We start from the raw sequence: 121,896 nt of genomic DNA on the forward strand, positions 1-121,896 counted from the left end.
ACATACGCTTCAGGTTACAGACTCCGCTAACCCAGAAATAGTACCTTGGGTTAAGAACTTTGCTTCAGGATGAGAACAGAAATCATGCTCCGGCGGCAGCTGGAGGCCCCATTAGTTAAAGCGGTGCTTCAGGTTAAGAACAGACCTCTGGAACGAATTAAGTACTTTACCCGAGGTACCACTGTAGAATAAAGCATTGCATGCACATGTGCAATAATACTTAGTCTTCTTGATTCTTTAACACAAAGGGAGTGGTGGGCTTTTTCTTGTGTACTAACCCAGTTGGGTAAAAGCTTTTTAGGCCCAACCAAAATGCATAATACCATGATTCTCCTTTCAGAATACTTTCAGATTCGCTAGTGCAGTGATAAACTGTTAAAGCATGTAGCAAACCCTGGTCATCTGTGGCATTAAAATCAGTTGAAGCCAAGGTCCTCCTTACGTGCACATCTGGCTGACACTAGCAGCTAAAGCAGCAGCATAGGATCAGACTGGCATGAGTTGCTGCCCATTCTGTTACTTCAAAAACTTGTGAAAGATAGACTTCCGCTTGTCTGTAGAGCTTGGTGTGTGGCACAACACCTGTGTAAAAACCTACTTTACTTCCTTATCTCCAGAGTAAGAATTGCCTCTGGGCAATCCAGCAGGGAAGCATTACAGATAAGATTTCATTTTTTAAAATTTAGGTGCATATGGTTGACCAGATAGTAAAAAGACAACTGGGGGCTAGTAATTTTTTGGGGTTTATTTTCAATGATACAGTAATAGACCATTTACAGTGGCTTGATTTCTGATATTGCCACTAGTGGGGAAACTTCAATGGCCACAGGCCAACCGGTGTGTACAATTTTCTAGTTGTCAATGTGTATAGCCTTCTGATTATTCTTTGTTTTCAATTGCAGTCTCTGTTGGAAAAGTTCTTGATTCCTAATGCTTCGCAAGCGGAAAGCAAAGTTTTCTATTTGAAAATGAAAGGCGACTACTACCGTTATTTGGCTGAAGTTGCTGCTGGTGATGACAAGAAAGGTACAGTGTGTTGGCTTCTTAGTGTCAAAAGTTCCCATGAAATTTTCCAACAGTCTGGTATTTACTGCTGGAATGTTACACGTCAATAAAGGAAACAAGTTTTGAGTGTTGCAGTATTGTAATATTTTAAAGATGTTGATCTAAAGAATTGACTTTCAGAGTGACACGTGAGTAAACATAATCAGCAGTTTAAAAGTAAGTGACTATTGATGTTAACAGGGTCTCAAAATACGTGCATTGGCCATTTTTGCTATTGTATGCATTCATGGCTGACTGCAGGAGAGCTCTTTTGACATTCTCTGTGTCCTCTGCCCAATAAGTATACTCTAGCGTTAAAGTAGATTTTGCAAGGTGGAATTGTAGAATTGAAGTTCTTAGCAGTAGTGAAAAAATTCAGCATTAATAGTTTACTCAAAGTGTGTCAGAACAGTTGGCATCTAATATTTCATGGCTGTCTGCTGTTGGTGTTTAGCATGGTTGTCCCCTCCTGAAGGGACACAGTAGGGTCAGCTACAGGCTCTAATGCTCACTTACTGAGGATCTGCAAGCCAGTCTTAGGAATGAGCAGTGATGAACAACTCTCCAGCAAGGGTGAGGAAACAGAGCTGCAAAGTGGCTCATTATTAAAGACCAGGTGTTAGGAGGGTGGGGTCTGGTGAGAAGGCAGGATAAGAGGCAAGCTGGTCAGGAGAGTCAGAGAGGTACAACACAGAGAAGGGAAAGACCTAATGTTGAGCTGGAATGAACAAAGCTAGATCACTGTTATCAGTGCAGGGAGGAAGCTATAACTGAGAATGACTGGAAATAGAAAGAAGAGCATATCAGAAGATTCTGGCAGAAGGCCAAATTAGAGGATAATAGGTAAATAAGCCATGCTTGGGAACCTCTGGTTGGAAGCTGGAGCGAGATACTACACTGGGGTTCAGGGCAATGTTGACCTTTGGGGGGGGGAGCCTGTGATCTACCACAGGCGTCCAGCAATCTACCTGTTGGACATGCCTGTTCTAGGTGGTTGCACTGCATATTTGTAACAGTCACTTTTCCATAAAAAACCTGCAAATCTCTAGCTCATAGAATCAATCCAGGCTGCTTATTTCCTCCCTGAGTGTCTCATAGACTCTCAGTCCTATGCTCCAGCTAAGATAGTTATTGCTACACCTATTACATGAGCATAAGGAGCTGGGATCCTGGGTCAAAAGCACAATTGCAGTGGAGAAAAGAAGCAGCATTGCAACAGTGCCAGTGGCTCCCACAGAGTGCCTAATAACTGCCATTCACCAATCCCAGTGATTGCCTCCACAGTTTTTTAGTATTTAATTATGTAGAATACTTACCCTACTTTATAGCTCCAAGAAGCTCTCAAAACAGCTTACAAAAAATCACATTCAAGTCATGTTTGGTGTAAAGAACAGAAATTGAATGATGTCTGTATGGTGCCAGGATCATGCCAGTAGCATTTTCTGGCCTCTGCCTTGCTACCCTTTGCTGTTTCCCTCTGTGAGCCTGGCAAAAAGCCTACTGTTTGGACTGTCAAGAGAACTGAACTGAGCAGACCGCTGAAGTTGACTGATTCCAGATACAGGGTGTTGCCCTCTTAATTACTGAGCTATGGAATTAGTTTTGCTGGAGATTATTTTCCAGGCTGTGTGCTTATGCCATGTATGGGAGGAGTATGTAAGATAAGCCAGTGATTTCAGATTAAATGATTTGATTATTTCTCTGTGCCAAACAGTACAGTACAGTATTGTCCATGCATGAGTTGTCTCAATCATAGGTTGAGCAAATTCCAGCTACTTGGCCCCTTTTCTTTGCCTTGGAGGACCTTGGTAGGCTCTGCTGCCTACTAAGGCAGAGGTCAAAGGGTAGAAATGAAATCTTTTGCTTTCAGGACAGCACACTGCTATCCTTTAGACAGAGCTGCATATGGCTCCATTTGTAGTCGAATTGTTCCAGTGCATATCTTCTGGCTCTTTTTTTTGCCTGGAATAATATGTCTTAGTTCTCATTGAAGTGGTAAGCTTCTTCCAGGCTGTGCCATGGTGGAATATTTCTCAGTCCAACAAATAGGAAACTAACATGTCAAAAAGGGAAGGGTTTAGCAGGCAGGCATGTCCAAAGTCCATTTCGGGGGCCTAATCTGGCCCGCCAATTGGTTTAATCCGACCCCTGTGGCAGTTTATTTCCTGGGGTAAAAGCCTAAAAAACCCTCAACAACTTCAGTCCTAAAAGAAGCTCAACAATTCCAACCCTTAAAAAAGGCCAACAACTTTGGTTCGCCCCCACCGCTCTTCAAATCTGGCCCTCTTTGAAAAAAGTTTGGACGCTGCTTTTCTCCGACTTAATATTTATGTCTAGATATCCTTTTATTCACAAGGAGTACTCAAAAACAAACGAAAGTGCTCTGTTGCCAATTATGTGCCCCATTCTCTCTAAAACAGGGCAAAGAAATGTAGTTACATATATTTGGGGTCTCTGTTCCCTTGCCAGGGCTTATATACTCCTGGTATTGTGTCCTGATTCGGTTAGAGTAAGTTGGCATCTCATTCTCTTTCGTGGCAGATGTGGCAGGGCAGCTGTCATGGGCTCTACACTGACTCCTTTGAGGGAATTGACCACTTTGCTGCTGCCAAGACATGTAGGAGATCCAAATAAACTGGGCACGTGTATGGTTACCTCCCAACACTGTCCACTCTCTTATACTTTCATAGCTAAATCTAGTGTCGAGATGCACTAAACAGCTTACAATGATATAATGTCAGGTTCTGCTGACTAAAGGGGATTGAGCTCCATTTTATGCTCCAGCTAAGCATAATTCAAGGGTAGAGTTTCCAAAAAAATAATATTCTAAGGCCTCTGTGTACGGATGTTCCTCCTTCAGAAATGCTGTTACATGCTTTCACTGATGATGTTTTCATCATAATTCATAAGATCTCCAAAAAGGGATAGCTTAGTTGCTCTTCTTTGTACCTGTTCCACTTCTAAGTCCTCTGAATTGGTGGCAGGAAAGTCTGCACATTATTTGAATTGACCTCAGTGCTTTTGTACAGCATACCAATTATATCTGCCACTTCTGGAAACACCTCACTGTATTTCCCCAAAGTAAACTTGCCCTTTTTGCAAAAAGGAGTCATGAATGAAACAGTAATACTAATAGCAAGATTATGCATTTAGAATTCTCTGTAGCTAAGGCATTCAACTTTTTGCAAAACGACTATTACTCTAGTTCATGAGGTCGGTCTGTCATTCCCAAATTAAACTTTGCTGAGCGCTCTCTTTATTTCTGCTAGTATCAGTTGGGGTTTGTGCACTTTCAGGAAATGAAAGAAAATACCCATCATTCTGGTTTTTGTTCTGAGTATTGCAGGTTTTTGTAATGCCGTGAGTGGTTCTCCCAATGCTTTTGGTTTCTTTGCTTTAAATGATATGGGCAGGTTTGGAGATTAGTGCTGGGTGTAGGCAGGAAGGGAAGTATCACTTCTGGGAGCAGCAAACAGAGACTGTTCTGAATGTTTGCAATATTAGTATTTTAATTACTAGCATTGGTAATAACATCTTCTTAGTGCCTCTTAAAGAAAGGTGGTTGGATATATAGGTAGTCCATTCCAACCATGCCCAGAATCAATTGTAGATAAATATGCAGTAAATGTGGCACATTTTTAGTGTCTAGTCCACATACATCTTCTGTTGCCTGTGGCAGAAGGCTACTGCTGCTTTAGTTTTCTGTGCAGACAAAGAGAGTTTCACTTTTTAAATTTTATCCTTTGTTTCCCCACCATTATGCTATCCTCTGAAATACTGAATTACTATTGCCAGCTCTCTCTGACTTAGGCTAGATATGCCTGTTTTGAAAGGAGGTGTTTAAACGCCTTACTAACCTTGCTGCAGGTTACCCAAACACATTCTCATATCAGTGGGCATCTTTCTTTAGCTAATGGGCAGAAGCATTAGCCCTTCTTGTGGTTTGGATGCTATCTTCCTCTTGATGAATTACAGTATAGCGTTCCACTTCTTTGCAGTAGCGTGGTTGTCATTCAAATCCTCTTCAGCAGTACTGTTGCCGGCCAATTTACCTTTATGTACTTCAGTGTTACAGGTCACATTTGTCTTAAATTTTGTAAACTAAATGCAATGCTTAACATTATCCATGTTGCTTAAAAACATTGCTGTTGTGAAGGCAAGAACCAGCTACTAGGAGATCTTTTACTAGTCAGAATTTGTGGGAGAGTGGGATTTTTAGCATTCTACAGTTTGGCTAGCATTGTTGTTACTCTGAAATCTGCTCATCAGTCAGTTGGATAGCTAGCATAGCTCTTTCTGGCCAAGATTTGAACCTGAAAACTGTGATATGCTAGAAATCTTAATTGAATCTAGAGTGTATTGAAAGACAAAACCCCATCAAATTGGCCTTTAATTTGTTTGTATAACAGTGCAATCCTGGGAGTAAACCACACTGAATTCAGTGGAATTTACTTCTGAGTATTTATGGCCAGGACTGAGTAGACATGGTTAGGATTGAGTATAAGGTTTTATAGAACAGGGTCTACTGGATACCTGGATTCAGTACACATGGGCATATACTTCCTTATTTCTAATTATTCTTTATGGATTTTATTAACAGCTTCAAAAATGCTACCTTCTGAAACTGTGTACAATTCTTGTCCTATATATTAAGGCATCTAGTCTATGTTTGTTTTAACATACTCCAAAGTGCAATTGCTAACTTTGTGTTTACTTCTTTGGTTTTAAAGGGATAGTGGAGCAGTCGCAACAGGCATATCAGGAAGCTTTCGAAATCAGCAAAAAAGAGATGCAGCCAACACATCCTATCAGATTAGGTCTGGCTCTAAACTTCTCCGTGTTCTATTATGAGATCCTGAATTCTCCGGAGAAAGCCTGTTCCCTTGCAAAGACTGTGAGTTAATAGTCTAATTACTGCACTAAATAAAATGTTTTTGCCAGTGTTGCATGTACAAATGTACTTTTTTCCCTTTCTTACATAGGCTTTTGATGAAGCCATTGCTGAACTTGATACGTTAAGCGAAGAATCATACAAAGACAGCACACTAATAATGCAGTTACTGAGAGACAATTTGACAGTAAGTACTTGTATAGCTTTTATTAAGCCAGGTTATGTACAAACAAGCAGAAAACAATCTTGTGGGTCTCCTAAATCACCAGGTAGCCAAGGGTTAAATAAAAAAAAATCTAATTATGGAATGAAATGCATAATACGAATGCTTTGCTCAGTTGTGCAGCTCTTGGAAAGAGTGCCTTTTTAAAGATGAGGAATAGCTTTCTTGGAGATTATCCTGATGAGTGCTTTCTTATTCACACTACTGATGCTTTAATCGGTAACACATGACTGCATTTTTCTTAAACAGTTGTGGACATCGGATACCCAAGGAGATGAAGCTGAAGCAGGAGAAGGAGGGGAGAATTAACCAGCCTTCCAATTTTTGTCTGCCTCATTCTAAAATTTACACAGTAGACCATTTGTCATCCATGCTGTCCCACAAATAGTTTTTGTTTACGATTTATGACAGGTTTATGTTACTTCTATTTGGATTTCTATATTTCCCATGTGGTTTTATGTTTAATATTAGGGGAATAGAGCCAGTTAACATTTGGGGAATTTTTGTTCATCCAAGGTGGCCAATATAGGGATGTGGAATTTTTATAAAAGTTTTACATGTTTGGCATAGTACTCTTGGTACTTTGTGGCTTCCCACAAAAGCCAATGTTAAACAGCTTCCTATGTTGAGCAAAGAAAAAACTGCTTGCATATTGGTCTGTCACAGTGGTAAAAAAGGGATGATTGGTTGCAACCACGCAGGTGTAGAGAATGTGGGTACTTCAAAGGTGGAACACATAGCCGAGGAAAATTAATGTCCCATGGATATTACATGTCAATCATGTGAATCTGTGGAATCTACAGTCCAAGTATACATCTCTGATTGCATCTGAAAAGTGTTCCTTAAGGTGGTTTGCTAACCCAATGAACTTTCTCTAGGGAAGGGCAGAAACGGTTCACATTCCATTACTTGTAAAGTTACCTGCTGTTGCTTTCATTATTTTTGCTACACAATTTATTTGTATTTAAATGGTTTAGGCAACCTAAGAACAAATGTACAAGTAAAGATGCAGTAAAAATGAAATGCTTGATATCCATAATTACACTGTATATCGAGCACAGCAGTAAAACAAAAACCCATGTATTTAACTTTTTTAGGGTTTTGCTTTTGTGATTTTTTTTTTGATACTTTGCCTAACATGCATGTGCTGTAAAAATAGTTAACAGGGAAATAACTTGAGATGATGGCTAGCTTTGTTTAATGTCTCCTGAAAATTTTCATGAACAATCTAAGCATAACTGTTAAGAACATGTGTATTAAGTTGATGTAAGTGGAATAAAAGTTTTATGAATGGACTTTTCAACTACCTTCTCTGTAGCTTTCCTGTACATCTGGACTCCTTTTCAAAATATTTTGCTGTATTAGAATCAATAGTGTAAGATTATTTCTGAAGTTGTCTGTATCCAGTGTCTCCCCCTCCAAAAAAAAAAATAACGTCTCACATGCCTGAGAGGCTGCTGCCTTCTAAATTGTTTTGCTGGCACGTGGCACATGTTGAGGGAGATAGAGAGAGAAAGTTAAATACAGTGTTTGTAGAATGTGCAACTTTTCATTGCTACACACATGCACTGTGCTTTGTATGCATTAGCCACCATGCTAAATGTAGATCTGTTTGCATGCCTTAGCAACCCACATGCCTTACACTGGGGAAAGGAGCACAGATTGCCACATTTATGAGGCTTGGAAGTAAATGAGTCAAGAGTGAATCCAAGCATACAGAAGCAAGCAACAACCAGACAAACTGGCCCATGAACATTCCTTCCATTGGGTGTGCATTTTTCTGGGCAATCGCTGATTAGCATAATTCTTAAAATAGTTCCTTTTTAGCGACTACAATTATTTGAACAATAAACTCATAAGAAGTATAGAGTACTGACCTGAAATGCAATAGGATTTAATAGGTATTAAATAGATGAAACAGCTGTCCACTTCCCCTATAGTGACCTCTCATTCCCCCTTGGGTGGTTTCCTGGGAGATGAGAAGAGCAAAATGCATGTGCAAAGCCTATCTATTTGCCAAATTAGCAATACAGTGGTGCCCCGCAAGACGAAATTAATTCGTTCCGCAAGTTTTGCTGTCTAGCGAATTTTTCGTCTTGCGAATTATTATTTAGACAAAGGAAACAAAGTCGTGAGACGTTTTCGTCTTGCGAAGCAAGCCCATAGGGAAATTCGTCTTGCGAGACAACTCGCAAACGGAAAAACCTTTCGTCTAGCGAGTTTTTTGTCTTGCGAGGCATTCGTCTTGCGAGGTAGCACTGTAGTGATAAGTGTCGTTCCCCCCCACCCCCCGGAATTGTCATTTTTCTTTGTAATTAGAAATTGCTCTGGCACCGAATATTATAGAATATGAGAGGCACTAAATGTGTCACCTTTGTCAACATTTTTTGAATTTTGCACATCTGACTGTAATTGGAGATGCCATTAAACCCCTAGGCAATATGTTTTGCACCTCCGCTGTTAGAGTGCCTAACCTCTAACCTAAATACTTCCAGCTGCAATTTGAGCCTGTTCACATTTAAACTGTAAGAGAGCAAGCAGCAAAGGTTAATTCTGGGCGGAAGCCGCTCAAGGGTCAAAGATTTGATAACCTGGCTGGAGGTGAACTCTCCAGAGTTGCCAGTTCTGACACTGCTTTTGGAGAGAGAATGGGATCTATTGTACTCCCTCTTTTCTTCTTTTCTTTTTTGCCTGCAAGCCTTAAAAGAAGTAACTCCCACCCATTTGCTTTTTACCTCTTCCTACCCATGTCATCCTTTCCTAGTGATACTAGGTGGGAAAGGGATAAGTTGGAGGATTTTACCTCAAGGCCCATCGGCCACCTTGGTCCTTGATACCTATTTATAGTCTTTCAGGTGTAAGGCCCAATAATGTTGTTGTCTGTTTTCTCCTTGGTACAAATCCCTCCTATGAGCTCACATCAGGTCCAGTGAAGGAAGGGTGTAGTACTCATTCTTTTGCCACTTCTGAAGCCAAGAGTTTAATCCACAACTTCCTAGTTTGCGCTAGGGCCATTGGGCTAGCAGTTCAAGATGTGCCTCCAGAGGTCTGGGAGAATCAGGTCACACTTAAGGCTCAAGGATTCACTGTTTCTAGCCTGAGCAAATGAGATTTTGCTTTCTATCGCCTAGTCAAGTGGACTGGCTTAGCTGCTTAAAAGTTAAGATTAAGGAGAGTAGGCTTTCCACTCTGAAGTTTTCAACATGATTGTGAACAGACTCTCTTCATGATTATGGGAGTGTCTGGTCACTGACCTTGTGCATCTTTGAACACCTGCATCAAGAACCAAAGACCAGCAGTGCTTTTTTTCTGGGGGGACGCATACCCCTAAACATTTTGTGAATCTTTGTACTTTTGTCCATTTACTGTTATTTATTTTTCCCAATTTGAACTATAAAATGGTGATTTTCTTGAATCAAAATTGAGAGTACCCCTAAATATTTTTTTTTTGGGGGGGGGGGGAGCACTGGAGACCAGCAACCAATTCCACCAGTTCAATGGTAAAAAAAAAAAAGTTCTTTCTCCTCTGGGTCTTGTGCAAGGTGAGGTAATTTGAGATGGAGGTGATTGTAACGGCTTGATGCTAACCAGAGAGATGGTACTTCCCCAGTTTTACAGAGCTTGGTGTCAACAAATGCTGGCCTCTTCTTCCCGGAGTTGACCTGTTACTCATCCAAATCCATCATAGCCACAGCTGCATGCCTGGAAATTGAACAGCAACTGGTGGAAACAGGCTTGTTTCTCTGCAGTGCTCCAGATCGTTTTGACCCTCTGTCATGCCTCCACAAACAGGATTTATGAGACCATGCGGAAAGATTTCCCACAATGGAACAAAAGAAATGTGTCTCCTTCCTAGGTCTCAAAGGTTCCGACACATTGCTCTTGGCTCAGCCCTGAGCAACATCCTGAAGGATACTTCCAAAAAGTCTTTGGGCTGTATTCAACTTAAGTTCTACTCAGACCCTTTGATGAACCTAAGTTGGTCATAACCATTAATATAAATGGGTCTAGTCTTGAGTAGAGCTAACATTGTATGCATCTAATCTGAATTTTCACATTTATCCCTTCCTCCTCACTGGCAAATATAGTATGTTTATGCAAAGGAATCTGTTGGCATAAAGTCTCAGGCACCACCTCTAAGGAGCCTGAAGTGTCTCAAATCCTTTGTAGAGAGAAAATGACATGTAGACACGGCTTGCTACGCACTTTAAAAGGGGAAATAATTACATACTTTAAAAGAGTAAAAGCGTGCTTCAAGAAGGAGGGGTAAGCAAGACACACTTGCAGGCCACTTGTAAAATCAGCTGAACAAAGGCCAAAAGGTGTTCTGGTATACTTTTGGAGTTGGGAGAGGGTGGAGATGGGGAATGGTGTGGTGAGCATTATATTGTTGGCTTAAGGAAAGGCTTACCTTTGAGTGTATCTCAGAAACATTTTTGTAAACTTACAGTGATGCTTCATTTGTAGCAGAGCCTACAAGCTCAAGGAAAATCTGATCAAATGTACAAGTGTCTGTCAAAGAAAAAACACATTACTTCCAACTTAAGACATTACAGCCTGCATCTAGGTCAAATAGTCCCAAGGGAGTGAAAATCACATGGGTGCACATCTTGGATGCGGGTAAGTATACATTTTAAGAAGAGTGATGGCATATTTTTTTAACCCAGTTAGAACAGTACAGCTACCTTTCAAACAAAGTGTTCTGTACAGTAAGCCCACAATTTATGCACATTTAATTCAGCTTTACATACTTGACAGGAAAAAAATAAAAAAGAGCAGAAAGAGAATGAGTGTCGGGGGGGGGGGAGACTTGGGCAATCCCACCTGCCGTTGCACCAAGTGTGTTTTTAGCTAAATGGAATTTTGGCTTTTAGGCACGATCCCTGGAACTTAACCCTGCATAAGTTGCAGTCTTGCTGTATAAAAGACAATGGGATAGGTCCTGCATGTTAAGTAGCCTCTGCGGCCAAGAAAAGTTCCTATGATAGGTTTGACTATGTGGCATTTACTCTGTGCTCTTGGCTGGAAGAGCTGATAAAAAGCAGGTTGTGGCCCTATGTTTGCTTAGTCCCTTCTGTACTGCCTCGTGTGGCATTTCGTGATCATGCAAGTAGGAATAGGTTTGCATGTAAATCCAGATTAGCGGTAGCAGATAGCATTGTGGGGTGGTGCCGCTCCCCTAACCTCCAGCTGATCATGGCGCTGCTGCTTACTGAGAGTAGAGGGGGAGGGACGAGGCAAAAGAAGGTCAACGCAGTGCAAATGCATTTGTGAAGCCAATACAACATTCCCATTGGTGCATTTGCATAGCGCCAACCTGTCCCCTCCCCCATCTACCCATAAGCAACAGCAATGCAACCAGCCAGAGGTCAGCTGAGCCCTGCCACCCCACAACACCATCCGCTGCTGATCTGATGCTATTTTGTACAGGACTCCTGTTCTTAGGGCCTTTCAAAGCTGTGTTTGTTATGCAGCAGTTGTCCAGTTTACAGTAATTTCTCTTTAATGAGAGCTCTAAATGCCGTTTGCGATGGATGGTAACATCTCAAGTCCTGGGGAAATACAGTATTTATGGGCAAGCAGCAATAGTTTTGCAACTGCAAAAATGCATTTGCTTGCCAGCTGTCCCATCCACTGCAGTGGCCTGCTATTTAGGCACCTATGACTTGGCAAGTGTTGAGTGATATAATCTGCCCACCATACTGTTTATAAACATTTACATTTCATAAACTTTACAAAAAAGACTGCTATCTTGTACCAACGTCCTTGCAATCTATTTATACCATTTTCTCCCCCCCCCCCCCCAGCAGTGAAACAGCCATTTGCCGCCAGCAAGGCACGTTTCCAACTCCCTTACACGGGAGGAATATAAAATGCTAACAAAATGTGAAATCTCCAAACCAACTACTCATAATTTTCCCCTTGGTTTTGCACTCTGGTTTGATCATCGTAAGGGGATGGGGGAAGAAAATATGGTGACCTAATTGGCCTTGTTAAGAGGCTAATAAAAGATGTAAGGAAACAGGATGGAGTCGAGCGTAACAGTCCTGGGGTTAGCGCAGTTACACCAAAGCAAGTGTCCAAGGAAGGGGGATCATCTGAAAAGGCTTTACACCTGCTCTTGGCTCCCATGTTGCATCTTTCATCACTATGCAACGGTGGGAGAAGCTTCATGTGCCAAGTTTTCTCTACCGAACATAGAAAATCACACCTGTCCTGGCACCAAGGGTGGCTCAATTGTGAAGTAGGCTTCAGGTTCCAGCTGTGGCAATTAATTTGGAGCTCATTTTAAGAAGCAGCAGATTTTGGACAAGCCTGGGCTGCCAGCATCATTCATACTATCTAGACTGATGTGAATTTCCCGTGTTGTTGTCTGAAAGTCATTTCGGACAAGACAATGGTGTGACTGAAGGCAGAATGCTGGACTAGATGGGCCACAGGCCGGATTCATGTGGATGGAAGTTTACTTGTGGCTTTTTCCTTGCACATATCTCGTCTTTGATACACATGCAATCTATCTTTGCCATGACATTGTCAGATCTGGATGCCACAGTCACTGCCATGTCTTTAAAAGAGATGAGGCAACCCTACTCTTACGTCACTTCACATAACCACTCTGCATGTCTGCTTCTCCATCTGCCCCCAGTCCAGATTACTTCATTAATGTGACAAACCTTCTGCAGATGTCCAGGGAATTACTTTAATGGGGGGGCAAGGGCTAATAAAAAGTGTAATAACCTATCTATAGTCTGCTGTAGAGAAAGGACAGTATCATCTACTCTTGCATTTCTGAAGTGGTTCTAAGCATTCTTCACAAGTAATGCTTTGAAAATGGGGAGGTTGAGATGTAGTTTAATTTTCGTGTTCTTAATATAATGTTAAGGGGCATTTTAAATCTGTTGTTAGCTGTCTGGGGAGGGTTGAAAATATAAATCTCTTAACTTCAGCTTGTATCCCCCATGCAGCTTCATACAACCCAGTTTACCCTTGCTGCTCTCACAGACCATTGGATGAAAGAAATGGTACTGTATTTGCAACAAGCCCTGCTTGGAGCTAATGTTTAGGGAAAACTAAGGCTGCAGTTCTACCAGAGAGTGAGCCCCAATTAAAATGAGACTTACTTCTGAGTAGACATGTACAGGATTGCATTTTTACTCCACTGAAAGTCTGCATAATTGTTTGGTTCAAAAGGCAAACATTCACTTCTATATTCATACTGAAAATAGTAGCTGGTGTTCAGTTCCTTCCAGCAATTAAGAGTTACATAATTGTTCCTCAATAGCTCTGAGCAATACTATGTTTTGTTATTTCCATCAAGCCTCACAAATGTTTCATTAGGTAATTTGACAAGGCTTGTACAGTCCTTATATGCACGTTGGAAACTATTAGCCATAAGTGAAGCTGGATTCAAGAGGGAAGGAGTGGAAGAAATCTGCTTTTGCGTGGTTAGGTTATTGTGAATTCCATGGCGTCCATTAATCTTCTGACAGCAGATTCTGAGAATTTGAAGTGGGTACCTCCACCCTAAGAGCTAGTCTATATAAACAGTAGCTCACACAGGGAAAGCTATTCCTGGTCTGTACCACTTTAGACAGCTGGGGGAATCACATGATTGAATGTTCCCTCCCTATTAAAAGCATACCTGCACATGGAAAGTTTGCGTGTCAGGCAATAAGAATTCTACCGTCTTCTTTCTGACATGCTGGTTGTCTGTGCCTAGGGAGATTTTGAGAGGAGCATTCAAGTGACTGAAATAAAACTCCCTCCTGGAGTGGTATAATCTAGGAACAATTTTGGGCACCTACTGGGTGGGGAAAGGCTTTGTCCCATTCCACAGTATGTCCACTCTTTTGCTGAAAGAAATGAAATCACTTGCCTCCTGCAGTCCAAAGTGGTGAGGTCTATTCTACCTCCAGGAAGCCAGGGAAAAAATAAGCAAACCACGGCTGATATTTGCAGCTCATGGTGATCTAGGAGCCCCTCATTCTTTCCAAACCATGAACAATGATCTCATGAGAATAAACCAATTCTCCATCTGAATCCAGATCAAGGCTCCCACAGCTTGAAATGAGAATTTAAATACATTTTCTGCTTTGACCCTACAATCCAGATAGGATCAGTTTTCTCTCTGCTTGTGTCCATCAATTTAAAATTCCAAATTTGCTTTGTGCGTGCATTCACATGCACACATCCAGCAGCACTCTACTGGTCTGAGAGACCCCACTCTGCAAAACTCTGCCACAACTATTAAGGAAAATTGGCAGCCTTTTGCCAAAAGGCTCAGACTACTCATCCACAACATCGCACCAGCAAAATTCCTGACAGTGGTTGGTCATACACGGTACCATTGAAATCAATGAACACAATAAGTCTGACTTAACTCAATCGTTTCAATTGACCTTGAGTATGACTTGGATACCACTCAGTAGGCAAGACAGGCAATGTCCGCCTAGAGTGGCAAAGCAGCGTGAAAGGTTCAGTACCAATTCTTGCATAAATATGGAAGGTTGGCACAAAGTAAGCGGTGTCAAAAGTACATGTACCTCTTTGCCTTCTGCACAGAACATGCTTGGTGTGAAGACATCCTGGAATTGGCAATCATGCCCTGCTGGACCAGACCAAAGACCTATCTAGGCCAATATCCTGTTTCCCAGAGTGGTCCACCTGATGCCTAAGGAATGCCCACAAAAGCCTACACTAGTTCAAAAGCATTCTCAGCATCTGGTTAACTGTAAAGCCCTCTTAGGCTTAAAGCTCTAATTGTTTCTTCCTCCTCGCAGCCACACGGCTTTCTGCATAAAATCCCACACGTAGCCACACACCCAAAGTGATTTGCCCTCAAATCTATGAGGGGGCGGGCTTACGCTGCCTTTCATAGATAGCGTATTTGCTTTTTGCTGTGCTCTACTTGGATATGTGTGAGTAAGCAGATATTACAAAGGTCTCTTATCTCAAGGAAACGGGTCATCTGATTGTGTAGCTCAAATCCACTTGGCCAAGTGGAAACTGGACTGGTTCTTGTGAGGAAGGAGGTTTTGTAACGGAATTCGCAAGAACCCTGAATACTTCAGGAGGCAAAACAATGGCATAAAGTGGATTGTGAATGGTAAGGATGAAAATATAAGCAAGGTATTTATTTAGTAGGTGTGTCCCACAAGCACCCACCACACACATACAATGTCACCCCTCCCCTTTTTATCCCAACTCCTAGTGTGGAGATCAGTGCTACCTTTTCTAGAAAAAGAGGTGCTGGAATTCACCATGAATGCCTCCCTTGTTCTCTTATAATGGCAATGGCGTCCACTTGAGAGGTGCCAGAACTGAGTTCTGGTGAGTTCCGGCTGGAAAAAAAGTCCTGGTTGGTGTGCAGTTGCACCCATCCCTTTTCAGACTTCCTAAATGAAAAGGCCTCCATGAGTCATGTTTGAACTAAATCCAGCATGCTACTGCTAACACTTTTATGTAAGTTACCTCCTTTGAAAGAAGCGAGAGAGGGACCTGATATGTCCTTGACAGTTGCAGCTAATTGTTAGAACAATTTTCCCAAAAATTCTGGCTAGCACCCAAGAGCTATTACGATTACCATTGCTTAGCCTGTTCCTGATACTAAGAGAGCTTTCAGATTTGGGAAGCAAATTGCTGTCTCTCTTCGTTTATTCTGCAGCTTTTACACCTTTTTGCAGCTTCCCGCACTTAAGAAAGTTAGGAAAAGAAACCTTCCAGATTTATTGAACATGTTTTCTGTACCCCCCTCCCCCTGACAAAAAAGGAAAAGCTGGTTTTTTTGTGGGTTTTTTTGGCTTTGCATGTCACACCCAAACTCCAGGGCTAAATTACAGCTGTTAGAAAGGAATCTTTGTTATTCAGCTTTGCCCCCATACTGTGCCTGAACTATTAGCATTTCCATTTCTGTACCCTGACGTGTGCCATGCCGCAGTCTGCAGCCTCCCCACTCCCAAATTTTCAAAGGCACCGCACAGCTTTGGGCTCATGGCTTCCATTAAAGAAAATCAGCAGGAGACAGAAAAATAAAATTCCAGGCTCCTCCGCCCCTCACTGCCTACAAGAAGCCCACAGGGAAATAACAGGAAATTCTCCTGTTAGAGATGCCCTGACACTCTTTCGCTGCTGAGTCAGACACTTGATTCCCTTTCCACTAAGATGCTCCCATCTTCTGCCATGACCACCAGAAAAGAGACATAATACTAGGAAGGGCCCAAATGAGTCTCAAGAGGGTTGTAGCTGATGCCGGTCCTTCTCAGAGCAGACCCACTAAAGCTAATGACCATGATGACCTTGGGTTCATTCATTTCAATGGGTCTACTCTGAGTAGGACCAGCATTGGCTAGTCCCAACCCTAGGCCACATGCACACCACACGTTTAAAGCGTGTGTGCAAACCCTAAAAAAATAAAAAAAATCATGGGAACTGTTGCTTATCCCTCAGAGCTACAATTCCCAGCACTGTTAGCAAACTAAAGCTCCCAGGGTTTTTTATTTGGGAGGGCTGCTTTAAATGTATGGTGTGTACAGCCCTCGTCTTCTCCTTCCCTCTGGCAATCAAGTTAGGACCCCAAATCTGTTTTTGAACGGAGGGTTTCCTTGTCCTTTACTTGCACCTTGTCTGCCCCCCACCCCCACCCTGGTCCCTTTAAGCTGAGGTCTAGTCTGAGGCCACACAACACTGAAGGCTGGTTTGAGTGGACTCTATGACTTCAGACTGCAGGTGTGTGTGAGGTTATATTTTTGAACGCTTCCCCATATATAAGCTCTCTCAACAAGCAGAAATCTGCCACATCAAGGAGGAAGTCTCTGCCCCAGCCCTCTCCTCAGGGTGCTGGTTGTTGTTTAAACTGACAGGAAGTTGTTAGGTTTTTTAAGAGAGCCCTCAGAAATTGCATTTGCAGCCCCACCCACAATCTGAAGTGGTGCAGTTAGAGCCTTAGGAACCTGCTGTGTGTGTTTGCCCCACATGAGCAAGCAATCTGACTCCACCACTGCCTTTTCATTTCATTTCATTTTTAACTTCTCCAATCACTCGATTCTGAGGCCCTGGCTCTCCGAGCCAAATGATAGTTTAATGGCACTCGATTGCACCCACTCATTTTACCACCACCGTCTGGAGCAGAGTGCCAGCACACATTTTAGTGGTGGAGAAGAACGAATACCACCATGCGTTAACATGCTTTAAAAATTTCAGAACCCTTTTTTTAGGAGAGGACTGTGTTCTCAGAATGCGGTCAGTGGAGGTGGGAACAATACTCACATTTTTCAAAAAGAGACAGCCACCATTAGGGCAGCTCTCCACTGAGGAAAATAAACAAGAGGACCCAAAACCACCCAAACCCTCCAAGTGTCTATTAAATAAGACATCCCTATTTTCATCAGAGAAATATTGGAGGGTATGCATGACAAGGCTGGCTGAACATATTTTGAAGGGACATAATGCAATTACCATCTGAAGCAGGGGCAGGGAGATCTTACGCCATTAATTCCAGAGTTTGGAGAAGGTAAGGGGAAGCTCTGGCCCTCCAGTTGCTGCTGAACTGTTGGGTCCCATCAGCCCCAGCAATTGCAGCTGGTGGCTAGAATGGATGGGAGTTGGAAGAACAACCTGGTCCACACCTGGTCTAAAGTTACCTCGCTGCACAACCAACCCAACAGTGACATCTGCACAGAAAGCTTAATTCCAGAAATGTGTTGGCAAAAGCTTCCGTTCCTCACTGATGAGAGGAAAGCACTCACTGTATGTTCTCACTGGTACTATTTTATTTGATGGCCATATCTTTAAAAGAAGAGGTGAGGTCATAGAAGGGAGTGATGAAGCTAAATGGCCATGGTCAAAAGTGTGTGTGTGTGTGTGTGTGTGTGTGTGTGTGTGTGTGTGACATTTATTTATTTGTTTTCACAGATTGATCAGCCAAAAGCTATCGAAGCAGTGTGCCATAAGGTAAAGCATGAAAGATACAGACACTCAGATTAATAAAACTATTTGTACAATTACATAGTCAACATTCCATAAAATAACTGGGTCAGGCTTCAGGGAAAGCCTGAAACAAAAACTTATTTAGCAGCTGCCTAAATATCAAGATATGAGGTGCTTGTCTCATTTGTGTTGGTGACTGATTCCAGAGCGCTGGAGCCCTCTGTTTTTAGAAAGACCAGACAATACCTACAGGAGATTCCCTCTCCCAACTTTATGCCACATGCAGCAGTACTACATTATAGCTTACAGCTTACAGCTATATTTTTTCATGAGCCTATGGGTTAGGGAGCTGACCTTCTCTGGTGCTCCCGTTCCATTACTCGCTTGTGCTTCTCTAGCCAATCAGCATCTTCTTTTCCTCCCCTCAAGTCATGCATACTCCCACCTGAAGCTGAGTGGCCAGCATCTCAGGAAGGATGTGATGGTTGGTGACATCCTGTCAGCTCTATAGCCATGCTTTCGCATCAAAACCAGCAGCAATAATCTTCAGCCTCAGTCGCTGTGCATCTATTGCCTTCATCATTCATATATATGTGTAGATATGTATGCTGGATGGTTTACAAACTTATTTTAAAAATTGCAATCATATTTTTTTTAATGGTATAAATCAAAGCAGCACAAAAGATCTCATTCTAAAAGCCAGAATAAGGACCAGCAGTATACACTCACTATAAAAACCAACAAGAGGGAAAGAAATTCATGCAAGAATCGATAAAAGCGCACACACAAATATTTGTTATGAAAAGTAAAAGGGCTGGTGTATACAAAGACACACAACCCAGCAAAAAACCCAATGGAGCTGCTCTTTAATTCTGAATTAAATGTCATTCTGACCCTGCTCCAGGGTCACAGTCACAACTTGTGACCCACCAAGCCAAACATGGTCCCGCTATGGTCCTCTAGGGGTTGGTGGTGGTGTTTTTTTGCCTGCCAGGAATTGCAATAGTGGGTCCCATCAAACATCTAGCAAGCTAGAATATTTGACTGTCAGCCTGTATTGGGCTTGATGGATCACAAGTTGCTTCAGCACAACAACTTGCCTGCCTACTAGTTTTTGTGTGAGAGAGTTTTCCCTTTTGGCAGATACTTCTGTGGAATGCCTAAACTGCTTTAAATTCTCCTAGGTCTATCTGTCTATAACACTCGCTTCTTGCATTTCCTCCAAAGGAGGCTCAAAGAGGCCTGGGTGAGGTTCTTGTTTATCTTCACAGCAAACTTGTGAGGCAGGGCAGACTGAGCTACAGGGGTGTGCTGAGAATCGCCAAGGAAGTTTCATAGCTGAGTGAAGATTTTGTACCCTCGTTTCCTTGAGTCGAAATCTGTCCATTCCACCCAGAAGAGGTTCAGGAGGTTGTAATGAGAGCAGTTGGAAGAGGATGTTAAGGATGTGGATTACTACTAATGTATAATTTTTTAAAAGCCAAAAAAGTTCCTACATATCTACTTCAGTCTAAGGCACAGATGCAGAACCTGCGGCCCTGCAGATGTTGTTGGGACTACCAACTTTCCTCATCCCTGGCTACTGAACTGATTTGCACGTCTCTTCCCTCACTTGCTGGGCACAACATCAAATGAAGGTTTGCATGTGTGAAAATACCACAGGCAGAATTGCTTTTCAGAAGAGTCATTTCAATTCACACAGTTGGCTGTGAATCATCAGTTTATGTGAAACTGAATGGTACAAGTGAACCCGCACTTTGAGTGTCAAGGTGCCCACTGGAATCGCTAAGCACAAGACTGAGCCTGTTGAGTGACAGCCACATAATTGCTGGTTACGATGAGATACACAGTCATACCTCATGTTATGTCCGCTTCATGTTATGTTCTTTCAGGTTACATCCCGCGGCGACCCAGAAGTACCGAAAAGGGTTACTTCTAGGTTTCGCCGCTCACGCATGCGCAGAAGCGCAAAATGATGTCACACGCTTGTGCAGAAGCGATGAATCACAACCCGCATGTGCGTAGACACACCTCTGTGGGTTGCGCTCGTTTCATGTTGCGAATGGGTCTCCGGAACGGATCCCGTTCGCAACCAGAGGTACCACTGTATAGGGACTAGGGATAGAATAATCTGTCAGTTTTGGTTATCTCAGTTTCTTCTTCTTCCAATCTTAAATTCAGCTCTCCACCTTTCTGCAGCAATTTTTAATTTTTAAAAAATCCAAATTAAATTGATTGGCAATGAGAATTTCTCCAAGTAAACACATGTGTGTATGCAGTTTTGACCAAAGTACACATTTTTGCAAGAAATTTCCCCTAACATAATGTGCTTTTGTATGCTATTTTCACTAAAATACTCGTTTTTACGCACAATTTCTGCTAATATGTGCATTTTTGTAAACACTGGTTGGTTGGTGAACTGCATCGCAAAATTCAGATAAGAGCAAAGTTCAAACGATGGCTGCGTTTCAGCTCTCACATTGTTTCAGAAACCACAATCTTGATAAATTTGCCTTTAAATCTGAACCGAATCAAATTTCTCACCCATCACTAATTGGGACTAACAGGGTTGTATCAAATGCTGCCACTGTGCAATTCTGCTTGCTCAGTGGGGCTTCCCTTTTCTCCCCCTCCCCAAGTGTTATGGGGGCCTTCTGGAACAGGTGGGGGGGCACAGAGAACAGGGGAGGAGAGGGAGGGGATTCCTGTTGTCTGAACAGAATGCCTCTTGCATTGCACTGCATACAACCCAACGTGCAACTGCAGTTGCTCTCTAGTTCACTTAGAAAAATTTCCCACTTAACAACCTAACTCACAATCCTTTCCTAGCCATAACCTCCTTTTGTTATATAACTAAAGTTTTTTTTTAAAAAAAGAAATAAATAAATGAATACATGTTAATGATTTATTTGTTTTACATTTCCACACTGCCCACATAACTCAGGTCTCTGGACGGTTTACAGACAGTTAGAAATACAAAAACCCAATCCAAAATTTAAGCAATTAAAAAACCCCACTAAAGCCAATTAAATTGGGAAACATTTACCGCACAGCAGAAGAGGGGGAGGAGGGATATTAGCTTTGCATAGCCAAACAGCAATGCTATTATCTCATCAGCATAGCACAGGCTGAGGCAGAATTATAAATAGCAGCAGCAGTAATGCTTGGGAGTTGCAACTTGGCAGTGCCGCTGCCGGCCACTTCGCTCTGGCTCTTGTTCAAGGAGCTGTAAAAAAGGGCTGGGATCACACCAGCCAGCCGGCCGGCCAGCCAGCCAGCAACGGAAAATATCCATCAGTTCATTGATTCTCTTGCTCCTGTCGCATGGGATGCAGACTGGCGAGCATCACACCTAAAACGAACAATCCGATTGACTGGGGATCAGCTAATATATTTGTTCTATTGCATTGCTTTCTAAAGAAAGCATAAGGAAGATGGGGACAGGGAACACAAACTGCCAAGGGCAAGAGCAGGAGTGGGGAACCTGTAGCCTTCCAGATGCAGTTGAACTCCAACTCCCATCAGCCCCAGCCAGCAGAGACATTTGTTGTGGGTGATGGGATTCGAAGTCCAAAGACGTCTGAGAGGCCACAGGTCCCCCACCTCTGGGTTAGATAAATCTGTCTGCAGATCCATGAAAGGGCTCCCTGGGCAGAATGAGACCTTTTACCATCAGCTGGCCTCTCAGTCTATCTGCAGCTCCTATCCTATCCTGGAGGCAAGAGCCAGAAACCAAGGCCGGGCCGCCAATGTCTTTGTACATTGTTCCATTTTGTCTGCACTTTGATTCTTGTAAGCTGGTTTCAAACTGAAAAGGGAGGGGATCAACATAAGAAGGGCCCAGGTACCCTAAACAATACATACAGGAGGCGAAAGGTATATATAATTGTCCAATTGATTACGCTCTAAAGCTCCATCTCATTTGCCTAAAGCTGTTGAACTTTTTTTCCCCAAAATCTCCAACAAAAAAGAAAAAAAGCTTTTTAAAGGAAAATTGAGCTTTTTAAAGGAAAATTGCCAAAAAAATCAACACTTCCAATATGGGCTTTCCTAAACATTTTAGCCAGTTAAAGGAATTTCCGCCCAGACGCTGTTTTCAACGGACGAATCCCAGATATATCTGGGAAATTCCAGATGTATGGTAGCCTAGACCATGGGTAGGCAAACTAAGGCCCAGGGGCCAGATCCGTCCTAATAGCCTTTTAAATCCGGCCCACAGACGGTCCAGGAATCAGCGTGTTTTTACATAAGTAGAATGTGTCCTTTTATTTAAAATACATCTCTGGGTTATTTGTGGGGCGTAGGAATTTGTTCATTTTTTTCTTCTTCAAAATATAGTCTGGCCCTCCACAAGGTCTGAGGGACAGTGGACCGGTCCCCTGCTGAAAAGTTTGCTGACCCCTGCCCTAGACTCTATTCCTGCGCTGGAGTGTCAGGAATAAGACTGCAGAGATTCCTATTCAGCCATGAAGCTCACTGGGTAACCTTGGGCCGGTCACTTTCTCTCAGTCTAACCTACCTCACAAGGTTGTTGTAAGAATATGATGTGTGTGTACTGGGGGGGGGGGGGAGAGCAGAACCTTGTATGTGGCCTCAAGCTCTTTCAGTGAAAGATACAAATGTAATACATAAATGTTGTCTTTTTGTAATAGCAGACCCTCCAAGTGTCCCTATTTTCGAGGGACAGTCCCAGATTCATAGAAGTCGTCTTAGTCTCTGAGTCAATCCCGGAATGTCCCACTTTTCCTTAGGACGTCCCTATTTTCTTCTGTGAAATGTTAGAGGGTATGGAGTTATGCGACCCCCTAGCGAAGGAGATAAGTAAATATAAAATATTTACAAGACATCTGAAGGCAGCCTTGTATAGGGGAGGTTTTTTAATGTTTAATGTTTTATTATGTTTTTATAGAGAGCTGGACCATAAAGAAGGCTGATCGCCAAAGAATTGATGCTTTTGAATTATGGTGCTGGAGGAGACTCTTGAGAGTCCCATGGACTGCAAGAAGATCAAACCTATCCATTCTGAAGGAAATCAGCCCTGTGTGCTCACTGGAAGGACAGACCCTGAAGCTGAGGCTCCAATACTTTGGCCACCTCATGAGAAGAGACGACTCCTTGGAAAAGACCCTGATGTTGGGAAAGATGGAGGGCACAAGGAGAAGGAGGGAGCAATGAGAGGGGAAATTGGTGGTTTAAAACTATGGCAGAGTAAAGCAGGGGTGGGGGAAATTGAGAGGAAAATAGCTGTTTTAAACAACAGCAGAGGTCTGAGTAAAGCAGCACACATATCAGTCTGTTTCCTTAGTTGTAGAGGAAAGGGTGTGTCACTCTCCAAACTTTGAAAGCTCACCCATTCAAATACTCAAGAGAGATCTGCCGATTATTGCCTAACCATTAGCTCCAGTTGAGAAAGCATCTACCAACCAACCTAGACCATTCATCAGTAGTTTGCATAACGAAATGAATAGTTTGCCAACAGCCATAACAGGATCTAGATGGGGCGATGCAGAGCCCTACATGGAAGCGCAGGGAAAGAGGCAGCGCATCAAACAACAAAGCGCCCCCACTTTTATTGCTAAATTCAGGCTAAGTGATCCTGTGAGGTTAGGCTAACAATAGCTGTCCCCAAGTCACCCTGAGTTTTTCATGGCACTACAGTTCATGAGGGATGCGGGTGGTGCCGTGGGTTAAACCACAGAGCCTAGGACTTGCCGATCAGAAGGTCAGCGGTTCGAATCCCCGCAGCGGGGTGAGCTCCCGTTGCTTGGTCCCTGCTCCTGCCAACCTAGCAGTTCGAAAGCATGTCAAAGTGCAAGTAGATAAATAGGTACCGCTCTGGCAGGAAGGTAAATGGCGTGTCCGTGTGCTGCTCTGGTTCGCCAGAAGTGGCTTAGTCATGCTGGCCACATGACCTGGAAGCTGTAAACCAACTACCTCTGCCAATAAAGTGAGATGAGCACCGCAACCCCAGAGTCGGCCATGACTGGACCTAATGGTCAGGGTTCCCTTTACCTTTACCTTTTACAGTTCATGAAGGCTAGGAGCTTGTGTTTGTCTGCTGCAAATCTTTGGTGTTTTGTGGCAGAGCAGGGATTTTAACTCAGAATTCTCTACTCCAAATCCAGCGTTCTGGCTATTCCACACACCGGTTGCCACATGCTTCCTTGCTTGATTTAACAGGATGGTCCAGACTAAAAGCCTGTTTTTACTGTCACTTGTAAAAATGTTAAAGATTCCCTGCTGGAAGCGAAAGGGACAACAAGATACACTCTTCAGAATGTCACAGTTAGATAAGCAGTAGGCAAGAGGTTAAAATCTAAGGTGTTCTTTATGGGAGCCACCTGTATAAATGCATTAAGAAAACAAGCTGTTGGATGTTTTTATGATGGACTTTGGCCCCTAGAATGACAGAGCCCTGCTATTGCTTTGATCAGAGGCCTAAATAAATCTGGCTGATATATTTTTTTACAAGTTTTTACAAATTATTTTTCTCTGATAAGCACTTGAGATGTTCACCCAGTCTACTTATTTATTTATTTTTATTTCATAAAAATATTCCACGAGTCTAAAAACCTCGAAGCGTCTAACAGAGGGAATGAAACAATAAAATTAGCAGTAAAGACAGTTAAAAGCAACGATTTAAAACTTTTTTTAAAAAAAAATCAGCAGTAAACTAAAAACTAATTAAAACACACACCAGCATTCTACGTATCTGGGGAGGAATGTCTAAACAAAAATGTTTTTAGCAGGTACTGAAAACAGTACAGCAAAGGCACCTGCTTTCTGTCATCAGACAGGGAGTTCCAAAGTTTACATGCTGCCACACGAAAAGATTGCTTTGTCTCAAATGCAGAATGGGTATTATGTGGCACCTGTAATGGCCTGTCGTACTCTTGCAAAAATAAAAAATAAAAATTGGAAGATGGTGTCCCAGATTTTGGCTTCAAAATTTTGCCAGGTATGCCCCCAGAGAACGCTTTTTCCTAGGTCACACACATACTCCAAATCTCTGAAAATGATGGAAGTAGGAATGATGGAAAATGATGGAAGTAGGAAGAGGGGCCCCTCTGCTGATCTGAAGATTTTGCTTTGTCTCTGCACTGGATGTACATCTTTTTACTTGTAAAAGTGTGGAGTCCTGCAATTCAGGGGGGTGAGGGGGAAACCCTACAGCTATCAAGACATTTTTGAAGACTTGCCCCAGTTCCTTTCTGGTCTGTATGGTGTGCCCTGCAGAAGAAAATTGCACAGGTACAGTATTTCTTCAAGCCAATGCAGAAAAGGCAGCCAACCCAGTGACTTAATGGCTCTAAATAGCCTTTGGCTTGAAATGCAGTAGTTAACTTTGGCAGCTAGTCAAGAAAAACATAGCCCAATAAGAAGAATATTTTAGCAGGCTGCCTAGGGAGAGGGTTTTTCCAAAATGCAAGCAGAACGCTCTGGTTTCATCAACAGGAGGAAAGAGGACTGCCTGTCGATATGTACAGAGCAGAGCAGTCGATAAAAAAAAACATGGAGAAGGTTCCTAATCAATTTTTTAAACAAAATAAATTACAGGGGACGTCACACAAAGAGCAGAGCACGATTCTAGAGGCCCACTCGTCTCTGCACCCAAATGTATGGGAAATGTAATGTTTCTACAGAAGTGCTTAATGTTCAAGGCATTACTCGGTGAATTATGCAGTCCTCACAGATCCCCCTGTGGGACTGGCAACAAGAGAACAGTCTGAGAATTCGAGGAATGACAACATTTTATTTTGCTGCTTTTCTTCTTTGTGTTCATCAGCTCTGAACTAGAGGGCTGCTCTCTGGTGGCCAAGTGAGGGATGTGCAACGTTAACCATTGGGCTGTGCGCTGGGGAAGGAGGTTTGGTTTTTAACTTCCTCTTAGCCTCACCACAGAAAGCTAAAGGCCTGCAAGCAGCCAGAGACTGGGTTTGTTACCTCGTATAAAATGCCTTCTTTTGCAGATCCTAGCGCAGTGCCCCTTTCCGCTCTTAGAATCCTCCTTTCGGCCTCCTCATTCCTCCACAAACCCTCCAATGTGGACAGCTGAATGCAAAATAGGTCAGGGCTGCTGCACCTTTCGTTGTTTTCTTCATAACTATTAAAGGTGCAGAAGCCCCTGTCATCTTTTTCACTTGACCCCCTACCTGGAAATACACGTGGCTCTGTCATCGTTATCACTATGTTTTAACAGAAAACCACCTTTTTGACATTTCTATTTCAGCCCGAATGTTACTAACTGCGGTGCTACAGGTTAATTGGTACAATTCGTTTCCAAGGATTGTTGTCATAATTAAACGCATCCTGCATTTTTAAACATGCTTTTGGTAAATCTGCAACCCCAATAAAGAAGAAACGCTAGAACTTGCTTCATTCTCACAGGCCCCTTATATGTTAATTTAACATGCTGGAATAGCACTAATTATTACAGCCTCCGGAATGTGTGGACCATACAGTGTGAATGCTTGTTCAGTGTCATGTGCGAACAGGTCTTTTATCTCCTCATTTCTGAGGATCCTGGTATATCTGCCCCACTTCTACATGAAGTGTGCCAACTTAAATAAAATATTGGGGGTCCTTACCCCACATAATCTCTCACAAAACACAACGCGCACACACCATTTGAATGGCAATGCCCATCAACTTGGGGAGTGGCAGCCCCCTCAAATATTTTATTGGGGCCCCAAAAAGACTTCAGCCCCTAGGAGTTGGCTCCTATGTTCCTACCCCTCTCTTAGGGCTAGCCTTACTGTTATGTATTAAATATATTGGCTTAAATGTAATTATGCAAAGGATTTAGAAATTTAGATTCTTATGTTAGATTCTTATTTCATGGAGTCATGGAATCATGGAGTTGGAAGAGACTACAGACCCTGCCGGGCAGGAAGCACCATCGGAGCGCTCCTGACATATGGTGGCCGAGCCTCTGTTTAAAATGAGATTAAAAACCATCTGGTTTGTAGGGAATAGGGAAAGAGGGGCCAAAGGTTATCTGGTAATTAAGGTGCCTTGTAGAGGTTAATGGCTACTTGTTTGCCATTTATAAATAGAAGAAAATATAGCTCTCTGTCTCCCATAAAAGGTAATAGGAAATGGGTGTATCTTTTGTGATTGGATATAGCAGGCAGCCAATAGGAATTTCAACCAGGCTGATTGGACAGATGCAGCCAAAGGAGGAGCAAGGGTGCTGGGCTGAGGGAATATAAGTGCTGGCCATAATGGCAGGAGGCAGGCCAGAGCTTGGTAACCATATACCACTGTGCCTCTCATTTATTTGTCTGACAAATAAATTATTATTTTAATTTCTCTATTGCTGCGTTGAATATTTCATTCCAGCTAAGCGTTAACCACAAGCAGGGTGCTACATTTTATGGTGCGCCTGTGACTCGGATAAGTGGTCTGCTGGAACGCAGCCCCTTCGCCCTATTGGACTGGGTACAAGAGAGAAGACAACTGATTGCCTACCCAGCGCGCATGGGAAAATTTTTTCCAGGGGAACGCAGCAGTCTCGTCTGTCTGATACCCTGCTCACTGGCGGCGACGGACCGGGGGGAAACGGAACCAACCAAGGGTAAGTGCACAAAGGGATTTTTGGCCCTCCAATTAATTGGGAGGAAGAGAAGTCTTGATCAAACTTCTGCGTCTCAGTAAGTGGGAACTGAGTACGCTAGGTGGTTGGGTATATTAGATGGTGGTCTGGTGGGGGAAAAGGGAAGAATGGGAGGTAGAGTGTGGTGAAGTATCTTGCGCATTGTATGTGTGAGAAAGTACAGAGCAATCTGTAGCTGACCTGAGTGTGGAGTGGGTAGTACTTCGGTTCCCAGTGAGGCGACTCCATCTGGGCAAGAAACCCCACGAAGCGTGTGTGTGAGTGACTGAGTGGATACTTCACAGGGCCATACAATGGGAGTTGGGGGTTCAAAGGGGGGAAATACACCTCTTGAATGTATGTTAAATAATTTTAAGAAAGCCTTCTCAGGGGCATATGGAGTCAAAATGACGCCAGAGCGCTTGAGAACGTTATGTGAATTAGAGTGGCCAAAACAAAATACTGGATGGCCATCTCAGGGAACTTTTGATATAAATTTAGTAAGCAAACTTTGGTCTAACATCACCAAAGAAACTGGAGGGTGCCCAGAACAATTTTCATATATAGATTCCTGGCTGAGCACATTAAATAAAAATCCTCCATGGATAAGGGAATGCAAAGTCCAACGATGCAAATTATTGGCTGTAAAAGCCGAAGCTAGGAAAGGAATCTTGCCAAATAAACTCAAACCCATTTTTGAGGGACCAGAGGAAGAGGTGCTTCCACCTCCACCCTATGCTCCACATCGAAGGGAGCCTAATCCAAACCCTCCACCAGTTGTAACCCCAAGGCAAGAAAGTGGAACGAATAATGGGGGTAGAGACACAGAACTTGACTCCTTGATAGATTATGATAAATATCTTCAGGAGGCATTGGAGTCCTATAATGAAGCCCAAGCAGAAGTGGTTATTCCATCTGTGAGTCCCAGTAGAACTCCATCTACAGTCTCTTTTAGTGGAACAACTGATTGCCTACCCCAAACCCCTGTACATCCAAGTCCTAGAGAATTATTACAGAAGTTACAGGGAGACCTTAATCGGTCAGCAAGCAATACAGCCAGGCGTATTAAGCTGCTAAAAGAACGCCTTGGGACAAATACCATCCCCTATGATTTGAGGCCCCTAGAGCAAAGTGAAGAGAAAGGTCACGTAGTAGCCCCTCTTAGAAGAGTATTTGATGCACTTGAGGAGCCTGTGCTGGTTAATGGGCAACTCGGACCAAGGCCACCTCGAACTTCGACCCTGCAGTACATTCCATTCACAACTACAGATCTGATGAATTGGAAAACACCCCATCTTTCGCAGAAAAACCTCAGGCTATGATGGACTTGGTGACTTCAATAGTAAATACTCATAGTCCTACTTGGACAGATTGTCGCCAGCTCCTGAATACTCTTTTCACCACTGAGGAAAGAAGAGACATAATTGAAAAGGCACAGATATATTTGCGTGAGCAGGCCAGAGTGGGAAATATTTTTAATATTGACCGTCATCTCCAAGACAACTTTCCCTTGGAAGATCCTAATTGGGATCCAAACAATGCAATTCACCTGGCCAGGCTTACCACCTACCGCCAGACGCTTGTGCAAGGTATCTGCAGGGCATGCCAGAAGCCCACTAATATGTCTAAAGTCTCAGGAGGGTAGATGTGTTACCCATAACACTGTTTCGTGTTCGGTGCGCACCCACAAAAAGACTTAAGTTGTCACCTTTTGAGCTCCTGTATGGGAGACCGCCCTCCTTTGTTCAGGATATTCCAGCTGATCTTAAACAAATAGGAGACCATGTGACACAGGGACAAGTGCAATCTCTCTCCCGTGTTTTTGTTTCTCTTAACAGGTGGGTCCTCGAGCGCACGCCGTGCAGCATTGCCGAGCCGATTCATCAGTTCCAGGCTGGCGATAGCGTATGGGTGAAAGAGTGGAAACGTGATCCACTTGCACCTAAGTGGCGTGGACCTTACACCGTCCTGCTCTCTACTCCAACAGCGGTGAAGGTAGCTGAGGTGACCCCCTGGATTCATCACTCCCGTTTGAAGAAGTCCGAAGGCAGTTGGACGTGCAAAGGTGACCCCTCTAATCCTTTAAAACTGACTCTCTCCAAAAACCCCTGTATCTAGCCCTACCGGGAACGGGCTAGGTCACGGGCAACATTAGACGACCGGCCTGCTGCAGCCACAACCTGGAAGCTGGCTGACCTGCGCACGCCTGAAGCTTGAGGAGCATCTGAACCAGTGATTGTGAAAGGGAAGATTCTCTTATACAATTGATTGACTGCCCCCCCCTTGTGGAACAATTATCAGAGATATTACTCATTGGGGATCCTCGGGATATATGTTTTGGTCTTGGTGGTTCCCCATTTCTGTCACTGGGGGAATTATATTGGGACTAATATTTATTTGTTATCACAATAAGGTAATCTTTTGTGGAAGGAATGCATATGCTAGACATCAACATGATTTTATTATTAATCCTGATCCCTTGGGAAGGGGAAGGGTCCTTGAATCTGACCAAATTTGCTAAATATGGATTCAGCCATGACCACAATATGTGGGTAGGTTTAGCTGAAATGGTAGCCAATGTTGCAAATAGGACCAATTGCCTTGTTTGCTCTCTTGGGCCAGATGATTCAGAGGGAGGTATGCCCTTATTACCGATACCATTAGATGCCATTGGTATGGTAAGCGAAATGCCACACCAAACAGAAATACAGAATTTCCCCGGATGGAACTCAACTAAACCATTACGAGTTATACCTGTACAAGGGGAATTCTGTGTACATAAATCATCAGATGCAGCTGATTCTACCATGATAGGCTCTTCTCATTGTCACTATACTTGGGATTATATTAAGAATAGTCATACCTGGGCACACGGTACTACCTATCGAACCCGGAATACCTTGCCCTGTGCACCTCCTTTTATTCATGCACGGAAAGCGGTATGGAACATAACTGTGACAGAAAAAGGCAATCTAACATACTGCACTGTGAACTCTCTACCTCTTTTGATATTTCGCCTTCTGTACTCCACGTACCAAAAACCTCAGACCCGATGGTTGTGGTGGATATGTGGAGAATGGGCATACAAGAAACTCCCTTCCAAATGGAGTGGGACTTGTTTCCTGGGATGGGTATTACCACCAATGTGGATTATGCCCACTAGTTCGGCCAAGCGAACACGAAGGAATGCTGATATTTCTCGTATAGCAGGAGGAAGTACCCAAAGTTGGAGCGGTACTGATGATTGGCCGCCAGAGCGCATTATAGCCTATTATGATCCTGCCTCCTGGAATCCTGGTGAGCTCATACAAGGGGCACGGGATCCTATTTATAATCTAAACAGAATAATTCGATTGCAAGCAGTAGTGGAACTTGTAACCAATGCAACGGCCCAGAGTTTGAGACTTATTGCACAACAGTTGGATGAAAGTAGAGCCGCCATTTTGCAGCTGAAAATGGGAATGGATTATGTACTTGCCAGGCAGGGAGGCCTATGTGGAGTCTTGAACTTGACAGGGAATGCCTGTTGCTTTAACATTTCTGATAATGGTGAGGCAATCCGTGTGTTGGCTACAAAGATGGAGAATATAGCACATGTACCAGTACAAACATGGGAAGGATGGGATATGGGATGGCTCACCAATTGGTTACCTAATGTCACAGGACTCAAAGGGATACTATTGTCTTGCTTGTTTTTCTTGACAGTAGTGGTAATGGTTTTATGTATGATGCCATGTATCATTTCATGTTTTAGAAGTACAATTAGCAAGATGGTTTCAAATGAAACTCTACCTCATATCATGGCCCTATACAGAGCTTTACCTCAGGAATATGATGAAGGTCAAGCTATCAAGGACACTTGGTATGAAGGTCCTTGAGCTTGAAAGGGGGGAATGAGGCATCTGAATATAGACTGCATTTTTAATCAAGGCTTATATTGGCTTATATTTTGATCAGATACCTGTATTCTTAAAATGAGCTTAAAATATATTTTAAAATATCTGTATCTCTCATGTCAGGCAGCATCTCTCATGCCAGGCAGTGAGTGCATCGGCAGATGTGCTCATCTTAAAGAGGGCCCCTTTGGTTTATTGGTTTATTGCGGTCATAAAAAGGCTGAGAAGCAAGGTCACTGAACTTACAAATTACAGAATAATCAAGTTGCAAAAACACAATTAAGCTGGTAAATAGTAAGAGTATTGTGCCACAAATAGGACAAACGGCAGGAGCTAATGGAAACAGCAACTGGCTAGGGAAAGGGGGGCTTCTCTCTGAAGAAAGTGTTTTTAAGTTTTTTCTTACTGTGAACGTCTTTGCTTATAAAAAAAACTATATATGTTATGTATTAAATATATTGGCTTAAATGTAATTATGCAAAGGATTTAGAAATTTAGATTCTTATGTTAGATTCTTATTTCATGGAGTCATGGAATCATGGAGTTGGAAGAGACTACAGACCCTGCCGGGCAGGAAGCACCATCGGAGCGCTCCTGACATATGGTGGCCGAGCCTCTGTTTAAAATGAGATTAAAAACCATCTGGTTTGTAGGGAATAGGGAAAGAGGGGCCAAAGGTTATCTGGTAATTAAGGTGCCTTGTAGAGGTTAATGGCTACTTGTTTGCCATTTATAAATAGAAGAAAATATAGCTCTCTGTCTCCCATAAAAGGTAATAGGAAATGGGTGTATCTTTTGTGATTGGATATAGCAGGCAGCCAATAGGAATTTCAACCAGGCTGATTGGACAGATGCAGCCAAAGGAGGAGCAAGGGTGCTGGGCTGAGGGAATATAAGTGCTGGCCATAATGGCAGGAGGCAGGCCAGAGCTTGGTAACCATATACCACTGTGCCTCTCATTTATTTGTCTGACAAATAAATTATTATTTTAATTTCTCTATTGCTGCGTTGAATATTTCATTCCAGCTAAGCGTTAACCACAAGCAGGGTGCTACATTACCACTAGGTAACATAAGGAAGCTCTCTGAGGGGGCAGGTGGTGAGGGAAGACGTGTTGAATGACACAGCCCACTCCATATCTCCAAAGCTAGGCTGCTGCTCTGAGGTATTGTGGAGGATGCTGTCCTGTTGCCAGGATTTTAAGGAAGGTCCTATCTGCACTATGCGTACATTTAATGCAGTGACATACCAGTCATGGCTTCCCCCAATGAATCCTGGGAACTGTAGTTTGCTAAGGGGTGATGGGAGTTGTTAAGAGACCTCAATTCCCTTTCAGTGAGCTACAATTCCCAGAGTTCCATGGGAAGAGGGATTTATCGTTAAACCACTCTGGGAATTGTTGCTGTCTGAGTGAGGCATCATAGGCCAGACACAAAAGGAAAAGGGAATGGGGAGGGAGGGAGGGAAGCAAGCATTCTGGCTATGCACCCAGCATACATTCCCCCTCTTCAAAGCATTCCAAGAACTGTCGTTTACCCTTCACAGAGCTACAGTTCCTAGCATGCTTAAACTACAGTTCACATGGTAGACTCTGCTTTAAACGTATGGTATAAGCAGCTGACGAGTAAAGTCCTTTGTGCATTAGAGAAGCAAATTCCCTGCAGCGGCTGCTTCTCTGGCCAGCGCATTGGACTAGGCTGGCTCTTCCCTTGTCTACTATGTTCTCGGTGGGAGGCAGGGGGGCAGCTTAAGAGGTGCATGACTCACTTGCCTGCTGAACTTTTTCACCATGACACTTTGTCAGCTGAAACTCCCTGGGGGTTCATAGAGTGCATTACAGTAATCCACTCTAGGTGGGTTAACACTGAACTGAAAGTTTCATCTTGAAACCACCCCAACCCCCCCCCACAAAAAAAGCCCCAGGATTTTGGGGACCAAAGGGAGGGGGGAAATGTTGAATATTTCATGGGGCAGAGGTAGAAAAACCTGAGAAACATACAGGGGTGTTATTGAGGCAGCTTTTATTGTAAAGGGTCCCTTGGCAGCTGCTCCGAGCAGCGACAGCCGTACTTATCAGCAGTCCAGCCATGTTCTCCCCCAAAGCCTTGTGTACAGTGACACTCCTCATCCATTCCTGATTTAAAGGCTGTAAAGTTGTGCAAGCAGAAGGTTTCACTAACTGAGTAATTCCAAGCCAATTCAGCATGATGCTGCAATGCTGTAGTTTCTGTAATGTTGCATCACTGTAATAAAATTTCAGGTGCTGATGCAACATTGCAAGGCTATACTGTACATGATGCATACATGAAATGTGAACACATGAAGTGCTGTCTCATTCTGTTGGTCCATCTAACCTAGTCCTGCCTGCTCCAGTTGGCTCCGTTGTCCATTTTTCGGGCGGTGGTCCTTCCCAGTCCAGCTCTCTGAAATTCCTTAGCTAGAGATGTGACGGACTGAACTGGAGACCTTCTGAATGCCAAGCATACATTTAAACTGCAGAAGAGCAAAATCTGTTTGCTGATAACCATGAAGATTTTCACAGCAAACCATCAAGCCCTACAGCAAACATCTACATGTTTAAGCCTGGGAATTCTCCCTTCCATATTGAGATTTCCTTCCTTCTGTTGACATCCTTCCCTCTTCTGATGAAGCAACAGACATTAGCACACCATCTATACACAAGCAGCCAATAGGCTGCAGCTACAGGGCAAGGCATTTCTTAAATCGGTGGTGGTAGGAAACGCACAGCCCCACAGGCCTGATTAGGCTACACTGGCTCCCAGTACGTTTCTGAGCACAGTTCAAAGGCCCTAAACGGCCTCGGTCCAGTATACTTAAAGGAGCGTCTCCACCTCCATCGTTCTGCCCGGACACTGAGGTCCAGCGCTGAGGGCCTTCTGGTGGTTCTCTTGCTACGAGAAGCCAAGTTCCAGGGAACCAGGCAAAGGGCCTTCTCGGTAGTGGCACCCACCCTGTGGAACGCCCCCACACCAGATGTCAAAGAGAAAAATAGCAACCAAACTTTTAGAAGACATCTGAAGGCAGCCCTGTTTAGGGAAGCGTTTAATAGGTTATTGTATTTTAGTGTTCTGTTGGAAGCCACCCAGAGTGGCTGGGGAAACCCAGCCATATGGGCGGGGTATAAATAAATTATTATTATTATTATTATTATTATTATTATTATTATTATTATTATTATTCGGCTTCCCAGGCCTCCTCATTTGGCCCTCAAGACAATTTTGGCGAAGCCACGCCTACCTGCCCTACTTCTGACATCAATATAGTGTCACCTGACATCATATATGCCATCATATACTATCAGTGGCAGGGGTGCCAACCTGAATAAAATACTGTATTGTGGGGGCCACATAATCGATCACATGATCCAGTGCCCATCAACTTTGTGGGGCCTCCTCCCCCCAAATATTTTATTGTGGGAGCCAAAGCTTCCATGGCCCTAGGAGTTGGCTCCTATGATCAGTGGTGCCAGCAAAGCACTGTGTCTGATTCGAAGCCTGGCAGACAAAACCAAGTCATCTGACATCAGGAGATTGGCCGGGGGGGGGGGGGCTCGCCAGCCTGACTCAGTTCCCCAGTCCTGTCTTAAATTAAGTGTAGAGAAAAAGTTGAAAAGAATACTGAGGTCCTCTTGTAGCTTGTGATTGGTGTGCATCCTTCATCCCCAGACAGGGACTTCCTTCAGGGGAGCAGTGGCATTTGTTTACCTCAGATCTTTGCCATGACACACCTGTCACTGTTCACCTTCAAAAATTTAATGCTACTTCTGTGATCACAGAGGCAGTGTGTGGGGGCGGAGGGGAACCCACTTTGTTCTAACGTAACATGGAAGCTGGCTTCTTTCTTTAAAAAAAAGAAAAGAACGCCTGGACATGTCAGTGACTGTCGCCGCTTGCCGGCTCACTTTACAAAGACTGGCTTTGAAGTACTCTCACAAATCGAAAGAGCTATGTCTTTTAAATGAGAAAGTACAAACTGAACCAAAAAAAGGAATGATCAAAACCTTTTGTCCTCACAGCCTGCTGGCAGCTTCTAGAGGGATGTGGTGTCAGCCTAGCGTACCCAGCAGAACACTTGTTCATTGCAGGAAAACTTCATGGAAATATTGTTTGCATTCCGTTGCAAAAGGAGTTTCTTCGATAGAAATGGTTTGCTGGGGTCAGCTATGAGATAAAACCTCTGGTATGGTGCCCTCTGGTGGGTCCTCTCCTATGTCAGTCAGCGGACATGAATGCACACACCACGTGGGCCTTCTTGCCAGCAAGCAGCCACAGTAGCAGCCCCATCAGTACTGTGGCATTTTGGAGTTACCTTTTACATTTCCCACAATGCCCTGGAGTGACGCTACATTGAGGAAAGACTCCAGAACATTGTAGGAAAGGTAAATGGTGCCGTACTCCTCAGAGTGTCGCAAAAAAGGGCCCCCATCAGCAATGGGCCTAGGCAGCTGCCCATAAATGCCTATTACGGCTTCTGATCTTGATGTGGAATTGCAGGTAGGCGAACTTTCTCTTAATCTAACCTCCGGTCAGTGTGGGAAGACAGGAGATCGCCTAATCTGACAAGGCAGTGGATGAGACACCAGCCACCTTAGCACCAGAGCAGAGGGCTAACATTTCAGATTTAAAAGTATAGTGGACAATGAGTAAGGAAAAATAAAAATGAAACGTTGGTTGCTGTGCCAGCATTTGCCTCTGCCACCTCCAAATGGGATGTAGATCCTGAAATGTTGCCCAGAAAGGATTGTGACTTTGAGCTGATGAACATGAGCAAACACGTCAAATGACCAAGCTATTGTTATCAGCTGCGGGCAACAAGGAATTTGGTGACGTACACCTGCTGAAGTATTATTTATTTACTGAGTTTATATCTCGCCTTCCCTCCTTTGAGGAGCCCAGGGAGGCAAATAGATACACAAGTTAAAAAGTTTTGTATTCACGCAGTTAATATCATGGCTAGTTTACCCTTTCCATTTGTCCAGACGGGAGATATACTTCATTACTTTCTTACACTTGGTTCCTGTGCAATTATTGCCTTTTCTTTGTTCTATGCTCCATTATAAACCAACTTGTTTGCTTCCAACCTGACTGTTTAGACGTTATGCAAAGTGGGAATTGTCTTATTTGTTGCAAAAGGACTTCCTTGCATCCTTTCCCAGCTCAGCTGAAGAAATGGAAAAATACACACCCATATATTTCATCACAAGGGCAAAGAGTGATTTTCCCACCTCCGAAAAAGAAAGAATTCACACTATGTCCTTTGTTCCATAATATTCCTTCTTTAAAATTTACTTGGAGTTTGTACTGCCAAAGAGTATCACAGAACTATATGTCCAAACCGAGTAAAACATGGAGTGCTATCAAGAGCGCACTGTATCAGTCTGAAGAAATTGGCACTCCCTTGTGAAAGCTACGTGTTCCTTTCTTATCTTGCTGGTACAGATCTCAGGCTTTTTAGTTCTCACAATGACATTTAAGTACATGTCACAGCCCTGTGGATAGTTTAGAAACAGGGTGGGGAAAACAGGGCAAGAAGGATTCTGATGTACTGCAGTTCAAGAACAAGGCAATTTTGCCACACATGAACACCAGAATTTGCTGTTGCTAAAGTATAACGGTATGTGGAATTCTTAAATAACAAAACTTATTTTTGAAGACAGGGGACAGAGAATCTACCATACCCAATTCGCAGGACTCCAGGTGGTTTACAGTATGCTTCAAAAAAATTAGCATGTTTGTCCACCAACTTATGATACCACCATCCTTTTCATTGGACATACAGCCCTCCCCAGGTACTGACTGCCAGACCCAAACTAAAAAGTCTGGCAGTGCTTCCACAAGATGCTCAACTCTGGCAAGCCTCTAAGGTTTCCATAACTGCGGGGTGCTCCCAATAATACTTCTCTCTGTATCCTCAACATTTGGGCAGCTCACGGATGGCACGGTGAGATGTCTGGGCCACAGGTGAGGAAGCTAGCCATTTTAGCATATTAGGCATTTAATGCTTTATAGAATACCGCCAGCACACTGATCAGACAAAGACAGAGAACAAGAACAGAACAGAACAGCACAGCACAAAACCCATGTGCTTGTAGCAGCCAAACTCTAGGGCCACATTCTGCACTAAAGGTAAAGGGACCCCTGACCATAAGGTCAAGTCGTGACCGACTCTGGGGTTGCGGCACTCATCTCGCTTTATTGGCCGAGGGAGCCGGCGTACAGCTTCCGGGTCATGTGGCCAGCATGACTACGCCGCTTCTGGCGAACCAGAGCAGCGCACGGAAACGCCGTTTACCTTCCCGCTGGAGCGGTACCTATTTATCTACCGGTACTTGCACTTTGACGTGCTTTTGAGCTGCTAGGTTGGCAGGAGCAGGGACCGAGCAATGGGAGCTCACCCTGTCGAGGGGATTCGAACCGCCGAGCTTCTGATCGGCAAGTCCTAAGCTCTGTGGTTTAACCCACAGCACCACCTGCGTCCCTCACATTCTGCACTAGCTGCAGCTTTTAAACCAGGGGTTGCCAATGTGATACCTGGAGGCAGCAGTGTGCCTGCCGGAACTTTCTATGGTGCCTGCAAATTGTTGCTGGCATCTGCCTCAAGAGACAATGGAGAAGTGCGCTTTTGGAGGCAAGATCAAGCTGTTGGACAGTTGCAGTACCTGCTGTGGCTGTAGATACCAATGTGGGAGAGACATGTTTTGTTGCAGCTGGGGCAGAGGAAGGCATCTGGTTGTGTTGCTGCAGATGCACCGTGGCGTTTCTTATCTCTGCCCTCTTCCCAGCAGTCATTTCTCCTCTGTTCACTCCTATGGGTACACAACTTAACTGCCAGTCTCTAGGCACTTCAGTTGTCTGCAAGGGATTCCCACACGGTAGGGTTGATGTTGCTAGCCTTTACATTATGTTTGCAGACATATTTGTAGCTTACAGTTGGTCTGCCAATTGACCAGGTACCTGAAGCCAGCTCCCCATAGAGCAGGGGTCAGCAGCCTTTTTCAGCTGTGGGCCAGTCCACCGTCCCTCAGACCATGTGGTGGGCTGGACTATTTTGGGGGGGGGGGATGAACGAATTACTATGCCCTACAAATAACCCAGAGATGCATTTTAAATAAAAGGGCACAATCTACTCATGTAAAAACACGCTGATTCCCAGACCGTCTGCGGGCCGGATTTAAAAGGCGATTGGGCCCCACCCGGCCCCCGGGCCTTAGGTTGCCTACCCCTGCCATAGAGCATGTCTTTGGGGATCCTGCCATCTTCCATTCTGTGGACATGATCATGCCAGCGTAAACGTCACTGAGACAGGCTTCAGTAAATCTCCCCTCAAAAATCTGTAGTGAACAAGAGACTGTTTATTCTTGCTGTTCAGCTCCTCTTTGCACTGGCTCAGCCTCTCCTACACTGAATATGTCCTCTTAAACATGCCCACATTTCATTGGATGCCAGGATCAGACACCCTTCCACCTCTTCTGAACAGAGTAGAAATGCAAAGAGCTTCTCTCTACAAATGATGGTGACTGATGTAGTTGCTTTTTCCTGCATCAATTGGGGCTGGGGATGCTCACAGCATTTTGTGCTCATCTCTTTTTCTGTTCTTGTAGATATGGCCGCCATTTTGTTCATACCCCATGGCAGCCATTTTGTGGCTGCCACCCATTATGCCTTCTCAAAAACCCAAATTTGTCCACTGGTCCAAAGAGGTTTGCCACCTCTTATCTAAACATTCATGAAGGGCAGCTCAATGTAGGAGTTCCCAGGACAGAAGGTAGATAAGCTCTCCATAAATTTCCTAGCTTTTGTCCAGGGTCTCAATATGGCATTCTTTGTATGTACTATGAACACATAAACTTATTTTAAATCAAAATGATCTGAAATGTTCTTCAGTTAAATTGCTACCCACATAACACAATTATACATTTTGAGAGAAAGGGAGAATAAAATCTAAACTCCTACCCTTTAAATATGCTTCATTTTAGGTGCAGAAATGTGAGATAACTAAGCCAAGCAACACTGTCATGCTGCCTGCATGAACTGCACAAAATGTTCAGATCTATTACTTCTTTTCTTCTCCCCCTTCCTGACTAGTGGGATCCTCATGCGCTTGCTGTAGATCTGTGACAAAAGTCTAATAGAAAAGCGAAGATAAAGCCTGGACTTTTCAAGGTGAGACAAAACGACTCATGACCCACATCTTCAGAACCGCAGTTAATGGCGATAATGAACACTCCGTGGGACAGCAAGCATTTGAAACTGGATCAATTGCTAAGCAAACTGAACAGCCTAGCAAAAGGGAAAAAATGTGAGCATAATACTGCAGAATCTTCAATAGCACAAAAGAAATCCGCACGCTTTGACAGCAACCAAACAAGTTTCTGGATAATGAAATTGAACATTTGCAGATCTTATCAGTGCAGAAAATGGATTATTGGGTGCAGTGGGGAGGGGGGGCTCTTCAGATTTTAATTAACTAAACAATTTGATTTGATTTGAAAAGCCTTATTGAAAATGGACATGAAGGTAGATAATAAAACAAGGTTTCAATATTTATTTGCTAGGTTCAAATAGGCTGCTCGCTATCCTCAGTTTGTTGCAGCCTTGCAAGATCATAAAATTGTAGAGTTGGAAGAGACCCTGAGGGTCATCTTGTTCAAACCCCTGCAATGCTGGACTACACACACATACACACACACACATACACACACACACACACACACACACACACACACACACACGTTTGCAAAATGTGTACTTTGGATCTAACTTAGGTGTGAGGGAGTGCTACTCTTATTACTAAATGGAACTTATGGGTGAAGGGGAGTAAAACTCATCTCCATCCTGCCTTACCTCCCTGGGCTGCACAACTCTGATTACCCCCCACAAGCTTGGCTCTGGTGCCAGAAATGAATTGGTTTGGGGGGTAGGGAGTCTTCAATAAGCAGAGCTATGGGGAGATGTGGGGAGATAAGGCACGGGATCAACAAGCATATGTTTAGCAAACACAAGTCTGTCTGTTTGGGCTCTCAGAAGCAGGGCCAGATGAAGGGCTTTATTCAAAATATAAACAATAATAAACCATAAAATAAAAAAATATCTTTCAAAATGAAACAAAACCTACAGCAGGGTGGAAAATAATGTTGATGTTGTATACTTCCACTTTATATTTCAAATGCTGAGTTTGCAGTTTCTGCCAAGTTTTACGAAAGATTATTTAATCACTTCGCCAAGTAGCGGGTTTGCAGCCGTGGTGAGCCACGAATCACAGATCCACCAGACTGGCCTTGTTATTGGCAACCCACTTAGTGTGGTAAGTGCCCTTCTCTATACTATAGTTAGTGTCATAGTTAATTCAGTTCTGGAGTAACTATGAAAGTCCCACTGCAAAGGCATGTGCCTAGCGTTCATAACTGGGTCTACTGCATGGTGGTGAAAGCAGCAAAAAGAGCCTGCTTTGCTGCTTCCTTCATGTATTTGAGTAATCACCCAGCAGAGCTCTTCAAGTTGGTGTATAGGCTATTCTCAGCACCTTGAGAAGTAGAGACGTCACCTTGCCAACAAAGGTCCGTATAGTTAAAGCCATGGTTTTCCCAGTAGTGATGTATGGAAGTGACAGCTGGACCATAAAGAAAGCTGATCGCCGAAGAATTGATGCTTTTGAATTATGGTGCTGGAGAAGACTCTTGAGAGTCCCATGGACTGCAAGAAGATCAAACGCATCCATTCTTAAGGAAATCAGCCCTGAGTGCTCACTGGAAGGACAGATTGTGAAGCTGAGGCTCCAGTACTTTGGCCACCTCATGAGAAGAGAAGACTCCCTGGAGAAGACACTGATGCTGGGAAAGATGGAGGGCACAAGGAGAAGGGGGCGACAGAGGACGAGATGGTTGGATAGTGTTTTCGAGGTTACCAGCATGAGTTTGACCAAACTGCGGGAGGTAGTGGAGGACAGAGGTGCCTGGCGTGCTCTGGTCCATGGGGTCACGAAGAGTCGGACACGACTAAACGACTAAACAACAACAACAATAGGCTATTCACACCTGTCTTAGTGGACAAATCTTAGAACACCTCAGAGACCTTCTGTGAGTAGCTTGCTGGACACTTTGAGGACAAAGTTGCTTGTCTCCATAGTGGGCTGGATGCCGCAACTGATGCAGTTCCAACTGAAGACTCCATCAAGCCATGTTTTGTTGGAATCAGTTGCAGTTTTTGCAACCTGCTGATGATGAGTGGGTGCCCTTCTTGACTGGGTTACCTGGTTGACACCAGAGTGTGGTGAATATGTCTTTGCATGGGGTGATGGGGGCAGGGGCATGTGCCTGCCACTTATAAATACTTCCACTTACAGACTATTCAAGCAGCCACAGAAACCTGCTTGTGTTTATTGTTGAAAGTGTCTTGCATTCCAGGGCTAGTTCTTGTTTCTGCTGGACCTTGATTTTCCCTGCTAGACTAGACTTCCTGCTTTGACCTTACTTGCACCCTAGGGTTACAGCTTCCATCTGCAGTTCAGAGTTTGCAAAGACTTCTCCACAGCACCACCTAATTTCCTTCTATTAAAGACCACTGAAAACAAAAACAAAAAAACCCCTTCATTTTCCTTCTGTTAATTTTCTGTGGCATGAATTGCTAGTTACCATGGTGAAGAGTTATCATCATTAGAGGAGATAGTGTGATCTGGGGTTTGCTAAGATGTAAAAAAAACACCAAAAAAAAACCTTGGGTATTCTGCTGCTATATCAGACAGAATCCGGATGAATAAAATCATAAACCATAGCTGGTTATTTTGCTTGACGAAGCCAAATGAAAGAGAAATCCTTGCTCTCAGCATTCTACTGTAGAACCTCAGAGACACAAGCCAATTTAATGTGTCATCACTGCATTGCTTCCTCTTGCCACTGACTCCAGATGGAGCCCAAGAGGGCTTGAGGGAAGATACAATTGGGTGAGGCAGAGCACAAGGAGAGTTAGGGGGAGAATGTGCGTCTCTGGAAAACCTTTCAATTATTTAGGGGTGAGGATCCTGTGGCCTTCCAAATGTTTGAACTCACTCCCTTCAGCCAGCATGGACAATGGTCAGGGACGATGAGAGTCGGGAGTTGGAAAACATCTGCTGGGCTCCCAGCTCCAGGCCCATGGCCTAGTTCCTGCACTTTATTGCAATTAAGCCAAAGTACATGTAATTAAAATCACCACATATTCTTCTCCTGCCTTCTCGGCTTCTATTTCCCCACTCCCTCTCTTGTTTCCCTGTGTCTGTTTTACAGACTGTAAGCCCCTCAGGGAAGAGACCTGCCACACCTGTTCTTTGTAAAGTGCCGTGTATAATACTTTATAATAATATACTGGATCAACCCTTTTTGCTTACTATGAAGTACCTACTAACACGCTCCCCACTTCTCCAAGTGGCGAGATGTTCCAGAGGAAGCTAAATATCCTTTGGAAGCAGTGTATGGCACATTTGCAATATTTGGGCTTATTTACAGGAATATAAACTGAGCAGAGGTGGAGACGAACTGTAGAAGGCCCTGCACTCCCCAGAAAAAGTGCAGGATGGCACAATGAGGATGCAATGGAGGTAACAAAGTATGCCTTCTTTGCACCACAACTTAAGAATAATATTGACAAACTGGGACGTGTGCAGAGGAGGGTCTGGAAATCAAGCCTTATGAGGAACTGTTGAGGGAGTTGGGTATGTTTAGCCTGGATAAGAGGCAATTGAGTTATGGTAGCCATTTTCAAATATTTAAAGGGCTGTCACATGGAAGATGGAACAAGTTTTCTCCTGCTACAGAGGGTAAGACCCAAGCCAATAGTGTTAAGTTACAAGAAAGGGGATGCTGAACTTTATGACAGTCCATAGCTGTCAACTTTCGGATTTGAAAATAAGGGATCAGCAGCCTCACCTGTCCCGGAGACAGTCTACGGGATATCTAACAATCCGGGATAGCAGCGGGAAGCAGTGGGAAACGGCACTGAAATAAGGGAATTTCCCGCAAAAGGAAGGTTGACAGCTATGTGGCAGTCAGAGCTGTTTGAGAGTGGAATGGACTCCCTCAAGAGGTTGTGGAGATTTTAAAGAAGAATTTGGATGGCAGCCTGCCATGGATGTTTTAGCTGAGATTCCTGCATTGAAAGAGGTTGGACTAGGTGATCCTTGGGGTCACTTCCCAATTTACAATTCTATGATTTTATGATTCAGTGAGAAGAAGAAACAGAAGTAACTGGCAAACAGGACTGATGACTTCAGCAGTTTCTTCAGGATCAGTGCTCACTAATTTAAATAGTAACGAGAGGCAGAAGGCAAAGTTCAAGCCAAAGGAGGAAAAGGTGAATGAGGCTTCCTGATGCAAGAGAAATGACAGAAGGATGAAGGAAAAGCAAGCTCAGAGTATGTGAGTTCTTCACATGATACAGAAATAATGTTTGACAAGCTGGAGGCAACACAAATCTCATTAACACCACAAACACAGGTTCACATTGTTGCATTTATTTATTTAAAACATTTAACTCCTTCCATTAAAAAAAAAAAATCAAGGCATCTGAAAAATAAAGGAATATACAAACAGTATAAAAAATACAAAAAGTTACAACTTTTTTTTAAAAAAACACTGAAAAGTACTATTGTTGAAAAGAAAGAGGTGGAAGCCCAGCAGATCAAAACAATGAGAATAGCACTTTAACACAGCAAGTCTTCAATGAAGATTCTCAACCATTAAAAGCCAAAAGCCATGCTGGAAAGGAAAGTTTCTGCACTCCGACAGAAGAACATAAGGAAAGGGGTGAGGTGGACTTTTTTAGGCAGGGTGTTCCTAGCACTGCTTTCTTTGTCCCTCATCCCAGTCAGATGTGAATTTTGGGCTTTTCGTGTTAATACATCTGGAATAACAAAATAACTCCTAGTTCACAGTGAAATTGCAAGTCGAACAGGCTGTCTTGAAAGGCTGGTTGACTCTCACTAAAGGTTTTTAAACAGAGGCTGGACAGTCACCTAGCACGAATACTGGCATAGTGGGTGCCCTGCATTGGTAGGTGGTTGGAATAAATGACCTCTGAGGTTCCTTCCAACTCAATGATTCTAAATGGGATTTACTGCTTGTGTACTCTGCCAAGATGCCTTGCAGGTTCTGTTGTTGGGGCAGAAAGAGCATAATAGATGTACGGTATTTTAACAATGAAGGAATTGGGCCTTTAGTGTTGTGGCATCTACCCATTGGAATTCCCTCCCATTAAATATTAGACAGTGGAGCTCTTTCTCAGTCTGCATATACACCGGAATTGTTTTCAGATGTTTTAAATTGTTTTATTGTTTATGTGTTTGCTATCCTGGGCTTTTGTGGGAAGAAAGGTGAGGTACAGACGAATAATAATAATAATAAAATAAAATAAACAAGCATTTAAATAAATGTTTTGTGGCAGCAAACTTGCTTAGGCCCCTCAGCCTGCTCCTTGTTGAAGGTGGAAGTAAAGGGGGAGGTGGGACATGTAAAAAATGCTCATACCTCAAGAATCTTCCCTCTACTTTGGGGGATCTGCTTCTGTTCGATCACCTCCTGTTTTTGCACCCCGAAACCAGAAGCAGCATGCCTACTTTATTCACAAAGGAATGATAACCTCCACCTTGCCCATAAGCATGCGCTACAAGGGTGGGCAGGAATTCTACTGCTCTTTACAAGAGCCATGCAAATCTGAAAGTTTGCATCTGCCTATATGAGCCTGCCTGGGCTCTGGGATTTTTTGGGCGAGACTCTCTCTCGGTCCAGTCACCTTCACATGCACACTTGTTAAGGATATGAGAAAGGGCCTTCTCGGCTACTGCTCCCAGATTGTGGAACTCCTCTCCACAAGAGGCTAGGCTGGCCCCCTCTGTTTTTCTTTCACTAGCTGATGACTATTTTGTTTAGGACACGCCTAGGGCCACTAACAGGCTATTGTGGCAGAGTATTCTGAGTGTGGGTGATGTATATTTCCTTTTTGGTTTGTTTTTAAATGGTTTTAGGTGTTTGATGTTTTAATAGAGAACTTATTTGTGTGTGTTTTTAATTTTTATGTTGATCGGTGTGCTTTTAGCTTTAATATGTTTAGTTTATAATTTCACGATAGGAGATAGGCAGCATATGAAATAGATAGATAGATAGATAGATAGATAGATAGATGGTAACTCATCTATTTTAAGAAAGTAGAATTATGCTGAAGCCAAACAGATCAAGGTTTGGTCAGCAGCTAGATGGGAGCTCTCTGTTTACTGTACCATATTGAATTCTTGGGATACAAATGTAATGAATTAACAGGTGTTCATCCAGTGTCTCATCCAGCCATGTCAGGATCCCATCACAAGCATCTGTCGGTGATGGTAAACTTCAGATACACAGAATTTCCTACTTCAGGGCAGAAAGATTTGGAGCTGATATTGGAGGTGGGGGGGCCGAAACAACCACAGACCTACCCTGTTTAACCCCCTGCAAGCAGGAATGTGCACCTGTCCCATATGGAGATTGAACCTGCAACCTTGGTGCTATTAGCAGCACACTCTAACCAACTGCGCTATCCTGGCATCCGTCTGTCTCAGAAGACAATGGAGGAGTGCACCTTTGTGGGGTAGGGCTATCCCAGAAATGGTATTTTCAACAGAACAGTCTTTCATTCTGAATTTTAACTGCTGCAAAGTCATTTTGGTAGCCAACCTTAGCTGAAAAGCTTAACTATGACAGCAACAAGGACAAATGATCTACATTTTAATGGTGGAAACAATGTCAGAGTCTAAACTGTTGAGAGTAAGATTCCCCCCTCCTTGAGTTTACTTTTTTACCAGCAGCACAGTAAACAACCACCAGTTCTTCCCTCTCCCTACCAACAGGCCCAAGGTTGGGAAACACTGAACTAAACAATTCTTTTCTGTTAAAAAACACACACACCCATCTCTGCGCATGCGTTCATGAAACCTGACTGTCATGCGCCCGTCTGAAGCGTTCTTTACGAAAACGCTTGCTATTCGTAGACCTGTAATAGCCTGCCACTCCCCTTGCGCATGCGTCTTGTACAAAGGTTAATGGCCTGTTTTTTAACCGCAAGGAAGCCAGCAGCGCATGCGCTCCTTCTTTCCTCCTTACCGCTGCCCTCCCCACCGCCACAATAGTCCTGCGATCTAGCCGCCTATTCTCTCGTGCGCCTTCCAACTGCTCATGCGCAACCTATTGCCCAACCCCGGGCACCTTTTCGTAAGCCATGGCGTCAGACGCAACCGCCACGCGCTTCTGCTCCGCCCCTTTCCTCCTTCCCTTTTTCTCCCTTTTGTGGCGGCGCGTGCGCGCCGAGCCCTTTCAGTGCGTGGCGAGCTGTATGGTAGAGGCGGCTGGGGGCGGGGCTTCTATATATAGTGCGCGGCCGGGGCGGCGGCCTCCCCCTTGTCCCCCGGCCGCTGAAGGTGCTGTTGTGCGTAGTGTGTGTGCTCCGGCCTTCCCCGGGCACACCAGCTCCGCCGCACCATTTATTACTAAAAGAAAAAAAAACCTTTAAAAATCCAAAAAAAATCTTAAAAGCCCGAAAAAACCATTAAAAAAAACCCCCCTCGACTACCACCCGCCCCTATCTGAAACCGGCCGGTTTGGTATAAAATAACCCGGTGAAGCGAAGCGAAGTCCCAGACCCGGCGCAGCCGAGAGGAGACCCGCCCAAGCCACTACCAAGAGCAGCAGGAAGAAGAAAAAGAAGAGCCGCCGCCGCCGCCGCTTCCAGGAGCAGCAGCAGCAGCAACAACCCGCTCCTCCTCCTCCTCCCGCCGGCAGCAACGAGCGCTCGAGCGGCCCGCCAACCGTCGCCAACCGCCTCCGCGGAGCCGTTGAGTTTCGAACCCGGCGGCCCGTCGCGGCCTCCTCGGCGCTCGCGAGTCTGCCCTGCCTCCTCGCCCCCCCTCCCCGTCCCCCCGCCAGCATGAACCCCAGCGCCCCCAGCTACCCGATGGCCTCGCTCTACGTGGGGGACCTGCACCCCGATGTCACCGAGGCCATGCTCTACGAGAAGTTCAGCCCCGCCGGGCCCATCCTCTCCATCCGCGTCTGCAGGGACATGATCACCCGCCGCTCCCTGGGCTACGCCTATGTCAACTTCCAGCAGCCCGCCGACGGTGAGGAATGGGGAGAAGCGGGGGGGGGGGGACGGGACGGGGGGAGGGCAGAGAAGCTGCCGTAGCTGGTCGGGCGATTGATTCCCTTCTCTTATTTTACCCCCCACACTTCGAGGAGCGGGCACATGGGGAAGGAGCGGGTGGGACGGGGACACGTGCGGGGAGGCATTTCCAGGGACTTTCCGGGCGGAATTTGCCCGGGCTTGGGGGTGGGGGCTTGGGGGAGGCTGCCCTCCCGGCCTCCGGCTTCCTGTTCCCGGAGCCATATTCTCGCACCCCCACGAGGGCCGCCGCGCATTCCTCCCCTTCCGCTTCTCCCCGCCTCCTCCACGCGAGTCATCCCCGGAGCATCCATTTTACGGATTAAAGGCGGCCCCTCGGAGAGTCCTGGGCCTGCCTCGCGGCGGCGCTTCCCACTAAGTCTTTTCTCTCAGAGCCCCCTTCTCCCCGACCCCGCAAGGACTCGCCCTCCTTCACGTGAAATCCTCGAACAATTTCTGTCCAGAGGGGGAAATAACTGAGGGGGGTGGTGAGAGAAACACTCGTGTGAGGCCAGCTTTTGCCGCCGCTCGACCCCACCGCGTTGTGGAGGAGCCGGGAGAGAGGCCTCGTGGCGGGGAGGAGCCCCCGCGGCACCCGAGCGGGAGGGAGAAAAGGAGGCCTCGTCACCGGCTGGGCCTGCTTTTTTGCCACGGGGCCTCCTTCCGCGAAAAGGCCTGGGTCGGCATCTCGGAACCGGCCCTAATTTCTCGGATCACGAGGCAGGGCCCTTAAGTTGGCGCGTGGGGGGGGGGGAGTCAGCGACCAGGGCGGGCCTGTCGCCTCGCTTCCGCCGGCTCAATGAGGAAGTCCGAGATGAGAGGCGCCTTGAAGGAAATGCCTGGATAATTAGGGCCTTAAATGGCGACGGAGGAACGGGCGCAAGTGGGTCGTGTGCCCGCGCGAAATAAAACTAGGGCAAGCCACGCTTAATTAGAAGTTTCTGAATTGGGCTACTTGATGCCCTTTGGTCGCGGGTACTAATTTATCAACCTTGCATGTGATGAAAAATCCATCAAATTGGTGTATGGGGGGGGGGGGGAGTCGATTGTCCACAGACGGGACAGGAAGTTGCAACACCTATCCCTCTTGCTGGCAAACGGAGTTTTAAGAGGCCAATATTGTTGACCATTGCTGGTTGATGAGGGGAAGGTGAGCATTTGCCCAGTCAAGACACCAGAAACGGGAAGGGAGTGGGGTCTTTAAGACGCTCTTTCCAAAGCCCATCTGCTAGTCTTACCTTAAGGCTGACACTTTGAGAGCAGGTGGCCTGCAGTGATGCGTAGAGAAGATTTTTTTTTTTAATATACCTTTGATGACTTGAACCAGTTTAGTTTCTATTAAATGTCAGACGGTTGTGATAATTTTTTGTGGACACATTGGTCCTACACCAAATAGTGTCTGTCTTGACAGCCTATTGCCAAGTTGCATTAGAGCTCTTTAAGTGAGAAAAATGGGAGAGTGCATACTTTGGTCCTAAGTTTACATACTTGACAAGAGTAAGCCAATTCACATACATGCATCTAAACTGTGACCAGGAGTGAGCTTACCTGTAGGTATTTTTCTCTAAAGTATTTTGCTATTTTTTTCTACCAGCTTCAAAATAATTTGTCCTTTCTTCTTCTGGGTGATCCATTCAACCAGAGTTCTAGTAAACTCAGTGTAGGAAGTATTCTACTGAGATGGAGCAGCATGTTTTCTCTTTGTGTAGACTCTAGTAAAAAAAATGACATTTGTAAATTCTTCAAGTGACGTGAAGAAGCATGTTTTCAATGACCAATATTTCTGAGTTCACAGAAAACTTGTTTAAGCAAAATAAACCTCCTTTGGAGGGGAGAGCTCTTCAACAATTGTCACTTTATTCCAATATAAATGCTAGAAGGAATAAGAATAGGACACTGTCTAATAATTTGAATAAGCATTCCAGTGGGGGGGGGTTTACACTTTTATAGTGACTACACACTTAAAGCAGTGTTGCAGACAGGATCACAAGGAATAGCCACCCATGCTTTGCTCTTTGCTGAATTCTAGCTCCTTATCCCTTCATTACGGGATGTAGGCATAGAAAGGGGCTGTGCTACAGCAGTGCTGTGCTGAGCTGGCAGTTCTCACAGTGCAATCTGTGCCTAGAGAGAGGCAAGCAGAGCTGTTGTCTCAGTGCTGCTTTGTACAAAACAGAGATGACAACCTTGGCTGGCTCCGTGTCCTAAGGTGTACAGAAAGCTTTGCAGAGCCATTACCTTTGCATCCCTCTCTCCACCAGAGGAATAGCCAACTGTCAGATACTGGCTATTTTTTCTAGTGGGTTGTTAGCTGGGGCTTGCTATCTGAGTTGAAGATTCTGCCTCTACAGAGCAATAAGCTTCTTAGGCAGAAATGCAACTTTTAACTGGGGGTCTCCACTCAAGCTTTTTCAATCTGCACAGGTATTAGGTGGCACTGCTTGGCTAACTGAATTCATAGCTTGGGTAGTTTGCCATTCAGATGCTTACCTAGAGACAGTTGATTTACAGGATCATATCCTGGAATCATGACATAGGATTTGTGATTTAACTGCTTGCAGTAATTGTGGAAGGTCAGGAAATACAGGGAAAAGGTTGTAACAGCATGGACTTCTACAGATAGCTCCTCTTTAAATCTTAGCACAGCCAGTTCCTAAGGCTGCCCAAAGCTCCTGGTAATGCTTGAATGAGCTGCTGGGCAGAAAAGCAGCTTGGGAGTATGAGAAATGGTGGGTCTTCTCCAGTTGTTTCATTGCTCTGAGCAGGGACATGGGTGGGTAGGGAAGAAAGGTGCCACTTGGTTCATAGAGCCTAGCCAGACATAGTTTTCCTGTTCAAGTGACAGTTTGCCCCTTCCTTGCCAGGTTAATTTCTGAGTTTGGGGGGGGGTGTCAATGCATGCATCTGATACATAACCCTATTGCTTGTTGGCAATCCTCATGCCATTAACAGACTTGGGAAGTAGCATTATACTGAATAGGACCATAGGGTGGTGCTGTCTACATTGACTAGCAGCAACTCACGCTGGGGCCATTCCCAGTTATAGCTGGGGCTTGAACCTGGGAATTTCTGTTTTCTTTGGCTTTTCATCATAGTACTCTGTCTCAGGAACATTCTCATGGATAAGTCGAAATGTTGAGCTTCCACTCTGAAAAGTGCAGTATCATTTGGGATTGGGAGAAGTAACACACTTGAGGGTTGAGGATTTCTCTGCTAACATCATTTTGGGACCATGCAACAGAACTGCAGAAAGCCTAGAGGCACAAGAATAGAAAAAGAGGTTTGATGGCTGTGTGTATGGGACTGTGCTAAAATAGTGCTGAAATTCACATTGGTTTGAAATACATTTAAAAGTGAAAGCTTGCGGGAGAGAGGTTCTATTGTACAACCAAAAATCCTTGCACTAGCAAAACTGCTTTACTGAATATTGCCCATTGTCTTCTCCTTGGAATGCTTACCCTGGGTCCAATTTTTACTCCATCCATTGGAATTGCACTGCCTTTCCTGAACATCACAAATTAGAACAGTGTTTGATTTTGGTGGTGATCCAGAAGCCAAGATAATGTACTGTATATTGTAAGTGGGTGCAAAGACATTAACAATTAATTTTCTTAGTGATATCTGTGTGATATTTGTGTCGCCTTAAAGATTTAAATAATTTAACACTTTCTAACTTCTTTTGCAGCTGAGAGAGCCTTAGATACTATGAATTTCGATGTCATTAAAGGCAAGCCAGTGCGTATCATGTGGTCTCAGCGTGATCCATCTCTACGTAAGAGTGGTGTCGGAAACATCTTCATTAAAAACTTGGATAAGTCAATTGATAATAAAGCTTTGTATGATACATTTTCTGCTTTTGGAAATATCCTCTCTTGTAAGGTGAGTTGAAAGGAAAAAGAACCTAGAACAGTGATTCAGCCTTGAAATTAGCATAATTACATTCCAGTCATCTGACGTATCCTAATCATTTTCATAGGTTGTATGTGATGAAAATGGATCCAAAGGCTATGGGTTTGTACACTTCGAGACACAAGAAGCTGCAGAAAGAGCTATTGAAAAAATGAATGGAATGCTGCTTAATGATCGTAAAGTGTGAGTTTCCTAACGCTTAAAAAAATTTTTTTTAATGCCAAAATGGATTTAGAAGAGAGATTTTATCAATTATAGTTTCTTGCTTCTAGTGTTGGTTCAGTAATTGGAAATATATGTTCAGAAAACAAAAGGGAGGGAATTATTTCATTCATTGCACAGGAACTGTGAGAGCGACAGTATGTCACAATTGGGGGCAGTCATAGCACATTGCCATGTTTTTTCTGGCTGGGGAAGCACAGCAGAGTAGTATGGCTGCCCCATTCTGAACAATCTGTCTTCCATGACAGATAGAGAGGCTGGGAGTAGCTTACTCTGCTGTTTCCCTTAGCGGGGGAATATTGCAGTGTGCTATGGCAGCAGCTCGCTTGCCGGGAGCTGACACAGGGTATGGGTAAGCACCAGGCTTTGACTATATAAAGTACCTCCTTAATGGGAAGAAAATAATGCCCTGAATCTTGTCAACTTTAAGCAACTTTTCACCTTGCTTTTTTAACTAGGTTTGTTGGAAGGTTTAAATCTCGTAAAGAACGTGAAGCAGAGCTTGGAGCTCGTGCCAAGGAGTTCACTAATGTTTACATCAAGAATTTTGGAGAGGACATGGATGATGAGAGACTTAAGGAACTCTTTGGCAAGTTTGGTAATGTCATTTCCTTTCCATGTATTTGAAAATGATTTAGGACCTGGTGTGATCATAGTGCTTGCACCCAACTGCAGCTTGCCTACCCCAACTCCTGATAATAACCTGCTTTATACGGAGTCGGGCTATTACGGTATTAACCTTTTAGCTGTAGATGGCAGGAAATGAGACAGACACAGTCTGCAACCACTTGTTTGTGCCCTTCTGGAGTGCAGATTCCTGCATTGATTTCAACCTATATGTGTTAGGTTGGCAGCACTATTGATTGCCGTTGGAACCAACCAGAGCTTCCACTTAAGGATTTGAAACCAAGGTTCCAAACTGGCTTCAGATCCTTGGAAATCTGAAGGTCTTGGCAATGTAACATGTAAGCTCTGATAAGGCCGAAAACAATAGTTTGCTCTCAAGAACAGAAGTATTAGGCGGAATATGTGTGATAACACAGCTGCTTGTTTGTTGTCATCTTAACAATTGGTAAGTTGAATAAAACAAGAAAAAACATTCCATTCTTCTACACTGAAAATAGCCAAGTGATTTAATGCAGGGCAGAATAAAATCTCTAGTGTGTGTACTTTAATCTAGCACAATACCAAAAGCAAGTTTACTGTTGGGTTAGTAATAATTGTAAATTACAGTATGTTAAGTCCATGATTGCAATGTTAATTTTCTTCAAGGAGTTAATATTGTAGTATGTCCAAGAAATCAAGGCATTCATTATAAAATGAGATCAACAAGGCCAACCAGAGTCTGGCATGGCCATGTAATTTGTCAGACTACTAATTTATAACTAGTTGGGAAATTAGTCTCCCAAATGGGTTGCCTTGGCTACAGTTGTCAGTTTATAAATATTCTAAGTTAAAGTGTTGTCTGCTGAAAACAAGCCTTTTTAGAGAATTAATTTGAATCGTTGGTCATTTGTGCTGTATTTTATTATTTAAAGCTTTTATTATACACTGCCATGATACCTTTTAATGATGTGGTATATTAAGATTATTATAAAGAAAATGTAAAATAATTTTTTTGTACTTTTTAGGGCCTGCCTTAAGTGTGAAAGTTATGACTGATGAGAGTGGGAAATCCAAAGGCTTTGGCTTTGTCAGTTTTGAAAGACATGAGGATGCTCAGAAAGTAAGTCTATACATTTTATAAGAATTTGTCAAGTGTTGTGAGTGGTCACTAATTAACTGAAACGAATGGTTTTGGACACTCTTATTTAGTGTAACCTGATCTAAAACAGAAGGTGCCTAATTTTAATTTTTATATATCTTTATATTAATTGATTCTCTTATAGATAGTAGGTTTTCTAAAATAGGTCTAATAGTGATCCAAGGAATATTAATCTGTCCTCTAAATCAAGCGAAGGGAGCCTTTGGCCCATGGACTAAATTTGGTTTGCCAAGTTTCCTCATTTGATCGAAGAGACCTTTCCCAAACTGCCCATCTACCCCACACCTGATGTCAAATGTGATGTCAGGTGTAGGATAGGTAGAGACGGAGCTGGATCCAGTGATTGGAAAGCAGGACTGAACTCCCTTTGTTTCAACTGCAGCATAAAGGGTTCACTCTTGCTTAGTTCAGGAACTCAAATGAGTTCTCTGGAACCTGCTGATTCCCCTGAACCTAACAAAAAGCTGGATGGAACTCCATGTGCATCAGCAGGTCCGACCAATCTACTCACTCATTTGGGTCAAATTTGGGCATTATGACATCAGATGATAGATAAATAGTCCCGCCCACCTGTTGGCTCACAGGGTGAGTGAGGTGCAGATCTGGCCTACTGGACCAAAACATCTCCCCAGTCCTGCTGTAAAATCTGTTGCCAAGTTTACTTCTTCATATAGTGTTCTTACAGTGTGTTATTCCCTCTCATGTGCTAGGAAAATAGAAGCACACTGCCTCAGTCTGTACATTCCATCCACCTAGTTTGTGTGTTTTTAGTTTCCTTGTTTTTTTTACTTGCTCTAGCTTTTTGATTGGGGAACCTGACTTAATGCTATGTGGAATCAACTATGACAAACAAGTTAAAGTACCTTTTTTTATTTGTGAAGGCTGTAGATGAGATGAACGGAAAGGAACTCAATGGAAAACAAATATATGTTGGTCGAGCTCAGAAAAAAGTAGAAAGACAAACAGAGCTGAAGCGCAAATTTGAACAAATGAAGCAGGACAGGATCACCAGATACCAGGTAGGATGTTAACTGAATATTTGGGGAAGGAAAGGTTTATTGGTGTGGGGGGTGGTTCTTGTTTTTATTAAGCATTTTGTGGTTTTTATATGCTATTTTATGTTGTGAACTGCCCTGAAATCTACAGGTGAGGAGTGGTATACAAATTAAATAAATACAAAAAAAATAAAATTATTTTCACTGGGTTATATGTTCTGCATACTGATCACTTCACCTACTCAATATTTCAGGGTGTAAACCTTTATGTGAAAAACCTCGATGATGGAATTGATGATGAGCGCCTACGCAAAGAATTTTCACCATTTGGCACCATCACTAGTGCAAAGGTAAATGGCATTTTAATCGGCTTTTAGAGTGACTTGTAGGGAGAGCAACTATCAAGAATTGTTTTTAGTGGTACTTTAAAATTACAAGCTCACTTGTACATTACAAACTACTTGAAAGTAGATGCAATACAGTAGACTACAATAAATTCTATATATACATACAGATTTGTCTGCAGCAGAACAAAAGCTACGCTGTTAGACTTTCAAAAGCTGTTGATCGGCATTTATTTTAAAACTTCAGAGAAATGAATGTAGAGCCAGGTTTCACTGTTGTGAACAAAAAGGCACATTCTGTCTACAGGAGGCTTTTGATTATTCCACTGTGGAAAAGTGGAAAGTGAGTTTTGTTGATTCTTCCCTCCTCTCTCAGCACCATATCCTACACTTTAACCCTCCAAAGCGGGGGATTTTGAGGGGGATGGGGGAATCTGCAAAAGTTTCCTTAATTCTGCTGAGAGAGGCATCGCCTGAATGAAAATTCCTAGGTATGCTTCTGGCAGCAAAAAGAAACCTAACACATGATTAATTAGTTAGATTATGTTCAGTCACAAGCTGCAATAAAATATAATGAAATAACATTGTTCAGTGTTCTCTACGTTGCATTTTTACGGTTGCATTTTTATTTTATTTTTACAGGTTATGATGGAAGGGGGCCGCAGTAAAGGATTTGGGTTTGTCTGCTTTTCTTCACCAGAAGAAGCAACCAAAGCAGTCACAGAAATGAATGGTAGAATTGTGGCCACCAAACCACTTTATGTAGCCTTAGCCCAACGTAAAGAAGAACGCCAAGCTCACCTCACCAACCAGTACATGCAGAGAATGGCAAGTGTGAGAGCAGTGCCGAATCCAGTCATCAACCCGTACCAGCCAGCGCCTCCTTCAGGTTATGTCATGGCAGCTATTCCACAGGTATGACTTACACTGTGTTCCCTATTACATTTACTCTTATATTTACTGAGTACAAACGCATACGGTTGCAGTGGACTTACTAGACACATGGTGTGTATTAAATGAGCTTTGAGTGTAAAGATTTAAAAAGCCCAGATTCTTCTTCTATAATAAAGAACAATGAGGCATTTTAATTTGAATGGAATAACTGTTAATTTCCTAAAGCATTTTTTTCTGGTACAGCAAAGCACTGAAGCTGACGAATGAAACAAATACATTATTATTTTTTGACAGATGCAAAACCGTGCTGCATACTATCCTACTAGCCAAATTGCTCAGCTCAGACAAAGTCCTCGCTGGACTACTCAGGGTGCCAGACCTCATCGTAAGTGACTTGCTTTTCTTAGGGATGGGGGGGGGGGGAGGTTTGGATTTGACCAAAGCTTGATTTGTGTTGGTTCAGAAATGCATACTTACCGTGAATTAATTTCAAATGCAGCTTTCCAGAACATGCCAAGTGCCATCCGCCCAGCAGCTCCCAGACCACCATTCAGTACCATGAGGCCAGCTTCATCACAGGTTCCACGAGTAATGTCAACACAGCGTGTTGGTGAGTTCTGCAGATCAGTTAATTTAAGTATACTGGCTTGATTTGGCATGCTATTAATTGTCTGAAAATTGAAATGTAATGTGCTTTTAAAAGAGTGTCTTAAGCTAGACTGTGAAAGGAGGTCTGCCGAAACAGTTTGAATAGAATATGCTGCTTGGCCTGAAAACAATCTTTTTTTCCAGCAAACACATCAACACAGACAATGGGTCCACGTCCAGCTGCTGCTGCCGCTGCTGCTACTCCAGCCGTACGCACGGTTCCTCAGTACAAGTATGCGGCAGGTGTTCGCAATCCTCAGCAACACCTTAATACACAACCTCAGGTTGCTATGCAGCAGGTAAGCGTAACAGTTACAGCAGCTTTTTTGTATGGTGTCAGTTATATTAATAACCTGAGCACTTGCAGAGATGGACATGCCCAAGCCTATTGAAAACAATAGGGTTAGGTGGACTTGTATGGGGTTAGAAATAATTTTTCTGAGTGACATTCATGCGAATGAAACTTGGAACGTACTACGCAAATGATGTACTCCATTTTAATCCTGTTAAATCTTTTCAAATTCTAGCCTGCTGTCCATGTCCAAGGTCAAGAACCTTTGACTGCTTCCATGTTGGCTTCTGCCCCTCCACAGGAACAAAAGCAGATGTTGGGTAAGTCCGTATTTGGCGGAGAGGTGGAGCTCATGTGGTAAGAGTTGGGGTGTCCGTGCATGGGGGAGGACAGATAGCAGCAACACCATTTGGCATGTCTTCCTGAGAAGTCCAAAAAGTTAGGGCTGAGTCCAGTGACCCACGAGGGCTGGGGAAGTAGCTGCTGCTGCTTCCTCCAAATAGTTGTGCAGTAGCACACACAGTGATAGGTGGGCTGTTCAGCAGTTCTTATTTTTCCACTTCTGCACAAGCAGAAATCATCTTTGGTTATAGTTTTGTTTTTCTTATGTATTTATCCCAGTGTAAGTGTGCTTTTGGATCCAACCCTGCAGGGCCAGGATTTTTAGAAATGTGGCTCCCACTGGGATTGCTTAGGAAAAGTGGGTCCACTACTGAGGGCCCAGTTAACTCTGAAGGGAAGTTGTGCAGAGAAAAGAGGGTATGGGAGTGGGAGAAAGAATAAATCTGAAGAGTTTAGAAGCTGGGTGAGTGAACTCCCTGAGTGTGTTAGGGTGGAAGAAGGTATAATTGGAGAAAGGGATGTGATTTCATAACCTTACAAATTGTTGAGTTGATAATGGGCATCTACTGTTAGGATCTGTGTTTTAACCATAAATGTCTGCTTGGCTAATTATTATAGTTTTCCAGTTCTAGTAACTTAGTTGGGTTTATTCTTTTAAAAAAACTTCTGCCATTCTGCTAAAGGGGTAAAAAAATACTGATATGTAGATGGCTAAAGTATTCATTTTGAGGCATGTTAAAAGGAAATCTATTTGGAATAGTATTGAGAGGCAAATATAAACCTTGCAAACTTGTCAACTGTTTTCTAGGAGAACGTCTTTTCCCTCTTATTCACGCCATGCACCCTACTCTGGCGGGTAAAATCACTGGTATGTTGTTAGAGATTGACAATTCTGAACTCCTCCATATGCTTGAGTCTCCTGAATCTCTTCGTTCGAAGGTAGGTAGATTCTTTTGTCAACGGTATTTTTTTCCTTTAAGTGCAGCTTATCTTGTAAACAAGCTTGCCTTTACAGAAATGTTAATAACATTGTTTTTATCTTAACTAGGTTGATGAAGCTGTAGCCGTACTGCAAGCCCACCAAGCTAAGGAAGCTGCTCAAAAAGCAGTTAACAATCCAGCGGGTGTTCCAAGTGTCTAATGTAAGTATTCTGGAGAAATGGCTTCAAATGCAGGTATAGATGCACCTGTGTGTGTGAAATCATCTGTGACAGTCGTAGGGAACTGGTAACTTAGCAAATGGAAAATATGTTAGCTGAATTTTTGCCCTTGTGCAGCGTTATTGACTATAGGTTGGGTGATATCCATACCGAGTGTAAACCACTAAAATCCATGAACCTTAAGTCTGTTGATTTCAGCGGGCCTCGAGTATGACATTTTGGCAATTATCCTGGTGACACTTCACACCATACTGTACAAAAAATCAGGACTGTGGAAGTTACCTAGCATGCAAAAAATAAGTAAAGGAATTTATTTCCGTTATTTCTCATATCTTTGTCCAAGTAACTTTGGTGCAAAAATGCACTTCTAATGCATGATGTCTGTGGGCTGACACAGTTTTATCAGTTCCCTCTTGATAAAAAGATTAAGCAAGCTCATGGCATGTACCATATTACACCTGATCCTGGTCAGAGTATGCTGTTTGGTTTTAGTAATATTTAACATAATACAAATCTGTCTAAAGGAAATATATTTCAGTATTAATATTTTAATTCTTTTGGTTACAGAAGATCCGGGACTACGCATTATAATTTCGCTTCACCGAAGAAAAATATCTAAACATGGAAAAACTACTAAATATTGAGAAAAACATTGCAAAATATAAAATAAATAAAAAAAGGAAAGGAAACTTTGAAGCTTATGTACACAACAAATGCCAGGACTAGCAAAACTGTTGGTCCTAGATTACCTATTGATTTAAAATACAAAAAAATAGCAAAAGTTAAAAAAACAAATTAATGTTTTATAAACCCAGGAAAAGAATTTTCAGCACAGTACAAAAATTTAAAGCATTCCTTTCTTTAATTTTGTAATTTACTGTGGAAAACGCTCAGAATATCACTACTGTTGTAGTTAACAGTAGGAATTGATAGCTGAGCAAAGAACCATAATTTGGATTATAAGATTCTTGCTTTAATAAAAATTCCTTAAACACTGATCTAATTGCGATTTTATTTCTACACTTCTAATGAGATGTCAACAATAGAGTTTGGATGTAGATACACAGCAAATTCAGTTGTGGATGAGATTAACCTACATTGAGCCACCTGTTAATGGGGTATCTGTAAGAACTAAAATGGATGAACAACTGGATTCATCTCTTGTAGCTTAAAATTCTTGGCAGCATTTTCTAGAGCTAAATATGCAAAGTTTTTTTATTGTAGTGAAATTTAAATAGAAATAATGTGTTTTTATGTATCTTTCTGTTGAGCTGGGGGCAAAATGAAGTTAATTAAATATGAATAGGCTTGGATTAAGCTTGGAAATCAAAATACATAATTTTAATGGTACATTCAAAGGCCCAACAAAAAGGAGCAGAGTAGATTTGGGGAGTAGGCGGACAAGATATGTTAACAATCAGTAATGGAGTGAATAGAACCGTGCTTGCGTTTTGTTGCAAATCAACATGGTCCAGCTGTCATATATTACTATTAGGTATGCAGTTTACATGTATGCTTCAGGACCCACATGCAATCCTGACACTCAGTTCTAGGGATCTTTTGATAGAGAACGACACACTCCAGTGTTCATCACCTATAAAATTAACAGGCAGCAGAAATTAGAAGGGAATTAAGCTTATTGTCTCAAAAGGGAAGTAGCACATTTACTAAAAAATATTAAGCAATAAAGCAGCACACTAAATATAGTCTGATCTTAGCAGAGTTAAAACCAATACAAGTAATTGTTAGAAACATTCCTAGGAACACATGAGAAAAAACAATGTGGTCAGGGAAAGGGAGTGGAATTGAATGGGGTGGAAGGAGGTTTGGCTGAAGGGCAGAAAGTGGTATTGCAAGAGAAAAATGGATGCTGATAAGAACTGGTTGCTTTTAAAAAGAATTAAGAGTTTGCGGAGTAAGGTGTTGGCATATATGGCAGGCATGGCCAAACATGGCCCTCCAGGGGACTACAGTTCCCATCATCCCTGACCACTGGTCCAGTTGTAGTCCCAAAGCAGCTGGAGGGCCAAGTTTGGCCGTGCCTGGCATATGGAGTTTAAATGCTGGCAATTCTGAATCACTGCTAGGAAGCTTGGAGGTTTCTCTGCCCTTCGCTTGCAGGTATATCTCTACAATGCAAGCTGAGTTGCAACCCAACTCTTGTAAAATAAGAAAGGTCTGGTTAGTGGGCTTTGGGGAAAGTTTTTAGCTGAAAATCAAAGGCTTTGGGGCAATGGTTGAAAGTAATGAGGTTAGGGAGATCTGAGATTTTGAGGTGAGAAAACAGGAATGAATGAGCACAACAAGGAAAAGAAAATGAGTCTCTCCAAGAAAGGATCTCTGATTGAGTTTCAGACAAGTTGCGGATGTTGGACAGCTGGACCTGAGAGCAAGTGTAATACAATAAGCCTGTAACTTGCACACATTCAGCTTTATGCGCTTGTCCCAAAAATAAAAAGGGTGTGGGGGGGGGGAACCTTTGTTCCAATGGCGGGTGGGACTGCCAGCGTATTTTGACCATGTGCAATTTTGGCTTTAGGTGTGATCCCTGCAACATAACCCTCGCATAACTTGGGGGCTTACTGTACCTTATTCTGCAAGGCTGGGGTTGAGTGTGTTGGAGGTGAGAGTACCTATTGAACAAGAAAGGGGAGGCGCTTACAGGAAAGTTCATTGGTGCAGATGATATATTTTGATATCTGAAACTAGTGCTTATCTGTTAGTCGTTTTAAAAAACCCAACCCTGATAACAGGATGAGGAAGGAGTGATGTTTGGTGACCCTATTATGTGCTGTTCCTGAAGGAGTGTGACACAAAGGATTTCCAAGGGGGGGGGAGAGAGACAGGATTCATTTGGCTCCTTGACATAAAAGTGCAGTCCTGCACATGACTGACCTCTACAGACATTACTTTAGTTGCTACCACATGCCAGGATGGTTTTTCTGACCCACCACCTCAATTTTCAAGGTTCAGGAGCGAGTTCCATTGCTGAAATAGCCAGTGTGACACCATCCATGCCTAAGAGGGAGATATCAGTAGGTTTGAGAGGGAGGCCCCAAGGCTTGCAGATTAATAGGGGACCCTGCCAAAAAAAGAGCCCAGTGACGGCTGAAGCATGTGTGTTGGGCGTGGTGAGGAATGATCAAATACAATAGGGCTGCTCATTTCAGCAGCACAGTATGTAGTTAGCAGATTGAGAAGAAAATATATAACACTGAAACCTAAAATGGACTTCCAAGTGTTTACAGGGATAAAAACCATTTACACAAACATTACAGTATAAATGTCCATAATTAAAATACACAGGATAAGTGCATGCTCTTAGAATTCTAGACAGTAGGCATGGACATTTTATCCTTCAACAATGGCTAACAATGCCATCAATGCAGACCACGTTTGTTAGGAAGCAATCCCTATTGAGTTCAAATGAACTTAACTCCCAGGTACGTGCACATAAAATATATAGATTTTGAACTGGAGAGGGGGAGCATCTCAAAATGACCTTCGAGATTAAAATCAACTGTAAGGGAAAGGATTATCTGAGGTTCCATTGTACTGTAATATACCATTCGTCCTGTAGTGATGAGTGATCACCAAAGAAGAAAAAAGTTTTTGCAACACTTTATCTTCTATACAACCTGTTAGAACATGTACCTTATAACTTCAAGTTTGGTCCATTTTGCTGTAGGGTTCTATCCTGCGTCTTTCCCCCCTGTGTATATATTGACATCTGAATGAGTACAATTACTGTTTAGAGCAAGCTCAGGATCAGGATTCCATTTGGGCACAGGCTACCGTTAGAGAACTGTAGGGAGTAGAATGGTTGCAGTTAAACCCTGGGTTTTTGGCTTGTGCTGCTGTAAAAGCCAGTCCCAGTTAGAGGCGAATGCCTCTCTGGGTCTGTACCCACCCCACTTCCCAGTGCCCTGCAAATAAGGCTGCTTTTCTGGTGAACATTCAGTGTTTTCTAGATCAGTTTGCAGGGCTCGGGTAAACCATGGATATGAGATTGTTTCCTAGCTTAAGAGTAGCTGACTCACAGGAGTATTCTTGTAAGTCATTTGTATGTCAAGGAACAAGGGTGCTGATCAATCCTTCAGAATAATTCCTTGGAATTAGTCACATGAACAAACACAATGTAGTGCAAATTTGAAGGTCCCAGGGTTGGCACGCAGCGCCTTGTACGAGAGTCTATCTGCCACTGGGTGGTGCTATCCCAGAAATTTCCATATAGGTATATTTGGGATTTTAAAAAAATAACTGCTGCTTTGTCACCTGTATGCTTCTACACTTGAGATGTGCTTTTTAATTTATAGCGCAGAACTATCCCAAGCTGTCAGAAAGATCCTTGACAAGATCTACCTACACATGGAAACCCTTGCTCAATTTTGAATCTGTCTGAGCTGAGCTCATTTCATATTCTTGCACTATTGTATGGCATGGGCGGTTTGCACTATGCAATGGTATCTGTGGTTTTCATTTCTCCTTTGTTTTCTTCCATCACCAAGGTGTGAGAATGCTGAGCTGAGAAAGAATTATGTAGCCTTGCTTGTTGCAAGTAGAAATCAGACTTTGAGGCCAATGGATATGGTTTGGCAGGGAGTTCAGATCAGAAAATGTGCCAAGACTTGGCCCTTGGGCTGGCTGGGAGCCGTGCATAATTTGCAGGGCAGATTGCTCGATCCAATGAATGGAGTATAAGGAAAATAGCCAGCGATAGTATTCTACAAATGCTTGTGTAAGCAATAGTAGAACAGTTCATGCAATGTTGGAATAGGCAAAGCTCTGGCAGCTCTCATGCTTCCCCTTGCACATGATTTTCAGAAATGCAATAATATATTTTGGATTTAGGCTGTGCACACACTATATTTAAGGTGCATTTTTTGCCTCTAAAAATTCTGATCATTGTCGTTTGCAGGGAACTTGCAATTCTGTGAGGCGTAAACTAAGACGCCCAGAATTCATTGAGGGAAATGTGTGTATACACAGCCTTAGTTTCCCTTTTGTCATACAACAATTTAAAAAAAAATATATTTTTTAAAAATAAGTCCCTCTGTGATTCAAAGACACTGACATATAGAAAGGCTCCTCTGGATCCAACCCAGAGTGCTTTAAATCCAGTATATAAATCCTGCTAATAAACAGAAGTGACTAACAGTGTTTCTCTTCAGAAATACTTCTTTCTCCAATTATACCTTAGTTAGGATTTTGAAACAGGAGAGGATGGACTTACAATGTAAAGGTGGGGAAATTTTCTTAAGGTTTTAAGTTTAAGGCTGACAGGAGAGGGGGGGACAACAGAGGGGGATGTTTGAAGAACTAAGACACATTTTTTAAGATAATACAGTAGTTTTGAATTCTACTTGGAGGTCCAGCAAACCATAATTTGCTTTGCGGCTTTAAAAAAAATATGTCCTATTCATGTCCCATTATCTCTGCAGTCACATACAGTATATGGGTTCTTGGCTTGCACCCCAGTGTAGATGCTGTTTATTGGCACATCGCATTGCAAAAGCAATGAATGCACATTAAGATGAATGATAGAAACATAGAATTTTAGAGTTGGAAGGGACCCTGAGGATCATCTAGTCCAGCCCCCTGCAAGGCAGGAATATGCAGCTGCCCCATACAGGGATCGAACTCTCAACCTTTGCATTATCAGCACCATGCTGTAACTAACAAGATGCATCTTCAGTTGCTGTGCATTCAGTGAGGCTTCTGATTCAACTCTCAAGTCCTTCACCATTCAAGGTGGTGTTGCCCTTTCTACTTTAAAGAATCTTTTGCACGAGGGAGAAACTGGGTTCAGAAGTCCGTGCAAGGACATGCAATTCTCCATGCACAACCCCCTTCTTACTAAACTCCTACTCAAGGAAGCGAGAGAACATGTAACCTTACATCAGCCATCTGCAAACCTGGCAGCATGTGAGTCCATGCTGCTCGGGGGCAGGTCTTTTAAAATAGAGATTTGTTGCATATAACAGGGGTTCCTCCATCTATCCCTGTCCTTTCCTCTGGTTTGGTACCTAGTATGGCAAGGCAGTATGCCCACGTTACAGAGTTATGTTGATGTATCAGCCTCACCTTCATTTTAAAAAATATTTTTTATTGTTTTCTGTTACAACAGCAAACACCAACAAACGGAACATTTGTGTTCTCGCATTCACAATATCAAATCAAGACAACCTTGCATTAAGGTTTTCTCCTTGTCTATGAATGTCTTGTTTTTTACACAGAGCTTGTGAAAAATCTGCTGCAGCTCCCCTCACTGCTGTTTGTGTGTAACAGTCAGCATTTTCTTTTCTGGGTGTTATCCTGCTTGCTCAGCGGTTCTCTTCTGTCTCGTGTCTTACTAACGTACATTTCATTCCTAAGTAAAAACTTGTGCCTGAATTTGCTTATTTCCTCCTTCCTCCCAATCCATTTTCCTTTGCCATCTAACACTGTAGCCCTGAAGGTAGGCTCTTTTTAAAAATATATATCTGTAAGCCACTTTGGGAACCTTTTTTAGTGGGATACATCTTTAAATAAATAGATTTTTCTAAGGCTCGTATTAGCCCAGCTGGAAGAGAGCTTGACCCACTTACTAGTATGTGCACTTACACCAATTATGCTTGCTTTACTAGTCGTCCAGTCCTTTGACCGCGGTGCATAATTTTTAAGAGATATGCTAGAGTTAAACTATACCTGGAAGTTTCATTTGCATATAGTGGAGGCCGGTCCACTGGGGGCAAGTGGGGCACTGCCCCACCAACCTCAGTCTGGATTCAGCCAGCCTGCCATCTTACTTACAACCAATGGGGGGGGTCTGCTTGTCATTGGCTCTGGCTCCACCCACTGTTGGTCTTCCAACTTTCTGCCCTAACACTGCCATTGGGCACACCAGCCCACAACTACATGCATAATTTGGAAGCTCTTCTCCCTAATCCCAGATATTCTGGATTAATCCTTGTTCTTTGTAAAACAGCCCTTTGTCTACACACTCGGAGGCAGTGAGAGGTTCTGTTTCCCACCTCCTTGCCCACTCCACAAATTGTGAAATGGTTTCAGATAATTGAAAGCTGCGCTGAAAATAAACTAGCATTAATCTATCGGTCTCATTTTACAACCTGCTGGGCATTTCTTCCATGTACTAAAGGGATGAGCAAATGTAGCCAACTCAAATTAAACCGGCTGAACAATGATAATTTAAGAACTCTGTTCAAAAATAGAGAGCTGCATCAGTCTGAAGGATGTCATTGTAATTAGAGAACAACACACTCTAACTCTGTTACAGTGGTACACTGCAGCAAAAAGACAAGAGTAACAAAATCTACCTGAAATTCTGCACCAAGAAGGTTTCATTCAAAAACCAAAACAAATTATGCATATTTCTCATATAGAATCATAGAATGGGAAGGGATCGTAGCATTGGAAAGGGACCACAAGCACCTTCTAGTCTAGCCTTAATTTACATTGTTTGTTTATAAAGTATTTCTGTACCACCATATAATAAAATATCAGGGTAGTTGGTGTTCAACGATAAAGTGTAAAGCACCATAAAAAATAATGCAATGTAGCTTTTTTTCATTCAGATAGCTGCACTATCTGGTCCAATTGGACCTTGGAAGTTAGAAATCCTGCTGAGTCTCTAATTATGGCAGTTTTACCAGGAATTCCTCATAAACTTGGAAGCCTACCAAGGCTGAGCCTCTTGAGTTTTGTACCCAATGCTGCATTCCGCATTTCTTATGACTGCATGGAACTGCAGAATATACACAGACCTAAGCTGAGGAATTAACTAAGGTTGTGTATGCGCTGCTATTTACTCCAGTTCCAGTGTGCTCTCACTGAAGGGGTCTGAAGCCATGTGGCAGAGTTGGGTACTATGAGGCTCTGTGAGAGGCAAACCCCCCCCCCCAGCCCTTGTGCTGCCTTCCCAATGGCAGGGAAGGAGGTAGAAAGGCTCTGGCAGAGTGCTAGAGCCCTCCCACCCCATTCCCAAAGCTGGAAAAGCACTAACTAGGCTTTGGAAAGGAGGCAGAAGACCTCTAGGACCCTGTCAGAGCCCTTACACCTCCTTCCCAAAGCTGTGCACTTCCTGGGCTTTGAGATGGTGCTGCCTCAGCTCAGTGCATGTGCACCAGTCGCCCAGCCTTATAGCCACCTCTGGGTTAGCCGCAATGCATAGTTTCTTGAGAAACACGGCTGTTTGAAGTGTCCCTCCTCAAACCAGCTTCCATCTGATGTGAAAATGTCAGTTCGGCTGAGGTGTGTACATTTGAGGTAGCCACTGTGCATGTGTAGATCACAGCTGCATGAACAGAAGTTGCTTTGGAGGTGGGTTCAGGTGTGGGGAAAGCAAATGGGTAATATGCACCAGGCGGAGACATTCCCAACCCCTCTCTGGTGTGTACAGCAACATGCAAATGCCACTCGGAACTTGAGTGGAGGGAAATGACCTTGCTGTGTTTCAAACCGCTAATGTGCACATAGCCTAACAAGTAAAGAAGGAGACATCTCATATGCTTCCAGGCTGAATGTAGTTTAAAATTCAGAAAGAAAGACAGAATTTTAGAGGAAGGAAAATTTTCAATACTTACAAGGTGAGAGCAAAAAAACACATGTCCTAACAATGCCTGTGTGATTGGCATTGTATCCCACCGTGCATCAAATAGAGATCAAACCAGGACAGGCAATGAGGGTGTGTACAACGTCCAACAACTCACTCTCTATATATACATATATCACAAAACTGCACGGCCTGCTTGGACAAGTAATGGAATGTGGTTAAGCAAAGGGGGGGGGGGGAGAGTCTTACATCCTCATCACAAACAATGGCATAAGCTATATTCACAAAGTTTCAGGGATGCCACTCCTGCAACCACAATCCATGTTTCATTTAACAAATATGATGGACATGTACTGCAGCTGGTGAAGGGTTCAATGGCTGTGTTTTACAGGCCTTTAACAGCCACCTTACACAGAAATTAAAATGGTCACTTCATCCACTATGGATGCTTAGGACGACAACAGCATGTTCAGGACAGCAGACAGAAGAATAAATGGTGGAAGAACATCAATTCAGGGGGGGAAATTAAAACAACAGAAATGTATGCAGGGAAGTGGTTTATTAGGCCAAATGCATGTTGACAAAACTCTTCAGGGGCACATCATGAAACAAAATGGTAGACAGAAGGATCAATATCCATCTGAAAACAGGATACAGAAAGTACACTGGTGTCACGTCTGTCTACAATTTTGTCTCATGCTTCTCCTGAAGAAGTCCTTTCTCAAGATGTGTTGGGCATAGTAAACCACCTCCTTGTGTACCAGAGTCTCAACTCTCTTTTTTTGTTCCCTTGCTGAATTTCCGTCATGCACCCAGGAACAAAAGGTGATAACCTTACTATCTCTATATAATCTAAATGATCCTAGGAATGTAAGAAGCTGCCTTATACTGACAGCACAGACTGTTATTGGTCCTTGCACCTCATTACTAGTTTCTCAGAAGTCAAGGCTGACCCAAGACATTTTACTGCCCAAGGGAAACTTTGCTGTGGGACTCCAACTCTCATCAAGTCTGCCTGGTCAGGGATAATGAAACTTATATTCTAAAATATCTGGAGGGTCACAGGTTCCATTCCCAAGGCTGGAGTGTTAGATGAGAGAGAAGAGCAATTCTCAGCATAAAATCCCCACTCAGCCATGAAGCTCTCTAGGTGTCCTTTGAAAAAGAAAATTCCCCCAGGACTTTATTATGAAGTTAAAATAACAGTTCAGTAAGAAAATGAAATGGTAATTCCCCCCTTTATTTTATCTCATATTTTTCTCTGCTTGTCCTTGTGCCAGTCACTGAGTGCTTTCAGACAACTTGCTTACTGCGCATTCATCCTTGTGTGCAGAGATTAGATGATGTTGGCTGTTTAATGACCATTCATGCTGATTTGGTTGCGGGGTCAATAGATGATGTTGCATCAAAACAAGCGCCAATCCACATTTCCTAGTGCAGTTTCCCATTGCTTTCATTGCAAAAAAAGTCCAATTTTGGTGGTGCAGGTTTGTTGTGCAAGACCTCCTCCCAACCCAATTTGCGTGTCCTGAATTTGCTGGTATCTGATTGACTTCCACCCAGAAATAGGGACAGTCTTGAAGCACCCACTGTTTCTCAACTGGACCTGCCGCAGACACAAGGCTGCTGGTGTGAGTATAAAATGGAGGGGGCGGAACCACAGCGCCATGCCTTGAGCAGGTTCTGTCCCCGCATGGGACTCCTGCATTGAACTAGATGATACTCAGTGTCCCTTCCAATTCTAAAATTCTATGATTCTATGAGCAACTCACAGGGCTGGATTAAGACCTTTAGAGGCCCATAGCACTTAAAAGATTTTGGTGCCCCCATGTAGATCTAAATTCAAATATAAACAATAATAAACTGTAAAATATTGTCTTCTGCAATTACTTTATAAAGTTCAGCACGACTGAATCTTGTTTTTGCTGCACTGAACCTATGACGCACATATTGTGGGAGCCTTTTTCTGTGGAACCTGTTCAGCTGTACCACATGGTCTGTGGAAATTTTCCAGCATAAATTTTCCCCTTCCCTTGATGCTCTAAGCACGTGCTTCATTATTTTGCTTAATACTGTGGTTCCCAACGTGGGGTGCACACACACCACAGGGGAGCAATTTGATTTTTAAGGGGGGCAATTCAAGAATTGAGTTATTAACAGTTAATGGCCTTTTAGGCTTCCTCCACGTGAATAATTCACTTTTTGAATAATAAAAATTACAGTTTATGTCACCGGGGGGCGGGGGGCATCAGGATTTTAGAGATGCTTAGGTGGGGCATGGCCACAAAAAGGTTGGGAACCACTGGCTTAATGGCTAAGGCAGCCCTGGCACCTTGGAGGAAAGGCAGGATATAAATGTACTAAATGGGTAAAAAGGATACCGGTAGATTAGCAAATTCTTTTGTGGGAGGCTTCATACAATGAGGCAGTGCTGGATTTATGTGTAAGCTAAACAAGCTACAGCTTAAGGCCCCACTCTCTTGGGGGCCCCCCCAAAAATTAAAGGAAAAAAATGGATGTACATTTCCAAAATATAAGATAAAAAAACAAATAAAATAAAACCTACATACAGCAACAGTGTTATGTGTTGTGTAGGCTCCTATGATGTAATGGGCCCCGCCTGCTAGCCTGCTCCCTAAAATATTCAACACAAAAAACAGCGACAATTTGTTGTTGACAAAGAACAGCTGGGCATAGAAAGGGCCCGTTACCTTCAGTAACTTAAGGTAAAGGTAAAGGGACCCCTGACTGTTAGGTCCAGTCGCGGATGACTCTGGGGTTGCGGCGCTCATCTCGCTTTTCTGGCCAAGGGAGCCGGCGTACAGCTTCCGGGTCATGTGGCCAGCATGACTAAGCCGCTTCTGGCGAACCAGAGCAGCGCACGGAAACGCCGTTTACCTTCCCGCTGGAGCGGTACCTATTTATCTACTTGCACTTTGACATGCTTTCGAATTGCTAGGTTGGCAGGAGCTGGGACCAAGCAACGGGAGCTTACCCCATTGCGGGGATTCGAACCGCCGACCTTCTGATAAGCAAGTAGCTTAGGGCTACTGACCTTCTGATCAGTAGCTTAGGAGCTCATCAAACCTAAATCTGGCCCTGCAACGAGGGGGGCATCGCTTGCTCAGGCTATTCTCCTCCCCCCCTCTAAAATTCAATATACACCGTGTACTGTAGTACTGAAGGGAGTGGGCAGGGAGTATAATCAGGGGCGCCGACTTATAAAAAATATTGGGGGGGCCCATACCGGGGTCCTGCCGCTGGTTCGCTCGGGTAGCCGGGAGAACGCAGTTCGAGGTGGCGGTGTTGGGGAGAGACCCTCGCTCAGGGCGCCACGAGACTTGGCGGCCGGCGGCCTATCGGGGGGGTTTTGGAGCGTATTTCGGCGGAGCGATTGGGGAGGAGGGGGCTTGTTGCCGGATTCTTCAGCTGGGCCGGAGATCCGCTGCTGGGGGGTCCCTGGGCCGAGTTGTGAGCACGGCCTGCTGAAGGGAGATCCAGCCGATTGCGCGACGGGGACGGCCGGGGCTCTCTGGCTAGGGCGCGCGGCTGGCTGGCTGGCGAGGGAGCAGGTGGGGAGGAGGCGGGGGTCCTAGTATTGTTTGTAGTGGGAACACATTAATCCACTGCCCCAGGCTCAGATGCTCTCCTGGGATTCCTGATTGGGGCTCAGCAGCTTCATTCCTGTGTCTTTGCTGCTCAGAATCACCTCCATCCTGGATGCTGCTAAATAAGGGCTGTGAACTTGCATATTTGTTGATAGGGCATGATAGAGAGGGATTGGAGTCTGAAGGGCTCAGGCACTGTTAGGGGGCAGACGAACGCCCCACCCCATCTCTTGACCTATTCCTATCTTTTAAAAACTTCATTTAAAAAAACCCAAGTTTTCTTCCAGGGTGGCTGGGTGAATTGCAAAACACAATGCAGGTGAAACCACAACCATCCACCTTAATTTGCCCAGAGGCTGTGGCTGCAGAGACCGATGTGGGAGAGACATGTTTTGTTGCAGCTGGGGCAGATGAAGGTGTCCAGTTGTGCTGCTGCAGATGCACCATGGTGATATTCAAAGATGTGGGTGTAACGGGTCTGTACCCCAGTCCTTTAAATACTATGGGTTACTTCCTGCTCTCCCCTCTCAGGTTCCCTGCAGGCTTCTCAAATCACTTGTGGGAAGCAATGAAGAGTCATGCTGAGATGCTGCCCAGCAGGGCTGGCCAATAGGACAGAAGAGAAAGTGGTCACGGGGTGAGGGGAGAGTGGTGGGCCAAATATAGGAGCCAGAAGGTTGGTCTATACAGTGCTCCCCTGATGTGCTTAGGTACGTATGAATGAAGGGTGGGTGTCCTGGTGTGGGGTCATATCCTGCATGGGAACCTGTGACCCCTGCATGGCAAACACGAGCTCTTCTACCTCTCCAGGGTGCCAGCCCTTCATAATCAGGAGTTAAGGCAGTGGGGCAAGGGGTGGAGTAGCAAAAGCCTCCTTCAGTGCCTGACTCCTGTGTGCTGCTGTGGCTGTTAGGAACCTGCCCTGTGGAGCTGCTGGTATTGTGGCCTTGATCTTTCTCTTTTGCCCCTGACTCGAGGTCGTCCCCCCCAAGATATGCCAAAAGTGAGTAGGGGGCAGAGGCTCCATCTCCATCCCCAGCTCCCCAGACCAGTGCCCAAAAGGAGGCATGCTACAGCTGCTGTTGTAGGGTCTCCTGTCCCTCCCATTGGCTCCTTGTCAAAAGACTTTCCTTCCCTGGGTGGGTCTTGAGTCCTTGGCCCAGAAGGACTGTGGGATCCCTGTCCCTTGTCCCCTGTTCCCCCTATGTGTGGAGACAGACAGTAGCAGGGTATCAGCTGCAAGGTGGGTCTCTCTGGCAGGTGTGTGTTCCCTATTGTGGTAAGTTCATGTTTGTGTGTTGGCGTCATCATCAGGACCATCCCAGGTTGTCATGCTTTGTTTCTAGGGATGCTGTGAACATTCTTGTCATTTTGTATTGAATAGAGGACGAGCCCTTTTGGAAAAATGGAAGCGGAGTTGCAGCGATTCTAGTTCCAACTTGAATCGGAGCCAGGAGGATTGGGGGTTGCTAAATCTTTCACGGTTTTTGTTTGTTTTGTAAAGCAGGAAAGCCCGGCTCGAGGGAATTCAACCCAGAGCAACAAGGAGGGAGGCAGCAGAGGTCTGATGCGACTTATCAGGCTAAGCCCGGGAAGAGCCCGCATTCAGGGTTGACCCAGGAGCATCGGAGCGGGGAATGCTTCTATTTATATTAGAGTCCACTGGAGTCGTCCCAGTGGATCGGGCGGCCTCAAACGGGACACGGCTGTCCTAAATGGAACTTTACTTTTAGTATAATATGTATAACCACGAGCAATATAAGATCAATGCCGCAATCCTGTGCATGCTTATTTGGACATGAGCCCCATTTAAATTCGAGGTATAGGGGGCTCATTTCCAAAGAAACCCACAGCGGAAGCCTCTTGCGCCTTTGAATTAGCGCACCGGGGCAGTGGAACTGCGGGCTCCGGGACCAGCGATGCCGCCACCCGCCACTGCCTTGGGGCTGCTGTACTCTATGCTGCGTTTGCTGCTGTTCCAGGTCAGGGCAGGCACCGTTGGGCCAGGGGAGCCGCCTTGATCCAGTCCCGGGGCAGGATCAAGAGGACGGACGCACGGCGATGACTGCTGCTGTTGCCCCTCCGGTCGGCCGGCCGGGGGCAGCCTGCCCCGCGCCCAGGAAGAAGCCTGGCCAAGCCGCGGCGAGGAGGCCTCTGGGCCGGCGGCAGGGGGCTCCTGCTGGGCGGGCCCTTTGGCGGCGACGGCGGCCCCCTCCCCTCCCTAGTGGGCAGCGGCGGCGGCGGCTCCGGCCCGCGAGGGCAGGCCAGGGAAGCAGGCGCGGCCGCCGCCACTTCGACACGGGCAGGCGGAAAGAGGGACAAGCCGAGCGCCTCTGGCGAAGCCGCGGCTGGACAGGGCGCAGCAGGTGGGCGCGGCGGCGGCTGGAGGGAGCGAGGCAGGGGGCGAGGGGGTGGTGGCACTGCCTCGGCTTTGTTTCCCGGCCGGTGGCGGCGCTCTGCTGGAGGGGCGCCCGAGATTATTGGGGGGGCGGAGCCCCCCAAACGAATTTTTGAGGGGGCTCGGGCCCCCTCAGGCCCCATGGAGTCGGCGCCTATGAGTATAATGGCAGTTTGAAGGCAACGCCCGGAGAGCAGGAGGAGAAATACATCTGGAGCAAACAAGATACGCAGGGTTGGCCGATAAGCGAAAGGAGTGCACTGCCAAAATGCTTTAGCAACACCCAATGAGGCAAGAAGGCAGATTGGGGGATACGATATGATGAGTTACTGGTGGTGGGGTGGTTGGGAGGTGCTGCTGAAGCCTTATTTACCTAGGGATCCATCAGCCACGCCATCCCCGGACCTTGGAGGGAACAAAAGTACCAGGAAAGCAAAATCTTCTTTGGAGAAAAAGAGTTTATTGAGATCTGAGCACAGAGTCAAGGTCTGTACTCAGAGACAGCCTGCTGGTTAGTTCCTAGAAATACACTGGCTGTAAAGCAAGACACTTCAGCAGACTTTCTTATACCCCCAGACTTCCCCAATCGGCTAGCAAATATTGCTTGCTTAACACATTTTATTGCTTGCTAAACATTCCTGTCTTTCTGCTAAGCCAAGCACTCCCTCCCACCTCCTTGTACACGTGTCTTCTTTTGCTAGCTAAGCATTCCCTTCGTATCTCTTCTTATTCTTGCATTACTAAGCAGAAGTAAAGTAGGAAACATCTTGCTAGTGGTTTTTTCGGTTAACAGCAGTTTCTGGCTAGGCAGGAAGCGACCTTCTGACCTGTAGCTAGCATCAGCAGTTTCAAGTAGCTGGTTAGGCAGAAAACGACCTCCTGACCTGTCTGATTTAGACTTTTGCAAGCAACTGCAATTTTGGGCTGTTTTGACCATCCTAGCAGAGTGCAGGAATTTACTATGTGTAGATAATATTTGAGAGCAACAGAATAAAATATTGAGAGAAACCTTTCCCATCTCCCTTTACTCCGTCCTCTTCTTTTGAACAATCTATTACTTAGATTCGTTCTGGGGTAGGGGTCTATATTCTCTCATTACAGCAATCACGCGAGGTCCCATCATGCGAGACATCATCTTTTTCATCATATGTTGCAGGCATTGCATTAAGCAGGGTATACAGAAGCAGAAAAGCAATAGAAGCATTATTGGGCCTATTCTCCCCACAAATACGATACCATACGACAAGGGCGGTACATATCACTCCTACCCACCAAACCCAATATCTCCATGGTTCCTCCCACCAATATTCAGGGGGTGTGCTCATTGTTGAAGAGCCCACTGATATTTGTGCCCGACTACCTGTTGAGCCTCAAGGATGAGAGCCCACCGGTGAGCTGATGCTCCCACTATGTGGGTCAATTTTTCTATTAGCCCTGTTGGGTGGATTGAACTCTCGTGCTGCCTCCCTAGTGACCAGAGCATATGGAAGCTGAAATCCTGGGGTGGCAATTCTTACTGGCACTTGTTTAGTAATTTCAATGCACACCTGGCTAAGGCTCCCACCCCTGCAATACTTGCATTAAGATAGGTTCCGTCCCATCTATCACCTGGGTTAAGAGTAGGACCTGGTCTATCAAATGAGGTTGGTACAGTGCTCTACCTTCCAGATAACAGTTGACTACCCTCCCACAACAGCAAGAGCGGTACAGAACTAGATAGATTTCGATCGTCTCTGCAGCTTCCCGTAAGAGCACTGTCCACGCGTGCTGGTCAGTGGTGTGGGAGAGGAGCCACAACGGGACAGTGGGGTGTCTCAATACGGTAATCTCATCAAACCCCAGTTTCCAATAGCCAAGGAGCACGCCATCTCTTACCACCGGCAAGACGAACCAGTCGTAGCAGAGGCCAGCAGGCCAATAGGGTTGGTATGGTTCGGTAGGGTCAGGGCAATAAGACATAGAGTAAGTCAATAAAGAAAATAAGAGAGAAAAGAGAAAGTCTTTGTAACTGTCCTTGTGATGATTAGTCGCAGGATCTCGTTGCCCGTGGCCTAACGCTTTTTCCTGGTAGCGTCAGACACAAGGTGATGATCAACTTCAGAGGGTCAGCGGGATTTCTTTTGCAAGTCCAGACACCCTTCTTCAGATGCGTGTGATGTACCCAGGGGATCACCTCGACTACTTTCACTGCAGTTGGGGATGAGGGGGTCGCCAGACGCTGTCACTCAGAGGGACTGGTGAACCGGCTCAGCGAGACTGCCACGGGACTGCAGGTGTACGCTTGAGGGAATACCTGGAAAGAAAGCAAACACACACAACAAACACAGGGATTGCACTTGTTCTTGGGTGATGTGATCTCCCATCTGCCCAAACCGGCGGGGATGCCTCGGACGAAAGGGGTTGGCCTGCCATATAGAAGTTCAAAGGGTGATAGTTCTCAGTCTCTTGGTTGGCGCACAGGGCACATTTTGGGATATAGCAGCAGTTAGTTGAGGTAGAATATTCTCCCAAGGTGCGCCTTAGCAGCTGGGCCTCCCAAATGGGTGGGCTCGTGGTAATTCTTTACAATTGTGCTGGCCAGATGTTGGGGCACAAAAACACGGCTGTCCGGTCCTTCCTGGAGCGTTGCTCCTTCTTGGCTGGTCCACTGCTGTTCATCAAGGGTGTAACGTGGTTCCACATCGTCTGGAGTGAGTTCTGGTACCAATATCAAAAGTCCTGGTGGTGCCTCTAAATTGGCTGGAGAACAAATGTCTACGTTGGGGGCGCTGCCTGCGGGCGCCCCTCCCATCCAATTCTTCACCGTGCGTAGAGATATCAGCAAGGCGGTCGTCACTGGAGGGGATCTTCAGGATGCTGAGACACAGTCCAATCTGAAGCAGCTTTCTTATGTGGTGGACTCAAGGGGTGGTGCCAGCGACCTTCACAGCTGTGGGTGTGGAGAGCAGATGGGCCCTTCCAGCACGGCGGCAGTGGTGCCTGGGACCAGTCTCATCCACACCTCGTCACCTGGCTCAAACTGGTCATGCAAGAAGTTCGGGCCTGGGTTGAGAGAGAAAATCTCGAGAGAGAGACTGTACATAATTGTTCAATTCCACATCTTGAGCAGGGATAGGTGAAAGCATGCACACATAAGGAACCGGTCTCCCAAACATCACTTCAAAAGGGTGACAAGTGAATACGTTTCAATGGGAGGCTACAGACTCTAAGCAAAGCCAAGGGCAACATGGACACCCAATTAGACCCTGTTTCTTGGGTCAATGGTTTTTCAAAGTCCTGTTCATCCTTTCCTCTTTTCCAGAACTTTGGGGCCTATATGCGGTACCCACCATCTTCCTTCTTCACTGGCAACAGTGGGGTGTTTCACTGTGATTGGCATTGTTTCAAGATTCCATGTTGAAGCAATCGCTTCAAATGCACCCACACTCCTTCAGCTGCCTGTCGTGGGATGGGGTATTGGTTTTTATCTTCCGCCCATAGTCCAGGGTCAACATCATGAGGCAGGCTAACAGGGAGGATTCCCTCCTCTTCTTTTCCCATCATCAAGCACCAATGGTCTCTCAGGGGCATTTCTAAAGAAAACTCTCCTGCTGGTCCAGTTGTCATCATTACTTCCCCCATTGGTTGGAAGGAAATCTGGGCTTGTAATTTTGTTAACAAGTCTTGGCCCAATAAAGGAATGGGACACTCTGGTATATACAAAAAAATTGTGCTGGACTACTTGGCCACCTAGGCAGCAGGTAACAGACTGCAAAAACGGGGCCTTTTGTGATTTACCTGTGGCCCCAATTATATTAACCACTTGGTTTGTGGGTTTTGTTACAGGCACAGGTAAGACTGAGTGGGCAGCTCCCTTGTTCACCTTCTCCTACCTGTAATAAGGTAGCTAGGTTAAGGGCTGTGGTAACCTGAAACTTCAGGCGTGAATGTAATAACAGCATCTGGCACTTCCTCATTTTCGCTTGTGATAGGAAATAGGTGCCTTTCATGTCAAGTAAGGCTGGGACTGCATGTGGAGTCACACAGGTGGTGTCCTGTCCAAACGTGAATTTTATCTGCCTTCGTGAGTAGGGTGGCCACTGCCACAATCGCTCTCATACAGGGGGGGGGCAATCTCTGTTCTGTTGGGGTTAGCTTCTCTGACAAGTATGCGACGGGTTGCTGCCAATTTTTCAGTTTCTGGCATAAGACTCCCTTGGCTACCCCCTGGTCTTCATCTATGAACAGCGTAAAAGGCTTCTTGGGGTTTGGATGCCAAGCACTGGGGCTTGTTGTCACTTTGAGATCCTGAAAAGCCTGCTGCTGTTCCCTGCCCCATATAAAAGGATCCTTCTCTATTCCCTAGTTGACTCATGCAGGGGCCAAGCAATGCTTCTGTAATTAGTAGTGAGTCCAGGAGATATTGTTCATCATCATAAGTGGGATTATAGGTTTAAAAAAATCCCTTCAAACAATTTTACGATCTTTGCTGGATTCTCCTCAAAAGAGGGGTTCTGATTTCTCCAATTACAAACATCTGCACTTGAAAAGGGTATATGCTGGACCGTGTAGGTCTGTGGTGCCTTCGCTTGTTCAGCTGGGACAGGGGCTGGTGGATCATAAACCCTCTGAAGGGGCATTTCTCCAGTTGCCTGATCCTTCCTGGTTTTCTCATACTATCTGTGAGACATAACTCTCTTCGCCGCCTGTCCCCACTTACGTTGCCATCTCTTCCTCTTTTCAGGGGTGCAGCATTCTGCTGCCTCAACTAACAAGGGGCTTACATCCAACTTCTTCCTCAAATGGCTTTACAAACTCCTTTAGTCTCTTTTTCTGTCTTTCTGTCCACATTTTCTTTCCTTGATTCATATCATCTAGTGTCTTCCTAAACTCTTCTTCCGTCTCACTATCCTCCTTCGCAGGTCCTCCTCCCCCTACACCAGCACCTCCCTGTGCTTCTTGATCTTGGCCTGGGGGGGGGGTTTGGAGGGGCTGTTGGTGGAGTGTAAGGTGGTGGCTTAATCACTCCCCCTCCTCATCTTCTGGGTCTTCTAACACCAGAGGCTTCACTGTACAAATCCTGTTCTGTGTGTTGCTGTCACAGCAAGACTTTAGCCATGGTAGATTCCTTTTTTTTTTTTTTTTTTTTTTTTTACATTGGTCTTCCATGTAGAGATATAGGGGATCTGGTCTGGGTGGGCATTTAATATATTTTGCCACAGGGGGTTGATTTGCCACAGGGGGTTGATTAATTGCAAATCAAAGCCACGCAGTTCCCTGGGTTGGCAAGTCCACCTCACATAAAGTTTTGAGTCTCTGTTTTTTCAATGTGAATCATCACTCTTCGTGGCTGTTTTCCAGTTATTTAAAAAGCATTCCAGAGGAATACATTGGCTTGCTCCAGACCCTATTTTTTTTCAGATACTCCCCTCCTAACTGGGTTTTCAAAATTCTCTCACACTTCACATGCTACAGTTTGTCAGAAAATGCACAACCCTACAATCGCTCGGCCAAGGGGCACTAATACCCCGGCCCACACTTGACAACAATTCAGTCACTGGAGTATCTGACATGCAACATAGCAACATACAAATCACATCAATATAATTTCAACATGTAACACACTAAACACACCAAAATAACTTCAGCATGCAATACACAAAACACACCAAAATAATTTCCCCTCCTTCTTCTGTTCCAAATTTTTGCTGGTGGCACTCTCCTGCACAACCAGTCCCCTTTATTCCTGGTGGCTGGCACCCTACTGCGCAGCCAATCCCCTTTTTACCAAACCTTACTGGTGGCACAACACTGCCACGCCCTTTTTTCCCTTCCTGGCTGCACTCTACTGCATGACCAGGTGAGGCTGATTAGGCCTCGCCCTTTCCGTCGGGCTGCCCTTTCCGTCGGGCTTACCTTTTCCGCTGCGGATTCCCTTCCCCTCGGCGCCGTCCTCTTTGTTTTTCTCCCTCAACAAGATGTCTCCACTGCAGGACAGTGTGGCTGGCTCCCCCCACGAAACAGGCGGGGTGCGCACGGGAGCCTGCAAACGCTGCTGAGCTGTTCACCTTGGTTGAGCCTGGCCCTCCGGTCCGTATTTGGGGAGGGGGCTTATCCCGGCACGAGCCCCCAAAGAAATGAAGCCTTATTTACCTAGGGATCCATCAGCCACGCCATCCCCGGACCTTGGAGGGAACAAAAGTACCAGGAAAGCAAAATCTTCTTTGGAGAAAAAGAGTTTATTGAGATCTGAGCACAGAGTCAAGGTCTGTACTCAGAGACAGCCTGCTGGTTAGTTCCTAGAAATACACTGGCTGTAAAGCAAGACACTTCAGCAGACTTTCTTATACCCCCAGACTTCCCCAATCGGCTAGCAAATATTGCTTGCTTAACACATTTTATTGCTTGCTAAACATTCCTGTCTTTCTGCTAAGCCAAGCACTCCCTCCCACCTCCTTGTACACGTGTCTTCTTTTGCTAGCTAAGCATTCCCTTCGTATCTCTTCTTATTCTTGCATTACTAAGCAGAAGTAAAGTAGGAAACATCTTGCTAGTGGTTTTTTCGGTTAACAGCAGTTTCTGGCTAGGCAGGAAGCGACCTTCTGACCTGTAGCTAGCATCAGCAGTTTCAAGTAGCTGGTTAGGCAGAAAACGACCTCCTGACCTGTCTGATTTAGACTTTTGCAAGCAACTGCAATTTTGGGCTGTTTTGACCATCCTAGCAGAGTGCAGGAATTTACTATGTGTAGATAATATTTGAGAGCAACAGAATAAAATATTGAGAGAAACCTTTCCCATCTCCCTTTACTGCAAGGGTATAAAAACTGCTTGCTTACGTGTATTAGGGGCTGCCAGCCTTTGGAAGTAATTCCGCTGGTTGCCTCTGCGCAGATCACAATAAACTTTTTTCTCTGAAGGAACTGAATCCCTGGTGCTTCTTTGTCACCTCTACGTCCTGGGTAAGAGGGCAAATGGATCCCAAGTAATTAAGGCTTCAGTACCTTATCTGCCACATGGTGGGAAATACACCTTTTGGGTAGTGGCGAGGGCTCCCTACCCGGTTTGTCTTTCTCAAGGAGGGAAGCCAAGCCAGCCAAGAGATTTCCCTGGCGCGGCCGCCCCACGACCTCCACCTGCTGCTGCTGCTGTTGCTACGCCTCGCCTGGCCTGCTGCTGCTCCCCGCCCTCCGGAGGGAGGAGACAGCCGCGTCCCGGCTCCGCCATCACGTGGGGAAAACAAATGCTCCCGCGGCCGCCCTGCCCCATTAGCACAGCCTGGCCAGGCACGCGGCGGGGTCTGGGCTGGCGAGGCGGCGCGCGCACGCCTGCTCTCCGCCTCCACCATGAAGATGCACTTCAGCATCCCTCTCTCCGAAGAGCTGCTGGAGAAGTTTGGCGGCCGCTATGTGGTGAAGTAGCCAGGAGGAAGCGGGAGGGAGGGCGGGTGGGCGACCGTAGTAGCCGCGCTGGCGGCGAGGAAGGCGGGTTAGAGAGAGGCGCGCGCCTGTGCGTGTGTGGAAGTAGCGAGGCGGCGGAGACCCTCCTCATCTGCACCACACGCTGCAAGCGCCACTTTGCCCGCAAGTTGGCAGGAGCCGCGCCTTTTTTTTTTTTTGCGCGCTGAAGGGACGCAAACCGAGGAGGGCGAGAGGCGCGCACCTGACGCGGGTTAAGAACCGCCTTGCATCATTCGCCTTTCCCTCCAGGGCTGCTTGCTGTGGGGCGCGGTGGGGAGGGTCTGAGAGGGGGTGATGGAAGTGGGGGGGGGGAGTTTCCACAGGGAAGGAGAGCGTGGATTTGGCTTCCCGTTGCAAGCAATTGGTTGATGGATGCGTCCGCGTCGTGTGGCGCTGAGCTTGGGGGATGCTTTATGCGCAGCTGAGGTGGGGGAAATGGGGCGTGTGTGTACGCGAGGGGAGGAGGCGGAGGGTTGCGTGGCATGTGGGGTGGGGGTGGGTGGGATGCACAGCCTCTGTGTGAAAGGAATGGGGAGTGGGGTGTATTTGCCAGAGGCAAATAACTTGAATAGTGTCTGTAGGGAAGGGGGGGGGGGCTTTGCGGGAGTCAAGATTTGGGGGGGGGGGTCTGTGCATGGATGGCACAGATTTGCACTGATGCGCCAGGAAAGAGAAGGCTTTGAGAGAGTAGAGTGTGGTTGGCACGTGGTTTCACGGGGTTGGGGGAAGAGTGTGTATAAGAAGGAGAAGGAGGGGGGGCTCAGACTATACAACGACCCATAGAAGGGAAATATAAAATGATGCTGTGCTTCTCAAGTAAACTGCAAAGATTCTCGCCCTATATTTGAAGAAATTACGGTTGCCCTTGTTCATTTGTGTTAAGCACCCCATTGCAATACCCGAAATGATCAAATGATCTGGAGCGACCAGTCTTTTAAAATAAGAAATATCTGGCAAGCCTAGGGTAGGCAGAGAGCTGCATATACTCCCTTTAATGTGCTCTCAAAGTGCATTATTTCTCCAAAAGAATCCTGGGAGCTGTAGTTGGTTGATGTTGCTGGGGATTGCAGCTCTGTTAAGGGGTTCATTGGGGGACGCAATGTTCTTTAAATGTACTTGGGGAAGGCATGGGAATGAATAGCAGTGTGATGGGAATTGTGAGTCGATTGTAGGGTGAGGAGGCATGGTGGGTGTGCCGTCATATAGGAAGATGCCCTGGTTTGGGGAATTTGCAGGATCTGCATGAGAAGAATTGTGGGGCTCTATGCAAGAAAGTTTGAAATGCAGATAATAGGAAGTGATAAATTCCCCTAACTCTCCCAAGAGGATTTATTTAGAGAATCTGTGTATTTTCAGCTGTACTCTGTGTATCTCGAAGGCTTCCTTTTCTGCAAGGTGCGTTACAGTCAGTTGCACCACTGGAATGAACAGGTAAGATGTTCCGGTTCACTGGTCACCTTCCCCTTTCGCTTATCGCTTCTCCTTTTTCATGTTCTGCCAGAAAACATTTCGGAGGATATGTTTTACATGGAAGTGGGGTACATTCTACAGCGGGGGAAGGTCAGACTCCAGCCCTTGTTGAATCTACTTTGTATTTTACTAGAGTCCTGAGATCTGCCAGCTGGAGCAAGGTACAAAAGATTTGCACAAAAGAATATGGTGCCTCTCAGCTACTGCTGAGTACAGGTTTTTTTTCTGAGTTCCAGAACTGAGATTCACTCAGTTTTCCACGTAAAAATCAATCCCTGGTTATTCCAAGTTTTGTTCATTTCTGCAGTCTTTATTTTTTTTAAGTGTTCATTTTGTTATTGCTATAGCTATGCAATTGGGAGTCAGAAATCATTGTGGTCTACCACAAATCACCCAGATATCTTCCAGTAGATCATGATCTGCCTTCTGCCCATCCCTGTTCTCTGACATTCATTGATTTGTGAATGGGGAGTGTCACCTAAATTTAGGAACGCATGGGTCTAATGTTTAGGTTCGATAGGTAGCTATGTAAATGTTCCCTTTGTTCAGAGCGCTTGATATCCATCAGAATTTTTACACAAATGAATGAGATTATCTGCATGCTAGCAGTTTCCTGTCAAATGAAACTGTGTGTGTACGTGTGCCTCAAAAGTGTTTAATTACATTTCTGCTCTCCCTTCATGCACTTGGGGAACATTCCCCAAGAATATTCTCAGAATTAGAAATAGATAATTAGTTTGGCCTTTCCAAGTACAAAGGTCAAGGACAGTAAATATTAGGCAGTATGAAGCCAATACTTCTTAAGATCAAATAATACCAGCACATGTGCAGTGCTAATTGCTCCAATGAAAAGGTGGGTTGTGGGTAGGAGTTATAAATATAAATGTGCATGGAAGAGCTTTGCTGTAGAGGGGGAAATTCCCTATCCCCAAAATGGTTTAAAAATTGAGCGATTATGGGAGGAGAGATAGAAACAGAAAATACAATGATTAGTTTCCACTAAGTGTCCATAACAGTTGCACAACCACATTACACGCCAAATATCAGTGCTGGTGCTAGTTGAGGAAGGAGGAATGTTTGTATTCAGTGTCAAAACTCAGGGCCCTGACAAGGTAAATTCATAGCATCAGTATGCATTGCATATCTGCTTTGCAGCTTTAAGTGATTGGATACTATTTCCCCCTGGGAACTGTAGTTCTGTAAAGGGGCAAGGGATTTCTGATTTGCAGCAGCTTGTTCAAACTACAGTTCCCAGGATGCCAGGAGAAGCTCTGACAGTTACACAGGTAAGAAACCTACAGTGGTTTTTTGTAATTGGATATGCCCTCTGTGTTCTAGTAGTTTATTTTGTAATTCACTGGCAAAGTTGAATTTTATAAGGCTAGTTATCACTTTTAGAGTTTAGATAAGTGAGGTATATGCAAGAATAAACTACCTTCTTGTAGTTTATATGAGGGTATGGATATGTAGTGGGCATTGTCCTTTGTGTGTGTTTCATTTTAATAACTTCTTTTCAAACAAACAGCTACAGAAATATGTTCCAAAATATAGCTCTGTTTAGTTGCTTTATTACTCTCTATCATTGTTTTAAAGGGTCTTGCTAATCATTTCTGCCATTGTTAATTTTAATTATTTTGGGTCATTGGGTTGAATCCAAAGTAGCGCTAAGAGATCCTCCTTCTGTGCCCCTCAACCTGTTCTGGGGGTTCCCCAAAGCCTCTGGAGCAGATTTGGAAAGGGTGTGGGGTGCATGTGGGAATGGGAGAGGAGGAGAAAGTCCTATTGCACAAGTGTAAATCCTTGTGCTGACGGGATGCATTAGTTGAATACTACCCATTGCCTTTATTGCAATATTACAATCGAGATGACTTGTCTGGGCTATATCCCCAAAGGTGGCATATAAATAATGTTCACAATAAATACCTGAGGCTGGAACAATATGGACATATTTGTTAATTTATGGCTAAAGCAAAACATTTACAGTCGCACCTCAGAAGTCGAACGCCTTGTGAGTCGAACATTTTGGCTCCTGAACGCCACAAACCTGGAAGTTCTGGTTTGGAAACGTTCTTTGGAACCCAAAAGTCCGACACGGGTTCTGCAGCTTTCGATTGGCTGCAGGAGCTTTCTGCGCCTTGATTTCCGAACGTTTTGGAAGTCGGAACGAACTTCCGGAACGGATTCCGTTCAACTTCCAAGGTATGACTGTAATTAAGATAATAGGCAGCATCCTACTTCAACTGACTAAATATTGGCAGAGCTTAGGGACATGGTGGTTTTGAATAGAATGTAAGGATGGAGAGGAAAGTTCCACTTAGATTAGATCCATAGAAATTAATGGATCTAATCATAGCCATTAACTTCATTTGGTATACTCTTGAGTAGAACTTACATTGGATGCATCACAATTTGTCCAGTGTTTGGACCAGAGTGACTTCAATGATATAACATGGACTGAGCTGTGGTGGATCTCTCAGGCTTAATGTCAGGGTGGCGGGTATATGTTTCAGGGCGAGTCAAAGGAAAGGGGGAAAGGCATGTAGAGTTGAAGTACAGTGGTACCTCGGGTTACATACGCTTCGGGTTACATACGCTTCGGGTTACAGACTCTGCTAACCCAGAAATAGTACCTCGGGTTAAGAACTTTGCTTCAGGATGAGAACAGAAATCGTGCTCCGGTGGCACCGTGGCAGCAGGAGTCCCCATTAGCTAAAGTGGTGCTTCAGGTTAAGAACAGTTTCAGGTTAAGAACGGACCTCCGGAATGAATTAAGTACTTAACCTGAGGTACCAGTGTAAAGTTTATTTTTTCTTTCATTCCTCTCTGCTGATTTTTTGCTTACTTAAGGCTTAAAGTTCATCCTTTTAATCCCAACTGCCATTAGTGAACATCCAAAAGTTATGAAAGGAGAACTGAGTAACATTGAGAAGAACAGGTTTCTCTCATTTTTCAGGTGCCTTTAACAGGTGGGAACATCTTGTAACCAACAATATGAAATAAATAATGTCAAATACCTTCCCTGGGCATGAGAGACAATGGCCTCTCAGTGTTTATCTGTCAGAAAAATCAGATTGTGTTAGCCACCAGCACCCAGCTTCAGTGTTCTTGTCAGAAAGATGCTATCACTGATACAGATTCTTAGCGTACCCTCATCAGAAAGATCCAGGTAACCATATTGCATAATGTCCACGAACATTATTACAACAGCCTTCTTCCATTTGAACCATGTTGAGGCATCAGCATTCTGCTGCTGTTATACTCTGCCTCTAGTGGCCCTCCAGAGTGGCCCTCTATACACTGGTTGCAAAAACAAACAAACAAAAAAATCAGGAAAAAGGAATAAAATAAAATCACTATAAATTGTTGTGGTGATTTGGAGGTTTAATTTGAAATCAAGCTGGATTTGCATTCCTTGGTGTTTCTGGCAACCTCTCTTGCATCATGGATGTTGGGTCATATTATGATCTGTATTGTTTTAATTGGTACGGTTGCTACGGGGTTGTCATGGCCTTTGGGTAGAACAGTAAACTGGTATTGATTGATTGAAATGGAGAACCATAACAGTGAATTACTAGTAAGTGTATGGTAATGTGGAACACCAGGCATAAGTTACAAGTTTACTAAAATTAGTAGTCCCTGACAAGTTTTACATGCAACAGCTCATTATTAAACCACCCTGTAAGAGTTGGATGTATTCTGAACTGAAAGGAAGAAAGAAAACATGAAATGCATCTAATTATCCTGGAGATTTCCATTAAAAGGGTTCAGTAAAAATCTTACATATATCATGATAAAAAGAGCAGTGCGTAAGAAGATGAGTTGTTGATTCTCCCTCTCCAGATTCACAGGAACATTTAGGTTGACAATAGGGGACGTACAGCCCCTTGTATTTCAAGAATATAAGAATTGCTTTGCTCTTCCAGTCCAGCAAGTCTGTCGTTCTTGTCTCTAACAAGTAAAGTGCTCTATCCAGTTGCCCTGTCCTTTCAGTTAAGGCGGATCTTTGGGAAAGGTGTGCCTGCGTTCCCTCCAAAATTCTACCTCGCAATGACGAAGTCAATGGCTGATGAAAGGAGAGCTCAACTTGAACAATATCTACAGAATGGTACAGCAAATCCTTAATACACACACACACATCAATAGTGGTTCATGACACATGGTGCAAATGTAAATTTTATACATGATTTCATTGGATCATAAACTGTTAGATGGTATCTCATCTGTTCTCATGGGCTGAGCATGTTTATTTAGCCCCAAACTATTTATTACAGATGCTGCTCTATCTTGTTCTATAAAACCTCCACTAAATAAAGGCTGCACAGTATTATTTCCTCATATTAGCCAATGGCCTTCAGGCCAACTTTCCAAAAGCACCACCACTACAATTCAAATTGCTATATATATATGTATATATGTATATGTATATATGTATATATGTATATGTATGTATATGTATGTATAAAATGAGTTGCATCTGATGCGGTGCACAAGAAAGAAGATCCCCCTGTTTTTTTCCTCACCCATTATAGTCATCAGTTAAGTAAGGATTCAGGAAAACAGATTTAATTTATGTATTGGGTTTTTTATGTTTAGATCCCATCTTTTTCTCCAAGGAGCTCAAGGTGGCATAAATGAAAGGGTGAGGAGAAAATGTGGTCATCTAAAGCATCACTGTGTATATTGATTTAGAAGACTTCTCATCAGGAGCTTATGAAATGTGATGATCATTACTCCTGAAAGCCACTCTACACAATGCTTTCTGGATCCTCCAATGTGCTATTAAAAAAAATCCACATTCAGTTATACAAACTTAATAATTATTTTCTACCATGTTTGTCTTGAATATGCATGTACTTTCTTCTATATTGTTAGTTTCCCTTTCAGTCATAAAATGACTGAAAGCTTACATATATAGATAATCCTTTAAGCTGTCAGTCCTGATTTTTGTCCTTTTGTTTTTCAGTGTCAATTGATCCTAGTATTACGAACAGCGATGTCTTTATTAGTTTCTTTAGGAAACTGCAGCAGGTAAACTCTAGTCTTTCACAGAAAACCTATTGGAAAAAGTGCTTGCCTTGTGCTCTCTGCACCTTATTCTGTCTTAAAGCGAACTGAAAAATCAGCTTGTTTTTAGAAAGTAACAAATGGGCCCTGGGACAAAATACCATAGTGTGAACTTCTCTTTGATAGGATGCCATGACCATAGCCAGGGGACTCCGTTCCATTCGTCCTTCCCTCTGAGTTTTCCTTCGTCTCCTTCCCCCTTCCAACAATTGGCCACCATTCCATGCCCAATGAGCATGCTCAGTTCTCTTTGCAATGTTTTGGCTCCACCCCCTTCCCCTAAGGGCCCACCCCCCACTTTCTTTCTTTTTTTGTACTTCTGCAAACCTTAAGGGTTCCCTCAAGGCTGCTCCTGCCTCCTCCTCATGCTTGGATGGTGGTGTTTTGGCCTGCACTTGGAGTTTGATATTAGTGTGCAGAATAAATAGTTCCTTACTGCTTAACTTTGCTTACTTTGCTGCATTAGCTACCAAGTTGGCAATAGTTGCAATTTGATATAAGCTGATCTGTTTAAAAGCTAATGCTATTCTCATGCCCTTAATGTTTTTAGGTTTGTTTGTTTTTTAAGTGTGGCAAAAGGGTTTGCTTTACTTACTTACTTACTTACTTACTTACTTACTTACGGTCACTAGATGATTCCCAGAAAACTCTCTGAGCACTTTTTTTAAAAAGAAAGCATGCCCCTTAGGACTTGGCTTCAAGAAAATAGCTTTGGGTTATGTCGGGACAAGAAACGATAAGTGTGTTGATGTGAAAATGTCAACATCTCTTTATCTTGTAATGGTGGCGACAGCTGCAGTCTGGCACGTACTTCCAGAGTGTTGCAACTTGAACTTCTAGCCTCTCTGCCTATATTCTCCTTAGTAGAAACAGTGTAAATACAGTGTATGATCATGGAGGTGCAGTGTCCTAAGGCCTTCAAGGTTGGAATGATGATAGCAGAGTTTAGTTTCAGTAATTTTATCAATGTGGGATGTGGGTGGCGCTGTGGGTTAAACCACAGGGCCTAGGACTTGCCGATCAGAAGGTCGGCAGTTCGAATCCCCGCGACGGGGTGAGCTCCCGTTGCTCAGTCCCTGCTCCTGCCAACCTAGCAGTTCGAAAGCACGTCAAAGTGCAAGTAGATAAATAGGTACCGCTCTGGTGGGAAGGTAAATGGTGTTTCCGTGCGCTGCTCTGGTTTGCCAGAAGTGGCATAGTCCTGCTGGCCACATGACCTGGAAGCTGTACGCCGGCTCCCTCAGCCAATAAAGCGAGATGAGTGCCGCAACCCCAGAGTCGGTCACGACTGGACCTAATGGTCAGGGGTCCCTTTACCTTTAATTTTATCAATATTTTCTGGCCTTCAGTTAAAATCATACCATTTAAGTAACACAGACAGCAAGGACATTTAAATGATGTGACAAGAGTTCGTTTTATTAGTATGGCATAAGCTTTCGTGGACTAGAGCCCACTTCAATCAGATGCATGAAGTGTTATATTCAGGGCAGCTCCAGATCACCTACTTATTAAGTATTGATCTTGGTTTGCTTCTACAAAACTTAAAATTCAGTCCAGTCATCATTCAGCATTCATTCCGATTTGCTTGCAAGCTGTCCTTGTGTCTTCTGGTTAATAATTTTTTCATTCCGTACATTCAATGCATTTCCCCGTCACTTTCCAAACTGCAAAAAGCCAGGTGGTGGTTGTTTTTTAAACTGCATTTGTTGCATAACAGAGAACTGCAGCCCTCCAGATGTCGTTGGGAATACAATACCAACTATATCCCTAACCGTAGGTCATGTTGGCCAGGACTGATGGGATTTGGAGTCAAATAACATCTGGAGATCCATAGTTCCTCATTCCTGCTCTAAGGGGACAGTCATTTAATCTCCTTTAAGTGTACAAACCCAAAGTTTTGGTATGCACTTGAATTGATGACATAAGTGATAGCCTAAGTCCCCTAAGATTTAATTAAATGTAGTAGGAGACGAAAACAGTGTCCTTACAAATAGAATCAAATTTCATTATTGGTTTCAGCTTAGCAGTTTTGTACTGGAGCACCACCCTCCAACACACTTTAATATTCTGTAGGAGAGGGCACATTTCAGGCCTGCAGCAGTGTTCCCATGTTGTATATGGTTTCCAAATAAAGTAACTCTCAGGTTTTTACTACTTTCATTTCTCTGTGTAGTTCATGAACATCACAAATGCCAGATGGTACTTTACTCAAGCTGTTCGCATGCCCAACCCAGAGCTTTTGTCCAGGAATGTGATCCGTGCACGAGAAGAGCCATGCAATAGAATGCCTAGTTAGCATTCCTTCCACCAAATGTCTGTGGGCTAGCTGGTGCTGCATTATGATGATGCCAAACACATAGCCTAAATCTCAATATGTCATTTTTTTCAATAGGAGAGATGATTTATGTTAAGGATCATAAATTATGTGTGAACAGCAAGTGTCCATTGTATTTCACTATGTACTTGTAAGTACATTTATGAAACAGCAATTGAAGGCTAAGTAAACATTGTCCAAGCATGAAAGATTCTAAGCAAATAGCTTTTAATAGAGATGTTCTGATACTCAGTGCTGTTTTCTTGCAAAACATTTTATAGAGGATCTAGGGTCTTTCTGCAATGGCCTGTAAACAAGAGGAGCTGTAAAACAGCTGAGCAAACCTTTTCCTCCCCTCTAAAATTTCTACTGGTACAGCATGACCCAAGAACATCCTCTAATTTATTTGTTTTAAGTTGCTGCATAAATGTAGTGGCGATATTTAGCACATGATTTCCCTCCTAGGATTCTTCAGTATTAACACTTGCATGAAAAATCCTTGTAAGTGAGACTGTACAGTAGAAGTGACGGTACATGGTGTGAATTTGATGGTGTAGTGGAAGGGCAAAACAGGAATATACTGTGATATTCTAAGCACAGAGCTTGGTGAAGAGGTTTGCTGGTGAAATGGGCTGTGAACATGGCAACACAGATTCAAGCATTCCTCATTTCATGTTCCCACTCTGTATGGGTTGAGGACATCTTTGGCAGTGAAACAGGGCTCTCTTCCTTCAACATCTCCAAGACCGTAGAATGGTGAGGTACTTAGAATCATAGAGTCACAGAATTGTGCTGTTGGAATGGACCATGAGGGTCATCTAGCCCAACGTCCTGCAACATAGGACTCTTTTGCCCAGTGTGGGACTCAAACCCACAACCCAGAGATCAAGACTCTCATGTTCTATAGACACATGCATTGGATTGAATTCATGGCATTTTGCATTCAAAACGTGCTCTACCACTGAGCTACAGCCCATTCCTCATGAGCAGAGCAAACTCAGGGAGATAAGCAGTGGATGGTGGAAGACTCGGACCCCATTTTTGTTAGAAATTGGACACCATTGTCACAGTTCTGAGTTTAAGCATCAACTGAATCTGCTGTCATCATTTCTGGTTTAACACCAAGTGCACTTTGCCACAGGTTAATTCAAGTTCTGCCCACAATGGGGAGAAGGGGAAAATGAATAATCCAGCAGTAACTGGCTTGGAGATTAACCCTCTTAACACTTCAAAAAAGTAAGGTTCTTTTTTTAAAAGGTAAAGGTACCCCTGCCCGTACGGGCCAGTCTTGACAGACTCTAGGGTTGTGCACCCATCTCACTCAAGAGGCCGGGGGCCAGCTCTGTCTGCAGACACTTCCGGGTCACGTGGCCAGCGTGACGAAGCTGCATCTGGCGAGCCAGCGCAGCACACGGAACGCCGTTTACCTTCCCGCTAGTAAGCGGTCCCTATTTATCTACTTGCACCTGAGGGTGCTTTCGAACTGCTAGGTTGGCAGGCACTGGGACCAAGCAACGGGAGCGCACCCCGCCACAGGGATTCGAACCGCCGACCTTTTGATCGGCAAGCCCTAGGCGCTGAGGCTTTTACCCACAGCGCCACCCGCGTCCTTTTTTAGTGGATGCGTGAGGGTCGTGATGATGCCACCTTGTTGGCTAGACCTGAATAGGACTAGCATTAGATACAACCCTTTGGTACAGACTAAGGCTGTAATCCAAAGCACATCTTGTAGAAAGTAAACTACATTGAAAGCAATGAGATAGGTGAAGGAGAAGCTGCCACCTTTCACTCCTTAATGCTCATAATTAGTTCTAAAAATAGTTGTTGCTTCTTCTCATCATGAAGAGAGATAAGAAGTTTGTGTGTGTGTTTGTAACTAAATGCCTACGGTCCACAACTATATTTTATTGCAGCACTGTCGCTTGATTTAAGGTATAACTTTAATCAATTAGTTATAATTAATCAAATCTGCATAAACTTGTATATGAGAAGGTGCAATTCAGAAGAAAATAGTGTTTTTCAGATGGTTGCATTGCTGTGTCACAGCGGACCATAACAGAAGAGATATTCCCTATGCTCTCAGAAGGGCTTGGAACTATAAGCATTTAGATGAAAAATAAACAGTTTAATTGGTGCACTTCTTTAATTGATAAAAAAAATCAATTTTACATAATCAATTAATCAACTAAGTGCTGCAGACTTCAACATCTGCTTTTTTAATCTTACCAAAGCCAGTTGCCCATTTTTACTATTTTGGGGATCAAAAACAGGGATAGAAAACATGTTGCCCTTCAGATATTTTGGACTACAACTCCCTTCAGCCCTGACCACTGACCATCCATTTCTGACCTAGTTTGCTTAACGATTCACTGTTGTTTTTTTCCTGAAGTGAAGAAGCTGAAATCTTCGCTTTCAGATGCAAGGACCACATATATAGGCACTCCAATCCCATGTTTTCATGTCTTGCAGGATACATTTAAAATCCAAACCCAACAATCTTTTCTGGATGTTTATCTTGCTGATGGACGGTATCTCAGAATTGATATTCAGACATCAGATACTGCTGAAAGAGTGCTAGAGGCAAGTAATTTTTAAATGTTCTTTACAGTATCTCATATGAACCAATTCACAAGCATGTTAAGCAATACGTTGCTGTTGTGTCTGTCCAGATATCTCAAGCAAAGTACTAGCTTAAAAAGACACTTATTTCTTGGTGGCCAAGCCCAAAAGAAATGGAGCAATTTGGACTGAACCAGTGATTTCTGGCAGAAAGAACCAGTAGATAGAAATCAGTGAGGCAGATATGTAAGAGTCTTTTAAAACTCATTTTTCATGATGAACAGTTATGAAGAATGTGAAAACTTGCAATATTTCTGTTTAATTTCTCTAAACCTCTGTGGGGAAACAGAAACAGATTTATTTGTTGCATTTTTCTAATCTACCCTGATACAAAAGCCATTTCAAAATATTGTCTTAAACAACGTGACTCATTCGTAATCCTAATGGGAAAGTACCTCTCTTTTCTCCCCACCCCCCTTCCAGGTTGTATCGTACAAGATTGAGCTTTCAAGAGAATTAATAGGCTATTTCAGCTTGTTCCTTATTCAAGATCACAACAATGGGGAGCTGTCTGGTAAGAGGTGCATTGTTTAGTATACTAGACATTGCATTCACATTCCTTTCTATTTGTGCAATGTGGGAAAGCTTTATGGGTGATGGCTATGTAGAAGCAACGTTCTGGCTGAACTCTAGTTTTCCTCTTTGTTTTTGGTTGACTTTAAAACCTAAAGCAAAACCTATATGTTGCATGGAGAGAAACCTTTTATCATATCATAAAAATGCAAGAACTTTTGGTTTGCTTTTGCTGGAAAAATATCCCATTTATTTCTCTCCTTTTTAAGTTGGAAGAGGCTGGGGTTACTTCACAAGTTGTGTGTTTTGCAAGCACATATTAAAATGCATTGCATGAAGGAGACAAATGTGTGCTTTAAAAGATGTATATTTAAAAAGTCAACTTTTTCCAAAAATTACCTTCCCCCTTTCTTCTCCCTCACCTCTAGTATTGAAAAAACTGGCAGAATTTGAACTTCCCTATGTGAGTCTTCAGAGCATGAAAGAATCGCCTTGTAAGATTGGGATCAGAAAGTGGTAAGCAAGAATGATGAAGAAGCAGATTTAGCAAGATGCATTAAAATGTATATATATGCTGGAGGAAGGGCAGAAATACAGTATTTCAGTAGTAGCTCTCATTGTAGATATTTCACTGGATCAGTGGCTTTGTTTTGTTTAAACTTTCCATTTCCCTCTCCCTGTTGGACAGGTACATGGACCCATCCCTTGATAAAATGCTTATGAATTGCAGAACTTCAGTGAACTTACTTTATATACAGGTACGCGGGTGGGACTGTGCGTAAAACCTCAGCGCCTAGGGCTTGCCGATCGCATGGTCGGCGGTTCGAATCCCCGCAGCGGGATGAGCTCCCGTCTTTCGGTCCCAGCTCCTGCCCACCTAGCAGTTTGAAAGCACCCCTAAGTGCAAGTAGATAAATAGGTACCGCTTTATAGCGGGAAGGTAAACGGCGTTTCCGTGTGCTGCTCTGGTGCTGGCTCGCCAGAGCAGCTTCGTCACGCTGGCCACGTGACCCGGAAGTGTCTGCGGACAGCGCTGGCCCCCGGCCTCTTAAGTGAGATGGGCGCACAACCCTAGAGTCGGACACGACTGGCCCGAAAGGGCAGGGGTACCTTTACCTAAGGTTTTTTCATGTGCAGGTGAGTTCCTTCTAGAAAAGCACTACTCCTGAAATACTATTATGAAAAGAAACTGACTTCTTGTTGTGTTTAAAAGTAGGCTTTCATGAACAAGCAGAGCTTCTTAACTCCCATCCATCAACGCTACCTGATGTATAATAACAAAGAGGTGTTCCCAAAGAGTAGGCTGGCCCAACTAGATGTAAGAGTGATAGATCTGGGTTTAAAACACATCACAGGGGGTTGCTCATAGCAAAAGGTCTGTAAATATTCCTCATAGATTACTTCCTCGTGGGTTCTTTCTCTCCCTCCCAGGCATTAGGATATTATTGAAACTGACGTGAGCCTGGCTGGGAGGAAATGTAGGAATTTAAGAAGCTTCCTTATACCAAGTCCATGTAGCTCAGTATGGCCAGCACTGACTGGCAGCTGCTCTACAGTTTTTCAGGCAGGAATTCATCCTAGCCCTGCCTGGAGAACACTGGATTTAACCTATGACCTTTGGCATGCAAAACATGAGCTACAGCCCATTGCTCATGAGGAGAGCAACCTCAGGGAGATGAGCAGTGGGTGGCGGAAGACTCGAACCACTCATCACCTGTGTGTACCCCATTTGTTGTTTAAAACCGTACAGTTGTCACAGATCTGAGTTTAAGCATCAGCTGAATCTGCTGCCATCATCTGTGGTTTAACCCCAAGTCAACTTTGCCACAGGTCACTTCAAGTTCTGCCCATAATATGGGGAAGGGGGGAAATTGGTAATCCAGCAGTAACTGGTTTAGAGATTAGCACTCTAATACTTGCCCCCCCCAAAAAGGTAAGGGTTTTTAGCACCATCCTAAATGCTTGCTTAATAGTTGTGTGAGAGTCGTGATACGCCACCATGTTGGGTTGAAATTAAATAAATTGGTGCTTGGCTCCCTCTTATTGCAATACATGTTACAGCTGGGTTTTATATATATATATATCTCACAGTTCTATCATGAGAGCTGTTTGAGCTGCAGAATTGCAGACAGTTGAACTAGCAACTGGGTAGCTGCTTGCAGCCTAGTAGTACCTGGTGGGCGTGGTGGGACTCTAGGGTTGCAGGATGCTATTGCCACAATTTCTTTGCAAAGTCATGTTGATTGTGCTGCTTCAGAGAACTGTTCTCCACCATTCTTGTGCCCCTTCTGCCATGTCAGAGGGACCTGATCCCACATGGATCAGCAGGACAGGCAATTTGAGGAGCTCATTGGTCTGGTGGTTTGGCTGCTGGATTCTTAAGTCAGGGAGAACAATGCATCGGGGACTTTAATTCATACCTTTTTTCTCTTTTTAAGGTGCTGCAGGAAATGGAGAAGAACTGGATCAAGCCTACAGACGGACAGATGCAGAAGCTTCAAATGCTGCAGAAAGCACCTAACAAAATGAAGGTAACACAGTGTCTTAACCTTTTCAGGGTGCATGCTGTGGTGCAAAGACACCAGAGAGAGCATCTGCTTATAAAGGCTTGCTGGGTTCTTCAGCTCTGCCAAGGATTTTTTATTCTGTAAGCAGAAGAATCTTCTATCCTCTCCTTGTGTCCCATCCCACCCCAGTTTGCTCAAGCTGGACCCCAACAGAGTGGCTTGTCAGGGGTCTCAGGGAGAGATGAGGATGGGAAACACTCTTTCTATTAATCCAAGCCCAGCTGCACAAAAAATTAGTCCCCATTTCACAAAATTTGTCCAGGTGTGTTAGATTCTGCTGACGCTGTTCGTGAAAATTAGCTGAGGCCCATCTAAAGTTTGGATGAGCATTAACTTCCCATGCATATTACAGATCATGTGCTAGGAGGGAAGGAAGATGAGCTGTCTTGCCTGCATCAAAGCTATTGCAAAGGTTGCTCTCTGGCAAACCCAGACTGGCTTTTCCTTTAAGCTCTTCCTGCAGAGCCAGGAGATGAAATGTGAGATTAGCCTAGAGAGGGGAAAGAGCAGACTAGAGACCCAGACCCCTTCTCCCTTCCCTTCTGATCTTTCAACCCCAGCATACTCTATATTGGCACCTCCAGCTCTGCCTCCATAGACAGAATGCCTGCTGCGGTATTTAATTATTTCATGGGTGAAAATGCAGTTTGTTATAAGCATACAAAGAGAGGCAACAGAGAAATAATAAGTCAGTTTTGCGGAATTTCCTGTAGCATTTGTACAATGACAAACTTCTAGACATGCAAAGCGGGAGTATAGCCTGCAGATCACTTGCTACAAGATTAAAACAACTCCTATAGAGTGCTCCAGATTTAAATGGATGAGGCCTGGAGACTTGTTGCAATCAACACTGCTCATGTGGAATTTTCCCCACACAAGTGGACTTCCCCTTCCTCCTCTTCTCCCTGTGCACCTCAAAATGCGCTCTGGGGGATCTTCCAACCCCCTGGAGCAGATTTTGAGGGTGCACAGCTGGCTACAAAAGTTCCATAGTGCTAGCAGAACAGCAGTGTTGAGTTCTGCCTTTCTTCTCAAGTTCCAGTTTCTTTAAGCTACTCTTGTGCCCGAAGACTTTGGAAAGGAATTACTGATAAAAGCTAATAATGTCGGATATTCCATCTGCACTGCCATACACATTTTTTCCAGTGTGTTAATCATCCCCACCTGATATTGACATGTATATTCTCAAATGAGCACTGGGATAATTCCTGCATTGATTTTATATGTGAGACGGGGCCCGCAGTATGTTTGAGGGGGTGGGGGCCTATCCAGATAACAACAAAGTCCTTGGCTTTCGGTCCCTTGCTGAAGTTGCTAGCCCTCAGTACCTTCCTGCATCATGTGGTACAGTATATAACCCACTGTTGTCCTCCAGTTTCTGTTTCTCTTGCACAGTTTTTAGAGCTGGCTCAGGAGGTCCAGCACTACGGATACATTAAGCTCGCTCCTTGCTCCTGTGACTATCCTGAAGCAGGCTGTACTGCTGCTATTCATGTGGGGAATAATGAGATTAGCTGCTGCATAAAGTTGCCTAGCAACCAGATCAAAGAGGTCAGCTTCAAGATCAACAGGGTGAGGTGCTGGCAGGTCACATTTCTAGTAAGTACCTTGTGAGCAACTTCACTACTTAACCACATTTTTTAATGCTAACTTTCTTGTACTAGATTTCCTTTAAACTTGAGTCTCATGAGAAAAAAAAATTCCTAAATGAGAGGCCCTGCCTTGTAAGCAATAACACGAATTCTTAGTTTAGATTGTCTTTATGCACCTTTCTTGCTGCACATACACATGTTAGGAAGAAGTTGTTCATTGTTAACATTCTGTGTTCCAAATATCATCAACGGTAGACTAAGTTGATACTTCTGCAGTCTTGCCTCACCTCAGATTCCTCTAAGCACTCTCCTCTGACCTAGGAGAAAGTGATAGCTGAATATAGAAAACGAGGGATGAAAGTTCTGCTGAGAGTGAACCCATTGAAGTTAGTGGGCATTTCTAACTTGCATACAACAATTTTAGTGGGTCTTCTCTAAAAAAAGCACAACATTGGAGATATCCTCTGAATACTAGTGTAGTGTAGTGACTAGGCATCAGTATAGACTGGAGGACCTCTCGACTAATATTACTGCATTGGTTTTTTTTAAACTACCTAGGGATCTGTTACAGGCCAAGGCCTTGACCAATTCCTGGAGCTCAGGTTTGAGTACAACGATTCTGATACCTGGAGATGGATTGCCTTTAACACAAAGCAGGTTTGTATTACATAATACGAACCTAATGTACATAAAGTACATAAAAGGAGAAGCCTGAAGAGTGAACAACCATGTACTGTGTGCCTGCTGAAATGGCAGCACCAAAGTTCAGAGGGGATCATTTTTTAGCAGTTAGAGACCACCTTTGAAGGTGCATTTCCCAATGGAGGAAATCCCTAGTCCATCTGATCCCAGTGGGGCTTTCTGCCCAGGGAGCCCTGCTTGCAGTGGATTAATCTGGAGCCCACTTCAAGCTCCTGACCATTTATTTGTAGCCATATCCATACCTCCCTCACACCTGGCATCACATATGACATCAGGTATGGCAGGTGGGTGTGGCTTGTGGGTAATAATAGCCTTACAGGGCAAATTGGTACTTGTATAAGGCCTAATTAGGTGTGTGGGCCAGAAGTTCCCCACCCCTGACCTAACCCTTGCAGGCAACAGCTCAACAAGGCCTTACCCAGACATCTTCCTCCATTTTGCTCATGTCAGGGGTTGAAGTTGGGACACTATAGATACAAAGGATGTGCTTTTACAACTAAGCTGTGTTCATCCCCCTGCTTTCTTCCACCTAGTATTAAATATAAAGGGGGAAAAGTTGCCTTATATCTGTTACTTATGGATGACAATTCACAAGAGAAAATATCCCCCAGGTGTTACTGTTATACGTTTAGGTTCACATCAGGAAAGGCTTGTTCAGGTTTACTTTCATATGTAAGTCCTGAGTAAATTGAATGATATGGCTAGTGGACTGCAATTGGATAGATTAAGCTGGGAGTAAAAAAACATTTGAACTACAGAGCAAGGCTGATGTACTCTGGAAAGCAGCAATTCTGCATACAAAGTATTTTGTTACTTAAAATCTAAATGTAATATTTATCCCACGTCTAGGCATTTCTCCTAAGCAGCTGCTTAAAAAAGATAATATCGGAGCAGCTGATGACAGCAACCAAAGGTGATCAAGAAATGGTGAGCAAAGTTTGACAATCGAGTTTGCCTGACTGTTGATGTGAGGTTCTTGGCTCCATTGCTCCTGCACGGTGGTGATTAGACCAACTGGGACATTGCCTCACCAAACTCAGCCAGCCCCTACTGACCTTACTTACAGCCAATCAGAAAGTGGCTCTGCCTTTTGTTGGCTTGGGCCTGCTGTTGGTCTCCCTGCCTTTTGTCTTGCCAGCCTTGGTGGGCAATATTGGCTCCAGAGATGCTCACTTGACCCACCCTGTGGCTGAAATCATATACAGGCTTAAGAGCAAATCATACTGAGTTCAATGGAACTAGAAAGTACTTCCAAGTAAACATGCATATGGAATCAAGATGCATACTTTCCATTTTGTAAATGGGAGGCCAAGGAACCTAGTGAGAGGGAAGTTTGCTCAACATTTGAACATCAACCTATAGAACGACACATCCTCTTGGGTAAGGTTTATAAATCATATTCAGGGCAACTTTAGCAATGATTTCCTTTTTCACTAGGGGTGAGTATTGCCTGGTATCTGTAGATTCTAGGCTCACCAGAGAAATTGGTTCATTGCTTAAAGGAAAAGACCAAAAACAAACCCATTGCTTTCATTCACTTCTCCACATATAAATGCCACTGGTGCTTGATATCAATGGAAATCATGTTCACAAGGTCAAAGAGAAATGTGATTAAAATTGCTGATGCTATAGTGTATTTGCCAGTGTCTCCCCTGTGTGAATACACTTGAGTTACATGTTGCCTGCCTCTGTGTGTTTATCTTTCTGCCTAGCAATGATCTTTACATTTTATCAATCTGTTTTAGCAGATTGAACTTCCTGAACCTGGTAAAGCTAAGAAACCAAGCATCCATCCAAGTCAGGTTTGTGAATTAAATGACATAAACTTGGGTGGAGACCTGAGAGGGGCTGGGATGGGAAAGGAGATGACTAGGCTCCCTAATGCAAGTTGCTGTTCTCTCCTCCTAACCTTGCCACACACACACAACCTGTAATAAGGGGATGGTGACGCTGACATGCCTTTCCTGGTGGTTGTGAGGATTACTGAGCTTATTATCGGAAGTGCTTTGTACACGTCATAGTGCTGTATAAACAGTCACTATCACTGTGTCATAGAGGCTGCCACTGCTTATGTCAGTTTAATACAATTGCTGCAGTACTATAACTCTAATACCCATTGGACAGCCTTCTGCAACCTGGTGCCCTCCAGATGTTTTGGACTATGACTCACGTCTGCCCCAGCCAGTATAGACTGCCAAAACATCTGCAGGCACTAGGTTGGAGAAAGCAGGATAAGAAATCTTGATAGTTGCTGGCTTTCACAAATCTTTTCTTTCCTGTTATGTAGCATTAGCATAGCTGCTGGTGGTATTCCCCAACACACAGTTAGGTGGTGTTCTACTGGTGTGTGTTTCATGTATTATTGACAAGAGGTTTTTTTGATCTCTTGGTTTAACATATCGTGTATTTGATTCTGTGCAGATATTTCATTCTGGTTTTAAGCCAAGAAAAAAACCGAATGCTAGTAGACCAAATGAGGATGACTGCGTGTTTGAGAAAATACGCGAGGAAGACTTGTGACCTGCACTTCAGCTGCTGCTGCTGCCTCTGGGTTTTTAAAAAATAAGGAATAGCAAACTTATCACAGCAGTTGTCCTCTGTTTAATAGCAGTCTACATTTTCTAACTCCTCATGTATTTTTGTTCTTGAGGTTTTTTTTAAAAAAAATCTGCTGCTCCTGGGAACCAGAATTTGTTATAACGGGGAAGACTGTAAATATTTTGCACATATATTTCATTTTATTATAAAAAATGTACAGGACCTTAAAAAAAAATGGGAAACATTGCATATCTTGGATCAAAGTAATACCTTTTAAAGTATTTGACATTAAGCTGTTAATCTTTGGCCTCTGGAATGTTTACCATTGTTCTGTTCCACGGGATACAAACTGTCTCCCCACAGGTCTTCAGCTTAATGATAAATTACACAATGCCACTGAATTTGTGGTAAGGTCTTCCTATGTACAAAGTACATCATCTTACAATGATCCCTACTTCCCTCCAGTACCTGTTTAAATGCAGACATGTCTTTGATTATCTCCACCCATTCCTGCCTCCCAACTGAGCACTGACTACTGGAATAATTACCCTCAGGACTGTTAGGAATGCTCCAGTTTTAATTACTCCAACATAATACAATTTTGGTCTCTTTTTGTTGTTGTTAACCTACTATGTTTTGTATGAGTGTTTTTTTAAAAAAAATATGCAAGGTGGGAGATAATTTGTGGTGAACAACCTGTGATTATGTTAAATATAAGCACTGTGAAATTATTATAAATGTCGTTATTTCTCCCCCCCCCCCCAATACACTTCTTACAAAGCTGAAAATATGGTGGACACCAGGTGTCACTACTACAACTCCCATTTGTTGTTGTTTAGTCATTTAGTCGTGTCCGACTCTTTGTGACTCCATGGACCAGAGCACACCAGGCACTCCTGTCTTCCATTGCCTCCCCCAGTTTGGTCAAACTCATGCTGGTAGCTTCGAGAACACTATCCAACCATCTCGTCCTCTATCGTCCCCTTCTCCTTGTGCCCTCCATCTTTCCCAACATCAGGGTCTTTTCCAAGGAGTCTTCTCTTCTCATGTGGTGGCCAAAGTATTGGAGCCTCAGCTTCACGATCTGTCCTTCCAGTGAGCATTCAGGGCTGATTTCCTTAAGAATGGATAGGTTTGATCTTCTTGCAGTCCATGGGACTCTCAAGAGTCTCCTCCAGCACCATAATTCAAAAGCATCAATTCTTTGGCGATCAGCCTTCTTTATGGTCCAGCTGTCACTTCCATACATCACTACTGGGAAAACCATAGCTTTAACTATACGGACCTTTGTTGGCAAGGTAATGTCTCACAATGTTATAATGACAGCAAATCTGGACTGTCCCCTTCATGGATCACTGCCTTGTCGTGGCGAAGGGGCTTGAATAACTCAGAGAAGCTATGAGCTATGCCGTGCAGGGCCACCCAAGATGGACAGGTCATAGTGGAGAGTTTTGACCAAACGTGATCCACCTGGAGCAGGAACCGGCAAGCCACTCCAGTATCCCTGCCAAGAAAACTCCATGGACAACTCCCATAACCCCTGTTTATTGGCACCAGAGTGGGGAAGGCTACATTAGATCATCATTTGTCCCTCCACTGCTCAATAGTTGCCTGAGTTTGGGCTAATCATAGACTCATAGAATTGTGGAGTTGAATAGGACCCAAAGGCATCTAGTCCAATCCCCTGCAACGGAGGCATCTCAACACATGGCCTGGATGGCTCAGTTTGTTAGTGTGGTGTTGATAATGCCAAGATTGCAGGTTTGATTCCTGTATGGAGCAGCTGCATATTCCTGCATTGCTGGAGGCTGGGCTGGGTGACGCTCTGGGTCCCTTCCAACTCTAAAATTATATGATTCTATCCAATTTTTGAAATTGTATTGGCCCCTGCTGAGGCAACATGGTCTTGTGTTAGACAACCGTTGTGGATGCTAGGGGCAGGTGAAACATCCTTTGGGAAGTGCTAGAAGATGTATGGAGTCAGACACTGATCCATCAACACTGGCAAACACTCCTTTTGCAATCCTACCTGGAGATCGAACCTGCAATACAGTGGACGCTCGGGTTGCGAACGTGATCCGTGCAGGATTCATGTTCGCAACCCACAGTGGCACGTCTGCGCACGCGTGGGTTGCGATTTGGCACTTCTGCGCATGCACAAAGTGCGATTTAGCGCTTCTGTGCATGTGCGACCGCCGAAACCCGGAAGTAACCCATTCCGGTACTTCTGGGTTTTGGCGGTTCATAACCCGAAAAAGAGGGATGCGGGTGGTGCTGTGGGTTAAACCACAGAGCCTAGGACTTGCTGATCAGAAGGTCAGTGGTTCGAATCCCCACGATGGGGTGAGCTCCTGTTGCTCTATCCCAGCTCCTGCAAACCTAGCAGTTTGAAAGCACGTCAAAGTGCAAGTAGATAAATAGGTACCGCTCTGGCGGGGAAGGTAAACGGTTTTCCGTTTGCTGCTCTGGTTCGCCAGAAGCGGCTTAGTCATGCTGGCCACATGACCGGGAAGCTGTACACCGGCTCCCTCGGCCAATAAAGCGAGATGAGCGCCGCAACCCCAGAGTTGGTCATGACTAGACCTAATGGTCAGGGGTCCCTTTACCTTTAACCCGAAAAAACGCAACCTGAAGCGTCTGTAACCTGAGGTATGGCTGTACCTGTGAAGCATGTTATCTATCACCGAGCTAATCTTGCCTCTCACTAGACGCGGGGGGGGGGGGGGTGTTCTTCTGATGCATAACGTTTCTACATCAGCCAGCCCGCGAGGGGCGCTGCTGGACCGATCTCGCTTTGCCCGACGCTCTATCATCTCTGCTCCACGTCATTTCGCTCCCCGAGTCAGGCAGCGCTGAAAACCCAAAGCGGCTATAGTCTCAGCTGCTTTTGCATGCATAGCAATGGTCCGCAATCGACGCTCCAAAAATCCACGTAACCTGCAGAGCGAGAGTCATTGGGAATACAGTACACAGAAACCAATGTGGTAGAATAAGGCAGGCTGGTTAAAGATGCTCGTTTTGTTGATTTTTTTATTTTTAATTAAGCATGCCTGCTGCCTCTCTGAGTGTGTGTATCTCACACAAACATAGGGCAGGGCAGGGGAATTGGACAGATACGACAACACTCCTTTTTTCAGGGTTAATTTAAAACCATTCTGCGTACAGAAATAAAATGTTCCAGTAAGAAACCCCATGGCAGCTGGACAGACTTTAATCCCCAAGAAACCAACTACGCTTCCCTTAAAACACACCCCAGAAATGTGTGTGTGTTTCTTTAACTCCATACGTAAAACAAACCCCAGAAGCCATTGGGGGTTTATTCTCATCAAATTGGCAAATTAACGTGGTGGAAGTGAGCAACCCATTCTGCCTTGATCAGACCCCAGCGGGAATATGTGTCCAGTTCTGGGCACCACAATTTAAGAATATTGACAAGCCAGAACCATAGCTGTCAACTTTCCCTTTTTTTAAGGGGAATTCCCTTATTCCGAATAGGATTCCTCGCAAGAAAAGGGGAAAGACAGCTATGACCGGAACATGTGCAGAGGAGAGAGAGCAAGATGATAAAGGGTCTGGAAAGCAAGCCTTATGAGTGCTTGAAGAAGCACTATATGTTTAGCCTGGAAAAGAAGAGACGGAGAGGAGATATGATAGCCATCTCCCAATATCAGGTATCCCCCAAATTTGTCTCTCCAGATGCTTTCAGACTACAATTCCCATCATCCCTGACCACTGGTCCTGTTAGCTAGGGACGATGGGAGTTGTAGTCCCAAAACAGGGCCGAGTTTGAGGGTGTGCCTGCCCTATATAGAAAGAACCGTCACAGGAAAAGCTTGTTTTCTCCTGTTCCGACAATGGAAGACTGTGGAGGTTTTTAAGCAGAGATTGGATGGCCACCCTGCGCGGATGCTTTAGCTGAGATTCCTGCCTTGCAAAGGGGGGGGGGGTCAGGCTAGATGACCCTCGAGGTCCTTTCCAACTCTGCAGTTCTGTTCCTCTTCTTCAAAGCATTGCATCAGAAAGGCTTTTTCCTTCCTTCCAGCGCCAGCATTTGATCCCAAAGCGCTTGCCTCCCCTCCCGAGAGGAGAGTTCCGGGAACTGCAACCGGGAACCGGAAGAGAGAGGCGAGGTCGGACTCCCTTTCGCGAGGGCGTCTCTACCTCTTTGTCGCAACTGGGGCCTGGTTTCTGGCGGTTGGGCGGAGGCGGCTGCTGCAGCTGACGACGCCCGTCGAGAGCGAGGTAGGGGCGAAGGAGCCGGGGCTGGGGTGAGGCAGCGCCGGCCTTCTCGGTGGGCCGCAGCCGGGGGCGAAGGAAGGAAGCGGTGCTTTGTTGCCCGGCCCTTGAGCGTCGGTGGCCGTGAGGGGAAGGCGGGGAAGAATTGCCACAGAATTGCTGAGGGGCTCCAGCTTGGGGGGGGGGGCGCAAGCGGAGCCGCCTCTGCGGAAGGAGGTATTGTGGGGATGGGGTGTCCCGTGTCATCACTACAGGTGGCGGGTTCGGGGCGTGGCCCAACCCTGGCCCCGCCCCCTTTTAAAGTTTGCAGCGACGCGCGGGAATTAAACAGGTGAAGGGCCGGATTTAGGTTTGATGAGGCCCTGAGCTGCTGAAGATAATGAGGCCCTTTATATGTCCAGCTGTCCTTTGTCAACAACAAATTGTCACTTTTTTTTGTGTTGGAATATATGCTATATGGTCATTTATGGACCTAATAGGTTTCTAAAGCCATTTGTACATAACAAAAGGCTAGCAGGCGGGGCTCATTATTTATATCATAGGAGCCTTTTGTTGTTGTTTAGTCGTGTCCGACTCTTCGGGACCCCCTGGACCAGAGCACGCCAGGCACTCCTGTCTTCCACTGCCTCCCGCAGTTTGGTCAAACTTCATGCTTCAAGAACACCATCCAACCATCTCATCCTCTGTCGTCCCCTTCTTCTTGTGCCCTCCATCTTTCCCAACATCAGGGTCTTTTCCAAGGAGTCTTCTCTTCTCATGAGGTGGCCAAAGTATTGGAGCCTCAGCTTCACGATCTGTCCTTCCAGTGAGCATTCAGGGCTGATTTCCTTAAGAATGGAGAGGTTTGATCTTCTTGCAGTCCATGGGACTCTCAAGAGTCTCCTCCAGCACCATAATTCAAAAGCATCAATTCTTCAGCGATCAGCCTTCTTTATGGTCCATCTCTCACTTCCATACATCACTACTGGGAAAACTACGCAACACAAAACACTGTTGCTGTATGTAGGTCATAGCTGTCAACTTTTCCCTTTTCTTGCGAGGAATCCTATTCAGAATAAGGGAATTTCCCTTTAAAAAGGGAAATGTTGACAGCTATTATGTAGGTTTTATTTTATTTGTTTTTTATCTTATATTTTGGAAAGGTACATCCAGTTTTGTTTTGTTTTTAAATTTTTTGGGGGGGCCCCTAAGCTATAGCTTGTTTAGCTTCTACAGGAGAAGCAGGGAGAAATTCGCCTTGCAGCTGTAAAAAAAACCCTGAGGCTTATCACAGAATGTTGTTTTGCTTATCACAATGGTCGAGTTGGAAGGGACCACGAGGGTCTTCTAGTCCGACCCCCTTGCTGTGCAGGCCTAGGTGCCAACTTGTGGGGCCGAGGTCTCTTCGCCCACCCCACCCCCCACTGCAGTAAAATATTTGAGTGGGCTAACGCCCCCCTCCCCACAAAGTTGATGGGCATTGCCATTCAAATGGTGTGTCATGTGATTGATTATTCAGGGCAGCCCTGTCCCCCCCATATTTTATTCAAGTTGGTAATACTTCAGGGTCACTTTCTCTTTCTTTCATCTCCTTTTCCATTACTGTCGCCTTTGAAAAGGCAAATTATATATTTAATATATCTTATTTTGTGCAAGAGCAAGTCTGCACAAATGAAGATGGTTGTTTAAAAAAAGACAGTAAATGTGCTTTCAGCAACAACTAACTGGTGGGAAAAGGGCAGACTGCATCCTTTCCTGCATCCAAAATGAAAGTAGGGGTTTGTGGCAATAGATGGTACTCAGCCAAATGTCACGTCTAAAAAAACCTAGTGATGTGAGGTGAGAATATTCTCCAGAGAGTATTCTCGAGAATGATAATTTTCTCAAGAATATTCTCTGCTAGAAAATTGTCTGGAGAATATTCTCCACAAACTGTAAATTCTAATGTAAGAAGCAGTTTTACAACCCAGATTTAAAAGATCTAGTAAATAATAAGTCAAGCTGTGATATTGCCAGTGTAAGTAATGAATAATGATTTTTTTGATCCAGTTACATTACTGGGCATTGTGTCATTCACCATTGGCAGTTCTGCAATGTGAGCTACAGAAAACTTTTTTTTTTTTTTTAGTTTTAAAAATGCTATTTATTTAATTTGATGAACATTGAATTCATATGTATTTCAACCTTACGTAATAGCCTTTTTTCTGTTTTGGTGTGACCTTATTCTTAGCAATTCTGTACCCTTGGCCATACAGTGTGATTTTTCTTTTTTTACAGAAAGTAGCTTTAATGCTTTATACACTTAAGTACCTAGGGGCCTATACAATTATGTGTAACAGCATGTGAGGTGGCCTTTATTTAAACAGTTGACGTTTCTATATTTTTATTTAGTGCTAGTAACTGGTTTTTGCAGTGCCATTCAATGGTACAAGGCGCCATTTACCAGAGATATTGAAATATATTATCAAAAATGATAACATATTTAATGTTAGGTAAAGGTAAAGGGACCCCTGACCATTAGGTCCAGTCGTGGACGACTCTGGGGTTGCGGCGCTCAAATGGTTTCTTTTTTATATGTATGCATATAGTTTTGTTTCTCAAGCTGTGTTTTAGTCACCAAAACAGTTATTAAGTGTTAGAGCTATTAGAACACAAGATAGCCTATTATTGAATGTACTTGTATTAAACCTTAACATGCCAATTGTATTTTTTGACTTGTCCTATAACATGTACATGTTCTAATGGAAGAATAAAATATGATTTAACATCTGAGTTTCTTTATACCAAACCTTAACATGACAATTACTGGTGCCCTCACCTTAGAATGCATTAAAATGAATATTCTCCTATTTTAAATGAAAATTCTCTAATCTCATTAATCGAGAATAGTCTCCAAAAGATTATTCTCGAGAATTTAACATTACTAAAAATAAATAAATCCACACATTGTGCTTCCACACAGAGTAACATGCAATTTTATATTGGATTTTCTTCCCTTATCAGATTATCTATGGAACAGGAAAATTCAAATTTTGTGCAGGGTGGGGTGTACGTTGCCACCTGGATGAGGAGAATATAATGTAGATACCACTAAAATAAAATATAGACATAAGCAGCTTCAAGTCCTCATTAAAGTAAGCACTCAGTCTGAGCTCAGCGCATGTGCAGATTACTAAACTCACTGTTTTCAGAAGCAGAATAATTACATGAGTAAACAGCGTATATTTCATAGAATCATAGAATCATAGAGTTGGAAGAGACCACAAGGGCCATCGAGACAAACACCCCCTGCCAAGCAGGAAACACCATATTTATTCAACATGAGATCTATATAGAGGCAGTTTGGTGTGTCATCCTACACACACACACACACACACACACACACACACACACACACGTTAGTGCCTTACTTGGAAAGCAATGGATTTCAGACTCCCTACCATTGTTAAACCCTTTTCCACACTCATTTGTCTAGTGAGGGACTTCAGCACTTTGTAGAGAGTGTCTAGAGACAAGCCTGGGTTCAGACAACATGCTAAACCAAACCATGTCTTCACTTGTAGCAGTGCAGGAATTTGGGAGGAGTGCAATGGCCTTGATTTCCTCTCTCGGAACACTCACTTATTTGTGCTAATATGTTGTTTAGATTAGTATAATATGCATCTCTAATTAGTAGATTATATTTTGCTAGAAATTCTGCGCTTGGAGAAATGTAAAATAACATTACATTTCTATGTGTATTGTCCTCAGTTTAAAACTTGCTGGGGAATACTAAGCTCTACTTGGTAAGACTCTTCTGTTCTATTACAGGTTTGTACTGGACCACAAAAATATGTGATTAAAACGAATGTCAACAACCTTGTGAGTAGACCACACTTACCTACTGAAGACGGGATACTTTCTTAATAAGTGAGTATTTAAGATATTATCTTTACTACTTGATCACTTCAGTATCTCAATCTGTAATTCTAGTTTGCAGCAAACATGAGACTGAGCTCTGAAGGGGGGAAAGTTCATCTTCAGCAGGGTGAGCCTATAAGCATCTAGAAATGCTTGTTTTGCAAAGATGTGATGAAGCCAGAGTTGGGCTTCTTCAGATTTTGGCTGGGAATTAGGCCAGAAAGCCTGACTGGCTTTGAATGAGCACCCCCAGTTGTGTAGCTCATTAGAGTTCTTAACAGTGGGCTCAGTCATACTGTAGTTTAAAGTGGATAGTAAGCTTTCTGTACCTCCATTAATTCTCCGTTGCCAGCATGACATTCTCCTCTAAAACACTCCCTTCCCAGACTTCCTCTCCCCTCCAGATGTTCTCATACCTTCTACTTTTCAGAGTATCCCTGGTATGAGAAAATCTGGATTGAGGAAGCGGAAAGTGTGGGAAGGCGATAATTTGGAGGAGAATGTCATCTGGACAATGGAGAATCTGTGAAAGTACAGGAAGCTTACCATCCACATTAAATGACAGCATGGGTGAGCCCAACATCACAGACTGGAAATGAAAGCAGCTTTATGTGCTTAGTTTTTGTTTTCCAGATATAATGGAAGCAGCTGCTACTCTAGAAGGCAGTGGTGATCTCTTACGAATTCTGTCTAGTCCCTTTCGTGAAAACTGTTTTGTTTTCAAAGGAGGCTGAATAGACCACAAACCATTTCTATAGATGAATAGCACTTACAGAATAAATATGTTCATTTGACATTCATTTATTTATTTATTTATTTCATAAAATTTATACACTGCTTGATTTGGGGGAAATCCCTCAAAGAAGTTTATCACAAATTATGCAGTAATAGCATCCTTTAGAACTGTACTTTTCACGTCTTTCATTTCAGGGTTTGTTTTCTGTATTTGTAGTAAACCATAACTATCTAGAAGGATTTGGATAAACGCTTTTTGGAATTTATCAAGGTATAAAAAGGAAAGCAACATGTTGCTGGAAACACAATCAGTTGGAACAATTTCAACTACCATCACTCTGTATTAAATTCAGGCTTTCCATTGCCGAGCTGGTTTTATTGTATTGAGAAATTAACTTTCAGCTGTTGCAGGACATTGATCTTCAGTCAGTGGGTCAGAACCTCCAAGGGGGTGTCAGCTGTTTTTTTAATAAAAAAAACAGCTTTGTATAGAAGAAGGAATTTTAGATGGTGAAGTATTTCTTAACTCCCTGCCTGATAAGCTGTGCCAACCAGAATTCAATCTGCCATATTGAATAGGGAACCCTGACCGCCTCATTTACACCTGGTTGGTCCTGATAGAAAAGTAGGAACCTGGATGTGTGTGGTTAAAAAGTTGAGAGTAGGCCCCATTTTTCAGGTTGCAGTTAAGGGTCATAGGCAGGAGTCTGCAATTTTTGACTGGCTTCGCTCAGAGCCTGTTTTCTTAGAAACAAGAAGCAGGGAGAATGTAGGCTTCGGCTGCTGCTTGACTGTGTTTCTCTGAACGCACCCCCCCCCCTTTATCATTTAGGAAATACAGTGGTACCTCGGGTTAAGTACTTAATTCGTTCCGGAGGTCCGTTCTTAACCTGAAACTGTTCTTAACCTGAAGCACCACTTTAGCTAATGGGACCTCCTGCTGCCGCCGTGCCGCCGGAGCACGATTTCTGTTCTCATCCTGAAGCAAAGTTCTTAACCCGAGGTACAATTTCTGGGTTAGCAGAGTCTGTAACCTGAAGCGTATGTAACCTGAAGCATATGTAACCCGAGGTACCACTGCAGAGACAGATGTGTGAGGGCTTCAGCCGCTGCTTGGTAGCAAGACTCACAGCTCCTCTGCTGGGCAACAGCTGTAGAAGCCTGCCCACCTCACTTTGCCCCTCTCTCCTGTGAGATAGAGAGGCAGGAGCACACTGAGTGGTGATGCTCAGGACGCTGCCAAGAAGTCCCTATAGCAGGAAAGGGTGGTGGGCTTGCTGGCTTGACCCGGGGCGTGGGGAGCATGGCCAGCTTTTCTCCCAGTCTCGGAGCTGGAAATAGAATTGCCACAAAGCTACCAGGTCAACTCCCACCCATCTCTGCAGCTTCAAAGTTGGGCGGAAACTTGTTGTCACTCAACATGGTCGCCAGAGGGCAGTGCCACACTGCAGTTGTTGAAGTCTAGTCATAAGACTAGATTGGGGCATCATAACTATGTGAAATAACTGCTAAAATCCCAATGTTTGTGAAACAGCTATTTAAAAAAAGGAAAAAAAAGATTGTTGCTATTGTAAACTTGAAAAGTAAGCATAAAAGAGCAAGGGGTGGGAAGACCCAATTTATAGAATATTAAAAAACAAACACCAACTCTTCACTGTATTTGCTTAGAAGAAATAAGCCCAGTTAATTTCAAAGGAACTTGGTTTCATACCAGAGTGCTTAGGATCAGTCTTTGGTACAGTCAGAATGATCCAAATATTTATTCAGAATTACTGTGTAAAATATACTGGGATTCTGTTTGGAAAATACTGAGTCTTGAGTCTCCAAAATCCATATTTTCCTTTGCATAATCCAATTTTTAAGCCTCAAGAAAAATACTTAGATAGTAGAACAACACATTAGCAGTGGAATTAACACATTAAACAGATTCAGTTGTTCACTTGATTCTTATTCTGGTTGTATAATTACCTCTCACATTTCCACAGCTTCAACCTGTATTTTCCACTTCGGGTTGTGTTTTACTGCTTTTCCTTTACTGATACCCAGTTCAGGATACTTGGTGGCCATGGATGTGGTCCACCAAACACTATTGTTACATAACTTCCATGAATTCCAACAGATTTTTATTTATTTATGAGATTCCGTACCTGTCCTTTGTTATAAGGTCCCACGGTAGGTTACAACAACAGACTGTACAATTGTAGAACTCCCTTTGAAAAGGAATGGAGGTTACATAGCATACATCTTTAATGGTTTGCTTTTGTTTCTCTGTCTCTAAATTGGGCATTTGATGCACATGAGTTGAATGAAATCTTTGTGTAAATGAAATGTACAGTAGAGAAGGTACCATTTAAAGTAAGTCTGAGGGGGCTGATGTATTCAGGGAGGATGGTATTTTAAGCTAAAACACACCACCGCTGCTTATGTGCTGAAGTTCAAATGTAAATAAGGAACGGATAAATGAGAAATGAAATCGCATTAAGAGAGGTTTTATTTATAGCCCGTATAAGAATGTCTCATCTGCATCACTGTCTCTTATCTGGAGACTGCATAATGTATATCCATTTACCCTCCTTCAGTTGGAGAAAACTAGGCTTTTCAAATTTATAATCATTAGCAATATTTGTATATCACCCAGTCATCAATGATCTCTGGGAAGTGAACGGTAAAATATTAAAACATGAAGCAAAAACAGAATAAAACTTACCACAAAAACTGAAATAGGTAAAATCAGCAATACCCAAGCTATTTAATATGGCAGATTGAAAAGCAGCAACAAATTTTAAAATTAAAATGCCTGGGAAAATAAAAAGTTGCCAGAAGGGGCATAATATGGGAGCTGGGCAAGCCTCTTTGCAGGGGATCTTTCCTTCCCTCCTGATCACCCTTTATATTCTGAAATTAAGCTGCAGAGGTCAGGGAGATCTCTTCTTAGTAAGGATTTACCAACTGTCTGACATTCATCATAGTGACCTGAACCAACCCTCAGAAGTGAGAGAGTTACTAATCCTTGTAGGGGAGAAAAAGGAGTAAAAGTGTTCTCTGTTCAGAGTGAAATATGAAGCACTATGGGTGAAATTCAATGTTGTGCTATTATGAATGTTCTGTTTGCATAAGCACTGCAGCTTGCCGGGGGGTTCTCCCAATTCCCCCCAAGAGCCAATTTTGAGGGGAGTGGAGATGGACTTGTTGCATAAGCAGAAATCCTTGTTCAGGGCTTCTGTTGAGGTGACATGTAAGTTGAATCCTGCACTATATGTATACAGTACAGTAGTTTGGATCTGACTTCCATGTGACAGTTTTTCTCATTCAGGAAAATAATTGCTTGCTTGAAGTGTTAGCATTGTTTTCACCAGCATAGTCTCACCGTTGGTTTCATTTCATTTCATTTTCAACTACAGGCTTGCTGCATTTCCCAGAAACAGACATGTCCTATGTGTTTGTAAACGATTCTTCACAGACAAATGTGCCTCTGCTGCAGGCTTGCATTGATGGAGATTTTAACTATTCCAAGAGGCTCTTGGAGAGTGGCTTTGACCCAAACATTCGCGACAGCCGTGGCCGAACAGGCCTCCACCTAGCAGCGGCCAGAGGAAACGTAGACATCTGTCAGTTGTTGCATAAATTTGGTGCTGATCTGCTGGCCACTGATTATCAAGGTAACACAGCCCTTCACCTGTGTGGGCATGTGGATACCATTCAATTCCTCGTGTCCAACGGGCTCAAAATAGATATTTGGTAAGTATGCTGGAACCCTGTGTCTTGAATTTTAAAATTAATAATAATACTTGTTGCTTGATAATCTACCGTAATAGGCAGATTGGGCCCCGCAAAGGAACATGCGAGGGATTTCAGACATGTCAGTTTATTCTACAGTCTTGCCGGAGTAGAAATTCAGCATAGTCCTGGGCTAATGAGCTGCACAAAAAACAAAAGCTGTTTCAGAGCTGACACAGGAGAAACTGGAAAGGTCTTCAGGTTCATTATTATAGCTTATAATGGATCTGCTTTTCCTCCCCAATGACTGTGTAGCATGAGGAACTGTGATTCTCCCACATTATGAGCAGTGTTAGAAACTCTGTGTTAGATCTATAACACAGATATATAGCGGTGTTAGATATATAAGCTAGGCACCAAATGGCACCCCAAACCCAGGTTACGGTCGACACAACGGAATGTCTGTTCGCAAGGGGGTTAGACTAGATGACCCCCTGGGTCCCTTCCAACGCTACAATTCTATGATCTCAACTACATTGCTTGACTGTTGACTCTTACAACAATTCACTTGTCCCAGTATGCTAGAAGGAGAAACACGCATGGTGGAAATGGAAATGGGTATTAACTATGGACTAAGGCAGAGATTTATAAACTCTGGTTTGTGAGTTTCATTTGGCTGGCCTGTGGAAAGGCTGCAGCTCAGTCAAATATATGTGTACCCAGCCCTGCTCTTACTTTATCTGGAGGACTAAGATGCCCAGCAAGGGGTCCATGATTTGCATGGCAGTTCAGAAACATAGATCACGCATCTTTTGCTGCGCATGAGTCAGCTGGCTTGATGGAGATGTCATTTGCCAACCTGGCGCCCAGAGATCTCCATGTAGTCACAATTGGACCAGCGCCAGTAACAAAACGTGCCTGGCATCTGGGGAATTTTGAACGCTGGTTATGAGGCTGGTTTCCTCAGTACCACTGCCTCTTCTTGATGGTTGCTGCCACTGTCATAAGCCCCCTCCATGGAAGGTAAAATCTGTACTGCATGTTGTGGTGGCACCATGGAAGCGGTATCAGGCAGAGATTATTTCCAGTGCCTTCCATGCAATACTGTCAGATGAGCACTTGCGCACCTGACAAAGGAATAATGTCTATGGTCATAGGTGGTGTTGGTGTTCTGATACAGATCCTTAATGTGGAGATGAAGGACGGAGTCATCTCAAAATAACTGGCCTCATTTCATGACTTGCTGGTTTCAGTGTAAAGAAAAATGTGTTCCCCAGTTCTTTTTCATTGCTGTGGATAACATTGTTTTCCAGCGTTCGCATTACCTGCTCCCAGAGCTTATGATTCAGACTTTTCTCTGAAATGCTGCATATTTGCTCTGCCAGGCTCCCAGCATCTGACAATGCCAGTGCCCGGACAGAAGCACTTAATGTACTGAATAAATAAACACATTTAACAATTGTCCCAGAATGGTTTCTTGTTTGAACTATCTGCTCACATATCCTTATTGTCGGAAAACTGCAGTCAGGCTTAAGTCTGTTGTTTTTATCTTTTTGAGCTATATTTTGACATCTTATTGACTTGTATTTGGCTAAGAGATCTAGAGACAGCGCAGTCTTAGTAAGGTCACCTGTACTTTGCATGAATTCAACAAAAATCATCATAATTAACTTTGGGATAGATCCTCTGATAATGCAACAGGAAGCTCTGAAAAAGAATTGGTGCCAGCTATGGTACTGACGTACGTGGTACATAAATAAAACAAATCCTTGGTGGGGAAAATTAGACAACAAAAATGCAAGAGGAAAGAGAATGGGCAGAGAAAAATGTGATCAAATGCAATTGTGCAGACTTAAAATGAAATAATAAACCTGGATCTTGCAATCCCAAACAATCTCTTAACAGTTGTTTAGGAAAAGTTGCTTTCGTTTCCCCTTTTCTCCATCCATTGTCAGTATCAGTATTAAATTCAAAAGAGTTTTTAATGAATGATAAAATTAAGGAGCTATTTATCTTGTCTACATTGGTGCTCGTTTAGAAAAAAAACACTGCAATGGTAGTAATAAAACACTGCAATAATGGGCTATTTGAAGGCCACTTGAAATGCTTTACCCTTGCATGCTTACACCTCCAAAAATTCATATGGCAGTTATAACATTGGGAAATTGCTTTCCACCTGGTTCACCTGTCTAAATTGGAGAGAGAGTCATCATCCAGATGAGTGCCATGCTGCACCTTTGTGTTATTGGATGGAATCGCATGGTAAATGGTTCTGAAATATTACACATCTCCCTCATAATGCAAGGAATGTCCCTAAAAATTGTTGTGATATAGAAGTCATAGAATTGTAGCATTGGAAGAGATCCCGGGGGTCATCTAGTCAAACCTCTTGCAATGCAGGAATCTCAACACGCGGTCCCTCATCTAATTTGAAACCATACTTAGCTTTGCAAATGTGGCAACAGTTTTATTGCATCTATCCATGTTTCAAGTAGAAACAGTTCTGTGAGCTCTTTCTCTCTATGCCTAATATAGCAATCACCAAGGTGCTACACCTCTTGTTCTGGCAAAACGAAGAGGTGTAAATAAAGATGTGATCCGGTTGCTAGAATCTTTGGAGGAGCAAGAAGTGAAAGGATTCAACAGAGGAACTCACTCGAAGCTGGAAACAATGCAGACTGCTGAGAGTGAAAGGTATTGCAATAAAAACCAAATCAGTATTGTTTACTGGTTCAACATAGCTGAATGAGTTCTCATGTTTGGAGCTTGTTCTGCGTATTCAAAAAGGTCAGGGCTTATTGTAAGCGTTTCCATAGAACCTTTACTCTATGTTTGGGCTTTAGTTTCCAAGTTGATCTTTCAGGTTCTTCGAAAGCTGGACTGCCTGTGTCTTATGTGACTCATGAACTTTGGTAGTCAGCCAAAATCACATATGGTTAGTTCTCAATGAGCCTGTACCATCTCGGATCGCCAGAGGAGGCTCACGTGATCTGACTTCTCCTCCATACCAAAAAGCAAAAACCCTAGACGTAGAAAACTAGATGTCAGGGTGAAAGGTTCTAGCTTAACTTTCTCCCTGACATGTTGGAAAACCATGGGCAGATAGTGATTTTTGTACGGAGGAGCATTCAGTCATGCCCAAACCAGCCCAAACTAGGCTGTAGTGAGTGGCTTCAGCAGTAGAAAGTCTCTGAGGGTCCTTTCGTGTTCTATGTGACAGACCTGCTTTCAGTGTGTCCATTGTATGTCTTTCAATGAACGCTGTGTTACTGGAAAGGGAGATATGCTTGTGTAAACACAGGAAGCCTCAGGCACTTGCTGCAGGTTGCAGTTGTCTGACTGGTGCTACACACTTTCCATAGCCTTTCTGTGGTAGGCAAGGGAGCAAGGGAGCTCTCACTTCCACCATCCCTGCTGCTTTATGCAGATAGGCCCCTTCCCAGCTGCCAGGGGGCAAGTTGAAAATACTATCTGCCTTGGAAATGTATGTGCTTCATATTTACAGTGAAGCAGCTGGAATATTGATATATTCAGGTTTTCATCCTGAAAATTATTTTCAAGTAGAAACTAGGCTAGACTTTTTAATGCCTGTCCTCCAATCCTTATCAACACATTGGGAAAGGGGAACAAGATTTTTATTCCTTAAACATTTTATGGGTTTTTTCAAGATCCTCTTACGCATTAAGTAAATCAAAATGGTGGTTTTCTTTGCCCGTTCTATAGGAGATGCAGCCCACCTCTTCCATTTAAGAAGTACCTTCAATTCTAATCGAGCTTTCGTTTGCAAATCAGCATTGTGCATCTAATGCATTTAAACATAATCCATTGCTTCCTTATCCCCTATTCCCCCCCCCAATGAAATAACTTGGCAAAGAAAAGTGCCTTATTGAGCTGCAAACATCTAAACAATGTGCTGCCCAGTGTCCCTAGAATTGCTCTACAGTCTTTTAAGTACCATCTTTTTATACAGGACTTTTCATGGCAACAATAGGTATACTTAGGGCTCAAAGGTGCATTTACATTTGTACCCTTTGTGGTTGAATAGGAAAATATAAACAGAAGACTGCAATTAGGGTTTGATTCTTTGCCTTGCGTTCTGTCTCCTTCCTGCTTTCTTATTTCACCAAATTAATTGTTCCTTTTTCTCGTTCTGTTAGCAGTTGAAGCTTGGATTCCCAACTACTCTCACCCTTTTCCTCTAGTGTGGAGTCTTATTGGAGGCATTTTAACTCTGAGGATGTGTTCTCCTTGTGTACTTAGCCTTAGCCAGACCCGTAACTAACGGCCAACCACTGTGTTGGTAGCAACATCTGACAAAAATGCAGCCTGCTTTTCTTAGCAGCAGAAACAACATCTGGGATTCACGTCACTTCCCAAGTCCTTCCAAAATAGCTGGTATTCCAGCACTTCCTACCATTTTAGCACCGGGAGTTTAATTTGGTGGTAATGGAAAATAACACAGGTGGTTTCTCGGTGAGCCTTTTTCTGTTTTCAAAGAAAGAGGCCTAGTTTGTTTTCAGTAGCCATGTGATCTTTCCACTTAAAATGCACCATGCCTTTATTTAACCTCTATAGTGGTTATAGATTAACAGGTTGAGTCTTAATTAGTAAGCATTCCTGTTGTGTGTTAGAGGAATTGATAACAAGGGTGAAATGGCTTGGATTCTGCAGTAGCAAACACACCAAGGTTCTTTCCAGGGAAGTAAATGTTTAAAAACAAAAGTAGGGAATTGTATTACAAATATCAGGTGCTTTCTGTCTGTTTCTCCTCTTTCTGAGATCCTGCACATGTGTTCTGCCATGGAGCAGTCGTGTAGACTGCATAGTGACAGGAGCAGGCCTAGTCCCCTCACTCCATGACCCTTTACCAAATTTTTAGAAAAGTGTGTGCATTTAAGTTTCTAACCTTTTTCCTTTCAGAAGTGTAAAGAAAAACCCACACTCTACCCAGTTACTTGGCAAGCACCTTCCCACCTTCTGGCCAATGGATAGCCAAATGTTCTCATTCAACTTTCTTTAAAATTCAGGAGGTGTAATTAATACCTTTTTTGTGTATCTTTTATGGCTGATTGCAACCACTATTCCTCCTCCCCTGCTGTTCCTTGGGACCATCTTTAGTGGTGATCCCAGCCAATCAGAAATCAGGTCACTGAATGTGATGAGGTTGCAATGCCCTCTCAAACTCCTCCCCCGCCCCCATCCACTTGAGATGGCCAACGATTACTGGGGCCCACTCTTCACAAAATGGTGGCACATGGAGGCAGAGTTTGTCATACTCAGCTGGCGATTATTCATAATGATTTTACTGCCATCTAATCTATCTTTGGAAATTTCTTTGCCACATCATTTTCCTTGTGACAAGGAGTTCCATAACTCAGCTTTCCTCAAATTAAGTACAGGCATTTGCTGTGCAGGCATTGTGACTCAGACTCCACATTTTAGGCAGAATGTGTAGACCTAGAGCATCTAAGTGGAGAAAGCTTTTTCTTTTATATGTTTTCCTTCCCACACCATTGCATGCTTCGTTGCCCATCTCTTGAAATATCTACTCCCATTCTCCTTTCACTCTCCACTTGTACATTATTCCCACCCCCAGTTTTTTTCATCCCTCGTCATTGGTCCTTCACTTCTTTCTCTTGCAGTGATGTCCCTCAGTTTAATTGCTGAGAGTGTCTTCACACAACCAGTGTTTACGACATTTGGTACAGGGCTGCATCTGTGAAGGGAATATAAAAGATGTTTCCTTTTAACATGCAGCAGGTCTGTGTCAGAGACCAAGGCTCCTTGTGCAGTGTATTGTGTAATAGCATATATTTTGTAAAAACGGTGGTTATGCACTTTTGGTTAAACCATAAACAGAATTCACTCGGTGTGGGGTTTTTGGTGGGAAATACCACTGTAACACTCTTGTAGTTTTGGCAAACGCAGCCAACCAAAGTGTGAAGCAGCCTGGTCATTTTAATCTGGGCTTTCCACATCCAAAACCCAATCTTAGCTCAGTAAGCCCTTGGCATGTTGCTTGCACAGTTAAGTCAATATTAATGTTCTGTGGTTTGGAGTTTTCGCTTGATGCATTAACCTTAATTCACCTGTGCTCCTTTTATAGCGCAATGGAAAGCCACTCGCTTCTCAACCCCAACCTGCAGCAAGGTGAGGGAGTCCTCTCCAGCTTCCGAACCACCTGGCAAGAATTTGTGGAGGACCTTGGCGTCTGGAGGGTGTTGCTCTTGTTGGTGGTCATTGCTTTGCTCTCTCTGGGGATTGCATACTATGTCAGTGGAGTTCTTCCTTTTGTAGAAAACCAGCCCGAACTCCTGCATTAGAGGCGACGCAGACAGAGAGTGCCCTTTCCATTCTTTTTATCTTCTCAGTCTGTTTTCTTTGGTGCAGGTGGCAGCGGCTGCATGTATTGTTGTCCTTGACATATATACATATGTTCCTTTGTAGATAACTCCTTTTGAGCAAGGATGCATTCATTTCGACTAAAGGTAATCCTAAATCAGCTTTCACCAACTTGGCACCCTCCACATCAGTGCTGGCTGAGGCTGATGGGCATTGATGTCCAAAGCAGCTTGAGGGCACCAGGGTACCATTCACACCATGCGCTGAAGGCACATGGCTTCCCCTATAGAACCCTGGGAACTGGGTTAAAGGTGCTGGAAATTGTAGCTCTGAGGGAGACAAATTATAGTTCCCATGATTCTTTGGGGGAGCCAGTGACTGTGGTGGTGGTGTAAGTGTGCTTTAAATGTATGGTGTGGATGCATTAAAGGTTACCGAAGGCTGCCTTAAGCTACCTCTTAATGAGTCTTGGCTTTGAGTAAAATGTTGTTACTAGCAGTCTCTACTGATAACATACAAAGGTATTAAATGCCCCTGAACAGCATGACAAATTGGATAGGATGATGGATATCGGAGCAAGTCATCACTATTTTATTGGACCACATCTATCCTTGTGGGTGCTTAATAGTGTTAACTTTCCACCAGAAATATGCATAGCATAATACTGCAAGGGCACTTCTATCATCTAAGGGTGCTTTTTTGTAAAGTAGGCTCACTTCATAACATTATTTCCTTACATTCTCTTTGAAATGTTGTCAGTCTTTCTGTTTATTGGTTCAAGGCAATCAGCTAGTTTATTTAGAGTGCACAATATTAATATTAATGACATTAACTTGTTTTGTTGGTTGTGGATGAAAACATCTTCTGACTTTAAATATGTTGAGTGTGGTTTTTTCCCCCTGTTGGGGAAGCCATTTTTTCTCTCAAAAGCACACAAATAATTTTTAATATGGCATTCATTTGCTGTATAATTCAAAGCATATTTGTGTGTGAGATGTTAGTCTGCTCCATTCTTGTTAGGAGCTAGAAAGTAATATTTATCTCATTGAAGTTCCATTAGAAGGCAGGAATGTGAAAAGGTTTATAGTACTTTGTTTTTTCAGATAGCACTTAAAAGCTAATGGGATGCCTTCTCTGCTAACATGATAGAGAGCTAACACAACAGAGAGACACTCAAATGTTTAAACATTTTAATATATGGGATCACCTGAAAGCTGTCTCAGTACTACAGTTTTGAGGTCCATTTACTAATTTATATGAGATTTCATTAATACACTCTTAGAAAAATTGTGTAACTATTTAGTAAGTAGTGCACATATTTTAAAGGCAATTTGGCAACAGTTTTCTACTAAACAGAAGGGGGGGTGCTCTTACACACACAATTATAAGAGGGAGAATAATGGCTCATTTCTCTGCTTGGTAAGCTACAATCCATGTAAATCCACATGAGTGAACATAAAATAAACATTTTAAAACTCAGAAATGGAAGGAAATACTTGGTGAGTATATTCAGGGATAAGTGCATTCTCTGTGTTGTTGTTTTCTCTGGCAGAAGTTCTGAAGACAGTGGTTCTCCCCGCCCCCTGGCAATGTATAGGCTCTAATCTAAATGTTTTCTTGAAGGATTCTTCAGTTAAAGGTAGCATAAATGGTAAGCGCTCTGCACATGCATGCCAGTTTTGGAATCTTCTTGGTGTACTGTACCTGATCTGAAAATGATCTAGCCACAGTTAATTGCTTTTAAAGACTCCATTGAGTTTGAAGAGAAAAATCAGCTTGCGTTTAATTCTTTCATGGAAAAATCACTGGATCATTTTTAGATAATATACAACAAATTGGGAAGGCTCCAATACTGGGGTACAAAGTAACTTCTCAGCAGTTAATTTGATGTAGTCATCAGTATTGTTTCACTACAGATTCTCTTTTTATGCTTCTGTAATAAGCTTTAATTGTATTTTAAGCATGATTAGACGCTCTTCATAAATGTGTATAATCCAACTGTGTGCATGTATATTTTCTGTACTGTTTTAGACCATAATAACCATGCAATCTATGTACTGTCTCTGGATCAGTTCTGCACACTGGATGTTTTGAAGTATGTATTGCAGACACAAATATCTGTAGCGTTCCTAACTCTAATAAATAGGTTATTAGAACATGGTTGTTTTGACTTTTTAATGAGGTTTTATTCTTATGGCTTTATTATGTTATTGCAGTTAGAAATGAATATAGCAGCATCCAATCTGGAGGAATCCATAATGCTTCCAGAGAATGTCCTGAATACAGATGAAATGAGACTGCCTGGCTGACACAGTGGGCAAAAAAGAACTTGGATCAAATATACCAGGCAAATCCTAGAGAGGCAATGGATTCTTTTAATGCACCAGTTATGATATTTGAGACCCATATGGAAGTACCAGCAGTGTGAGTAGTCCTCCCCCACCCCACCTTATTTTTCAAGCGAGTGCACTAAGCTGCAAGTAATCCACCCATTGATAGGGAAGGATGGAAAGATGAGTTTATTTGCTACGGTATAACCCTTTTGACATATAATATGAGGCATGTTTGCCTTGTCACAAATGAGGAGATGGACAGTAAGTTTCCCTCATTATTTGTATCAGACTGAGGGACTTCCCTGGGAACCATTGGCTCTTAAACCCTGAGAATTTTTGGTCTTACTTAAATAGAAGTGCAATTTTCTATGCTTCACGGTTGTAAGATTTGGAAAAGAGAGGCTGCCTTCTCAAGCCCTACCTCCAATCTGTAACTGGCACTGGGTAGTATATATTTGGCTTAAGTTAATATAGTTAGCCCGAAACTTATGCACATTTAACTTGTGCAAATTCAGCTTTAAGCACCTTGCAGGGGGAAAAGAATGAATTAAAAAGGGGGTGGGCATTCAGGAAGAAAGACTTTGGCAATTTTGACTATATGCAATTTTGGCTTTAGGCCCTATCCCCAGAACGTAACCCCTGTGTAAGTTGTGGGCTTACTATAAATATTTGCAGTCAGTGATAACTAGCTGGTTGTAACACTGCCTGTTGAATCATTCAAATTAAAAAATGTGCTTTTATTCCCACCCCATTTAATATAATGCAAATAATTGGCTACCTTTCACAAGTTCTCAAAGGTTTCCATCTCCTTCAGTCCACTGAATTTAATCCACTACATCCTATGGGTCCTTCCTCTCCTGCATTTTTTCCCTGCACAACCAGCATAGTGGGAGGGAAGACAACATTTAGCATTCTTTTTGCTGAGGAGTGAGACCGGGTTGTAAGAAATCCCTGCCTCG

At 43.8% G+C, this 121,896-nt stretch overlaps 4 protein-coding genes and 1 long non-coding RNA gene across 14 annotated transcripts in view; all 5 read left to right on the forward strand.

The window, feature by feature from the left end:
- The window catches only part of YWHAZ (tyrosine 3-monooxygenase/tryptophan 5-monooxygenase activation protein zeta), a 21,235-nt gene extending 13,782 nt beyond the window's left edge, over nt 1-7,453 (forward strand). The window contains exons 3-6 of the mRNA XM_028736373.2: nt 903-1,026; nt 5,775-5,938; nt 6,027-6,122; nt 6,408-7,453. Coding sequence (XP_028592206.1) covers nt 903-1,026; nt 5,775-5,938; nt 6,027-6,122; nt 6,408-6,467 — 444 coding nt within the window. The 3' untranslated portion in view covers nt 6,468-7,453. The remainder of the gene's footprint in view (nt 1-902; nt 1,027-5,774; nt 5,939-6,026; nt 6,123-6,407) is intronic.
- Nucleotides 7,454-26,846: 19,393 nt separating this feature from the next.
- LOC144328675 (uncharacterized) lies at nt 26,847-32,574 on the forward strand. The gene is made up of 2 exons (XR_013393868.1): nt 26,847-27,660; nt 29,517-32,574. It is a non-coding gene; the product is annotated as an uncharacterized LOC144328675 (long non-coding RNA).
- Nucleotides 32,575-46,972: 14,398 nt separating this feature from the next.
- On the forward strand, nt 46,973-84,953 carry PABPC1 (poly(A) binding protein cytoplasmic 1). Of its 3 annotated transcripts, none has more exons than XM_028736375.2 (15): nt 46,973-47,711; nt 51,438-51,631; nt 51,729-51,844; nt 52,342-52,472; nt 53,515-53,609; nt 54,530-54,667; nt 54,898-54,993; nt 55,630-55,902; nt 56,176-56,266; nt 56,381-56,491; nt 56,674-56,828; nt 57,057-57,141; nt 57,972-58,102; nt 58,212-58,305; nt 58,891-59,321. In XM_028736375.2, exons 1-14 carry the CDS (start codon nt 47,519-47,521, stop codon nt 58,302-58,304), a joined length of 1,902 nt encoding a protein of 633 aa, XP_028592208.1. In that variant the 5' UTR covers nt 46,973-47,518; the 3' UTR covers nt 58,305; nt 58,891-59,321. The 3 variants fall into 3 exon arrangements, with proteins under 3 accessions (XP_028592208.1, XP_077788938.1, XP_028592207.1); XM_077932812.1 differs by lacking the exon at nt 58,891-59,321 and adding an exon at nt 84,944-84,953 and having other exon boundaries at nt 46,974-47,711; nt 52,342-52,481; XM_028736374.2 differs by having other exon boundaries at nt 46,974-47,711; nt 52,342-52,481.
- Nucleotides 80,079-100,426, forward strand: SNX31 (sorting nexin 31). Of its 5 annotated transcripts, none has more exons than XM_028736376.2 (14): nt 80,079-80,268; nt 81,673-81,747; nt 85,777-85,891; nt 86,750-86,814; nt 91,634-91,744; nt 92,207-92,297; nt 92,725-92,812; nt 92,985-93,054; nt 94,735-94,827; nt 96,259-96,462; nt 97,014-97,112; nt 98,007-98,084; nt 98,903-98,959; nt 99,579-100,426. In XM_028736376.2, the coding sequence occupies exons 1-14, from the start codon at nt 80,203-80,205 to the stop codon at nt 99,675-99,677; spliced, it is 1,311 nt and encodes a 436-aa protein (XP_028592209.1). In that variant the 5' UTR covers nt 80,079-80,202; the 3' UTR covers nt 99,678-100,426. The 5 variants fall into 5 exon arrangements, with proteins under 5 accessions (XP_028592209.1, XP_028592210.1, XP_028592213.1 ...); XM_028736377.2 differs by having other exon boundaries at nt 98,906-98,959; XM_028736380.2 differs by lacking the exon at nt 80,079-80,268 and adding an exon at nt 80,333-80,527 and having other exon boundaries at nt 85,760-85,891.
- A 3,225-nt stretch (nt 100,427-103,651) lies between these two features.
- LOC114590343 (ankyrin repeat domain-containing protein 46) lies at nt 103,652-120,760 on the forward strand. 4 transcript variants are annotated; one of them, XM_077932813.1, is made up of 6 exons: nt 103,670-103,937; nt 107,721-107,819; nt 108,241-108,380; nt 111,947-112,283; nt 114,798-114,956; nt 118,369-120,760. In XM_077932813.1, the coding sequence occupies exons 3-6, from the start codon at nt 108,311-108,313 to the stop codon at nt 118,583-118,585; spliced, it is 783 nt and encodes a 260-aa protein (XP_077788939.1). In that variant the 5' UTR covers nt 103,670-103,937; nt 107,721-107,819; nt 108,241-108,310; the 3' UTR covers nt 118,586-120,760. The 4 variants fall into 4 exon arrangements, with proteins under 4 accessions (XP_077788942.1, XP_077788939.1, XP_077788940.1 ...); XM_077932816.1 differs by lacking the exons at nt 108,241-108,380; nt 114,798-114,956 and adding an exon at nt 109,378-109,548 and having other exon boundaries at nt 103,652-103,937; XM_077932814.1 differs by lacking the exon at nt 108,241-108,380 and having other exon boundaries at nt 103,674-103,937.
- The last annotated feature ends 1,136 nt before the right edge of the window (nt 120,761-121,896 follow it).

This window comes from Podarcis muralis, chromosome 8, assembly GCF_964188315.1.
Source record: "Podarcis muralis chromosome 8, rPodMur119.hap1.1, whole genome shotgun sequence".
NCBI lineage: Eukaryota > Metazoa > Chordata > Lepidosauria > Squamata > Lacertidae > Podarcis > Podarcis muralis.

Excerpts from the sequence above, each read along its gene's own strand:
- LOC114590343 (XM_077932813.1), top strand. The coding sequence starts at position 108,311 with ATGTCATCTGGACAATGGAGAATCTGTGAAAGTACAGGAAGCTTACCA. Across the intron at positions 108,381-111,946 it reads CACATTAAATGACAGCATGG|GCTTGCTGCATTTCCCAGAA; the intron begins GTGAGCCCAACA and ends TTTCAACTACAG. Across the intron at positions 112,284-114,797 it reads GGGCTCAAAATAGATATTTG|CAATCACCAAGGTGCTACAC; the intron begins GTAAGTATGCTG and ends TGCCTAATATAG.
- PABPC1 (XM_077932812.1), top strand. The coding sequence starts at position 47,519 with ATGAACCCCAGCGCCCCCAGCTACCCGATGGCCTCGCTCTACGTGGGG. Across the intron at positions 53,610-54,529 it reads GACATGAGGATGCTCAGAAA|GCTGTAGATGAGATGAACGG; the intron begins GTAAGTCTATAC and ends TTATTTGTGAAG. Across the intron at positions 58,103-58,211 it reads CTGAATCTCTTCGTTCGAAG|GTTGATGAAGCTGTAGCCGT; the intron begins GTAGGTAGATTC and ends TATCTTAACTAG.
- SNX31 (XM_028736376.2), top strand. The coding sequence starts at position 80,203 with ATGAAGATGCACTTCAGCATCCCTCTCTCCGAAGAGCTGCTGGAGAAG. Across the intron at positions 96,463-97,013 it reads GCTGGCAGGTCACATTTCTA|GGATCTGTTACAGGCCAAGG; the intron begins GTAAGTACCTTG and ends TAAACTACCTAG. Across the intron at positions 98,085-98,902 it reads CCAAAGGTGATCAAGAAATG|CAGATTGAACTTCCTGAACC; the intron begins GTGAGCAAAGTT and ends AATCTGTTTTAG.